General features: G+C 32.6%; 8 protein-coding genes, 2 long non-coding RNA genes and 1 other non-coding gene across 57 annotated transcripts in view; 6 read left to right on the top strand and 5 right to left on the bottom strand.

Moving 5' to 3' along the window:
- The window catches only part of LOC137835030 (S-adenosyl-L-methionine-dependent methyltransferases superfamily protein), a 17439-nt gene extending 10257 nt beyond the window's left edge, over window positions 1-7182 (bottom strand). For 2 of the 10 annotated variants that reach the window (XR_011084997.1, XM_068643326.1), the window contains exons 1-8: window positions 6910-7145; window positions 6729-6824; window positions 5402-5485; window positions 4473-4547; window positions 4217-4297; window positions 3557-3696; window positions 2969-3091; window positions 2490-2664 (exon numbers count right to left, since the gene is read on the bottom strand). Coding sequence is in view for 3 of the 10 variants with exons in the window: in XM_068643326.1 (XP_068499427.1) it covers window positions 2490-2664; window positions 2969-3091; window positions 3557-3696; window positions 4217-4297; window positions 4473-4547; window positions 5402-5485; window positions 6729-6824; window positions 6910-7032 (897 nt within the window). In the remaining 7 variants the exon portion in view is untranslated. Of the gene's footprint in view, window positions 1-323; window positions 422-2489; window positions 2665-2968; window positions 3209-3556; window positions 3697-4216; window positions 4298-4472; window positions 4548-5401; window positions 5486-6728; window positions 6825-6909 lie in introns of all 10 variants that reach the window. The other 8 variants (XR_011084998.1, XR_011085000.2, XR_011084996.1 and 5 more) reach the window with 8 other exon arrangements.
- Window positions 7183-30803: 23621 nt separating this feature from the next.
- Window positions 30804-32511, top strand: LOC137835037 (uncharacterized). The gene has a single exon (XM_090302188.1). The coding sequence runs from the start codon at window positions 31063-31065 to the stop codon at window positions 32185-32187; it is 1125 nt and encodes a 374-aa protein (XP_090158314.1). The 5' UTR covers window positions 30804-31062; the 3' UTR covers window positions 32188-32511.
- Window positions 32512-32708: 197 nt separating this feature from the next.
- On the top strand, window positions 32709-32787 carry LOC137836293 (small nucleolar RNA Z122). Its single transcript, XR_011085244.1, has one exon. It is a non-coding gene; the product is annotated as a small nucleolar RNA Z122 (small nucleolar RNA).
- Window positions 32788-35265: 2478 nt separating this feature from the next.
- Window positions 35266-36074, top strand: LOC137835041 (uncharacterized). The gene is made up of 2 exons (XR_011085002.2): window positions 35266-35551; window positions 35779-36074. It is a non-coding gene; the product is annotated as an uncharacterized LOC137835041 (long non-coding RNA).
- A 513-nt stretch (window positions 36075-36587) lies between these two features.
- LOC137835038 (SNARE-associated protein-like protein) lies at window positions 36588-48990 on the bottom strand. 2 transcript variants are annotated; one of them, XM_068643339.2, is made up of 3 exons: window positions 48676-48990; window positions 38333-38485; window positions 36588-36847 (listed from the first exon to the last, which is right to left on the bottom strand). In XM_068643339.2, exons 1-3 carry the CDS (start codon window positions 48890-48892, stop codon window positions 36831-36833), a joined length of 387 nt encoding a protein of 128 aa, XP_068499440.1. In that variant the 5' UTR covers window positions 48893-48990; the 3' UTR covers window positions 36588-36830. The 2 variants fall into 2 exon arrangements, with proteins under 2 accessions (XP_068499440.1, XP_068499439.1); XM_068643338.2 differs by having other exon boundaries at window positions 38321-38485.
- Window positions 48991-54849: 5859 nt separating this feature from the next.
- Window positions 54850-55316, bottom strand: SMP1 (seed maturation protein). Its single transcript, XM_068645071.2, has one exon. The coding sequence runs from the start codon at window positions 55251-55253 to the stop codon at window positions 54984-54986; it is 270 nt and encodes an 89-aa protein (XP_068501172.1). The 5' UTR covers window positions 55254-55316; the 3' UTR covers window positions 54850-54983.
- A 2352-nt stretch (window positions 55317-57668) lies between these two features.
- On the top strand, window positions 57669-62888 carry LOC137835043 (pentatricopeptide repeat-containing protein At1g20230). 2 transcript variants are annotated; one of them, XM_068643341.2, is made up of 5 exons: window positions 57669-60362; window positions 60538-60676; window positions 60932-61325; window positions 61520-61648; window positions 62433-62888. In XM_068643341.2, the coding sequence occupies exon 1, from the start codon at window positions 58489-58491 to the stop codon at window positions 60226-60228; it is 1740 nt and encodes a 579-aa protein (XP_068499442.2). In that variant the 5' UTR covers window positions 57669-58488; the 3' UTR covers window positions 60229-60362; window positions 60538-60676; window positions 60932-61325; window positions 61520-61648; window positions 62433-62888. The 2 variants fall into 2 exon arrangements, with proteins under 2 accessions (XP_068499442.2, XP_068499443.2); XM_068643342.2 differs by lacking the exon at window positions 61520-61648 and having other exon boundaries at window positions 57697-60362.
- Window positions 62889-68420: 5532 nt separating this feature from the next.
- Window positions 68421-71270, top strand: LOC137835042 (Pentatricopeptide repeat (PPR) superfamily protein). The gene is made up of 2 exons (XM_068643340.2): window positions 68421-70433; window positions 70972-71270. Exon 1 carries the CDS (start codon window positions 68695-68697, stop codon window positions 70408-70410), a length of 1716 nt encoding a protein of 571 aa, XP_068499441.1. The 5' UTR covers window positions 68421-68694; the 3' UTR covers window positions 70411-70433; window positions 70972-71270.
- Window positions 71271-72819: 1549 nt separating this feature from the next.
- Window positions 72820-74484, bottom strand: LOC137835044 (uncharacterized). The gene is made up of 2 exons (XR_011085003.2): window positions 74396-74484; window positions 72820-73136 (listed from the first exon to the last, which is right to left on the bottom strand). It is a non-coding gene; the product is annotated as an uncharacterized LOC137835044 (long non-coding RNA).
- A 6709-nt stretch (window positions 74485-81193) lies between these two features.
- On the top strand, window positions 81194-93409 carry LOC137835045 (BTB/POZ domain-containing protein). Of its 35 annotated transcripts, none has more exons than XM_068643343.2 (12): window positions 81194-81476; window positions 81656-81794; window positions 82390-82897; window positions 82994-83127; window positions 83208-83650; window positions 83825-84958; window positions 85419-85571; window positions 91125-91653; window positions 92013-92151; window positions 92414-92467; window positions 92602-92762; window positions 92919-93409. In XM_068643343.2, exons 1-8 carry the CDS (start codon window positions 81373-81375, stop codon window positions 91543-91545), a joined length of 3036 nt encoding a protein of 1011 aa, XP_068499444.2. In that variant the 5' UTR covers window positions 81194-81372; the 3' UTR covers window positions 91546-91653; window positions 92013-92151; window positions 92414-92467; window positions 92602-92762; window positions 92919-93409. The 35 variants fall into 35 exon arrangements, with proteins under 35 accessions (XP_068499444.2, XP_068499445.2, XP_068499449.2 ...); XM_068643344.2 differs by having other exon boundaries at window positions 92417-92467; XM_068643348.2 differs by having other exon boundaries at window positions 92013-92124.
- A 16611-nt stretch (window positions 93410-110020) lies between these two features.
- On the bottom strand, window positions 110021-117820 carry LOC137835048 (protein PAT1 homolog). 2 transcript variants are annotated; one of them, XR_011085004.2, is made up of 6 exons: window positions 117318-117795; window positions 116336-116469; window positions 116107-116163; window positions 114297-114360; window positions 110362-112636; window positions 110021-110255 (listed from the first exon to the last, which is right to left on the bottom strand). XR_011085004.2 is itself a non-coding variant. In XM_068643382.2 (5 exons), the coding sequence occupies exons 1-5, from the start codon at window positions 117406-117408 to the stop codon at window positions 110496-110498; spliced, it is 2487 nt and encodes an 828-aa protein (XP_068499483.1). In that variant the 5' UTR covers window positions 117409-117820; the 3' UTR covers window positions 110021-110495. The 2 variants fall into 2 exon arrangements, 1 of the variants encoding a protein (XP_068499483.1); XM_068643382.2 differs by having other exon boundaries at window positions 110021-112636; window positions 117318-117820.
- Between the last annotated feature and the right edge of the window lie 26359 nt (window positions 117821-144179).

Genomic DNA, 144179 nt, shown 5'->3' on the forward strand with positions numbered 1-144179 from the left:
TGATTATTCTTTGGACCTCAGCCACTCCTGGCTAAACATCCAAGTATTTTTGGACCTCAACTACTTCAGGCTAAACACAAGTATTGTTTGGAACTCAGTCACTCCTGAGTACACAATTTTGTTTATACAGAGGGTGTGATCTAAATGATCACATGTTTGCTAATTTAAAGAGGGTAATGTCCTAAGACAAATACAAAATCAAGAATACTCTTTTAGGTTGCTAATGAACACAACGACGCCTTCCTCACAAACTAAGGCTTGAGGATTGCTTAAAGATTACAAAAGCGTTAAGAGCGTTATTGTAGTTGTTGTCAATCATCAACCTTTCTTTTTCGAGGGAACTTCTACACATAAGAGGTTGAGAAGAAAGAGTTGTTGTGAGTGTTGGGAGAAGTTCTTCTTCTTCATGTTGCGTTTGCCCCTGTACAGACATAGAGATGCATTAAATGATGTTTATTATGCAGCATTAATTGCATATCTCTTCTTCAAGCAACATTATAATATAAGACATTGAATCTATTAAGAAGTGGATTATAAGTCTAATTCAACCTTATAAAATCGGCTTATAAGGTGGGGTTTGCACACACTTATATACTATGAAATGTTCTTATCTTTAGTCGATATGGAATCTCCAACACACACACCCCTCACACCGAGACCCACAACTCGTGCGTGAGACTATACATTTATGGATTGTCCAATAGCGGATGACCTGATAAGGCCAACAAACTATTGTTAGGATAGGCTCTAAATGACTCTGATACCATATTAAGAAGTGCACTTTAAGCCTAACTCAACCTTACAAAACCGGCTTGTGAGGGCGAGTACGACCATTATGCTGAGTGACTAAAGCAGAAGAGTCATCAACACAAGGCATTATATCAGTGGCGTGTTTACATGACACATGTAGAAGGGTAGAACAAGTGAAAGTAAAATTGGGCACGATAAGAGATCACAAAATTTGATCACAGACATGAGAATAATCATCAGGAAGGCCATGTAAGCCCAATAACATGAAGAACTTGGATCTTTGCTCTAGTTCTTGAGAAGGAGTGGAGGCAATAACTCATTAAAATCATGAAGAGCATGAAGTTTACCCAAATATTCTGCCATTATACCATCAAAATGTTTGGGAGCAACAACTGTGAGGAGATTTTGACACACACCATAAAGACGTTGAGTATCATTGGTGTATAATAATTTTGCATGTTCCAAAACTTCTAAACATGTCTCATAGGTTTGAAAATTTTGTTTTAAAGATGAGTGAATGGTAGATTTGATAACGATGCATAATTGAGCATCAATTTTCAACCAAGGGAAACCTCATTTTCAGTAACATTGGGACAAGTAAGATGATCAACATAACCTTGCGATATGACCCAACTTTACAAGAAGCTGGCCACAAACCCAAAAGACTATTCAAGGCTAGGTCAAACATCTCAGGCAAAGACAAAGGGCCCCACCATCCATCAGAAGATCCTCAGAAGAGGAACAACCGAGCATGGGCCAGAGTATCAATTATTTTTCCTTCTAGTCTTTTTAAGACAAGTTTAATTTGTAATCAATTGGGCTCACACTGACCCAATTAAAAGAAGAATAAGCTAGCTTAGGCTTCTACTAACCCTAGTTTCTAAAAGATCACCCATGTGCTCACCTTTGACCTAGATTCTAGAATAATCCCCCATGTGCCACACATTTGACCTAGTTTATAGAAGCTTGTAGTCATTTACACCCCTACCCTTCCTCTCTTCCTCTCCAAGGCACGTATCTATAATAAGATGTCTCCCCTCTTGTAAACCAGAGTGTAATATGTAATTAAAAAAAAAGGTATGCTCAAACTTAAATGAAAAGTTTACTGCATAGCTATAAACCAGAGTGTGATAAATAAGATGTCTCCCCTCTTGTAAACCAGAGTGTGATATGTAATTAAAAAAAAAGGTATACCCAAACTTAAATGAAAAGTTTACTGCATAGCTATAAGGCCTGTTATATTGTGTTAATAACAGAACTGAATGTTGGGCAGTAAAAAAACAAGAGAATAAACTCAGTGTAGTAGAGATCAATTGTTCGTTAGATGAACTGATGATTATATTTGGCAAGATAGGATTAGGTCAAATATATTACCTATTGTAGAATAGATGGTAAAGTCTTGCCTTAGGTGTTTTCAGCCATGTGCGGAGATGACTGATGGAGGGGGACTACAGTAAGTGGCACAATAGGTAAAGGTAGAGGGAAACCAAGAATAACTATAGAAGAAACAATTAAAAAGGATTTAGACCAGAAATCAATAACTTGTTTATAGACATGATTTATGACAATATTCAGTGTCATTTGATCTATGTAGCTGACCTCACCTAATAAGGAAGCTTGGTTGTATTGTATTTTTTATAAGAAAAACATACATCCATAATAAAAAAAACAGTATGTTCAATTTTGACCATTTACCAGCACCCCCCACCCCCCAAAGAGGGATTACTAAGATCATGTACCTGGCAAGCCAGATCACGTGCCCTTTTTCCAAGTGATAAGCTAGTGGATCTTACAGCATGACTCATTGGAAATCCACACTGAGATTCACCATCCTCAATCCTTTCTTCAGATAATAAATTGTAACAGCAACCGAGACTAACAACAGCTTTAACATCTTTACACTCTAAGAAAGTCCTAATAAAAAAATGAATCCAAGAATTACATGTCTACAGAATACGGATTATATACATTATATATACAATAAAGTAAGATACGAAAACACTGGCAATGTCATAAAACAATTGGTTAATCGTTAATTTTTTACATGGAGTAATACCAATAATAAAGTTAACAAAGTAATTAAATGTGAAAAAAAAAAATCAGATGTCAGTCAACTATGACAGCATATGCCTATTTTGAGACAACCCTCCATTCCAATTAAAGAAACTAGAAACAATGGAGTTAAAAGTAGGTTGAAAGAAAACATTTTGAAACTCACTTTAGCATAGTCACCGAAAGGTCCCCACAGGCATGAAGCCCAGCAAGAACAATTGAAGACTTTTTGTTTGCATTGCTAAGCCAATGTGGTTTCCCTAGATCTTGTTGATTTTCTGCCTTTAACCTGGATTGCTCAACATCATCTCCAGTCAAAGATATTTCAACCAAGGTTTTTAATGAGTCAGTGGACAATATGCGACATGTGATTGTCTTCGGCACATTTAAACTCCGCATGCCTGATCTAGAGCAAAACAAATAAACACAAACAAATTCTCATAATGATAATAATTAACTGCTGGCGTTGAAATAAAAATCACAATGAGGTAAACTTTAAACAACTACAAAAGGCATATCTGAACTGCTATTGTCATCCCCAGCATATACTAACATCCCGACATTGATTTCTTTTACTTCAAATAATAAATTCATAATATTAACATTAAAACTTACACTAGAAAACTCTGACCTGCAAAATGTTCACTTCTTGTCTTACCATATAGTCAGACATTTCAAGCATCTTTAAGGATAGTAAATACTTTCTAATGTAAGGTCACATTTCAGTCAATAAGATGAAGATTGAAGAACATACCCAGATTTTATCATCTGTGATGTATAGTATTTTTTTATTTTTTCAGCCCGTGCATCAGTAACCCTCCCATGATGAGAACATGCATCAATTGCAATGACGGGATGTTGATACTGAAAGGCAAGTACTTGTGCAACATAACCCTAAGAACGTAAAGTAATATGCATAACATTAATAAAAGTAAAAAAAATATATATAGAGCTTAAATAAGTAAACAAAAAGAAACAAACTCAGGCAACAAAATTGTCCCTAGTGCAAGAAAAATTTACAACACTTCTCAATCAATATACAGAATTTCATCTCTGGTAAGGACGGATCTGACGGAGACAGTAGAGCAGATAAAAACTATCACTAAATGAAGTCACAAATTGAGCTTGTTGCAAAAAAATAGATTTCCATTTTCAACACTAAAGGATCTGATGCAGACCACCAAGCACAAAGTACATATGCCCATCGAATCACTTAATGAAGAGATAATTTATGGTCACTATTCAACCAATATTCCAACTTCAATTTCTGACATTGAGGCAACTAGCACTGCCTCCGTGGAATTTAAAAGAAAACAATTACTCCTAACCATGCAATGTCCTTTGATTTGTCAAACATACCTAAGGTCCATATCTTGTCTAACAGAACTGTAAGCAAAATAAAATGAATCTACACCTGACCGGCACCAACATCAGCAACGGCATCAGCTCTCACACTGTTTGCAACTGTACTTATAACAGCGGAAAGAATTTCTACCTGCACACATGAAAATCTTTTTATCTGATCATTGAAATGCAACAAATTTATTGATCAAAAAGAAAATGACATGCACAACTCAAAATTCGTTTGCCTAAAATCTCATCACAGAAAAACACCTTGATCTTGCAAATTCTTTAAGACAATTATAAAAATTTGATAACCAGGGACTCACTTCATGTTTTTTCTTAACATTCATGCCCTGGGCAAGAACACTGTTAAGTGAAGCTATCTGCAGGCCAGGTAATGCCTGCAAATATAAAACAATATTAGTGAAGTCATTTGCAAATAAATAAACAAAGATTATCAAATACAAAACCCTCTCAAGCAGAAATCCTAGAAAAATATAGCTCGAGAACAAAAAGTATACAAGATCTTTAAAATGATTTTCCTACTTATAAGTTCAGAAAAAGTAGTCTTGATTATTTTAAACCTCCATAAATTGTCATGGAGCAAAAATAAAGGCCAAAAGTTGGTCATATAAAATAAAATGTGCAAAGATATCATAATATAATTAACATGAAGGATTGCACTTTAAAAATTGATATAACCTATCAATTGAAAGATCAATAATACTTAGTCTTAGAATTCAGGTTTGGACCTAACTCAACACCCACAAAACTGACTTATAAGGTGAAGGTTGTCTAAGCTTTATAAGTTCAATTTAAAAACTTTCCCTAATTGATGTAGGACTAAATCACCACCCTTGAGGTTGCAATTAACGCAACCCCCAAAGAGACCGCAACCAAGGTGGAATAGGGTGACTGAAATCAAGATGGTTTTCCAACAATTAGTTGTTTGTCACCAAGTTTTCATTAGCTCAAATGGAAAGTGCATGAGAAAATTCAGTGTAAACTAGTCCAATTGACACTCTCGTAATACAAGTAGCACAAGATACATGATAACATGCATAGCCACATAGAGAACCCCAACAGTAAATCTGTAATCAATGGATTCTGTTGCCCGTGATAATATATTAGTAAGAAACAAAACAACCAAACAGAATGAGTAAGCCCTCTTCATTAAATATTTAAATTAGAATCAACAAGATCTAGCCCAGATTTCCCCAAGGTAAAGGTGAGTAACAAGGAAAAGATTACATACCATGCTCATATCTGCTTGTTCTTGACAAAATACCATAGACCTTAATTTTAGGATGAACTCCTTCAGTGAAGTTGGCCACTCATCCTGCCACCCAAATTTTTATTATATGATAATATAGAGAAAATATATCATTATTAACAAAAGAGACCATGTACCCGTCCAAAGTCAGAAAGATGCACAAAATACCCCCAATCCTGCAGCATATCAGTCTAAGAAAACCCCCAAAAATAATGATTCACTAAATAAATACCGTGAAAACCAACTAAATTATTCTGTCCCAAATAAGTAAATAACTTCAGCATAAAATTTGTAGCGACTTGAGATAAATAAAAAGGAAAAGAAAATGAATCGAAGAGCTGAATTCCCCTCTCTTAAGTTTTCATATTTATAATGACATTGGTAGTTCAGATACAATAAATGAGAGGGAAGTGAAAAGAATAAGAAAGGTCATTCATATCTAGAGTCCTAGGTAGTAGGTACAGCACACATAAACTTTCAATAAAGCCTAACTAAGACCTATTATAACACTTCCCCTCAAACTGGAGCATACAAATTGTATGTGAAAAAATTTGGAACAAACAAATTCAATTTTAGGTTTCCTTATTCTGTCACTAATTTCTGATTTGGATCCATAATATTCATTGTCTCTTTTAGCATATTTCTTTAAGAAATTACAACTTCCTTTGATTTTGCTACTTCAATGCCAAAAAAATATCTGAGACATCCAAGATCCTATAAATGATTGCATGGGTGTTCCTTTAGCTCAAAGATTCTAGCAGCATCATTCCCTATGATGATTATATCATCAACATACACTATTAAGTACACACATTTTTCCAGGGGAGGTATGACAATAGAAAACAAAATTATCTATTTCATTGTGTTTCAGCCCAAAGGCTTGAACAATGTGGCTGAACTTTCCAAACAAAATTATCTATCTCACTCTAGTTAACTTCTCCAAAAGATTATTTTTAATTTATATATGTTAATTTTAGTTTATACAAAAGTTCCTTTCCTTAAGTGATTTTGAAGAAGTTAAACCAAGCATAGCACAAATGTCATGGAGGAATTTAATTTTAGAAATAAAAGACAACCACATCGGAGCAATAATCAAATTAAGCAAGCAGCCCAATTTTCAAATACTAAATTTAAACCTGAGCTCTTAAAACGGGATCAGAGAGAAATAATCTATATCAACAAGGCAAGCAAGCATAAACTAATTCAAACAAGGATGTATTTCAGCAAATATTACTAAACAGCAAACCTAAATTGAAGAGAAATAAAAACAAATTAATTAATAATAAAAAATAATATTGGATAAAGCAACCTGAACTGCACCCGAAGGTATCAGCAGAAGATTTTGAACAGATTCACGGCGCAGGCATTCCATCCATTCGGCGTCAACATTCTCCCATAGCCTATCCTGAAATTCAATCATCACCATTTCCTTATACTCAATTAAATTAGAAATTAAAAAAAAAATAGTGAAAAATGGAATTCACAGGAACCTTGAAGAAATTGACAACGTGAGCATTGATTAAGGAAGAATAAGGCGCAAGGAAGTGGACAATTTCGTTGATCCATGCCAGGGTCTCGTCGGCACTCTTACATGAATACCTGCACTCACCCATCGGACCCAACACTAACGGAAACAGTGTGTGAGACTCTCGTCACTGTCACCGTTTCTCCGTTCCGCTGTTTAGGGCATAGTTTGATGAACTTATTTGAAAAGAGTAACTTTATTCTTCTAAGTGTAACTCACTCATAATTTTTTTAAAAATGTCTTTGAAAATATGTTTTTCTAGATTTATTCCATTTTTTCTAAAAACAACTACATCACATTATTATTTTTTATTATTTTACTATTTAAATTTAATCATTTGTCGTTTTAATTTATAAACTTAATTATTTATAAGTAATTTTAAAAAATAATCTTCTAAATAAGTTTCACTCGAATTATAATAAGTTTACATTGTGTTTAGATAAGAAAACTTTAAAAAGTAATTTATTTTTATGGAAAGTTTGAAATGTTTTATATAAAAATAAGTAGTATTAATATTGTATTTGTTCTTGTCGGTTAACTTGTTCGTCGGTTGACTCTAATGACAAGTTCTAGTTTCGTCTGTTTTTTCACGAATTTGCCTTATCTCTTGCCGCGCTGGAACGTAGCTCCGCTGAAATAGAGGGGAGTCATACCTGTTGATTGCACTCCGACGATCAAGTCGATACAGGACTTATAAGAATTAAGAAGTAATCACTTTCAGTCTTAGAAACCGTGTACTTTTACCTAGGGTCTAAAGTTCCTTCTATAACTTACCTCTTGTAACAACTTTCCATCACGAGAATCTAATCTCAACTGAAAGCATACTCAACAGGAAAATATTTTGTTTAAGGACATACCCTCACGGTGCTGCAACATAACTAAATCTTTCCTTCAAGGAGTCCATAAAATCATAATAGAATAATCACCAGGGTACCAACTCATGTACCAACATCAGAGGTCCAGTCTGTTTACGTAGGCACCCTCTCCGTGGTGCTACGCTACTTTTCGTTATACATGCAACTTAACCTCTATGTGCCCTAAAATACATGACTTAGGTTTAAAAGAAACACACTTACTTGACCTAGACCCCATATGCACTAAGCGCACCCCTAGGTCCACAATTATCATTCGCTGGTCGCTTATGTTTTACGTGCGATGGATTACCTTAATTATACAAAAATGAATTTATTCACACAATTGGGACCCAATTACATGGCCCGTTATTCTGGCCCAAGAGCCGAGATGACATGTCTGCGCCATGTGCCGAGGTCCACCATCGAGTGTTGAGCGCTCTGGTCCTGTACATAAGTCCCCCAGGCTCGAGCTGAGCTTGCTTTAGCGAAGAGACTACTTGCATGCATTGTTGGCTTACGTGTCAATCTCATAATGGGTAGGCGTGGCATAGCGCACGAAGTGTTTCTGAGGTGACATTTCACCATACTTAATCGGGAGCGTACACGTGACCTCGCCATCAACGGTGGAAAGACATTGTCGCTCCCCATTCCCATAATCGTTTAAGTTAACGTTTGGAAACCCTTTGCTATTCACTGTTCCATTTCTTCAATCCTTGTGAACCCCTCGCATTCTTCTTATTCTTCCCATACCTCCTTCGCAAACGTGGGAAACCTCCTTACCTTCAATCGCTCCTTAAAATAAGGTACTTCCTTCCACTCAACTCATGACTCTGTGTTGGCATCATCATCTTGAAGCATTTATCACGATCATATTTCCTGAGTTGGTTCTATTATGGATTCATTCTTTCTTGGTTATGTTGATCAATATTCTTGCTAGTTTCATCGTTTTGCTTGAATCTGAAATGCATATGGTTTTCCTTGCCTGAATGTGTGTTTGTATTTGCTTGTTGTTTGCATTTCTAGATACTTTGTATGATGGATTACCACGCTATGTACCCCTGGGCACCAGAGAACCTCTTAGAAGAAGTCTCGATATATAACTCTCACAAACAAATAGTGACTTATATGAAAAGCGAACGCCCAAAAAAAGTCTATTTTTGGTAGGGAGCACGATAGAGCCCTTAGGTTAGTTCCATGTAGAAAGGATGAGCCAGTTTGTTGTGATGAGTCATCGGACCCTGAGGGTCCATTTTGTTATTTTTTTGCCACTGTATTTTAAAAAAAGTTCTCCTTCGCTTACCCTTATTTAACTTCGAAAAAGAGCTTATCACCGAAATCATTGTCGCTTCAGCCCAGCTACATCCAAATAGTTGGACATTCGTTCGGGGTTTCTCCATTCTTTAGGAACAATTTGGCCTTTTGCCATGTGTGGAAGTTTTCTTGTATTTCTTTGAGGCCAAGCGTTTAGGCCGCCAACTGTGGATTTCATTCAACGGAGTGGTTGGGAGAGCATTGTTATCGCTCTTCCAGCAATCTTATAAAGGTTTTAAGGGTAAATTTCTGAAGATACGCTGACACAAGAGAGACCCAACTCTTCTAGATGGGTTTCCCTTATACTGGACCAAGAAACCAACCTTCCAAGGTGCTCGGTGCCTGGACAACATGTCGCAGCAAGACCAAGAAGTGTGTCATTTCTTCTTTAACCTAAAGGTGGTTTTTTATACGGTCACCCTCATAAGCCAAGAGTTCTCCCAGGGGGACTAAAAGCGTACATTGTATCTTTCTCGTTTTCTTGCTCTTAATGATGCTTACTTGATTGTTGTTGCTGAATTTTGTCCATCTCTTTGTTACAGACAGCGTGTTAGCCCGGATCAACAAGAAGGATCTGGCAGAAAGGGCCAAGAAGATGATACCAGCCGCTCAGGTGCCCTCAGCTCAGGATCTCAAGCTCAAGGTTGTTGTCAACGCAGCCCCAACCCCTACTGATTATAAGGCGACCTACTCCGGGCCAGTTCTCAAAAGGAGGTGAAAGATAACTGAACTTTCCAAGCAATTTGTCTCAAACGGGCATGCTCCCTCTCAGCAGGCTCCTCCACCAAGCCCACCCCAGCCTCGTGACATGGTAGTGGTGCAAGAAGGTGAAGGCACAAGTGTCCAAGAAGAGAGGTTGTGGGACCCTAGCTTAGACTTTTTTCCTTCCTCGAGAAGGTCTTTCTGCCCAACAAAGGCAAGGAAAAGTTGATCGACATCGAGGAGGATCGCTTGGTGGGGGAGGCCGTGAGGCAGCTGGGGCAAGCACTTGCTACGAGTTGCTTAGCCATTTCCAAACTGAGAGGGTGGAAGGGGTCGGATGAGAAGAAGTTCCTCGAGGTCACTAAGCTCCTTCAATAAGTTGGAGACCTCCATCAAAGGATGACGAAGCTTTAGGAGGAACTCCAACAATCACAACAAGAAACTAAGGTTCTCCTAACTGCAAAGGCCAATGAGGCCTTATACTTATCTGATAAGAATGTGGCGTTACTGGCTGAGGTAGATAAGCTTAAGGAGGAACTAGCTCAGAAGGATGAAGAGTTGGTTAAGGAAAGAAAATCCCTCACCAACGATGTTGCCAACTCATACTTGGCGGACTTTGAAGACGTCGTCGCCCAGGCCTCAAGAATCTATCCTAGGATGGACTTTTCCCAACTTGGCTCAGGCAAGACAGTAGTGGATGGGCAACTCATGGAAGAGTAGTGTCCCTTATGTAACCTGTCGCCCCTTGTGGCACTCTGAACAATCTTAAACTTTTTTAAGGACATATGTATTATGCTAGCATTTTGATTTGCTTATTTAACTCTTTTAGCTTTGGCAAACTTCGACTAGTATGTTAACAATGCATATCTCATTACTTGTCTTGATGAAACTCGACTAATATAGACTTACCACCTAACAATAATATAACCAACAACCAAAATATCAATAAACGCGATGCACCAAATTTGTATGGGAAATCACAATGCTCTGGTAGAGCTAACCTGTGGATGACTCATACCCCCTAGCCGCAAAGAACATTTTAGCTCGCTTTGAGTGTTAACTGATCACTTAAGGAAGGATCAGGTCTCTCGATCATGTTGAACAGGACTTGCATGCTTAGAGGACCACCCGCTTTCTGAGTGCAATGTTCCCCAACATTAAGGATGACTTGAGTATCTGACTTGGGTTTTAATCTCCGCATCAAGTCTACTCTTTATTTTTTTCCTTTTCTTAGAGTATCTGACTTGGGCATTGGCTTATGTACTGGACCAAAGCGCTTAGAGCTCAGCACTCGGTGGTCGGACCTCAGCACTTGCCATAGACAGGCCAGCTCGGCTCTTGGTCCAAGTTGGCGGGCCATGTGATTAGGCCCCAGATGTATATTAGCTCCTTTCTTGTATAACCCTTTGTGCATAAGGCCTAGGCGGCTAGCGAAGGGTAGTTTTGGACCTAAGGGTGTGCTTAGTGCGTAGGGGTCTAGCTTAAGTAAATGTTTTCTTTTAAAACTTAAGCCCATGTGTGCTAGGGCACGTAGAGGTTAGGTTGCTTGTATTCAAAATATAGTGTAGCGCCACGCTGAGGGTGGCTACGTAAACAAATTGGACCCCTGATGCTGGTACATGAGTTGGTACCGTGGTGGTTATTTTGTTATTATTTTATGCACTCTGTGAAGGAAAGATTATGTTATATTGCAATGTGAGGGTGTGCCCTTGAGCAGAATATTTTCATGTTGAGTATGCTTTGAGTTGAGATTATTTTCTCGTGATAGAAAATTGTTACAAGAGGTAAACTATAAAAGGTACTTGAGATCCTAGGTTAAGGGACGTTGTTTCTAAGACTGAAACTTACTACTTCTTGTTTAAAAGATTTTTTGGCCTTGGTGAGGTCCTCCCCTCGGCGGGTTACCTCATTCTCCAACTCTTCAATTTTGGACAATAGTTTGTCCTTCTGTGTGTATATTCACATATATTCTATTCTAACATCTTAATATATATCGACATATATATTTAACTAACAACTTTATATTTATATATAACCAAACTTATTATTTTTTGTGATATATTGATTCATATCTAATTATTTATTTAAAGATATTTTTTATTCATATTTAGTTTTGTTTATTGTTTTAAACAACACCCTTCTCTAATTTGAAGAAATGCATAAAAAGTAATAATAAAAATAAAGCAAAAGTATATATTTTTTGTTTAATGAACTTGGATAAAAGAAAACTACTTATATACTTATATGCTCTATTATTATTTTTAATTTTTTGTATTTATTTGAATGATGTGTGTATATCATTGGTGAAAACAAATAAGACGTATCTTAATGGTTATTATGTTAGGTGATCCTTGAAAATGACAGAGAGTGTGTCAATTAAGAAAGAGTCATAGGTTTCATTGCAATAAGTTGAGACCATGTTAATGTTTGAGTGTTTGTATTTTGGAAGTTACAGTTTGGTACACTACAGGATGAAAAACAAGGATCATTGTGGGGTTTAAAGAAGTATTTACCAAGTAAGTGAATATATGAATAGTTCATAATAGCGTCCTGGATTAGGATATTCATCAACAAACTTGGGATTATCTAATATTTGTTTACCATCGTCAATGTTAGCTAGTGGATATATATATCTCTTTTGTGGGCTGATAAAAGGTCAATATTCTCGAGAAAAATATTATGATTGTACCAATGTTTTTAATGAGAAATACCCAACTACCTAATCAGCTCTTAAGTAACTTTATGTTCATAGTGGATCATCATAAGTGGAATATGGATCCATATGTTTCATAAAGTGAGATTGAGTCTTACAGTTGTAGGTCAAATCCTAGACCCCATTGTTTATTTCATATGTTAAGTTTATTAATATTGATATTTAAGGCTTACAAAAACATCATTCTTTTTCATGTTTTCTTTCATATAACTACGATACGAGTATAACCAAAACCTCCTTAGTACAATTCTTTGAGAAAAATTTGAGAAATTTTATCTAGGATGTTAACTTATGGAGAACTTAGTTTTAATATCCTAAGAGATATTAAATACATAAGAGTCCTTTATTTTGATGTAAAACTTTTATTATTGTATAAAACTTATATATTTTTTGTAATATACTATGAATAATTATAAAGATGTAAAATATTAAAATTCATACACACGCTTATTTATATATATATATATATATATATTATGTTATGATCAATGTTCTTTACAATAAAATATTATTACACACAAAAATTTACTCATAATTTGTAATTAAGTAATAATTACTTATATAATATTAGGGTGTTACACATACCTTGTTTTTCGTTAAGGTACATGAATCAACTTTTTATACAACACGTTAGGAATCTTACCAGCACCAATATTTTAATAAAAAGTACATTGTTTTGTATGTCCACACTCTAGTGCGTTCGTTACGACAAGTCTCATCTATATCGTTTATTTAACAACTCACATTTATCATATGTATTTGTTACTCAATTAATCTTCAACTATAAATTCTACCATGTACCAAATCAAAACCATTGAGTAAAAAAACCCTATCCACATTAAACATGTAAAGTCTTTTTTTCTCACAACAAACTCATATTCATATTTAAATGGATCAATTTTGAATCACATACACAAAAAACTATTTCAAACGTTAGCTTGTAAGTCTCAATTTCATTTTGATACTATGATTGAAATGTACGTTAAGTTTACAAGGACTAAAAAAGAAATTATAAGGCTTCTAACTCACCCACTGCAAAGTCTTCCACAAATCTCAACCTCATCACTTCCACCGAAGAAACACTTTAAATCAAAGGACTTATTCAATGACCTACCATAATGGAAAGCCAAAATGGTTACAATCTCATCTATAAATATTGCAACCTTAGAAGAATGACAGTCTAACACAACTAGTCTTTTGATAAGCTATTTCTTAACACAATAAAAGTACTACAATGATGATTGTAAACAAGTCACGAAAATCAACTACCTACAATCAGTTCAAGTTTTTAATCAAAAACTCGTCCACGAGTACAAATCAAAATTGTCGCTGACTTCATATAAATGATCAACCATTGAAAAAAAGAATTCAATTTCTTGACTGAAGTGTGCAACATAAAGAATCATGGGCTAATATTGAATTGTTGATCTAAATAAAAAAATTACGTAAAACAACACTTAATGAAATAATTTGTTACTTCCAAGATAATACCTACATTAACCAAGATCCACACTTTACTCAATATATATACATTTGATTTCAATTATATTTATATACTATCAATTTCATATACATTCACTCTCTATGTACCTTTAACTCTTAAATAAATTAAATTTCAATTAATCTTCATTAATTTTTTTTTTACTAAATATCAAGGATATATGTATTTTTTAAATAAGTTTTTTTAAAATATTATTACATAAATTTACTATTATATTTCTACAAAATATATAAAATAAGTTGATTAAATATTTATTACATGGGAATTAAAAATAATTCGTTATTTTTTACAATTTTAAATTTTAGTTTTATCTTTATGTTTACTATTGATAATTTTTAACTTTTAACACCAACTGCATAACATAAAATACATTCTTTAATATTTATTTAATTTAGTTTTATCTTTCTAATGTATTATTAAAAAAATTAACAACTCCTTTTAAAAAAATCAACATAGAAAAAACGAATTATCATCAAATAAATAATTACAAAAATAATTAAATTAATAAAAAATTGTATGTTACATTTACTTACACAACCCAAATTAATATCTATTTAATTCAAACAACTCTCTTCTAACATTTGCTTACTTTTTCAGAAGTCCAAAATTAAAATTATATTTTTTATTTTTTGTTTTGATTTTAAAAAATTATCTTTTTAAAAAAATTGCAAAAGAAATAATCAGGTCACCATTCGATCGTAGAGAACCAAATTCCAACACGTTTTCTGACGTTGGAAACCACTCTGAACAGTTCAGAATTCAATTATGGATGGCTCGAATGTATAAATAAACAAGCCTAGATGGGTAAAAAAAGTAGCTTAACATTTTGTGGTTCATAAAAATGAAAAAAAAAAGTAAAAAAAAATTGTAAAATTAAAAATTTAACTAAAATACTGATACTACAATAAAATCATAAAATATAAATTAATTTTAAAAACAAAAAATAATTAATTATGGACTAAATTAGAGATTATTTTAGAGACAATTTTTTTATTTTTTTATAAATTAGTTTCTATTGTTGTTAAATAGATTCTAAATTAGTATCAATTTGCTATCAAGATTTTAACAATCAATTATTTATATTCTAAATTTGGTAGAAAAACTTTGTTAACTAATTAGTTACCTATTTAGAAAGCATTTAACAATAATATAAACTAATTTACAAATTTATTTTTTTTAGTTTCTAAAATAGTCTCTAATTTATATAGTAACTAATTATTTTTTTCTCTAAAATTAGTTTCTATTTCATGAATTTTATAAAATCTAGAAATAAAACCATAAAAAATAGTAAAAACCAAAATTACAATTTAAGTTTAAAATTTGAAAGAGTATTATTGTTGATGTTAGTGTTGTTCACCAACATGATGATGATGTAGTATTGTATCTCTTACCTTTCTTTTGCATGTTTCTCTCAATTTCTTCATGTGCAAATTCTTGAATGAACACTACTCACGCATGTCTTCAAACTTTTTTAGCCTACAAATTTATTGCATCAACCATATCCATAAATAATAATCATGGCATTAAGTACAAAAGTTGGTTTTCTCATTTCAAGTACAAAAGTTACTTCCATCAACCCACTTTTGACTGGTCAACAAAAGGTTTCATCTTCACAATCAAGCTTTTCTACTCACAATGTTGTGGGAGAAAATGGTGCCTTGTTCTTCCCATCAAACTAAACATAATTATGGTTTCACTCATGCTATATCTTTCATGGGACCAAACCAAACAAACACATCTTTGAGTAAGCCTAGTTCACATTCACAATCACTTCATTACAAAAAAAAAAAGTTGAATGTTTAAATTATTTCAACTCTTCAAAGTAATAGTCTAAAAAAATTATTAAATAAAAATTAATTTTATAAATAAAAAATATTATTCACTAATCTACTAGATTAGATATTATTTTAGAGACTAAAAAGTTATTGACATTTAGGGTTTAGGGTTTCGGGTTATACTTTTAATAAAATTTATAAACTAGTTTTGAAATTGATATCTAATTAGCTACCAATGTTTTAATAATTAAAATTACTTTAGATACTGATAAATTTTTTAGATATAATTTAATTAATATAGTAATTGATTATTTTTAATTTTTAACTTTTTTTTATTTAATAATTTTTTTATAATATATTGGTGACTTTCTTAAGACACTAAATTTGAAGTAATGTGAGGAAAAGATAAAAACTTGTGTTTCCCAAACATGATGTTAAAGTATTGAAAAGTTTTTGTTCATTGTCTTGAGGAAGTGGTATCTTTTGCAATAAGTCCAACTATTTCAACAGAAGACAAAATAATGCAAAGTCACAAATGCTACATCGAAAAGACCCAAGAGACTCCAAAACCACGCATTTTAAAGTCATTAATTTAACCAATTGCTTACCACTTAGACTTCTCACCTTCTTTTGCTCTCCACTTTCTAATCATCAATAAATGGCACCTCTCTATATTCCCTTGGGATTTCAAATCATCATTTCAATGCCATTAAAATTTCATACACAAATTTATATCTTATTCATTAAATTTTCTTTTTCAACAATTGAGGAGGAAATAAGTGTATATGTCTAACTAAACCTAATTTCATAAGATTATATATATATATATATATATATATATATATATCATAGTTTGGTCATATATTTAGATTATGTAAGATTTTCAACACACCTCATCACACTAAGAACATCGAGCGTAAAAATAAAGGAAGTCTGATAACAAACAACATGATAGACTCGGTAAATCTCTACTAAGATGTACTCTAAAATCATCTTCAAGTAGTGAAATTTGAAGTCTAACTAAAACTTCACAAAACCAAATTAGTAAGATAAAATTTATATTCATCTACATACTATTATTTAGCCTAACTCCAATCAATCATGATATGTAATTCATCATTCACATCAAGTACATTAAGCATGAGAATACGGAGACCAATAATGGATAACATGATAGGTGCATCGTTTATTTTTGTCAGAATATTATCATATCCACTCAATTATAAACCTAAACCATAAACTCTAGACCCTAACATCATTTTAGTTATATATTTAAGGAGTTTTACACACATAAATAAAAATCAATCACATAATTATTGACTAAATATATAATTCAATAATGTTGGGCATAATTAATATAATCAATACATTAATAAAATCTCTCATATCTTTTATTCTATATTGATTGTTCAAAAACACTTAAACCGAAATAAATTGATATTGACTTACATAAACAAAAATAGTTACTCTTAAAAAAAATAATTGAATTGTTATTTTAGTTTAATCTTTAAATATGTAATTGTTTCTAAATAAAATCATCTAAACTAAATCCAACTTATAGTTTATAAAACTAACAAAAAATCTTTAAAATAATACGTCCAATAATAACAATAACAATTTAAACCATTTATACAACTCATAATCATTTAAATTATAATATAATTTAATTCATTTCATTACCTAAAAAATTATATAAAACTTCTAAAGTTTATTTTAATTTTATAATAATCTACTTGAATTCGTGACTTAATCATATCTGTTTTCCAATTAACAGAGATCCAACTCGTGACTTAGGATATTTTCACATAAAATAAAAATGGAATGCAAATTTTCTAAACCATGAAATAGAAATTTCGTAGAAGTAGGTTCTTGTTTAAAACAAAGAAATGAAGAGTTATAAAATGAAAAATGATATAAAGAAAAAGCAAAAGGAGCTTTAGGTATCCATAAATGTCGGAATATTGTCTCTAAAAGTTGATTAAAAAGGAATCACTATTCTTGCATTATTACTTTTCCTTTGTCGGAATCACTTTTCTATCATTATTTTCACTTCCTGTCTCACCAAATCACCATCATATGTTTTGCAATGTATTGTGTTGTGTGTCATCATCTTCATTTTCACCACTATTATGTTTTAAATAAAAAATATAATAAATAATAAATTTACAATTAAATTATGTAAAAAATTATTAAAATAATAGTATAGGAAATTGTAGGATAGATGTAGAAAAAAATTGAATTGTCAATATATCATAGTTAAAAAATTATTCATGTTCCTTGTAAGATTTGCCTTACACTAAAAATAGGAATACGGTAAATACAACATTATCAAATCATATACACTACATATTGTCTCATTATACGACAAGATAAATGTAAGGAAAAGAAAAAAAAACAAGTGTATTATTTGATTAATGTAAACGTGTAAGAGATAAGCAAAGATATATAGAGAGAGTAAATTACAAAAGAGTAGATGATAATTGTCTAACCCATAATTAAACGATAATCGTCTAATCCATAATTATACATTATTTCTGACATTATCCCTTTAACTAATGGTTGTATTAACAATAGCTATAAGTTTATCATGATTCCTAAGGAAAGAGGTCCCAAAATTAGGTTTGGTAAGTAAATCAACAATTTGATGACGAGTTGGAAGATGAACTAATTACATTTGCTTTTGTTGAATATTATCGTGAATAAAGTGAAGAACGCTCAAAATGTTTCGACCTAAAGTGTAAAATGGGGTTAACAACAAACAAAACAACACTCAAATTATCAAAGAAGATCTTTAAAGTTAAGGACGAAACACAGATTTAAATTAGAAACAAAGACATGCATTTGATTTTAACAAGAGTCGTAACAAAACTCCTATATTTCATCTCAGTACTAGTGCGAGATACCACTTTCTTCTTGTTGGAAGACTAAGAAACAAGGTTGGACCCAAAGTAAATACAATATAAGTCTAACTCATAACTGTCTAACCCATAATTATACATTATTCCTGATACTCATGAAATACTCTCCATCTCAAACCTCATCTCACTAAAGATCATAACTTCCAATCTATTATCATTGTCATCATCATAGTGGTACCATATAATATATATTCAAATAATAACAAACAATACTAATAACTTTTTGAAAGATAAATATTAAATATTTCTAATTGAGAATAACTATTTATTCATCATCAAAGTCTTCCAAATATACATAAATACTTTCATGCAATTAATACCTTACACATACTTAACAATCTGCATTAACTTCTCATCACTTTATATATTCTTCTACATGATTTGAGTTATTACCCAAGTTTGTATATATTATTCCCATAATAGTTCAAAAAATATTCAACACTCATATACAAACATATTACCTTCTTCATAAGTATCATTCAATATCTACAATTTTCATTAATTTTCAGCTCCTTCTATCACATAGTCAGTTTCACTAAACAAATTAATTTAAATCATATAATATAATATTTATAAACATATTCATATAAATGTTAAAATAACTTATAATTTTATGCAACACCACTATTTAAATTCTAAGACTAAATAACTAAAATTAAGTTTTTATTAGGATTTTTCTCAATGGAATTAAAAAAATTTAAACGAAAATTTATCTATTAATCTATTGAGTGAATTTTTATTTTACCGAACAATTTTCAAAACTTCTCCCATAATGTTAAGCATAAATTAAATCCACTGAACAGATTATGTAGCAATTTTTTTTTATCATAATTTGATAAGTTTGATCACGTATCAAACAATTACCAACCAATTTAATCAAAATTTCACTAATTCAAGAAATATCCTAATTCAAATGCAAAAAAAAAATAATAATCTGCAACTCATACTTTAGTAAAGAACCACAAATGGAAAAATTTCCAAAACCATAACACTTCTCCGAACTCACGTAATTTAAAAAAATTCAAGTTGAATTTATGATTTCACATACAACAACTTTAATTCATGACAAATCAAACCATAGTAAGTTGTTAAAAAAATTCAACAATCAAAATTCTTTCATTAAAGTAAAATCTAGATCTCAACAAAATTGAATTAGAATAGCACTTAATCTCTTAAATTTTCATAAGCATCTCATTTCTACAATCTAAAATCATCCCTTTTTTCATAATTTAATATAAAAAAATTGGACACAATTAGTTTCTCTTCTAAAATGCCTCACCTCCCAAGGAATTGTACTTTTTGAAAAGGGAATGAGTCGAAGATGCTTAAATATTCTTTATGTTGTTTTTAGAAAAGTGAATCTAACAAATAGTCATGCTTAATTAGACTAAAAATAATTAATTTGTGTATTTGAGCTTAAATAAAATATATAATTAAAAATTTTGCCTTAATGTGTCACAACTTTCAATCCATCCAAATAAAAAAAATACTTAACTGATGTGTGAACACTTTGAATGACAAAACAGAGTTAATATGCACACAATTTAAAGTTAATTTCTGAAAAAAATTATAAAAAAAGCGTAACAAAAATTCTTTGGCAAATTATCCTACAATCTTCCTCCTACACTTTCATACATCATTTTAATTCCAATAATACATTTCTGAGTATGAAGGAGAGGGTAGTGCCTCCTTTTTAATTTTCAAGTGGTGGTTGTTGCTTGTGGTGATTGGTGGTGAACTTTGGTAGTTGAGATAAGTTTTGTGGTATTTTTATGAATGATGATTGTGTTTTCGTTTGTTTTTTTTTTTTCATTTTTTGGGAAGCCACACAACCCAAAATAAAAACAGCAAGGTGTAAAAATGGAAGACAAAACTTAAAAAAAAAATATCTCTGCAATGGAAGAATGTCGAATAGAACGAATCTTTTCGTCAACCTTCTCACACCCTCAAATAATGAAACTGCTCTATTAAATGATAAAATTAGAGAATAATAGAAGTATTACGGCTGAAAAAAAAATACAAGAATGCGGCAATGCAATTGAGATTATTTAAAAAGATGAGATTATAATTATTTAAAAAATTTAAAAAAGTTAAAATCGATTTTTCACCGTAGGAAGGTGGTGAAAGAATTTGGCAAATCCTTTAGAACCCATCATTAAAGCCCAATTTTGCACACCCAAGCCCACATCTCTCTTACTAACTTATTTTAGTTTTAAAAAATGATATATAACAACAAATAAAGAAAGAAACAGTAAAAAGTGTTAAAGAAGCAAATGAGACATGCACTTTTTAAAAAACCCAAAAATCATTGTAGCAGCAAGAACCAAGAACGAAGAAGCAGGAGGCACCAAGTTTTTGATTATTGTGTTAAGTTGGTCAGGTTAAAGATTAGCAATGGAGATAGAAAGCAGCAAAATCCATTAACTTATTACCTAGGTCTTCTGCCATGGCTACAACCAAAGAGACATGAGACACGACACTGACATTCATTATCTTATGTTATTTTGTACATTCCGATAATCAGAACTGAATCATATGCCCTATTCTGCATCGTAGCTTCACAATCATAACAAACAAAACATGGCTTATAACTGCTTCTAACTCACAAATAAGACAAATGCATAATACCATCAACAACGTTTCAAACAAAACATCTAGAGTTGCTCAAATTCACCTGTCTAAACCCTTTCTCAACCATACTTAAACAAAATCTCTGTTTTAAAATCTTCTTGTTCTGTAAAACACGTGATCAACTCAAATCAAATGCTAGTAGTGTTGTTATTCCATGAATAAAACTTATTTTAATGCATAAGATTCTCTTAACGTTAATGTGTAAGAAAAGTAAATGGTATTGTATTGGTAAAGAATCTTAGAGAAACATGACAAAGTCTCAAATGAATCGACCTTAAATAACAAATAATTTTACATGTATGGTGGGCATATGGTAGTGTCATGTCTCTTTGCTTCCGGTGATGGCAAAAAACCTAGATCATGGCTATTCTTGTATTGTGTCTTCAACATAATCTTTATTCCAACCAAGTCAACACAATAATGAAACAAATTTCGTGGCTTGCTTGTGACCATAAAAAGCCTTGAACCTCATGCATCATTTGTCATGTTAAGTGTTTTGTTTTGATTAGGAAGAGAATATTTGAGGATTTGAAAAGGAGAATTTGGAGTGGTTTGAGAGGAAATTGTGAAGAAAGTTAGGTTGCTTGAATTAAGATATGTAGGTGGGGAAAATTTATTGACATTTGCAAGTGATATGAAGAGTGTGAGAGAATTTTTAATTGTTTTAATACCTTAAAATATAAGTTTACAAATTTATCCTTGCTTTTAAAAATAATTATCACTAAATCTTACTTGTCTTTTCTCGTATGTAATAAAGGAAGAGTTTCCCCTTTATCAGCGTATTTTTCCGCTTCCATTTCCTCGCATACACTTGATCCAAATGCAAGTCATTCGCATCCTTCCATTATAAGCAACAGTATTTGACTTATCCAAACACACTGTCAAACTTTTTTAATTATTATTGTGCCATCCCATTCAAACTAATGTTAAACTACCCGTAAAAATCTAGTCTCACACACAAGATCTTTATGTCTCGACAACATAAAAAGTGATGTTGGAGATATTACATTAAGTAAAGATAAGGTGAATTTCCAGTATATAAGTGAGTATATGAGTGAAATTGATTATCACTTACAAATTGAATTTGATGAAAATAATATTACACATTAAAAACATAATGTTACTTCAAAAATACCATTTGATATTTTTCATGTATTAACTTTTACTAATTCAATTGTTAAATTAAATTAAAATTTATTATTAAATGTGGTTTTATATTTATTTTTATAAAAATTGAAAACTATTTGTAATCTCATTATACTTTTAAAATATAAATAAACTTTGACTAACTAAAACTTTCAAAATGAATTCAACCCAAGCTATTATATTAAAAGAATTCTTAATCGCGTTAAATTAAGAAAAAAAAATATTTAAATAGAATTAAACCATTTTTCGGCTCTATCTTTTAGTAGTTAAACAAAATAAACTTAAGTAAATTTATTTTATAAAATAGTATTTATATTTGAAAAATAAAAGTAGTATTATTTTATTAAATATATTTACATATCAAATAATTATATTTAAAAGTTAACTTATATTACTTAAAATTGATTTTTACAAAGAAAGTTTAATTGTAAGTTATTTAAGATATTGACTAAGTAACACAAATTTATGAAGTGAGTTATAAAACTAAGACAAAATAGCTCATTTAACTACTTTAAAAACAAATATTTATAAAATAAATAAATAAAAGATAAAATATCAATGCTAGTTACCTGCTTAATGGGAGTTTATTCTTTTTAGTGAATAAAGATGAATGAAGGTTAATCATAGACCAACCTGAATAAATATACTTAAGAGTTTCTTTATGTGTTTTGTTTTAAAAAATAGCAATGGTATTGAAGACATAGTGAATATAAATAGAACCATGTATCTTAATAATAAAAATTTGAACATTGAGACTAAACTCAACTTCATTGATAAATATTGAGAGATATGATTCATCCATTTATTTTAAAATTTAGAGTTGTCTCTAAGCATAGTAGTGTTTTAGATAAGGAGGACCACCCTATTCTATTCTAAGGCACATGTTATTTTTGTATGATACCATTATTTTACTCATCTAATTAATAACTCATAAAGCATTGGAGTAGTTATGGGGATTTATTCATCCCTATGTGCTACTACTATCTAAATTCTATTATGCAAAAAGGTTAAATTCTCCTTTTAAATATAGGGTTACTTACAACTCCAATCTCAATCCAACAAAAGGTACAACAAAATCATTTTGGTAATTAGTTATAAATGATCATGCAAACTACTTATTATGATTTTTAAATGCTTGAAAGTATTTTTGTACACCATCAATCACATCAAAATTAAACTAAAATGGACATATAATGCTTAAGATTGAAATGAAATAAATTAGGATAAGATAAAATTTACTTTAAATTTGATAACATTCATTTGTAGGTCTAATTTAGCGTGTCACTTAATGACTTTTATTTATTTATAATTATAGATTATTTTATTTTTTTTGGTATATATATATATATATTATCTAATTTAACTCTAATTATGCATTGATCTTATTTATTTATTTATATAATTTAATTTACTTTTAGTTATTTTTATTTATATTTATTTCATTTAATTTATCTTTCTAATCTTATTTATTTATTTATATTTATGTCATTTAATTTATTTTTAGTTACACACCACTTTTATTTATTTATTTATATTTATATTATTTAATTTATTTTTATTTATGCACTAGTCGTATTTGTTTATTTTTATTTATACCATTTAATTTATTTTCAGTTAAGTACTATTCCTGCTTATTTATTTATATGTATATCATTTCATTTATCTTCAGTTATACTAGTTCTATTTACTTGTTTATTTATTTATATATTTTAAAATTTATCTATAGTTAAATGATTTTGTTTATTATTTATTTATATTTATGTCATTTAATTTATATTCATATTAGTCCTTTTATTATTTATTTATTTATATTTATGTGATTAATGTATCTCCTGATTCTATTTATTAATTTATATTTTTGTTATTTTATTTTCCTATAATATACTTATCCATATTTATTTATTTAAAATACTTTCTTTAATTGCTATTTTATATTATTTGTTTTTTTTATAATTCAAAGAAATATATAAAGTAATAATAAAAAAAGTAAAAGTAATTATTATTTTTTAATGAGTTTGGATAAAAGAAAGTTAACTATATGTTTTATTTATTTTTTATACTTTTTTTTATATGTTTGAATGATGTGTATAAATTATTGGTAAGATGAATATGGTGTATTTTAATAGTTATCATGCTATGTGATTCTTGAAAGTGTTAAAGAATATGTCAATCGAGAAATAGTCATAAAATTTGTTTCATTGAGTTAAAACCATGTTAATGTATTAGTCTTTGTGTTTGGAAAGTTACGCTTTGATACATTACGGGATGAAAGGCAGAGACCATGGTGGGGTCTATACGGAAGTTACCAAGTAGGTGAATATCTGAATAACTTAGAATAATGTCTTGGATTAGGATATTCATAGGCCAAACTTGGGACTATGTGACACATGCTCAACATCGCCAATGTTAGGTAGTGAGTAGATATACCTTTGTGTGGACTGATAAATGGTCCATATTCTCGAGAAAAATAGTTATAATTGTATCAATGTTCTTAATGAGAAATACTCAACTTCCTAATTAATTCCTAAATAATTTTTTATGTTCATAGTGGATCATCATAAGTGGAATATGGACTCATATGTTGGTAAAATGAGCTTGAGTCTTATGGTTGTAGGTCAGGTCATAGGTCTTCATTCTTTGCATGATGTGTTAAGTTTATTACAATTAACATTTAAGACTATTTTCCATGTTTTTCTTTCATATGTACCTATCGTATGAGTAGAAGGATAACTTGCTCAATAAAAATTGTTTTGGAAAAATCTCGAAAGATCTTCTCTAGAAAGATGACTTGTGAAGAATTTGGAATGTTTAAAATATATAGATAATTATATACTGTGATTTAAAACTCTTATTATTGTACTAAACTTATATGGTTTTGTAATATATTATAAATAATTATAAAGATGTAAAATACCGACATATATATATATATATATATGAGGTTATGTTATGACTAATGTTCTATGTGAGAAAATCTTATTACAAAAAAATATACTCCCGACTTATAATTAAATAACAATTATTTATATGATAGTTAGGGTGTTACACACATCACAAACATAACCTTTTTTAACTAATAATTATAGGATTAGACCCTACAAATTGGATTCTATGTGTTTAGTTATTTTGTATAGAGAATTACACATGACCACAATATGAGAGTATAGACAATGAGCGAATGTGCGTCATTATTATAATCATGGACATAACATCATATGCCATACATCATGTTCATTTTCAACATTCAACCAACTTTCCTATTAATGTGCAAATGGAACCAAGACTAAGTGAACTTTCGAAACACGTCTTACAATGATCTAATTAGGTATAAAATAAAGATAAATTATATTTAAGGTAATCAAGTACAACTTATAACAAAACAATATGTCATATTCTTCTTTATTTTTTCACTTAATGTTATTTTTTTGTTACATTTTTTTAAAATAAACATCATTTTATTGCAATTTTTATGGACTTTTGGAGCTATCAATGTCGATCCAAGCCTATAAGGATGAATAATAATTTACATAATGCAACATAGTAATTTGTTTTGCAATTGTTAATGATATCAGTATGATAGGTAAGGTTATATTTCAGTATACTATAGGAAGTCCCTTCCTTGCCTAACAATTTGAAGTTACAAAAAGTTGACATGTGAGGACGAGTTGATGAGAGTTGGGTAACAAAACATGTCTGGTGGATTGATGTGTAGAATAACAAACATGAACTATTGCTGATTGATAATTTGACAAAAGAACTTTTGTTCTACATACATGAAATGGTAGATATCTAATTTCATCTACCTCTTTCTATGCCACAACTACTTCAATATTTAAGTAACCAACATCCTAAATAAACTCCACCACCTACGCTCAAAATTGGTACCTCCCTCCCTCGTTATTTTTTGGTTCCTAAAAACATTCATGGACAACTCCTATGTATATGATGTCTTCACTATAATCGATTATGAATGACGAATAACATTAATTTGTATCAAGTTCTAATGCTCATATGTAAAATTTATTTTTAACAAATATTAAAAAACTAACTATAGTCCATGCTTAGATGTAATTCCTTAGGGCATTTTTAGATTCAAGTGAACAATTCTACTCCTCGGTTTCTAAATTACTATACATACTAATACATGAGCACAAAATTTATGAGGTTTTCGTGTTGATGGCCAACAATACCCCTTTACCCAAAGAACAACCCCTTCCCAAACAATAATCTCAATCCAAAGAACAACTAACCCAACACATAACATGTCATTTTCATTATGAAATTCAATGTCATTATGGAAACTAAAAATTCAAAAATTTATAATAATAATGTTTATACTCAATATTAACTTTGCTGTATTACAAATTATTCTAAATCTTAATTTTATATCCGTAATATATTATTTTTATACCACTTAAAAATTATTAAATAATATATATATAATAACATTGTAGTTGCAATTTAATATATTCGTAAATATAAATAAGACTTCATTATTTGAAAATTATGTTAATATTAAATTAATAAAAATATTTGCAATGTTAAAGGTTTATTTTAAAATATGAAATTTAAAATGTTGATTTAAATTATTATATAACAAAATAATTTTTTAATAATTATTAATTTAACTTGTACCTAATTATGTTAATATTAATAATTAATATTAGTAATTTAAATATATGTGAATAAGTATTTAAATTAAATTTAATTATTATTTCATTGTTATAACAAATTTAATGATTCATATAAATTATTAATAAAAAAATGGTAATAATTTTTTATTAATAATTTTAATTTATGTAAAAATAGATAGATATTAAAAATATATTGAAGAAGTTAACAAAAAATTTATTGTCACACACTTTGTTATATTATAAATAATAGTTCTAAAATCCTCATATATCAAATTCAAATCATAAAGAAGTGTTATAACTAAATTTAGTGTGTCTTTATCATGATTTATTATTTTATAAATATCTTTTCTAAAAACCTAAAAATAATTTTAGAGTAAAAGTTGTATAATTAAAATGACATCTGAATATTATATTATTAACGTGAAAAATGTATATAAATAGAAATTTCACTTATTCAAGTTTCATTTTAAAAGAAACAACATCTCTCTAAAACACTTTCTTTTTTTTCATTCCTCAGCCTTCTCTCTAACTTTTTTAGCCCATTCTTCATTAGACTAGCAATCGAAGTTTGCCATTTGATTCTTGACAACGAATACTACAAAACTATATGATCATAATTTTAATTAAAGTAAGTTAATTTTTGCTCATTTTCATTTTTGGTATTGGACTTTTTAGTTTTGGTTTTGATATATGTTTTGCATGTAGTGTTTTTGGCTTCAAGATTAGTTCTTGTTAGTTTAGAGTTTAAGTGATATAGTTGAATCATTGATTAAGATTTTGTGGTGCATGTTAAGCTATCCTTGGGTTATGTAGCATTGAAGCTCTTTCTGAGCACACCTACTCAAAGTTAGGTAAGAGAAACTAGTTTTATTTTTCAATAAAATCCTAAGTTAGAAGATCTAGATGCGGGGTGCTCTCAACCCCAAATTCGTTAAGCGTTTTTTCCTGCGCTTAAAAAGGATTTTACATGCAGAGTTAGCAGAGTTCTCAATCTCAAATCCACTTAGCAAATTTTCCCTACGCTCAAAGAATTTAAGTTGTCGTTTTGGGGGCTACCAGCCTCAAATCCGCTCAGCCAAATTTCATATGCTTAATGAATTTGAGATATAATTTTTGTGTGTTTTCTGCCTCAATTTCTCTCAGCCAAATTTCCATGCGCTCAACCAATTTTCTCGGGCTAATGTCTATCTTAATTGAATCAAGCCATTTTGACAACATTTGTCATTTTTTGCTTAAATACCTTTTATTTCTCAGCTATAAGTTATAAAATTCAATCAAATCTTTTGAAAGTTTATTGATTTGTAAATTAGAAGTGATTATAACATTTAAAGATCTATATTTGATTAAAATTATTCAACTTAAGTGTTTAAACTAATTTATTCAATTGATTTGTGAAATTTAATGTTATGTGACTGTTGTTGATAATTTTTAACTAGATTAAAAGTATAAATTTCTGTATGATGAAATGATATGTTGATGAATGTGATGAAGTATGAAATTATGTCAAAATGTGGCTGAGACATAGTATTTTCAGGAAAGGAAATATTTTGTTGAGATTATTATGAAAGTGTATGGGCTTGTGATGTACTCTGGAAAGGGATGATCCTGACTATACTAGTATCTTAAAATCATATAGATGAAGAGTATTAGGTAGTAAGAGTCAAAGAAGGTTCATATGATTGAGTTTGAGGTTTGAAAGAACTGATCAAAGTAGATCATATGAATTTACCCATGTCATGTGATGATGGATTCCTTAAAGGGGAGACTATGTTGCGATGAGAATATAGTAATATGACAGGTGCAAGTCTCTGAGTACTAATTTCAATACAATGATCTTTTGGAAGTAGAGTCAAGTAATTGTGTATGTTAGTAAATGGATTTTGACATGAGCAATATGAATTATGAGTTATGATAGGCACTTGATTGCCTTGAGAAAACACATGAAAGTAATGAATTGTGTGTTTGTGATTTAAAGTTACATTTATATTCGAAGTTTAAAAAATTCCTAGCTTACTCTATTGTTTGTATTGTGTTTGTTTTTCCTTATTTGTGATTGTACTTGGTCGATTGGTCTTGATTTAATTTCCGACCTATTATTTTTTTATCCGAGGAACATCGTAGCTCAGTAGAGCACAAAGCAACATGCATTTTATATCTGTCTTTTATAAATATGCCTGGATTTTTGGGTTTTTTTGTTAAATCAGTATTATTCCATTTAAGATACGCCAAAATTAAATAATTGAGTGACTTAAGTTTCGGGGAGTTGCTGATAAATCTATTATGACCCCATAAAAAGGGGTAAATGATTTTGCAGGTGATAGAGCTCCATATAGTATAAATGAAATGTTTTTATTTTTATGACTTTTTGTTTGATATATGTAAATATTAGATTATATACTAAGAAAAATGCATTTTGAAATAATACATTATATATATATATATATTTTTTAATTAGATATTTACATGCATAATACTATAGTATTTAAAGAATATAATTAGGGATGTTACAACATTCTTAAGTTTTTTTTCTCTACTTTTATGTTATATTTTTAATATTTTTTAATGGTTATTGACTCTAAACAATACTATTATACTAAATAGACATAAATACTACACAAAATAATTAAGCTTGTCATAAAAAGTTAGAAGTTGAAAAAAATACAAGTAACTAATATTATTAAAGCAACTTTAAATTAATAATGGTATATTCAACTTTTATAATAATAATTTTGTGATAAATTATTATATTCATTACTAAATTAAATTTAATAATAACCATAAATGTATAATGTTATACTATATTTATCAGTATATTTATAATACTATTTATAATTGAAATGTACTTCAAATATTTTTTAACTACTATTTTTATAATTAATGCTACATTTATAAATTTATTAGCAATACTAAATCTAAATTAATAATAATCATTTGTTTTCAATTAATAATAATAATAATAATAAAATTATTATTTTTAATATACAAAAATAGTAAAATTATGAAATTTGAATTTATTAATAATAATTCATATGGAAAATAATTTATACTCACATTAATTATCATTTTTTAGTTTTTTATTATTTGTATGCTACAACAATGTCAAAATAGTTATTAATTTTATTATTGCTCATATATAGATATATATTGTAACATTTTTAATAATACTAAAAAGTTCAAGTTAAATAGTAATTAAAACCTTTAATATTTTAAATTTTTTAATTAATTTTAAATTAAATTGATTTTAAGATAATCATAAATTATTATTATTAATTTTATTTACAATTTTGTAATATTTTAAAACCTTATACATGTTTATTTAAATTATAAAAGATATCTTAGATATAGCCTTTAATAGTATCTACATAATAAGAGTTGAAGGGTTGTGGATAAGAGCAGTGGGACAAGGTTCCCAAATCAAAATTGACTCATCAAACAAAGTATCAGATAAGCTTAACAATTTTCCAACACAATTTCTACAAATAAATACTAAATTCCCTCATTTTTTCTAAATAAAGAAAAGTGTGTCATTGGGTTAATTTTTCTTTAATTGCATAAGATTTTAATAATTTTGAATTCATAAAATATGTGATAGGGAGTATATAATAAAAATATTTGTTGAGTTGGTAGAAATGATTAAGCTAAAAGAGAGACTTAACTGTTAATTTTGTAATGGAAAATAAAAAGTGAAGTTTTTAATTTTGTGTGGAAAGAAGAGAGAGAGAGAAAAGAGGGAGACACGTGGCCCTAGTTTCCATGTAGGCGGAGAGAACTGTTATATATGCGTCTCCTTCTGCCACTCTCCATTGCTAACCTTAACCTTAACCTTCACCTTCTTCACCAACACACTCTCTGTTATCTTCTTCTTCTTCTTCTTCTCCTTGTTTCCTTCATTCATTCCACACAAAAAACACACCCTTGCATGATCCTCTCACAATGGCTTCCGCCTGCGTCAACAACATCGCAATCTCGCCGGAAACCACCTTCCTCGACCTCCCTCCCTGGCTCACGCCTCGCGGATCCGAACCCGAACCCGACTTCGAGTTCCCCCTCGATCCCCCCGCTACCATGCTCCCCGCCGACCAGCTCTTCTCCGACGGAAAACTAGTCCCTCTCCACCTCAAAACCCCCACCATCACCACCACCGTCACCGCCTTCCAAACCCTAACCCTAACCAACGCCGCAACAACCACCATCTCCCCTCAAACCCCCAAAACCCCTTCCTACACCGCCGCCACCGCCGCCACCGACCCCTATGTCTTCTCCCCCAAAGCCCCCCGCTGCTCCTCCCGCTGGAAAGACCTCCTTGGTCTTAAAAAACTCTACCCCACCACCACCCTTACCAAACCCTCCCCCTGCACCACTTCCAAATCTCTAAAAAACCTCCTTCACCGCAAAACGGTGTCGTCTTCTACCAACTGCGAAAATGCGCCACTCCTCATAAACTCATCCGACGCCGAATCCCTCTCCATCTCCTCTCGCCTCTCTCTCTCCTCCTCCTCCTCCAGCCACGACCACGACGACCTCCCTCGCCTCTCGCTAGATTCCGAAAAATCAAACCCTAACCCCAATATGACCTCAAACTTAACTCCTAACCTCAACCAGATCTCGGTCCACCGAAACCCTAACCCTAGAATCCGATTAGTCAAACCCCGCGCCGGGTCCTTCGACTCCAACAAAACCGTTTTGGATCAGCCTTGCCGCCCTGGGAGGAGTCCGATCCGGAGAGAATCCGAAACGGTGGGTTGCAGGGGAGTTTCCGTGGACAGCCCTAGAATGAACTCTTCCGGGAAAATCGTGTTCCAGAGCTTGGAACGAAGCTCGAGTTCTCCTAGCACGTTCAACGGTGGGCCCCGCTTCAAGCACCGTGGCATGGAGCGCTCTTATTCTGCTAACGTCAGAGTAACGCCCGTTCTCAACGTCCCCGTCTGCTCCCTCCGTGGCTCGTCCAAATCCGGTTCGGTTTTCGGGTTCAGGCAACTGTTTTCTTCGCCGCAGAAGAAAGAAACTACGGGGAGTATGAGGGGGCACCACCAAAGTGGTAGGAGTAATCGGAATTGACGTAAATACCCTTGTTTAGAGGAAGAAAAAGGGTAACATATTATTGACTAGGCTTTTTTGTTTTTGGCTTTTTTCACCCTTTTTGCCGCTTGATCAATCAATCTCTCTCTCTGTTCTGTTTTTATCTAATCCCGGAATGGAAATATTGCAGGAAGAGGCATGGTGTTGATTGGGGGGTTTGGTTGGTTCATTTAATTTGATTTTCTTAAAGCTTTAGGTTCATTAATGTAAATACGCGAGGTGGGGTTCCATGGATTTTAGATGCCCTTGTTGTTTTCTTAGCTTCATGATAATTGATAAAAGATCCCGTTACTGTGGCTGAAACAGTGAGCTCTTTGGTTTCTTACGGCGCTTTTTTTTTTTAATTTTTTTAAATTGATAGTGGGAAAGTAAAAAGTGATTTTTTTATTAGTATTAAAATGTTTCTAGATCTATGGTGGTAACATGTTGAGTTTATCTCGTGCGTCTGTTTGTGGGTTTTTGTTTTTTTGGTTATTTATTTTTTCTTTGTTGTGAAGTGTTTTGGGAAATGATGCTAAAAATGCAATCAGAGGAGTCATCTCTGCTGAATTATTATTTGCACGTCAGTCTGATCCCAAACCTTTCATGGCTTACTATGAAGTTTTAATTAAATCTAAGTGACAAATTATTGTCTATTTTTAATCTATGATGTGTTATGTATGTGTATATTATGTTTTCTTTTCTCGGGTGGAATTGGTATGAGGGTGGTCCACGTGTGACGTTCATGGAAGATTGAATAGGGTGGGGGGGGCAGGGTTGTTATCTTTTATTTCTTTTAATCAAGATGTGTGTACTTTGATCTTGGAGATGGGATGAGTTTCCCAGAAGGGATTATGATCCTTGAATGAATAATCTAACACAATTTCACTATTAAATTTGCCCTTTGTGTGCGTCCGAGATATTGATGGAGGGGTGGAACAGAACACCCACAATTTGGGTCATCTATGTTTGTTGTCCGTCAGGGTTTTATGGTTTTGTTGGATGAAGTTGTTTGTTCAGTTGATGATGGATCCGTTGGATGAGAAGATCAGAGTCATGGACATGATGGGGTCCCTTGGTAATTAGATATGGTAGGACCATTTCCTGTTTGCTAGAAGCAATTTGATATTTGGTATAAGCAAAGTGCATAATTGAGGGAAAGGATATGTTGAAAAGTTGAATGGCTTTGGACCCCTTCCCCTTTTCCATCCTTTATGGTGATAGTAATGCTTCTAGTTCCGTGGTACTATCATGCCTCTTCCTCACTTTCAAATTATATGGATTAAACTCCTAATTAGATTGGACCCTTTGTCTCGGTTCATCATCCATTTATTCCCATTTCCAAATCCCAAACTTCATCCATAGATAATAGGTCAAGATTTATATATATTTATATTACACACGCATCTTGTACTCCACTAGTACCAGGGAGGCTGTGATCAAACAAAATTCTTGAGCAACGGAAACGAAAAGTGTCCCAACCAAGGAGATATAAAATAATGATTTTTGTTTTGTTTTTGTAGTAGTTAGGAATAGGCTAAAATCACGTGGCTAACATGTTGCCATACTCTTAGGCTATTAGCCACCGTAAAAGCCAAAACCCATGTGAAGAGAGCGTGATCATTTTTAATTTTCTAAATAAAAACTAAAATGAATGTTTCTGTTTGTGTATCAGATGTGAATTACTTTTAATTATTAACACTTCTTCTAATTTGGAACGAGTAAAGCAATGAAGAAACTAAAACATGGGCGTGGAAATTGAAAGAATAATTTTACAGGGATAACTAAACTAATACAATGAATTGTTTTGTGGGTAAAATTGATAATGTTATTAATTTGGAAATGATATAGTTGAGTAGGTATTGCACAAAATTCAGTTGTGGTTGTTGTTGAAGTGGCGTCCCATCTCTCACCTCGCGCATGCTCTGGAGTCTGGGGTTCTGTATCTATGACTCTTAACTTTGATTTGACATTTTCTCATTCAAGCCGTAGCATAGCATTCTATACCCTATTCCATCTCCCAGATAACACCGTGCTCCAAGAATATACTTCCTCCATATATACATATAAATATTTATACATCCTTTCAACAAATAAATGGAAAAGTGTTTATAATATTATATTTTATATTTTAAACCTATTTATGACTCCCAAGGTCTGATACCATATTGCTTTTGATGTTTAGGAATTTATAAAATAATGATAAAATGGTATTCAGACATAAAACTAATATTTGAAAGGTAGGGATCATGGCATGCTATCCAGAGTTTCTAGTTTGGAGCAATTTGTTGCACCCCATAGCATAGCATAGAAATGAAGAAAAGCACGAAAACCTGAAAACCCTACCTAGGCAGCATTGCAGCCATGATGAGCCATCTTGCACCTTTTTATTTTCTTTTTATATATATTTAGGCTTTTTCGTCCATACTCAGATTTTGATGCATCTGATATGATATGATATGGGTGAGCTGTGTTGACCAGTCCTAAGCGAGTAGTCCCCATTATAATACCACATTTGTTCCCATTAGAGTTTGGGCTTTGTGACAACGTGAAAATGGATGCACCTACCAACACTTCTTTTTATAGTCATGCTGCCTGTGTCTGTTTACTGTGTCCCAATGCAGCATCGCAAGGCTACTTCTGTCTTTTCACATGTGGAGGGAAGTGCAAGGGCCAAGTCCTTGTAGTTGTAGTTGTAATTGTAGCAGAGTTAGTAGTAGTAGGGTCACGTGCCATATTTTGCTAGTTTATTCGTATTCTTAATTAATTTCATTATGAAAGCCAGCCAGCCAGCCAGCCAGGTCAGGATTGTGTGACGTGACTTATAATAGTTTGGTTGTTTTGGTTAGTGAGCTCAACTTTGTCATTACTTTCTCTCCTTTGCTTTATATGGAGACGAGGATGGATACGTGCAATCATTTCTATCTTGCGAGGTAAATCAGCTGAAAAGCAACCCCAGCTTAATTAATGAAAGCACCCCCCCATTAGTTAAATACCACTAGACCTTGTAGTAGTATTATTCAATAGGAGGGAGGGGGTGAGTGTATTTAAAGCATGATCTCCTTCTTCTGATTTTCTGTGTCTCATAAAGAAAACAATATGTTTGTTGAATAATAAGAGAGCCTGCAAAAGGCTGATGGGAGAGTTTTGGGGCATCAAAGAGAGAACGTGCTTATGTACAGTTGGGTCTCTGCATAGATTCCCCCTCATCCAATCCCTTTTACCCTATCATATGCATCACTGGCAACCCCAACCCCCCCCTCCCCTCCACTCTCTCTTGCATAGGGAGTGGGTCACTGGGTCAGTGCACAAAAGGGATGACAAAAGGAGGGTGCTGTTGCTAAAATGCTAACGGCTATAAAGGGTGAGTATCTAAAGATGAGGGCAGACACAAATAACAAATCATTTCTGTATAGTGAAGATAAAATAGTTAAAAAAGAGGGAAGGATATGCTTAAATTAATCACTCGATTCATCACTTCATATCAATTATCAGTATTAGTCCCTCTACTTTTTGACATGAATTAAATTTGAGGGAAGAGATGACTGACTTGGGAACATATCTCTGTCCTCATCTTCATCAACATTGCAGGTCCCCCTTGTAAGATTGAAGAGCAGGTGAGAGGATGGATGTTTTAGAAATAGAATAATGCTACTACACCTGTGAAGTCCGTACTACAGTGTGGGGGCATGTGAACTACTGGAGTTTACATCACAGTATCTTCATGAGCTGGACTGCCAAGGATAATTTGTTGTTGTTATGTTAGAACATGTCATAAAAACTGCAATGGGTTTGGGTCCCTTTGGAATTTAGTACTGCATGCATTGGACAACTTTTTACGGTTTTACTGTACCTCAATCAAAAGGACCTTTGGTTGGAGCTGAGATGTTATGTTATTTTCCTTTCTTTCTTTCCTTTTCTTCTTCACTCAATGGTGCAGCAAAACGACAACAGCAAACAAAGGCATGATTCTGGCCACTTGCTTCGGGAAATGAGATCTGGTAATGCTTGGCAAATTTTGCATGTGTTACCATATCGTTCCAATCTTAAGCATTTATATATAAACATTGCACGTCTTGAATATATTACGATACATCACCTTCTAGGCATCTAGATGGTGCAGTGCATGGTGGACCCAATAGTTCAATGGAATTGGGTTGCATTTGCAGAATCAGTTTCACAAGTTCAATGAATTAAACGGCCCGATTTACTACCAACAAACAAAGTATGCTAATTTAGATGGGGACCTGTTAAGTAACCCCACCATGCGCTTCCTGTTTTTCTCATTTTTTTTCCATTTCCTAAATGCAGGAAATGACTACTTGTAAATACTATCGAAGGTAATAGAATATTCAAATTCTTATATTTGTTAATAATCTAAAATTATCATCTAAGACACGTTTTCAGTTTAAAATAAGAATTCCTTAATGAATGAGATGGATTTTTACTTGAGACTTTGAACACGAAATGATAATTAATAAAAGGTAACCTAAATACAGCTTGTAACTGTATTCCTATTCTGAAGTCCTTACTCCTTAACTGCCACTAAGCTGGTATGTGCTTGAAAAGAAGAATTCAATTTAAGGGTGTATTACATAAGTAGTACATGAGGTGCTTATTCTGACGACATTTCACCTAGCACTTCAGTGGTTGTTTTTCTCTGCAAAATTGCACACAAAATAAGTTGGTACCAAGAATATGATGGAATACAATAGAAGGTTGAAAGTATGCATATTATTAATTAAATCAATTCTAACTAATGGAATACAGGTCATTCATCATACAAAACTATTTATCCAGCTACTAGCCACTGTAATTAAAAAAGAATCACTATCTTGTCTGCTTGTTACGAAATATCTTATGCAAAATGCAAGTTCGACCTTCCTGTCAACTACAAAGGCATGGCGTTCACTTCGGCAAGTTATCAATATTCTAATTCAGATTGTCAGATGCTAGGACTTCTGATCATTTGTCCAGTAGTCAATCCTAATCAGCTCAAGGTGCCTAGCATTTTTTTTTTTGCAGGGATAGTTCCTCAAGTCTTTTGGTTCTTGTCAGAATCATACAGTAGACATCATAACTAATAGGGTTGTCAAAATCTTCAGTGGCCCTAGAAGCAGATTTAAGCATACGGTGGATACTGACCACTTTCCTTATCAGGCCAGAGCAGCCGTGATGCTTCTGGTCTACCCAATAAGATAACCATCACAATGACTCCATGATTGATCTGGAATATGCCAGCTAGAGTGATTGATCCCAGTTCTCTCATGGCAAGTGTGTGTGGGTTCAACAGTTCCTCTTAAAGCCTAAAGGATAAAACTCGATTCTAAAGTAATGAAAAAGTTGTCAGGAAGCTTTCTCCAACTAAGAGGAAAGCAGGTCACAGCTATGTGCTAGGCTAAGAAGAGGAATCCTCAAGTCGTACACAATGATGCAACTGATGTAGTTCAACTTATAACTTGTTAGCATGAAAGTGATGAAAGACAAGAATTATCAACTTCAAATATAAGTATTAGTTTTTCATGGTTTTAATTGGAAGGGAACTTTTACTAATTCATTTGATAGAGGAACAATTTTGTACCCAAGGTTCCAGTATAGCTGACAAGTCTACACTGACGGTTGTCAAGCTAGTAAACCTGGACATGTTATTCTCCGACAACTTAACACAAGCACAGAGGCACAAGCTAGTTGAGATGATAAAAGCAAATGATAATTATATCAATCAAAATAATAAGGAGATTAAATAAAGCAAAACAAAATTCCTGCCATATAACAGCACATATTTAAAATCATTTGACCAGAGTCACTTGTCCACTGTTAAAAGTAAAGAAGAAAATTATAATAGGTTCAATCAGCTCACATGCTTCAATTTTAGATTTTGTCATGATGAAATGTGTAACAGTGACTGGTAAATTCAGCCGGAACCTTTCCGATATAGATTGTTGACAAGAAATGGTCAGAAAGTTTATAAGTGTAAATTTTATATAAACATTGCAGGGTGAAATAAAACTGTAAACTGACTAAAGGGAGATCATATATAAGGGGGGATACCCCCAAAAGGCAAAAAATCCAATACTCAGTTACTAATTATTAGAAAACAACCATAAAATAGTCTTTGGAGATATATCTATACCATGAGTAGTACCAATAGATATCATGCGATCTATATTATCAATCCGCCCTTGTATGGACTTTAGAAGTGAATTCAGGGATGAAACTCTTTTCCTAACACTAGAAATCTTGGCAGCATGCTGCATTATGAATGGCAAAGGTGCATCTTCAAGCAACTGATCAAGTTCTGCCAAAGAAAAGATGAATTTCAGGTCAGCAAACTGGACACCTAGAGTAATAAGAAATTAATACATCTTAAAGTAATAGGAGATTCTTTATTTGAGCATTAAGACTAAGAATAACTGAAGTACTGAACTGAAATAATAGCATGTTAGCAAAGGAAAAACTGGTATACCATAGCCACAAGTTTGACATGCTAACGAAGACAACATGGAGACTACCAGAGAACTAGAATTTTGTCATCATGCAGATAAGTACATAGGTTGGTTGTCTTGGGAGGAGTGTAGTTTATTTTATTTTCTATAGTCAGTGGAATATCTAATTGGCTTTATGCACATCTAACTTTGTGGCTCTGTTTTCCATACTTCATAGTAAAACAACAGGCTTTTTGGAGGATAAGCAAAGCATCTTTCACAAAATGTGTTGCATTATACCATATAGATGCTTTCACTGAGATGGAATGAAGTCTGCTCTAGAGTTTTAAAATAAAATGTTTAAACCAAGGCATTAATTCAAATTAATATTAACTTTTCTGAGTAAAACATTCCCCACCGGGAGGCCTGTGAAATCAACCCTTTACAGAAGTTTGCCCATATATGGACCACATACTTCGCTGGCATAACTTATTCCAACTTAAAAAATATATTTAATACCAGAATTGTCCGTTGCAAATAGTAATTTAAGAAAGAAAAAGCTGGAAACAATTTGCCCATCAGGAGCATATAACTTTCCGGCTTAACTTGCTTATTTCAGTATATGCATCATACCAAATTAATAACAGAATCGTAATGCAAACATTAATCAAGAGTGTCCAATAATTTTATCTAGCAGCACCATAAAATAAATCCTTCTTCCAACAGCAACTACAGCAAGCCAATGCCTAAAATTAGCATTAAGTTTGCAAATCTACAAAAAAAAACTGAGACTAGAACTGCTGTGCAACTTTAGATACTGTGCGATGGACTAAAACTTAACCACAGAAATCAAAATCCCGTGCACCTCCAGTACACTAGACAATGCATCTTCATGAATTGCACATTGAGCTGCAAAGGTGGCATTAATATGGGAGAAGATTCACGTGTTAAAGCCAGGGTCTTCCTGAAGACTGAATGTAAAAGCTTATATAAGGCATATTTACCTGGAAAAGGTGACAGTATTGGTGGGAACTTCAAGAGCTTATTATTGTATTATTATGATGAAACTTGACACCCTTATACTTGAGTACTTGACACTGTCATTCCTTAGGTTAAGCAACACCTGAGTGATATTTCTGATATCAAAATCTTCTGTGATCACTGGATAGGTTCTATATCAGTTCATAACTTATTGACACCAGATTTCTGCAGAATTTGAATTTGACCTGTGAAGTCTAAACTAATTTCTCAAATTTGTCTGTCACAAGTTCGATACAACATTTTATGTTTCCTGTTTTTTTTTAAGGAAATATTAGTGTCTCTGCCTAACTAAACAAAACCGGCTTGTAAGGTGAGGATTATACCCCATTTATATATTATAATTCGGCCTTATTCCAAGTTGATGTGGGATCTCCAACAAACACAATAACAAACAATACTTCTTCTCTACATGGTTTTTCCAAGTTTCCAAAATATAAAGCTTTTAGAAAGATTGTGGCTGAAAGTTATGACCAAGTACTAAAGATGCCTACTTTCCTTACTCAAGACTCAGGTTTAAGTTATTTCCAACTCTTCTGGAGAGACAAACCTAAGAACAACATGCAAAATTGTGGGATCAACTGTTCTCTCTCTTGACTGTATAGCAAAGTAGTAGTCAATAGTGCACTATAGTGGCAACATGGAGCAGCCTTGGGTCACTACAGGATTAAAATAGTGGAGCAATTTTCAGTAGTAGCTGTCTGTCACAGCTGAAACTGATGACAAAATTGCATTATTTCACTGTGTGCCAATGATGGGATTCAGAAACCTTGTTCAAAGCTTTATTCATGCTGCATGAATTGCTCTCTCACCTGTTTTGACACAAACCGCCAAGTTCTTGCTGGATTGTTTTTAGTAGGGTTGTTCATGGTTTGGTTTTTAGACAAAAAATGATTTGAACCAACCATAACAATATATAGGATTCAATATGGTTTGATTTGAAGGCAGTTTTGAATACAAACTAAAACAAACTGATATTTTGGGGTTCAAATTGACTTTAGATCTTCAACATAACAACTAACAAATTAGAGTAGAATATGATAACTATTTGAATTATGATTAACCCTTGAACATTTTATTTACATAGCCATAAGTAATAGAGTAGTAAAAGACAACATATGATAATAATTGTATTACAAACTCTTAGAGAATCTGAACGAGAGAAATTTTATTAATTGTTCAACAATCAATGAAATGAATGTTAGTGTTTGCACAGCAGCTGTGTTACTGCCTAGCACTGTTAGCTAATATGAATATTACAAGGGACAACTCTACACTAACAATTCTAGACAGCTGGACATTAACATTCAATAAAACAGCTGGACAGTTGTACACTAACATACAAGCAAACAGATGGTCAGCTGTACACTAACAATTCTTACTAACATTAAGTATGCTTCAAAGAAACGTAAATCGAGCTTTAGATAGCAGCTTTGTTAGACCATCTGCCCACTGATCAAGAGCAGGAATATGATATATACAAAGTTGCTTGGCCAGAACCTTCTTTCACACAAAAAAAATATCAATCTCCATGTGTTTAGTATGATTATGAAAAACTGGATTATGAGCAATGGCTACACCACTTTGTTTGTCACATAAAATTACTGGAGTAGTGTAGGGAATTTGCAGTTCTGTAAGCAGAGGAGAAATCCGTGAAAGTTCAATAGAGGTTTTAGCCAAACTTCTATTTTTGCCTTAGTACTAGAACAAGCAATATCTTGTTTGCAAGACCACCAAGATATTAAATCAGGACCAAGAAAAAAGGCTACTCCTGAAGTAGAACGTCTATCATCAACATCTGATGCCCAATCAACATCACAAAATGATTTTAACCGAAGTTGTCAAACTTGAGAGTCTACATAGACTCGAATCGTAGACTCGACTCGTAGACTTGACTCCAAAACTCGACTTGTAGACTTGACTCGTAAAAGTTTACTTCACATGAAAAAAATATTTCAAAAATATTAGCACCAAGTTTTCCCAATTAAAAAAAAAACACTGCAAACAAAAAAAATTTGCACCTTTATTAAATAAAAAAACCCAATGGCAATTTCTTCCTGCACACTTACGTTTTTCTTCCTGCACCCCCACAATGTTAGGCAAAGACAAAATTGTCCCTATTATTTTCTAAAAACCCTAAAATGCACATAAGACCTACACTATTCTTTCTTCTTCCTTTCACCACAGATTGCACAGACAGACTCGCGGACTCTCTTTGAACGACGGCAACACTACTCCATTTTCTCTTTGCACAAGAAGGCGTTTCGGTTGGTGGTGGTGGGTGGTGTCTCGACAATTTGGTGGTGGTTGGGTGGTTTCTCTTGGGGGTTCACTGTTCAGAGAAGAAGGTAAGTAAATTTTTTGGTTTTCGTATCTGTAGTTCTGTTATTTTTTCAGATTGTCGTTTCCACAATTCAAATGTAGTATTCCAGACAACGCAGTCCGATAGTTTCACGGAATAGAGAATCCGTATTTGGTTTTTCGCACTCCGAATTATTGAATTCGTAGAAATCTCGGGATTGTGGAATTAGTAAATCTTCCAGATCCATGAATCCATTAGTCAAACAATTCATTTCGGATCCAACAATCCATAATTCAAAAAAATCATTCTAGATCCACCAATCCGTAATTCAAAATATGCATTCCAGATCCAAAAATCCATAATTCAAAAAAATCATTTCGGATCCACCAACCCGTAACTGAAATTAGGCTTTCGCATTTAGCAATCCAGAAATCAACAATTTATGAAAAATTTGCTTTCGGAACACCCCCTCATCCAGAAAACAAAATGATTCACTTCCAGATTGATGAATCCGTAGCACACTCCCAGATCCTGATTTCTGGTAACCACAGAAACTTCATACTCCTAAAAAAACTTAATTCTTACCTCTAAAAGCCGACAACACAACCCACTCCTCCACCTTGCTTCGCACAGCTAAAATGACCCTCCACCTGCGCCTGAGATGAAGGAAGAAGATGAACAGTGCCAAACAAACTCCACCACGATGCCCTTTTTCAAATAAAAGGCCAAGGCCAGTTTCAAGATTTATAAAATTGTGGGGTTGCAGGAAGAAAAACGTAAGGATGCAGGAAGAAGAAGCCTAACCCAATTTAGTGTAGCCCAATAAAAAAACCCAATTCAGTGCAGCCCAATAAAAAACCCAATTTAGTGTAGCTAATACCCTAAATCACACCACAGAATAATGCAACCCTAGTTCAAGCACCACTCATCTCAATAATCTTATATGATGAACGACACCACCGTCGACCTGCCACCCGCAACCACTGCAATCGCACGACCGCACGAACCGCCGCCACCGCGCAACCTCCTATGCACAATCGCCACCACTGCCGCACTTGTTCAGAGAAGACACACAACCTTCGCACTCCAGAGAAGACACAATACCACCAAAACGTGAAACCAAAACGAAACATGAACCCTAAAGACACTGTTTTGGGTTAAAACGAAAACCCAGTTGAACTCGCCAACTCGGAGCAGACTCACGAGTTTGATCAGGTTCATCGAGTTCACTCCGAGTCTGCCGAGTTTACTCAAAAATCGAGTCTACTACCGAGTTAACTCGGTAAGGGTATGTGGACATGTAAACTCGGACGAGTCAACTTGTTGACTCGTGAGTTTGATAACCATGCTTTTACCGATAACGAATGATCAAGAGATGCAGGTTGAAAATGTAATCCAGGAGACAAAACTCCTTTAAGACACTGTAATATGCATTTCACCGCCACCCAGTGAGAATCAAGAGGTTTAGCCATGAATTGACAAACTTTGTTCATAGCAAAGCTTATTTCTGGTCTAGTTATTGTCACATACTACAAAGCACCCACTAGTGAGTGATACAAAGTTGGATTAGAAAACAAATCAACACCAAGCTTGGAAAGTTTGCAACTAGAAACCATAGGAGAAGAAATTGAATGAGCTTGAGCCATATGTTTTTTAAGAAGTAAGTCTCGAATATATTTGGTTTGTTTCAGGAGAATATATTATTAGATAAATACTTAACTTCAAGACCAAGAAAATCAAGCTGACCAAGTTGTTTCAAGGATAAAGTTGCATGAAGCTTTTCTGTAATCTATTGAATAGGAATAGGCAACTTACCAATTATTATAAGTAATCTACATAGACCAAAAAATATAAAACCTGCAACTGTTTTATGTAAACAAAAAGAAAGGAGTCACAAGCACTGCTCAGAAACCCAAGTTGACAACGAGTAGTTTACAATCGATCAAACCATTGCTTTGGTGCTTGTTTTAGCCCATAGAAAACTTTATTAAGCTTACAAACAAGAGACTTATCATTTGCTTCAAAACCAGGTGGTTGAGTCATATAAATCGTTCCTTCAAGAAATCCATTTAAAAAAGCATTATTTATTAACAACAAGCTGAAACAGTTTCCATCCATAAGAGACAACAAGAGTAAGAATAATTCGGATTGTAAAAAGTTTCACTACTGGAGAAAAAGTCTCATGAAAATCAAAACCATGGACTTGATGAAATCCATCCTTTTGCCACCAATTGTGCTTTATATTTATTAATGGAGCCATCTACATTTTCCTTGACTCGAGAAACCCATTTACATCCAACAGCTTGTCTATTAGAGGGTAATGTAACTAAATCCCATGTATTTTGCTGCATGAGAGCATCATACTCCTGCTGCATTGCAGCTAACAAATTAGCATCTTTAAGAGCTTGCTTAACACTTGTTGGTTCCAAATGAGGAAGAAGTATTGAAGGGTGAATTCTGTGTTGAGCAGTATCAGATTTGGACCTAGTTTGCATAAGGTGAGTATTAACAGGAGGTGTTGTATTATGTACAAGATCAGTAGTTATAAAATGTGCAGTATTAGACAGACTCAGACGGAGAGGACTCACAATACCAGATTTGGACCTAGTTTGCATAGGATGAGTATTAACAGTAGGTGTTGTATTATGTACAAGTTCAGTAGCTACGACAGGTGCAATATTAGACACAAACTCAGACAAAGAGGACTCTTCTGTGGAATTAACAAGTTTAGCAGTTACGAAAGGTGCAGTATTAGACATAGACTTAGACAAAGAGGACTGTTCGGTGGAATTAACAAGTTCAGTAGTTACTAAAGGTGAAGTATTGGACATAGACTCAGATGAAGAGGACTGTTCCGTGGAATTAACAGGCACATAAGCAAATGAAGTAGTGTTAGACATTGAAGGTGGTATAAGAATGAGATTTAAATTAAAATACTCATTGAGATCTTTAATAGTATTGGGAGTATAAGGAAAAAGACGAATAAGGAATATCATGTTCATTAAATCAAACATCCTTTGAAATGTAAAGTCTTCCACTGGATGATAGACACTTGTATATTTGAGAATATCCCAGAAAAATACACTCCTCAGATTTAAAATCAAGTTTATGAGAATGATAAGGTTTTAAAAGAGGAAAACAAGCGCATCCAAAAATTTTGAGAAAAGCAAAGTCTGGATCCTTATTAAAAAGAATAGAATAAGGAATAGCAAAATTTAAACAAGCTGTAGGAAGTCTATTAATAAGATATATAGCTGTAGTAAAGGCATAATCCCAAAATTGTAATGGAAGACAAGCTTTGTGCAGCAAGGTAAGACCCACGTCAACAATATGTTTTTGTTTCCTCTCAAAAACATCATTTTGATGATGTGTATGAGGACAAACAAGTCTATGATTTATACTGCAACAAGTTAAGAGACTCGTAAAAGGTCTATATTCTCCACCCCAATCAGACTGAATGTTTTTAACTTTGAAACCAAGCTGTAACTCAACTAGCTGTTTAAAATTCTGAAAAAACAAACGTGTCACTCTTGGATTTTATTGGAAATATCCAAGTATATCTAGAACAAGCATCAACAAATGAAACATAATATTTGTACCCTGCATAAGAGGTAAAATGTGCAGGTCCCTAAAGATTAGTAAACACAAGTTTTAAGGGAGAGTAAACAGATTTTGAGGCATGAGATGACAACTTGTTTGATTTACCAACGCAATAGGATGAACAAAAATAAGAATCAACTTTATTGGACAAAGAAATTTTGCAATGTTTCAATACAATTTGCATAATATGACTATTTGGATGATCAAGTCTATTGTGCAACATATGAATACTGTTATTTACAGTACACAGATTATTTAGACTAGACTTATGAGTGAAACACTTGGAAGATGACGATAACTGAGATGACTGCAATTGAGGGTGAAACTGGAGATTATTGAATGAATAAAGTCCATCAACACCAACAACCCCTTGAAGAAGAGCTTTATTTGTCCCCTGAGATTTAACAAGACACCTGTCAGGATGAAACTCAGAAAACAGAATTACCTTTGGCAAATTGACTAACACTTAACAGATTTTAGGTGATAGAAGGACAATGTAACAAATTGTTTAGTTTTAGAATATTATGTAAATCATAAGGTGAGTCAAACAAAGAGACACCAGCACCAAAAATACTCAAACCTGCACCGTTGCCTGTGAAAATCTGGTCAGGACCATCAAAATGTTGAAGTTGCTTTATTTTCTGAGATTCACGTCGCCAATAACATGCAAACTTGCTCCAGAATCTGGTATCCAGGATGTATTAGACTTTATTAGCATTGCGCTAGGTTCAGTGTTATGTCCAGACTTATTGTTAGGATTTATCCATGTATTTGATGTCTTATAAGAGCCAGCCGAATAAGGAATATCTTGTCGTGTGGCCGGATCAATAAAACACAGTGACTCATGAGGTTGATATGAAACATCAGACCTAAAATGACAAAAATTTGGCTGTATGACCAAACTTAAGACAAATTTGACACTATAAACTCGCAAACTTGCCACCACCACGACCTCTACCAGAAGCAGTAGCACCAGCACGAGAAGAAGTTCCTTTATGAGAGCCTCCACGACCACATCCATAGGAGGCGTGATTGTAAATCAGTGATGGTGATACTAAAGTCTGAGTCTCCTGAACATAACGAGTGAGACATGTCTCATGACCATAAAGGCATACACTGACATACAAGCAAACAGATGGTCAACTGTACACTAACAAAAAAGGAAAACAAGTGTATACTAACAATTCTTACTAACACAAACCTATTATTTAAAAGTGGACTTTAAGCTTAATTTAACTTTTCAAAATCAATTTAATAAGGTGAGGTTTACACCTTCTTTATATATTATAATTTAATCATATCTCTATATGATGTGAGATTCCCAAAACCTATTATAAAAAATAAGTATATAATGAATAATTCCTGGTCAATTAGTCATATATTGTCAATGTCATTCTCCAACCCACATGGAATCACATACTATCATTAAAAATTTCAAAATACCATTACATAATGCTACAATAAATATAAGCATATTGTTAGTGTGGTTTGGTTTAGTTTAGTTTTAACAGTAGGTGCAAAAACCAATCTAAACCACAATAAAAGTTGTTCGTTTTACAGTTTTGGTTTGATAAATTTTTAACTATTTTTTGTCTGGTTTGGAAGTTCAAAAACTGTTTGGTTCCACTTTTTACATCCCTAATTTCAAGTCAAGAATTTTTCAGCACAGCTAGGCTTACCCACTTTTCTGTTTTGCACATACTCTGTTTCGTCAATTGCTTGCACTTCCTTTATTGCTTTCATCTCACGAAAGTCTTAATGTTCTTGCCCTTCCCTGATTCTGTTCTGTCACTTAACCCTGTTTATTTTTTCTTGTGTCCTCCTCCTTAGTACTACTTAGTCTACTGATCACCCCCTCAGTTCTATCTGTGTTTGGTGCTAAATTACTGTTTTTTTTTTAAATTTCAATTTCACCCGAAGCAATCATAGTAGCATTTGCTCAGAAGCTCACACTTGATTTCTTGAATTTTGTTATGATTGACTTATGTGTTTAGCTTAAGACTGCCAATTTTGATTATTAAATATAGATATCTTTGACTTTGTCGTCTCTTAGTTTTGAGCATTAATATATGTGTGGTATAAATTATTTACCTTGTATCAATATTGGGATCCTGTTATCCACTATCTCATTATAATGCATGCGAGGATGGTTTCTATGTGCTGCTATTCATTATAGTGTTTGTGAGGATGATTGCTATGTGCTGCTATTCAGTATTAACAATGAGCAAAACCTCACTTGTATTTGTCGTATATCCACAAAAGTGCGTATTCCGGTATTAGTTCCATCTGTACAATGAGCTTCTTTGGGACACTAGTAAGTTGAACACAATAATGTTACAGTTTAGTACTACAGTTACCACTTCATATGTTATAAGTAGAACACATAAAGAATTTCTCCGCCTGAGCAATTTACTTGATCAGCTCACTCACAATACACACAATTTGACACGGACCTCAATTCACCAAGTAAGCTGTGTTAATGTTTGGATTAGATTAGCTTATTTTTTTGGTCGGTCCGAACCAAAAAGAACCTGTTACCAAACATGCTCTAGGCCTATGCCCACAACCACAAGCAATGTTTGTTCAATTTCCAAAAGGCATAACATATCTCACTCTCATACACTACTAACGTTAACCGTCCAAAGACAGTAAAAAAATTAAGAAAAGTATTATGAATGGAAAAGAAGAAGAAAACTACAATTACACATAAGAGCCTTATATTTTTGTTTGGGTGAACCAGTGTATCCTCGAGCAAGATGCTGAGGAAGGACTAATCCCTCGAAATACTGAGATCCCTTTTAGAGGTTGACCACTTTGAATAACAAATATATTTCAAATGTGCATACTAGGTACCAAACCTTTGACTACGTGCTTAAGGGACAAGGCTAAGAAACTATTGGTACACAAGAGCCTTATAGCCTTATATTCAACTAACTATTACCAACCATCTAACTAACTCCAATTTTCAACCAATTCAACAGATATCTATAACAAAAAGGAAAATGAAAAAAAAAAAAACTACTTGCGATAACTGCTTGTAAATTGAATCTTTCTCAAAAACAAATGACAGTGGAAAACCTGGCACAATGTCGTTAAAAAAAATGAAGAAACAGAGAGAGAAACCTCCGGTGAGACGATCGAGGACGGATGAGAGGTGGTCCTGGCTTCGGAGAGTTTGGTGAGCTCTGCAATCGAAATCGGTAATCACCGCAGAGAGCATGGACGACAAGCCTCTGGCCAACACGTCGGAGCTCTGCCGGAGGGAATCGTCGGCGCCGGGAGCGTGGGAAGTGGAAGGCTCCGTCTCGACGACGAGGCTGTCGTTTTCCTGGGCTTCCATTGTGAAGAGATGTGATGGCGTGACAGAGAGGGAGGAATGTGAAGAGTCGCTCGTATCATGCCCTCAACCACTTTCCATGTCTTCCTGCATTGTTTATAGAGAAAATAAATAAATAAGGTTTTGGAGTAAACCAACATTTCTAAACTTACACAAATAAAAAATTCACTTATTTATTTATTTATATAAAATCTTTAAATTACTTTGAATTAGTTTGTAGGACACATACAATTTTTTAATAATTTGATCATTTATACATATTTGGTAGTTATTCTTATAACTATCTAGGTTTTATCATCTTTTCTATTTTATTTTGTTTTATTTACTCACAAGTTTGCTTTCTTAAGCGAGATAATTATTTTAACTTTAAAGTTTTTTTTTAAGAAGTATACTTGTTTTGCATTTTTCAATTTTAAAGTTTTTTTAAGAAGTATACTTGTTTTGCATTTTTTTATTTTAAAATTTCATCTTATTGGAGATTTAACTTGTATACTTTGAGAATATTAATAAATTCTTTTAGAGACACGATATCAATTTCTTGGACATTTTTAAGGATTTTATTTCTCTATTGTTTGACTAGACTGTGTAAAATTTTATCAATGTGATCATATTTATCTTAATGTATGATGAGTGAACAAAATTATTTAATATGGTTTGAAATCTTCTGAATATACTTTGTAAATTTTTCTTCACTTTCATATTGAGAAGTTCATATGGTTGGGTAAGTAGACTAAGTTTATTCCTCATTACATCAATGAAATCTTTATATGTAACCATAATATTGTCCTACATTTCTTTGACTCCTCAAAATACATAAACATTTGAGTACTCCTCTTCTTACAATGCACACATTAATGTGTTTTAATAAGCTTTTGAGTTGAGCAAGTATCTTTGTTTGTGCTTGGATACGAAAGGAAACAAATGCGAACGAAATGAAAGCCAAACTAGATAATGGTAGACTAGAGCTAAGGCATGAAAGTGAACAAATGAGAAGAGAAAAAAAAGATATTTGTGTGGCATTCGTTTATAAGTCTCCAAAGTTCTAGCATGACAATGGTTAGGGCACACAACAATATTTGAGGGGAGAAGGATAATAGATGAGGTGACAATGGTTAGAGCACATGACCTTTCATATTGTACCGGTATGGACGAGGCCGACGACCCACCTGGCTGAGACCTCAAAAGACCTAGCCGAGATGACCGAGACCAGAGAAATCTGGCCGATGACCGACTCATACCAGGAGAACTTGGCCGACGGCCAACCATGATTACCGTTAACGCTCAAACCAAGGTCAGTAAAATTAATCCATCATTAAAGAATTAGGTAATACAACTCTAAGTTGTATCCACCTCGATAAACAGGCCCAATAAGGTATGTCCATTAGAATAATATAAATAGCACGCATCCCAATGAGTAAGGTATGTCATTTATTACTGTTCACCTACCTGAGAGGTGACCACCCGCTTTACTGACTTGAGCGTCGGAGTGCCTTTGCAGGTACCCCCACCATCCGGTGTTCACCCGAGACCGAGTGCCGAAGGGAAAGCAGGAGGACGAGGAGAATCTCAGTTCATCACCCAACAACCTGACCGACCGAAGGAAGGAGAAGAAGACTTCAATAGTTCTCTAGGTCCCATCTCCCTTGTAGGAACACATATATCTGAATCACTTGAGGAATATAATTTTCTAGTTACCAAAACAAGTAGAGGTGTTGATTTATAGGTTGAAGTTTCATAGTTTTCCCTCTATTGAGTTGGGAAGCTTTTAAAAGATAGATTTTTTTTTAAAATGTTGTACATATGTTATAATTGATTATTGTGTGAATTTTTGGATTTGAAGTAAGAATTAAATTTGTTCGAAATTGAGTTTTAAGTTGTTTTTGGGTTTTACATGTTCAGATTAAATCATTTATCTAAAATTTGCATTAATATATAAAATTTATTTAATTTAACATTAGCTTATTGAGTCTTTCAACATCAGTTCTATAACAAATGTTAATGAATGTGTAGTTGAAGTATGAACTTTCAATACCAATTTAATTACCAAAATTGGAAATTTCTTTCATCATTGATTATGATTACAATCGTTGTTGAAACTGACACAATCACCTTTCAATGTCGATTAATATATTAATGTTGAAAGTGATTTTTCTAAAAGGAATCACCTGCTTTAAAGGTAACCCACCTTAATTACGACAAATTTAATATAATTATTGCCTATAAGAACATAAATACATACAACACACACATGTTAAACTTAATTTTTAGAAGAAATTAACATGTTAAACTTAATTTTTAGAAGAAATTAAGATTGTGTCACATGTCCTATGCTTATAATCAATATAAGATAATCTCCTATCAGTCTTTGTTCATTTTTTATTCAAATATACTAATTCGATCCTTAGGTTAGAAGTAATAATAGGCTCAAAAAATATCACAAAAATAAAAAAATAATTTTATTTTTCATCAAAATAGAAGGTTTTAAACTTGTGTTTTTGAAAAATGTTTATACACATTTGACAATGTTTTCATACTCTTCCCATAGGTGCTTTAAAACCTTAGGTTTTTTTATAAGGTGATTTTCACTATGTTAAGGTATTCTCAAAGGAGATAATTATGATGTAAGTTATAGAGTCTAACATAACCCTTACAACTCTATATTCTTCAAACTTTGTATTATAGTTTCCTCTAACACTTATGAGGTAAAAGTTTAGGCTTCTTCTGGACTACCAGACACATTTCCTTGTAGACCAAGAGTTTATGAGTAATGATATCTAGACTCACTCCCGGTATATCAGATGTCGTCCAGCTAAGAGATCAATATTCTTCTTCAAGACCTTATACACCAGCTCGACCTCGGTCGTCGCTATCGTCATGCCTACACAGGTGGTGTGTTCTTCGTCAAGGAAAGGTACTTGACGTAAGTCCTCCATAATTCAAGCTTCGATTTGACTATCCAAGGATCGAGGTCGACTAGAGCAATTATGTGCTCCCTGCGCTCTAGCTGAGCCTCTCTTCAAGGGGACATTCGTCCTCGAGAGGATCTTTGCCTAGGGGAACGGTTATAATCGTCATCTTGATTTGTCGGCTTCATCCTCAGGCTTGCTGCATAACACTCCCGTGCCACTTCTTGGTCTACGTGCACCATTAAAATGTCTCTCGAGGCCGACGAGAATTTCATGACCAGGTGAGGGGTGGAAACGATCGCCCTCAACCTATTGATGAACGGTCTTCCTAGCAGGATGTTGTAAGAGGTGTTGGCATCTATTACCAGATACCAGATTTTGATGGTCTTGCTCGCCTCTCCCTCGCCGAATGTGGTATAAAGTTTGATATACCCTCAAATGCCTACTCTCTCACTCGAGAAGCCGATAACATGATCATCGTACAACTTCATCTCCTCCTTGGCAATCCTCATTTGTTTTGACGTCTTCCAACAACGGATGTTTACCGAACTCCCCTGATTCACCAGTGTCATCATGATGGTGAACTTGTCAATGTCAACCAATATTACCATAGGATTGTCCTGTGAAGGGTCGACACCCTTGAAATATTCATCGGTGAAGGTGATTGGAGGCATTCTCGGTTAAAAAGATATGGTGTTAACCTGATGGACCGCTCTCTAGTGTTTCTTCCTGGCGTTGTTGGAACTACCACCCCCCAGCAAATCCCCCAACGATGGTGCTGATGACCTCTCGGCAACCCCTCCTCCTTCCCTTCTCGAAAGGTCTTCCCTTCTCGGCCGATGCTCAGGTCGACGGTCGTCCTCTTCTGTCTTCTGAGGGGAGTAGTCCCTTCGCCTCGTCGTTTTTCCCTTCACGGGGATCATTTCAATCCCTGGTCCCCTTGCACGATTCGCCGAAGGTGCTCGACTTGGATAAGTTCCTCGATTTTATCCTTCAGCGCTTGACACTCCTCAGTGGCATGTCCACTGTTTCTCTGTGGTATCAACATCTACGAGTTCAATCGGCGGGTTGAGGACTTGTAACCCTTCTAGATGGTGGAATCAGATTGAAACTCAAGGCTTCATCTAGGATCCTTCCCATGTCGGCGCTTAAAGGGGTGTATCTTGTGAACCGGTACCCTCGGTTGTCCCTGTGCTTATCTCTTCGACCAGCAGTTGGTCTGTTGTGGCGCTCATTCTCCTTTTCTTTTCCCCATCTCCACTTGCTTCGGCCCGACACTCCTTCAATTTCTTTAGCTGCATAAACTTAGCGACCCTCTGCCTAAGCTCGTTCAGGCTCACAACTGGCTCCGTGCACAAGCTGTCGGCAAACTGTCTCAGTCGTAGGGTTGTGATCATGTGATGCATGGTCATGTATGAACTCAGATTCTGGATGTTCATGGCTATCTTACCAAACCCATCTATGAACTTCCTCAAAGATTTCCCCTTCTCCTAGCGGATGTTGACTAGGGTGATGGAAGTTAGGTGATGCGGTCAACTAGTAGCGAACTGCGTCTCAAACTTGACACCAGCGTCTCAAAATAGTCGACGAAGTTTGGGGGAAGCTTCGTAAACCAGGTTACCTATGAGGTGGGGAACACTCGACACATGACCGCACTGTTCGAGGTGTACACGTCCATGTGCTTGTCGGGATCGGTCGTACCGTCATAATAGTCCCTGTTAAAGCCCTTCCACCTAGCTGGTAGAGGTACTCCAATTATAGAGTCCGTGAATGGATGTCGGGAGGATAAGACTCTTCGTCAGCCTTTTGGGTGTGGATCTTATCGTTTGATTCCTCAATTAGGACCGGTGGGGGTGGTGAAGGACCTTCCAACAGGGTTGGCGGGCTTGATGGATGGACCCCCTTCCACAAGCTTCCTCTTCATCTCTTCATTCTCCTTTCGGAGAGTTGAATCTCATCCTCATCTTTCCACCTAGTCTCCTTGTTCCTTCTCTTTATTTCAGCAATTCTTCTAGTAGAGACATCAAAAGCGTTATTTGTTAGACATCTTCTCCTTCACCTTGTTTCTGGTTGATACCATCTACCTTCTTCTTTACGCTAATTCTCTCGACTCCATGGTGGATGCTAATTATTCTCAAACGGGATTGAAACCAAGGGAACGATTCAGACTACTCTTCGATCCCTTTCACTCAAAACGAACTCCTTCGTTATCCTGTCTCTTGTCTCTTGGTTTCCGTGAACTCCAAATTCAGTACCGGTAAAAAATACTCAGACGACTGGTGTTATTAATATTGTATAATGACATATACTCAACACTTAATGTTATTAATATTGTATTAATGTTATTAATATTGTATAATTGTATAATGACGTATTTAATTCTTAAAAATAAACTGAATCTCGTTATTTATATAAATATCACGAACTTGTTCTAAATAAAGTATAAATAGAAACGTTATCTGCTAATATTGTGTATTTAATTCTTAAAATAAACTCAATCTCGTTATTTATATAAATATGATGAACTTGTTCTAAATAAAGTATAAATATAAAGTATAAATAGAAACGTTATCTGCTTATTTATATAAATATCTTTTCGTGCTTATTTATATAAATATAATAAACTCACTATATAAATATCATGAACTGAGTCTCTAGTCTCGTTATAGAGACTGTAATCCAGATAAAGTATAAATACAAATAAAGTATGTGATTTTCATATTTTCATAATGTAATTTTTATGACTCAATTGTAATCCAAACAACTCACATTTTCATTATGTAATCCTAATCCAAATAAAGCATAATCTAATCCAAATAAAGTAATCCAAATAAAGTATTTTCATTATGTAATCCAAACAAGTACAAGTATAAGTGATGAAGATACTTGTTCTTGCTTTTTTTAATATTTCGTTTCTCGTTTTTTCCACTTTATTGGAATCTTTCCATCCTATCTGAGAAGGTATAAAAAGTTTACTATTAATAATGGTTTTTAATTACTCCATCCATGTTTCATAATCACTTCATATGTTTACTCATGAGATTTCACCTTCCATCAATATTTACAAACCTTTCACCTCTTATTAATTGGTTACAATAAAAACCAAACAAACACATCACATGAAAACAAAATGAAAACGTCTCAACAAAATTTCTACTTCATTAGAAAAACCAAAACCAAAAAGAAACCTAGGAGCCCCTGGTGAATTCTGCAGAACCTGCTTCTGGTGTGTCACGTTTCTGCATCTGAGATTCATTATTATTATTATTATTCTTTGCTGCTGGTGTGTCACTCTTTGCAATATTGCGTGCATTTGCATACATGTCAACTGGTTGAGAGTCAGAGATCTTTCCTCCTTCAAGGGGAGTGCCATTAACATACGCCACCCTCACTGCTTCATCTTCTGAAAGCCTTGCCTGTGCTGTTCCATACTTTATGTCTTCTTTGCTCTTCGCCATGAATGCTTGCAACTGCAACTTATCTCTAGTGGCTCTGAATGTGAAGATTTGAGTGATGAGATGATGGGTCAAATGGGGTGCATTTATTGCCCCAAGTGCTGTCATACGTGGCTTGCTCTTTGCATGCTTATGTGACAAGTGTGTGTAAACAAGGTTGAGGATGCAGTGAATGGTGACATGTGGTGGATGAGGAAGACAACTAGAATGTTTTAGGGTTTGGAATATTACATCTGCATGCAGGAACTTTATAAACACAAAATATTCATATTATCAAAATTATTTTTAATATTCAAAATGATTCATAGAAAAAGTAAATAAAAATGAAATGTAATTCAATTAAAAAGTGCATTTTCATTTTTTTAACAATATATAACTTTACCACTTCTTATTGTAAGAATAAAAGTAAATAAAAATAAGATATTATATATTTTTTCAGATATTTAGGAACGCCCTTTTTAATTATCATAACAAATACGAAAATGTTATATTTTTTTAAGTTAACATTCTTGTCATAATATTTTAAATGTTTAAATATATATAGTTTAGTCTTGCTTTATATTTTTTTTATAAAAGATTCCATACTTACATTATATTTATAGATCTTCTCGCCCTTAATAATAGGGTTATTTATATCTACATCGATAAAAAAAATTATAATAAAAAATTAATTAATTAAAATCAAGCATTTTTAAATTATTTGGATTTTTTATAATAATCAAATATCGTTAAGTATAAATAGTTCTAAGTTATTATTATTTTTATATACTCTGCACAGATGAAAGTTGAGAATTAGAAAAACATGGAATCAGATTTTTTTTCTTTCTTCACTACAACTACGTTTTATCGTGTTATCCTAACATAAATAGTTTCTGTTTTTTTTTTCCTGAGGTAAAAATGGCTGCAAACCCTTTTTCATCATCAACCATCAATATGAAAATATTTAAAATATAGTAAAAATTATTAATGAATTTCACTTTATTTTTTCAATCAAACAACTAATATTATTTATACTAATAATCCATTCTATTTATTATTTTCTTAATAAATTTTAATTGATAAGAAAGTGTGTAATAAAAATGAAAAAAAAGTGAAAATATTGAATAATGAGAACACGTATTTTAATTATTCTATCTTGTTATCGATTATTAGTGTATCTATTAATATGTGGATACTCGTTATTCATTAATTATTGTTGATAAATTATATTTGAGTATTTTCTTTAAAACTACCTTATCCAAATAAAGTTATTAGTTAGAGAAATATTAATAATTAAAGAATGATTTAGAATTTGATTTCGTGTATTTATATTTTTTATTTTGAAATATAACTTGTTTTTTTTAAAAGACTGGATTTATTTGTATTAATATTTTAGGGTGTAATTTTATTTGAATTATACTTTAAAATTAATTTTTATTATCTGAATTTTTATTTTAAAAACTTGATTTCAAATAATTTTATTTAAATAATAATAAAAAATGTTTGGGTATTATAAAGAATATTTAGAAGTATTACCAATAGCAAGACGAGTAACGAGATGATTTTTTTTAGATAGAATGAACAGTGGATAGGTTATTCGTATTCGCTCTAACCCGTTTGAAAAGATAATTGAGATCATAATTAATTAATGAATTATTTAAATTTTTTGAGAAAAGTATTTAAAAAATTTATTTATTTAAATAATCAGTATTTGTAATGTTTATTAAATATAATTTTGTTAAAGAGTCACTAATGAATATCAATTTTTAAAGCTTCTTTTAGATTATGTTAAGTTAATTTTTAATTAAAATTCACTCCTTTTTTTTATTCAAAATGTTGATTTAAAAAGCACTTTTTATTAATTTAAAGCAAGTTAAATAGACTTGTAAACTTGTATAATGATTTTTTAACTGAAATTAACACATCATTTACTAATGTTGTAAGAAGTGTGGCCTTTTTTTAATCTAATTTTTTTTAACAAAATAGTTAACCTGTTTAACATTTATTTTATTTTTATTCACAAATGTCAAAATTGAGACACTTTAAAAATAATAAATCGAATCAATTTCAATTTTTAATAATTTTAAAATTACTAGTCTAACATACGAAAATGTATTAGCTGTTTTTTAGATTTAGCTTTTAATACAAAAGAAAAGCATATGCAGTGTTTTAAGGGGACCCTAACTTATTAGAGTATTCTCACTTCATAATTTATATTAATTTATTTTAAAAATAACTATCCTCATAGTTTTATTTTCTGCAGAAAGTTCTTTTAACAAGAAAAAATGACCTTTTCAAAAGAAAAAAAGAAGCTTAATAATTGAAGAATATTAGAAACCATTTAAATTTACCGAACCGAGAAGGTTGAACATACACCCGTAAAATACTCCTAAACTCGTATTATTTCACATAAAAAAAATATTTTAAAAATATTAGCACAAGTTTTCCTAATAAAAAAATCAAATTTAGTGCAGCCCAATTAAAAAAAAGTCCTAATTTCCTAAATCACACCAGACAATAATGCAACCCTAATTCCGGCACCACCGTCGACCTGCCACCCGCGACCACCGCAACCGCACGACCTCCTCTGCACAATCGTCACCACCGCGCGACCTGCTCCGCTCGATCGCCACCACCGCCGCACTTGTTCAGAGAAGACGCACGACCTCCGCACTCCAGAGAAGACGCAACACCACCAAAACGAACGTGAAACCGAAACGAAAGGCGAACCCTTAAGACACCGTTTTGGTTAAAACGAAGACCCAGTTGAACTCGCCTAACTCGGAGCAGACTCGCTAGTTTGATAACCATGATGAAGAGTGTGTGACTCTGTTAAGTGTGTAGTTGTAGTATTTGCTCTGTTTTGCTACCTTTGTTCAGTACTCACTCATAAAACAGTCAATCCTCCTCCTTGTGGAAGCAGCCACCTTCAGCAAAGGTGGCTCCGTCTGTGCCCACTAACCTCCCATCTCACTTGGGTCACAGACTCGTCAAGGCAGCATTGAATGTCGGTGATTTCAGGCGTGCCCAACAACTGTTTGATAATATTCTTCAACCAGACCCGACCACTTGTTATACATTAATTTCAGGTCTCACTACTTATGGACTTCCACATGAGGCCATAAGGATCTATGCTTCGCTTTGGGCACGTGGGATCAAACCCCAGAACTCGGTGTTTCTTGCTGTTGCCAAGGCCTCTGGTGCCTCTCGTGATGTCTTGAGAGTCAAGGAGGTTCATGACGATGCCATACGATGTGGGATGATTTCTGATGTTTTCTTGGGCAATGCATTGATTCATGCCTATGGGAAGTGTAAATGCACTGAAGGTGCCAGGCGGGTTTTTGATGATTTGGTTGTGAAAGATGTGGTTTCTTGGACCTGCATGTCTTCATGCTATGTCAATTGTGGATTGCCTAGACAAGGCCTAGCTGTTTTTCACGAAATGGGACGGAATGGGGTGAAGCCAAATTCAGTGACAGTATCTAGCATTTTGCCAGCGTGCTCGGAATTGAAAGATTTGAAGTCTGGAAGGGCTATTCATGGATTTGCAATGAGACATGAGATGATGGAAAATGTGTTTGTCTGCAGTGCTCTTGTGAGCATGTATGCTAGATGTTTAAGTGTTAAACCGGCTAGACTAGTATTTGATTTGATGCCTCATCGAGATGTTGTGTCTTGGAATGGAGTTTTAACGGCATACTTCACAAACAAAGAATATGAGAAGGGTCTTGCCCTGTTTTCCCAAATGAGGAGCAAAGGAGTCAAAGCAGATGAAGCTACATGGAATGCTGTTATTGGGGGCTGCATGGAAAATGGGCAAACGGAGGAGGCAGTGGAGATGCTTAGGAAGATGCAAAGCATGGGATTTAAACCTAATCAAATTACAATTAGTAGTTTCTTACCGGCTTGCTCTATTTTAGAAAGCTTGAGGATGGGCAAGGAGGTACATTGCTATGTCTTTAGGCATTGGTTAGTTTGGGACTTAACAACCCTGACAGCGGTGGTATACATGTATGCTAAATGTGGTGACTTGAATCTTTCAAGGAATGTATTTGGTATGATGCACAGAAAAGATGTTGTTGCTTGGAACACGATGATAATTGCTAATGCAATGCATGGGAATGGAAAAGAAGTGCTTTTGCTGTTTGAGAGCATGCTTCAGTCAGGGATGAGGCCCAATTCTGTTACTTTTACTGGTGTTCTGTCTGGTTGTAGCCACTCAAGGCTGGTAGAGGAAGGACTCCAGATCTTTAATTCAATGGGCAGGGATCATCAAGTAGAACCTGATGCTAATCACTATGCATGCATGGTTGATGTCTTCAGCCGTGCTGGTCGGCTTGATGAGGCATACGAGTTTATACAGAGAATGCCTATGGAGCCAACTGCCAGTGCTTGGGGAGCACTTCTTGGTGCTTGTAGAGTTTATAAGAATGTGGAGTTGGCAAAAGTTTCAGCCAGTAAATTATTTGAGATTGAACCCAACAACCCTGGAAATTATGTTTCATTATTCAACATCCTTGTCACAGCCAAACTGTGGAGTGAAGCTTCAAAAGCCAGAATATTGATGAAAGAGAGAGGAATTACAAAAACTCCAGGCTGTAGTTGGCTTCAAGTGGGAAATAGAGTTTACACTTTTGTTGTTGGAGACAAAAATAACATGGAGAGTGATAAAATCTATGGCTTTTTGGATGAGTTAGATGAGAAAATGAAATTGGCCGGATATAAGCCTGACACTGATTATGTTCTGCAAGATGTTGACCAAGAGGAAAAAGCTGCGAGCCTTTGCAGCCACAGTGAGAGGCTTGCTGTTGCATTTGGGATTCTTAATTTGAATGGACAGTCATCTATACGGGTTTTTAAGAATTTGAGAATTTGTGGTGACTGTCACAGTGTCATTAAGTACATTTCTAAGGTTGTTGGCGTGACAATCATCGTTAGAGACTCCTTGAGGTTTCATCACTTCAGAAATGGAAATTGTTCTTGTCAAGACTTGTGGTGATTATTTGAATCAGGCTTTAGAAACAAGACCATGAAATCTGGCAGAGACAAAGAGTAACAGAATGATCGCCGCATTAGTTCGCATATGCAGACCCTCCATTGTCGTCTTCTCCACACCCTAAACCTTGGCAACAGGTCTTAACTCCCACCCCACTTTCCTCTAATTTTTTATTCCGTCATCTTTTCATTAAACTTTCTATCTTTTTGGTGTTTGACGAAGTGGGGCCCGAAAGTGATTGAATTGTGTTTTCATTTCGTGGATTGTTGTTCTTGTTATGATTTTATTCTATTACTGTTCTTGTGAATACAGACATTTTGATGAGAAGACAAATAGGTGGAGGTGGCAGTGTGCCAACATTGAAGTGCAGAAAAATGTATTACGATCAATTGGTGCCTTTCTTGATTCCTTATCGGGAGATGCACGTGCAGCATGTCGTGCTGTTGTTAAGGTGTATAGTTTGCTTCCTTTTCTTTTTGGGATTTTTAAGTCTAGTAAGTAGCACTTATGAACCTGAATTAGGAGTTTTGATGCCAGTTCATTAGACTTTCTAAATGAAATGTGCATATCTATACTTGTGAAGATTCTGAAACTTATAGATCATTAGGCTTGCTCAATGCCTATTGGTAACATTTCATTGTTCTATAAGATGACCACTGTAATATAAAGTATTTCTCCTAACAAAGATTGGTTTTTATCTGTCCAGAGATCCCAAGATAATTGTTTAAAAGTGGTTGGTTTGTGTGGTGAAGCTCTTGTTGAGGCCATAATTCGTGGAATGACAGAAAGTAGGCTGACTTCTAAAAAAATTGGAAACAACCATGGGTAAGTGGAAGCATGCAAGTTGGAAACAAGGAAACAAGGAATTGATAGAGTCATCTTCTGATTGAAAATATTCAAGACCAATTGTTTGAACCTGTCTTGTCATTGGAAAAACAAATATATATGGCAAAAGAGGGATTGAAAGGCAATTATCATGTTGGTATTAGGAGTTATCTGTGGGACATTCTTGGGTGGCTTACAATTCATTGTGGAGAAAATTTAAACCCTTGTACTCGTGGTAGTGAGCTCTGCATCAACTTACTAATTACATGTGCATGGTAAATTGTATTCCTTCCATTATCATTTCTTGATGATTTAACATGTGTATAAACTTAAAGATAAATAACTTATCCTATGTCTCTGTTTCTTGCTACTGCTGTTGATTATATTTCTGAAAATTTTCAGCTGACCTTTTATTTCACCCGTTGTTGCTTGCCAAATTCACTAATTCTAATTTTTCCTTTCTCTATAGCTTGAGTTTTGTGGATACACTTGAAAAATGGTGCAGAATTTGGCAAAAGGATATTGATGATCATTTTCAAAAGTGAACCAGTATTAAGGGCTGTTCTAATGATGATTCATATTATCAGATGTACTAAAGGTGAAAGGCATGCTATGTTTGAAAAGCTTACTACATACTCTAGATTATACATCATCCCTGGAAAGCTATGGATCATTTGATAAACTTCAACTGGTTGTTAATTTAATTGGGTTTACTTGTTTTTCATTAAATAATATGCCCATTTCAGTATATTTATTGAGAGTTCTATCAAAAGCCTGATAAGAACCTTGGAGCCCAAGGACTTGTAAACTCTGCACTAAAACTTCTAATGTGGGACTCAACTCTCACAACACCTTTCAATTATAGATAAAGATTGATATGTTTTTCTTCACAAACATATTCTAACTATCCTTTGAAAACTCACTAATGGTATTCTTGAGCCCTTGGTTGGAAGTGACGTGCAATCATGTTTGTTATCATGACGGTTTGCATTGTTATGTTCTTCCATGTTAACTTCATTTCAACTCTTAATTTGTCTAGGATATCCTTGGAAATCAGGTGCAAGAATTTTTCATTTCTAATGAGACACTTTGCAAGCCTCTTTGCTTTAATTTTTGTTTCCTTCTACACTTGGATCCTGTCTCCTATGGTCTCTCTTAAATATTATTCATTCATTGTTGCAATCATTCACAAGTAATAAAAGTTGATATTAGCTAGCAAGCATTGATTAAACTAGTGCAATGGTTTTATTATGATGAGCTACCTGATCCTCCCTCTGGATGCTTGTGGGATAATATGGATGATAAAGAAAAGCTATTTAATCTACAACCATATGTGGAGTTTTATTGACTTTCTGAGTTTTGGATTTTTGGAAAATATTCAGGAAGCTTGCTGGAATTGATGGAAGAGGCCCCAACACCCAAAAGAGCGTCTAGGACCAACCTTGCATGAAAGGCAACCAAGAGAGCGTCTAGGACCAACCTTGCATAGAGGGCACCCACAAGTAGCGTCTAGGCCACACAAGAAGCGTCTAGGCCACACAAGGAGCGTCAAAGAGAGTTGACATCCAAGAAGGGTGACGTCCAAGAAGGCCTAACAAAGTGTAGCTTAGTCTTATTTGTGGTGTAAATAGCATAGCCTTATGAACCTTTGTTTAAATTCTGCAAATTAGGATTAAGGAGGAGTTAACCTAGATTAGCTACGGTTTCTAGAAGCTCTCCACTAATCTAGGACGTCCATGTGCAAGTTAGGAGGCCATGTGCACCCATGTGTCATGTGCTCCATGTGCTACTCTTTTGCATTTCATTTGGCTTGCATTTGCTCATCATTTAGGTCATCATTTCAGGTCCTCCTATTTTAAGATTGAATAGAGTATTGTTATGCTGCCAAATTTGAGTCATACCTTACTCCTTGCCTAGAATCTAGGTTTTAATCTTCACTCCATCACCTTCAAAGGGGCTGGCCGAACCTCCCTAAATTCCTACTCTTCATGCACCTCCAAGACACCCATACTTCCTAGGAAGGCCTTGCTTCATCTCCTCCACAAGCTTCCGCAAGTTTCATCTCCAAAACGCAAAGAAGAGCTCAAAGGAATGCCATCATTTGGTATCTAGGAATGCCATCATTTGGTATCTAGAGCTATGGTTCTTCACAAATGAGTATCTCTTTGCATTTTTCTTTTTAAGTTCTGCTTATTTCCAAGTTGTTCATCTTGATTTTCTATTTTTAATATGCTTGTAAGGAGGGGTGTTATAAGATATTCCTCATTCTTTCTAGATTCACACCACCCCTCACTTGGCTTTTCTTTTTCTTTTTCTTTAGCTTCCCTTTCGTCTTCATTTTTTTTCTTTTGTATCTTTCTTTCCTTCTTTACTTTATGGGAAGCAAACAATTTTTCTACCCTCATTTCCCAATCTAAGAAAGCTTCTACATTTTCTCTTCCTCTCTTGGGTTTTCTTCTATCTCTTCTATGTCTTCTAGGGGTTGCTTGATAATAATCATTTATTCTAAGGCTTCCCTCCCCAAAAGAATCATGATCTTTAGAGATAGATGCATGAAAAGGTAATTTTTTTGAAATGTGAGACTTCTCATCCTTTGCTTTAGTCAATTCATTAGTTTTGGTCTCATTCTCCAATTGTTTAGATGAAATTGATTGAATATCCTTGGAAAGTTGTTTTAAAAGAGATTTCAAGGATTTCACATCACTTTTAAGAGATTTTGAGGAGTGAGAAAACATGACTAAAGTTTTGTGTATAGAAATGTTTTACTTTAAGAAAAAAGAGGAGAGTTAATGAAGGTAGTTTTCCAGGTAAGAGAGGTGAGTCACAATGGACTACTTAAATACCAAGTCTTGCCTTAGCCAAAAACTATCCCTCAAGATCTTCACACAAATCTCTCTTTAGGTAAATCACTTAAAACACAATGAGGATGTAGAAATCAAATTTTTTATGCACAAAAACAAAGCAAGTTATCTAGCAAATTTTCAAAGCTTTAAACAAGGCAAAAACAAAAGCAATTAAGCGTAGCTAACTAAAGGCAATTGGCGTAATTAAAGCAATTAACAAATGCTAAGCTAGAAAGTTTAAGCTAGTCGGCCCTAGGTGAGGCTTCTTGGACACTGGAGCCCTTGAAGACACACTCACCGTCTAATTGCGTGATTAACAAGTAATTAACAAGAGTTAAATTGCAAAGAAATTAAATGGCACTCCCTTTGTTGATTTTCTAAATGCACTCCTTTTGTTGTTTCTTCTTTGTTGGGCCTTCCAAGGTGTGTGGTGTATTTAGTATGTGTTTGTTGCGGCCCCTTGCCTTTGATCCTCTTGGAATTAGGTAATTAAATTCTTCAATCAAGCACCTATTAAGCAAAGCTAGACTCCCCTCAAGTCAATTCCCACTCAACAAGTACCGATTGAATTTTTAATCCACCACAAAGCTTAGAGGTCAAAGAAATAAAGCAAGAAACAAATTAATTTGAAAAAAACAGTACCACACAAATGGAATTAAATGTGACACAACTTAGAAAGAGTTCAAATGAAATTAGACAAGCAAATAAAAAGGCACTCAAATAATGGATGGCACACACAAAAAGGAATCCTAAGGAATAGCACTAGATTTGATTTAAAAACCAAAAACAACACCACTGAAACAAAATGTTGTGGTCCAGAATGCGTGACTTTCGCAGATTTATGCTGAGCTGACTCTTTAATATTTGCTTCTGAAAATTGATACTCAAACGAATCAAGATCTTAACAAATTTTTGGCGTTGGTTTCACTCCAAACGCATGCACCATTTAATTTTAATAATTTTTTTAAAATCAGTGCTCAGAACCGCCAAATGTAGCGTTAGGATTGCACACTTTTTTTGTCAGATTTATCTTTTTTTTCAACTGATTCTTTTTTTGTTCTTTTGCTAACACCTCAATCTAGTGAAATCCAGAAGCTCAGAATTTTCTTATGTTGTATTTAATTTTCATAAGCAAAATTAGCCAAAACATATTGGTGGAAAACAGAGGATTCTGAACATCTGGAAACAAAAACAGAATGATATACCAACAAAAACACAATGGAATCAGTGTAATGGAATTTGTGTGGATCTAGCACACAAATATGAATTCAAACTAAAAATTAAAAAGCACCAAAGGATCAAAACAAAACAGATTTCAGATCAAGCATTCAAACAAAAACAAGAAACAAATAAACCAAGAAAAGTACTACTAGTATTTGTTGACAAATATGGAAACACATGACTTAGACAAAACTTATGGATTCATAAAATGAAAAGACTCAAGAACATCATATGACCCAAATGAAATTTCAAACAAGACTCAAATACCTAAAAAAAAAAAAAAAACAGCAACACAAAAATATCAAGAATCCTAAACAAAATTGAAAATAGATGTTCAAGCACAATTTTGAACAAACCCATCGATTGAAATGAATAAACAAGCATTCAAATCATATTAAAACAAAAAAACAGCAAGACAACTTGGAATAAAGATGAAAAACTTGGAAATAAGAAAAACACAAAAAGAAAAATGCAAAGAGATACTCATCTTTGAAGAACCATAGCTCTGATACCAAATGATGGCATTCCTTTGAGCTCTTCTTTGCGTTTTGGAGATGAAACTTGCGAAAGCTTGTGGAGGAGATGAAGCAAGGCCTTCCTAGGAAGTATGGGTGCCTTGAAGGTGCATGAGAGTGGGGAATTGGGGAGGTTTGGCCAGCCCCTTTGAAGGTGATGGAGTAAGATTAAAACTTATAGGCAAGGAGTAAGGTATGACTCAAATTTGGCAGCATAACAATACTCTATTCAATCTTGAAATACGTGAGGCTGGCTCCTCCTTTTATAGGCTAAAGAGGACCTGAAATGATGACCTAAATGATGAGCAAATGCAAGCCAAATGAAATGCAAAAGAGTAGCACATGGCCTCCTAACTTGCACATGGACGTCCTAGATTAGTGGAGAGCTTCTAGAAACCGTAGCTAATCTAGGTTAACTCCTCCTTAATCCTAATTTGCAGAATTTAAACAAAGGTTCATAAGGCTATGCTATTTACACCACAAATAAGACTAAGCTACACTTTGTTGGGCCTTCTTGGACGTCACCCTTCTTGGATGTCAACTCTCTTAGACGCTCCTTGTGTGGCCTAGACGCTCCTTGTGTGGCCTAGACGCTTCTTGTGGGTGCCCTCTATGCAAGGTTGGTCCTAGACGCTCTTTTGAGTGCTGGAGGCTCTTCCATCAGGAATGTTATTATGTCTTGTCTTGATTTTTCCTGGCGGTTGTTCGTTAAAATAATCAAAATGGCTTATAATCTATCTTTGTGGAAGATAGTTGATATCATGGCAAATCTCATGGTTGAAATTAGTTATTTTTTAAATAAATTAATATAAATTGTGAAGTGAGAATACTTTTCTTTTGTATATAATCAAAAGCTAAATCGAAAAAAAAAATTAATACATTTTCGTATGTTAAACTAATAATTTTTAAAATTATTAAAAATTGAAATTGATTGGATTTATTTTATTAAAGTGTCTCAAATTTGATATTTCTGAATAAAAATAAAATAAATTTTAAAAAGGTTAACTATTTTGTTGAAAAAAATAAATTAAAAAAAAAACACTTCTTACAACATTAGTAAATGATGTGTTAATTTCTGTTAAAAAATCATTATACAAGTTTGCAAGTCTATTTAACTTGCTTTAAATTAATAAAAAAAATTAAAATCCACATTTTGAATAAAAAAATAAGTGAATTTTATTAAAATCAACTTAACATAATCTAAAAGAAGCTTTAAAAATTGATATTCACTAGTCACTCTTCAGCAAAATTATATTTAATAAATATAAAAATTATTATTTAAATAAATAACTTTTTTAAGTACTTTTGTCCAAAAAAAAATTGCATAGTTCACTAATTATCATCACAAGTAGTCTTAAGGGGTTGTAACTAGCTACTTGTTCCATCCAAAACAAAGGCTGATCTTCCCTGCACTATATCAATTCAGACTTACACCCAACACACTGATGTGAAATGTTTGTATTGTCCTTAATGAATTAAATTTTTTGTCTTTCAAATATTCATATCCATAAATTAAATCACAAAATTTTGGATATATAAATCAAGAACTAATATGTCACTTCTGAATTTCACCATCTGAAAGTTTTACCTGGACAACATAAATGACCTTCCGGATATCAAGATTCGTAAGCAAACATAAATGAGTTCCGAATCTCAATCCTCAACACCATTTACAATACAACATTCTGAATATGAAAAATTCAAAACTCATAACTCACTTCCGAATATGACCATCTGAAAGCTTAAATGAAATATGAAAAAGACCTTTCTATGCATTAAAAACATGATTAAACAAGTATTGGACTTGTACTAATCCTTTTGTATAGAAAAACCTATTAGAAAATTATAAATAGAAGGAGGGTCTCAAGGTAAAAGTTAATGAGAGTTTTAATCTTAAACTTGCAAATTTGAGTATAACTATACTGACTTGAGCGTCAAGTGTATTTACAGGTACTTTCCATACTACATAAGAAGAGAGATCGAAACAAAGAACTGAATGACCTGAAAATCGAAGAGCCTGAGTGAAAACATTGTCTTGTAAAAACACTTGTTAAGGATTTACCCACAATTATCTAGATTTTTTTCATTCCTAATCATAATTCAACAAAACTATTATTACAAACTAAAAATTTACAAGCTACAAACTAGAATACATTATTTAATGTAAAAACCTAATCACTCATTATAAAATAATTCAGTGACTTGGAGACTAATTTATTCTATATTATTTTGACCTAAACTTGTGTTTGGTTAGGGAGTATAGAGAGTGAGATGAGAGAAACAGATTCAAATAGCCCATTCTTTTTTGGCTCCTCCAATCTTGACGTTTAAATATTGTTTCGTAAATAAAATATATGTTTAATATATTTATGCTTTGTCGTGAAAGAAAATAGTTGGTTAACTAATAAAAAACTAATTACATGTAATTTTTAAAATAACTATTATAACTTATCATACATATCAATTACTATTAGATGCTTTTGCAAGAGAAATTATAAGAATATATTCTTCTTATTACACTCTTTTTTATCAATTAAAATTTATTAAGAAAATTATAAGTAGAGTGGAGAGAATGAATTATTAGTATAAATAATATTAGTTGTTTGATTGAAAAAATAAAGTGAAATTTATTAATAATTTTGATATAATTATAATCCATTTATTTTGTATTGATGGTTGATAATGAAAAAGGGTTCGTTGGTGGAATGTGAAAATAACGCAACCATTTTTATCTCAGAAAAAAAAAACAGAAACTATTTGTGTTAGGATAACACGATAAAACGTAGTTGTGGTGCAAACGTAGCTGACGCTGCTGAATGAAAATCCTCAGTTGTTGGTACCTTTCTCTCTTTCTCTTTCTCTTTCACACTCACTTTCTCACTTGTTAATTCTAGCGAAGGATCAATCTTCACTCTTCACTGTGAACTCAGTGAAATTAGTTTCAAGATCCCTACTAAGTACGAGCAGAACCTATGCACAATGTTTCTTAATTTTTGTTCTATGTGCGAAACTTGACCAACTAGGACTCATTCACCATCGTTATACATCATTTTCCTACTTCAATCATGGCTTCACTGCTGAATACAGTGTCACCAGCTGCAAATTTATCCCCCAAAACAAAACGACCCACTTGTGGCGGTTTCTTGCACTCCCAACTTCCGAATCTCCACACTTTTTCCCTCAACAAGGGTTTTTCTAGGGTTTCGGCTTCGACCCAGATTGCCATTGCCCCAAAAGATACGGTTTTTAATCTCCCCAAATGGAGAGGTGGGAGGAATGACCCTAGGGGTAAAGAGCTGAGGGTCTATGATGCATTTCTCCATTTAGAGTATTTGGTAGGTAAGGGCCAAAAGCCAGAGGTGACTCAAGCAACACAGCTTTTGTATGATCTTTGCAAGTTTAACAAAGCTAGAAAGGCTGTGAAGGTGATGGATATGATAGTTGATTCAGGTATTATGCCTGATGCAGCCTCTTATACATACTTGCTCAATTTTCTGTGCAAGAGAGGCAATATTGGGTATGCACTTCAGTTGGTTGAGAAGATGGAGGGGCATGGTTTTCCAACTACTACTGTTACCTACAACACTCTTGTTAAAGGCCTTTGCATGCATGGCAACTTGAACCAGAGCTTGCAGCTCTTGGATAAGTTGACAAAGAAGGGCTTGGTCCCGAATGCATTCACATTTTCTTTCCTTCTGGAAGCGGCGTATAAGGAAAGGGGAGTGGATGATGCCAGGAAGCTTCTTGATGAGATAATTGCCAAGGGTGGAAAGCCTAATTTGGTCAGTTACAATGTGCTGTTAACTGGGTTGTGCAAGGAAGAGAGAACTGAAGATGCTATCAGGCTTTTCAGGGAATTGCCTGCAAAAGGGTTCACTCCTAGTGTTGTGAGTTACAACATTTTGCTGAGGAGTTTGTGCTATGAAGAGCGGTGGGAGGAAGCGAACGAACTTCTTGCAGAGATGGATAAACAGGGCCAGTCTCCCTCGGTGGTTACTTATAACATATTGATTACTTCACTTTCATTTCATGGAAGAACAGAACAAGCTTTCCAGGTTTTGGATGAAATGACAAGGAGTGGGTTCAAGGTGAGTGCTACTAGCTATAATCCGATTGTTGCCCGTCTCTGCAAGGAAGGGAAAGTGGATCTTGTTGTTCAATGTATAGACCAAATGATTCAACGACGCTGTAATCCTAATGATGGAACGTACTGTGCTGTTGCAATGCTGTGTGAGCAAGCTAAGGTGCAGGAGGCTTTCTTTATAATCCAAAGCTTGGGTAGTAAACAAAGCAACCCTATGCATGATTTTTACAAAAACGTGATTGCAAGCCTGTGTAGGAAAGGGAACACATATGCAGCCTTTCAGATGTTATACGAAATGACAAAGTATGGATTTACTCCAGATTCCTTTACCTATTCATCTATGATAAGAGGAATGTGTAGGGAAGGAATGCTAGATGAAGCCCTTAAGATATTCAGGATTTTGGAAGAAAATGACCACATTCCTAATATTGATAACTACAACGCACTTATACTTGGATTTTGCAAAGCTCGGAGAACAGACATGTCAATAGAGATATTTCTGATGATGGTTAACAAAGGATGTGTGCCGAATGAGAATACCTATACCATTCTTGTGGAAGGGCTTGCTTTTGAAGAGGAGACAGATATAGCTGCAGACCTGTTGAAAGAGTTGTGTGGGAAGGAGGTTCTGAGCCAAAGTACTGTTGAAAGGCTTTGTATGCAATTCGACTTCAAGGAATTAATAGCAGCAGAGTAGTGACATATACCCCCTAACTCAAAGTAAGTAGCCATATCTGCCTTCAGATATGAATGGAGTTTTCTCAGCTTGTTTGTCCCTAGATTGTTGATTAGGTAAGTAAAACAATTTCCCAAATACTTGGAATTTTGATTGAATATAATCTCTAGAGATGAATAATGAAAAGGCTCAAGAAGATAATACAACGCTGATGCATTTTCTCCCTTGCTTTAGATTTAACCTATTTTGGCGATTTGAGTTCTTTGAGTGATTTGTAGATTTGTTTCTTGGTTACAAATTACTTTACATGGCATTTTTATTGCGTTGTGAATGTGTGCTTACCCTCTCCAGTGAAAACATTTCATTTATTGCAAGCTATAAATTCTAAATCCCAGATACTACTAACTCACTATTCATTACTTACCATTATTTCCTTATGTGCTTTTGAATTTCCCTTTTGGCATATCCTAATTGAGTATGCAGGAGTAAGTAGTACATACATTGAGTAAGATCTAGACTCTTAGTTACTAACATATCTTTCTTGTGCCCATTTTCTCTACATTAATCGTTTGGAACTTTCAGTTTGTTGAAGGAGTATTACACATTGACATTATGTTCTTCCCTGGCACTTCAGATATCAATATATCATGAAAAAGGTTAAAGATTATGTAAAATATATCTGTGTAAACTCTTCAAGACTGATACAGATCATCGACTTCAGGCAAAACACAAGTTTACTATTGTTAGAAATGATGTTCTGTCTGTGTTTCTTCCAAGGATTAAAAATATTTGAGAATATAAACTTGGATGGAAATGTATCGTTTTCATGTTGAGTTGTGCAGGAATAGTTCCTGGTATTACTTATGCCTGGAAAAGTAACACTTAGATGGGGTGTTTTTACTACAAATGAAAGTTTTAGGATATCAAGAATCTGAAATTGAAATCATTTTTACTTTCATGTGTTTTTTTAAATGATATATTCAGGAATCGCATGGTTCTGAGAATGTCCTTTTTATGCAAACAATTACTTTTGTAAAAGGTGAGAATATAACATTTTTTCAGAAAGAAAAAATTATTGCGATATATATTTAATATAAAAGTATAATTATATAATATATATTACAAAAACATTTAAGTAACATGTGGACTGATGATATCGAAAACAATTTTTAAAGTACAGTATTAGTTAATTGTTTACAAAATAATAGTGTTAGTAAAAATATGTAAAAATTACTCTGATATTTTTTAATGAAAACAAGTTTATAAATTAAAAGTTATACTCTTTTAATGATATAGAAACAATAATAGATGAAGAATAAAATTCAAATTAATTTTCATAATATTATAAAAATCTTATTAGTGTACAATAGAAGCATAATAAGGAAATAATTTTTAGCCACTTTATTTAAAAAATAATAATTTGGTATTTAAAGAGTTCAGTGCTCTCTTAATCTTCTATAGAATCAATGTAATCCTTTCCATTTAAATCGCACTAGCAACTTTAAAACGGCATTTGGACCAAAAAAAGTAACAAATTTTTTTAGTAAATTATAAAGGACTAAACTAAACCCCTTAAAAGTAAAGATACCAAATTTAATTTTGTAAATAAAAACTAAAAAAACGTAATTGATCTTAAAAAAAATATAATTATATATAAGTGTATTTGTAAATTTCTTTATAAGAAACTTAGGATATTTTAATTACAAGAATTATATACATATATAGTCATAGGTTTAAGATAAGTGTTATAAAACATAAGACCCTAATCATAAATAAAATCCTAGGTTATAAAAATAAAATTTTCTATTTAAAAACATCAACAATCAAATAAATGCAATTCTTTTGAGCTGGTTCTTACATTATTGAAAAATGCAATTTATAATCTATATTGCGTAACAACATGACTAAGCAACTCACTAAATTTAGTTTTAATAGAACAAACTCTAAAGAATTTTAAACAATTTACAATTCTACATATTTTATTTTAAACTTAATTATCTATATGATACAATTTATCTTCCAATGAAGATAATAATGGTTATTTCCTTTTAAAGTAATTTCAAAGTCCCACATAAGACTACTCTTATAATGAAAATGACCATTTAAATATGATTACATGTGTGAAAAATTAGCCGGTGTAAAGCATATAATACTGGAACCAGGTGCAAAATTTAAACCATATTAATAAATACAATAATTTGATATATGAATAAAGATAAATAGTAATGTATGAATACAAGTTTAAAATATAATTTTACTTTAAAAATAATAATAATTTTATAAAAGAGAAAAGTTAAATGAACCTGATAAAAAAGGCAACCTGGTAAGAAAATCTGAAAATTATAGGTCAATTTTGTTGCCTGCACTGTCAACTCATGAAGACAGCTCTATTTTGGCATCTCTATAAAATGATAAATTTCAGGTAACTCATAAAATAAAATACTACTAATAATATATATAAGCTATTCGGGTAAACCAGGAAGTATACAAAAACAGTACATAATTAGATTCCATAAAAACACTCATCATAACTTAACCCACTCAATAGTCTTAATGCATTGATGCTAAACTGAGTCGTGAGATACGCCTCCCCTCCCAACTAGATCTCATGATCATTCGAGCCACAACCCAAAATGCCATGAAGATAGGAAGGAAAGCTCATCTGACTCCTGATCAAGCACCTACTTAGATCTTTGTCTCATCTTTCGGCGCTTCCTCTTCAACCTCCTCATGCGCTTCTTCTTCCACTGATACATTGGAACATTACATTAGTATGATACAAAAGGGAAAAACAGAAACTTGTTGCAACAGCCATAGTAGGTTAAGTACATATATATCCTGTGCAGAATGATACCAAACAATTTTTTATAGTACATACGAAACAACTTGCTGCAATACCCCTTCAGGATTTAAATCCTCTGCAGTCAGAGAATCAACTTAAAGAAATAAATAGGTGATGATTTCACACAATTTAGAAGAGCCAAATTCCTTCATTTATCACTCTCCTCCACAATGCCAAATCCCTAACCTTTCCTTTACAATGTATTCGGCATTGGTGAAGTAAAAGGGAGAGTAGGAGAAGATAGAAATCTATTAGTTTTACATGGTTTTCCTAAGGGCTAAAATCCCTCCACACCCATATTTAGGGAGAAAAGAAGACCTCCATTATTAGAATGTGTTCACAAAATTTGTTGACAAAACTATCCTTGAAATTTTACTTACTCTCCCCTTCATTATCGGGAATTGCCGTATTACAGTATATACTATTACTTTCTTTCCCCTTCCTTTGCACTAAAAGGATTCCCCTGGTTTGAAATTTGAACCAAACATGTAAAACAATCAGATGCTTTTGACAGAAAATGCATAAAACAAAATTCACTAGTCAATTCAGAGAATGGGATTCAAGAATCATTGATTAACCTAAATATGTTCCTCATGAAGACAATTCCAACGACCTCTTAATGTCTCACACTACTCAAAATTCCTGCCATTTGAGCAATTAGACAAGCATCCAGAGGTTGTACCACAAGGGAACCCAAGAAACGATACCCATGTAGTGAACAACGCCAAATCCAGTCGAATCAAAATTCAGAGCTAATCTAATAATTTTAAATGCAATACTTAATGCAATTCACTTTCTACCCAAGAAGGCACTTGCGAAAACCAAAACCAACAAACAATATCCCCTTTTCAATTTCCACAATCAAACAGTGCATCGAATTCCTTCGAATCAAATACAACCACAAACTGCAAATATCATACTAGTCTACTTCCAAGGAATACATCAGCAATTCAGAAAGGACAAAAAAAAGTCCATGCAAAATCAATATTGAACAAAAAAAAAACCACATCAAACATCAGACAATCAAGTGAAACATCCTAATTCCCGAGAACAAAGACAAATTCATAATTATACTCAGATCCTAAAAGCTCAGAACACGTAAAATATAAACAAAATAAAATAATCATGATATAAACATGAATAATGAAAGGAAATGCGTTTAACCTTAGCTCTCATCTTGAACAACGAAAACTCTCAGGCTTTTCTCTCAAAGATGTCGATTTTCTGCAGAAGATGATCCTGAATGTGAACCTGTGGCGACAAAAACCCTTGTTTCAGTATTTATAGCGATAAGCGCGAAGCCCTAACTCTCTTTATGGGTCGGGTCGGGTTATCTAAGGTCATAATTGTAATAATGAAAAATATATTTGAGGCAAAGTGTCACTTCTTTCCAATGATAAAAATAACTTTTGTTGAAAACTACTTAGAGTTAAAATAGAAAATCCTTTCACCAATAACAAAAACTAAAAATAATCATAACTTTATAATTATTCTATAACTTCCTTTTTGTTACATACAAATTCTTACCATTGTATTCTTTTGAGTAACCTTTTTCAAATTAAAATAACTATCAATAAACAAAACTACCTACAAAATAAATAAAAACTATCAAAATTATTTATTTATTTTTTATAATTTTTTTACAAAATTTATTTATGATCAATGATATCTTTTATTATAATACTCATTTTATACCATTATCTATACTATTATATAAAGAAAATACATTATTTAGTAATTTTCTTTGATGTTATCTTTAATTGGATATTATACCATCTAATAAATAAAACACAATTTATTTAATGAAATAATTGAATAGTTTATAATTTTAAAATAATTAAATAACTTTTTCTTTTAAAAAATAACGACTATATAGTTTTTTAATACTATTTTTATAAAATTATAAATATTTTTTTAATTGAATATTTTTTTTAATTAATTATTCATAAAAATAATAAAATTATTATATTTTAATGTAATACAAATGTTAAGTATTTTTGCTAGCTGTTATTATTTAAGTTCAATCTAAACAGTTAAAATATTTATTATTGACAAAATAGTTTTATTTGCTGTATATATTTAGATTAATTTGTAAAATATAATTTGTTTACTTTGCTACTGAATAATTATTCACTCCACTCTCAAAATTGTGGGACAATCATGTGGTGAAAATTTGTATTTGACTTTTTCTGTATGTTTGTTGGACATTTGTATATGATAGTTATATTACCTTAAAAATATTAATATTTATATTTAAGTTATTTAATACATTTAATTTTTATATATAAAGGGAATTTCCCACCAATATCACTCACCGAAATTCATCTGTTATACTTCAATTTTTTTTTATGTCATTTAAATTTTATAAGTGTAAATGTAGTATTTATTTTCATGTTTCTATTTATTAATTTTACTGTTAAAATTTATTTTGTGTTAAAACCGAAGACAGATTTAGAAAGGACCAATGAGTTGATTTAAACTATAATAATTTATAATTTATACTTATTTTGATGTTATTTGACTTTTTTTTTCCTAATGATTGTATATTTGCTCAGGTGATGCCACTGAAAGCAACAAAGAGAGATTGCAAGGGGTTAGTTGTTTTCTAAAACATATGAACTTATCATTAATATGTGTTTTTGATGTCTCTGTTTTCATAATTTTTTGTTTCTCCCTAACATCTAAAATTTGATATTTGACTGCAGGAGGGTCACATGGTTACTCTAAATGTTTATGACTTGAGCCAACTTTCGATGTCACTATTGAAGGCATATGGTGAGTGATGGTGAGTGCTTCTCTTTATTGTTGATTATGGAAAAATGAATGTGAAAGGTTGATTTCATTATATATTCATCTCTTTAAGTTTAAACCTTTGTTAATGAGTCTTATTTTGACAAATGAGTAATTTTGTTTGTACCTGATGTAAATCACTCACATATTGATGTTGTATTTGTTTTGCAGATATGAAACATGTTCAAGATGTGCAAATGATTTGCACCTTAGAAGAAAGTGTCTAATGTGTCAAGCATCAATGATAGAAGTGATATGTGTTTATTTTATATACAATAGTTTTAGTATATATTTTATTGCTACAATTCATTATAATCCTAATATATAGAGATTTCCAGTATTTATATAAATGTTATGGAAATTATTATAGTGATATTATAGTCAAATTACAATTATAACATTTAAATAATAAAATATTATAATTGATATATTTATAAACATTATGAAAAAGAATATAAATGATTTAATTCACTTTAATAAAAAAATATTATACCGTATTTATTTTTCTTAAAAAATTAATAATTAATATATATAAATATTATTGATAATTATTTTTATAAATATTAAAAATCTGAAAAAGCGTACATATTATAAATAGTTTTGTATATCTTTTTCATTAATAACTATATTTATATATTACGTTAATATAATTATTTGTACAGAAAGTAATTATCTTAAAATTTATATATTTATAATTAATTATTTTAAAAATACAATTTGTTTTTAAAATAAATATTTTCTTTATTTCCCTCCAATAGGTTTATCCTAACAAATGAACATCAAAATACTGTTTAAAAAAATCAAGTTTAGAAAAGTAAATAATTATGTTATTTGTTATTTTTTTAATCTTTAATTTCAATGATTAACTAATTATTATTATTAACGGAAACACATATGTTGACATTGTCTAATTTTACTATAAATTTATGTATATGCATATTTTAATATTTGACATGTTTGTATATTCTAATTTTTAATATACCATGCATGTATATTTGTATTTTTTTATAAGAAATTATTTAAAAATATGGATACATGCTGTAATATTAAAAAATAAAATTCATAAATATTGTCAAATACTATAAAAGATGTAGACTAACAGGGAAAATGAAAGATTGAATATCAATCTTTATTTGATATCTTAGAATTTATTACTGAAAAACTAGTGTAAACTACTGTTTTCTTTTATGTTATAATTTTGTATGACATTTGTTATAATTTTGTATGACATTTGTAAATTTATTATATATAACTATTATGTTGGATATGTTTCTTTCACAGCATATCGTGTACTTAAATAATTTATGTGTCTTCTCATATGTATTTTTATTTATTAAAATGAACTATAAATTTATAATCTTAATATAAGTGTGCGAATAATGACATTTTTTATTCGAATTTTAATATTAAACATAAATATATACAAATAATAAAAATAAAAAATGCGGATACAGAGACGCGATAGTGTTGTTCCTGCTAGTATATATAATATGAATCATACTTTTTATTACACAAAAAATATTAAATATCAATTAATTTAAAATAATTACTCATTTTATTGACTAATTTATATATTATTTATAAACTAAAAAATTATTAGTATCTAAAATAATTTTTATGATTAATATAAATTTATACTATAATTAGATATTATATTTTTAGTAACTAGTAATTATAAAACATAATTATTAAAAAACAATTTTTTTTAATCTCTCATTAAGATGTAATTAGAAACAATGTTTTAGTCACTTTTAATTTATTTTATAGACTAATTTGTGTTCATAAAAATAATAAAATTAAAACCTATTTTTTGTTTCTAATTATCATATCATTATATACTTCAAATTTTTATCACTATTATCTAGATTTAGATACTCATTATAGATAACTAGATTTTACAAAAAATGTAAATAAATTTTGTTGTCTCAATTTCAAATTCAATTTTTTGTTTGTTTCATTTTCTAATTGTATATTTTTTTCTCTTCAGCTTCTAATTTCTTTTTATACTTTTTTCTACTCCCAACTTATCTTAACATCTTTCAGCTTGAAATCAACTTGCAATTAGTTCATCCTCTCACACAAACATACACTTATCTTTTTCTCGGTTTTTTCTAACTTCACTTTCTTATGTATTCCATTATGATTCCAATTCTCGCTCTCCTCTATCTAGTTTGTTGGTTCTCATTTCTTTTTGTGAATGAGCATAGCCATAGAGTATCAATGATGAGTAGGATGAACACTCTAGCTACATCTCATGTTTCTCTTAGAACATTAAGATCCCTAATGGATATATATCATCGTGCATTCAATACATTATGTATGCGTAACATTCTCGTGCTTTTCACATCTCCTTATGGTTACTTGATGACTATTTTAGAGTAAGTATACCCAGTCAGAAGTAATAACTTGTTCCTAAAAACAGATATCGAACTCATAAGGAACTGTTCTAAAATCTCAAATATAATATTCACTAACTATGAAAATACGTGTCAAAGATTGTTTGAAAGGGTGTTTGTATAATGAATTTGTAAGAAATTAATTAAAATCAAAGTAAATGATTTGGATGAGTCAAATGGGAAAATTGGGATTGGGGTTTATCATTCTCACTCATTTGTATTTTCAATAAATAAAAACATATAACATTCCATCTTGATTGACATTTATGTACATATAAAAATTATCCATATCGATTTCTCGCATACAAAATTATTAAAAATGTCTCCTAAATATCAATTCCTCGCATATTTATAAAAACCTCTTATCATTACGAACAAATGTTATAAAATTATTAACATTTCAAATTTATTTCTAACAAATACGTTAAGCATTATCATTTAGTTCAGATACTTACAAGTACTCTCCAGTCAAATCTAAGGATCAAATTCATGAATAAAGATTCATACTTTAATAATAAAATTTACCAATCATCAATGAAGAACATAATATTATAAATAAATATCACCTCAATACATAAGAGTTTGAACAGATTAGTATCAATCCCAAAGAAAATAATTAGTCACTCATATTGACCATTACAAGCATGGAAATATTCATCTAATCCATGAAATAATGGGATTCAAATGTGTTTAAGAAAACATAAGGTATTTAATTGATTGATTTGAATTTGTGGCAAGCATACGATAATAACAATTATGAGTAATGTTTGTTAAGTGTTATGTATTTTCTTTTGTTCTAAATTCTTATTTCCTTGTTCACTATGATCTAGTTCATTGTGTGTGTCTACATATATGTGAAATAACATGGTGAGTAGTTTGTTGTATATTCTTCTAATCCTTGAAATATTGGGATTCAAATGTGTAATACTATCAAGAATTGGATGCCCTAAAATATATAGTGACCCTTTTGTATGTATTATTATGTCAAGGTTAAGTATATAAAACCTATGGGTCAAGTTTGTATACACAATTAAGTCATTTATTTTTAGTAATAAGCCTTAACATTCCACATAAACTACAACATAAATGTTTATTATGTCTAATGCAAAAGGGAATTCAAAACCCTAATTGGAAAGGCAAAAAGGGAGAACACACAATTAACTCATTCATCCATACGACCACAGAAACATCCCATGCGCATTAAAGCTTATAAACACATTAAAGAGTCTTGATTTGAGAGATGTGGAACTTGGATACTTGAGGTGATGAAAATTTCAAGTGCAACTACATTTTGCACTCTTTAGTCTCACATCACCTAAAACATTGAGCGTAAGTAGCCTCTTTATTTATAAATAAAGCCCCCTTCCCTTCTAACTTTTTTTTGAATTGGAATGAGAATTGATGTTGCATTTTTGCATGTGTTCTTGTTCTTCAAAGTCTTGAAAATAAGACTATTCTTCTCCTAGGTTTTCCACTAAGGGATCTTCCTAGGAGGTGAGTGTCTCTCTAGTTTCTTCTAAGAAACTTGGAGAAATTGAAAGTTCTTTTGTTAAGTCTTTCCCTGCCGCTTAAAGGATGCTTCCATCAAGCAACAAATTGGATCAATGAAATTCCTATATATGAGCGGGCACTTACATGAGATGAAGGCAAATAATGGGGTCATTTGATGACTAAATTAGTTGAATCCATCAATCTAGTCCTTGAAAAAAATGATTCTTTTGATATCTTCCATGATATTTGCTACATATGTAAGTTTAGCAAATTTTTCACATAAAGAGGAAGAGAATGATTAATGTTGGTCATGTCTATTCTGAAGTTTCATAAAAGGCACTAGAAGATGCTCATTCAAAACCAAACACTCATAAAGTGCTTGAATTTGACAAAAGCAACACAAAGTTCTTGGTTGAGGAGATGATCAATGCAACAGAGGTTCAATCAACTAGAAAAATTTTCATTAGACTAGACGAAAGATTATGCAATTGTGACAAGTTCGAGAAATTTACCTCCCATGTTCTCATGTGCTTGTTACATGCAAACCTGTCCACAACGATTCCAACATGTACATTAATCATGTATACATGTTGGATGAAGTTAATAAAGTCTATTTGGGAGCTCAAACACAAAGTTTATCACATAAAGACTCACAAGTTCATCCCAATCCAACAGTCAGAAGAAGTTTCAAAGGTATAAAAAACCATCAAGAATTAAGACTCAATTGTTAAATACCAAAACACACAAGAAATCATTATTCCAACAATTTTGATTTTCTAGACTCAACTACTTATAATAAGTTTATGTCATTGACATAAAAAAAACATAAACATAATTTTAATTCAAATCCAAATTTAAAACTCTTTAGGTCTTATTTTTCCTTTATTTCATTATATTTAAATCCTTATTATAGTATCAATTTACAATTTTTTTGAAAAATAACAATGAATGTTTTAATCTCTTTAATCATATTTATTAAACTTTTATCCACATTTTCATATATTATAAATATAATTATGGAATAATTTTTTTATTGTTAATTTATCATTAATTTTATAGATATGAACTTTTATTTATTATTTACAAATTTTTTAACTATTTATTTTTTCATTTTAATTACTTATTTTATCCATTTCAAAGTTTTCTTCATTTTCTGTTTTTTTAACTGAAAAAAATATTAATATTACAGACTTTATACCTTACCTATTACATTTTGGGAGCTACCAAATTTATTTAATTACTTATAAAATAAATAAATATTTATTTATTTTTCTCATCTTTCTGGTTTCTACGAAATACAGAGTTTGTAAAAGAAGGGGAGTTTGTGGCGGTGTTCAAACTTCCACAGCTGAACTGACACCTTCTCTCTGCAACACACACAACAAGATTCAATTTCTTCTTCCACTTTGATTCTCATTTTCTCTCTATTTTTTTTTCCGAATTCTCTAATAATAGGAAGAGACCATGAAATCTGGCAGAGACAAAGAGAAACAGAACGATCGCTGCATCAGTTCGCATATGCAGACCCTCCATCGCCGTCTTCTCCATACCCTAAACCTTGGCAACAGGTCTTAACTCCCACCCCACTTTCCTCTAATTTTTTATTCCGTTTTCTTTTCAATAAATTTTCTGTCTTTTTGGTGTTTGACGAAGTGGGGCCTGAAAGTGATTGAATTGTGTTTTTCATTTCGTGAGTTGTTGTTCTTGTTGTGATTTTATTCTTTATGAATGTTCTTTGTGAATGCAGACATTTTGATGAGAAGACAAAGAGGTGGAGGTGGCAGTGCGCCAACATTGAAGTGCAGAAAAATGTATTACGATCAATTGGTGCCTTTCTTGATTCCTTATCGGGAGATGCACGTGCAGCACGTCATGCTGTTGTTAAGGTGTATAGTTTGCTTCCTTTTCTTTTTGGGATTTTTAAGTCTAGTAAGTAGCACATATGAACCTGAATTAGGAGTTTTATTCCAGTCCATTAGACTTTCTAAATGAAATGTACATATCTATACTTGTGAAACTTATAGTTCTTTTTATGAATTTGCTTGAGTCAATTGCACTCAGCATTCTTACGAAGTTAAGATTATATTTTTGTCGGTGAATTAATTACAATGAATTATTACTAGTATAAATAAATAAATCGAAGAAAGCATTGCACTGGGGCAGTTTGGTCTGAGAAAAAAAATTATGTTTTCATTTTTATTTTCACTTTGTTTCCTGTTTTCTGATCTTTATACAAGAAAAGGTGAAAACAAAAAAAAAAAACATTAAAAGGTTGTTTTTACGTGTCCTGTATTTTGAAAACAGTAGACATAGTGAAAACAGATAATGTTTTCACAGACCAAACTGATACTTTTTGAAAATAGTTACAAATGTAAATTCCTACTCATAATTTGTGTAGAATGATTTGATATAAATAAATTGGTCTGATATTTTCAAATAACAATGAAGTATGTGCTTTCCTAAATTGCTTTACTTCCTCAGGAATCTGTTCCTGATATTTTGGGAGCATTATTATGGATTCTTCAATGCAAAAGTGAGGCCTTACTAAGCATGGCATCAACTGTTGCAGTTAAGTTAGTTAGTGTTCTGCCCAATCCATTATTGCAATCACATATGTTGGATCTTGTTTATTGTCTATCATCCTTGCTATCTTCACATCAAGTAGAAGTTGCTATACCCTGTGCTACCGCTTTGAATTTTGTAATCTCAAATTTGAGTGCTACAAGTGAGAAGGAAGTTATGGAAGCACTGAAAGAAATGGAGACTTCCTTTCAAATTTTTGGAAATATAAAAGATTTTGCTGAAGGTGCAAAGAAAATTGAGTATTTTGAAGAGATGACTTTACTTTTGAGCACTATACTGTGGCGCTGGCCTCCGTCTAGGTTCCCTGTTTGTAATGATGTAATACTTATGAAAGGTTTAGCAAACATCCATACAAAGACAGATAGTTCTACTAAACTAGCACTTCTAAAGTTGTACACGTCTATAGGTATTAAAATATCACTCTGCTCTCCATTACAACCGAAACACTTTTCCTTGTTATCATCTATTCTCTAGACCAACTATTTTCTATTGTTGTTACCAGCTTTATGTGATTCTGCAGCAAGAAAACTTATAGAGGATGAAGAAGTATTTCCACAAATGTTTGTGCAGGCAATGGGAAAATCAAACCCTCATGCTATTCGGATAGAGGGGTTTAGGCTTGCTCAATGCCTATTGGTAACATTTCATTGTTCTATAAGATGACCACTGTAATATAAAGTATTGCTCCTAACAAAGATTGGTTTTTATCTGTCCAGAGATCCCAAGATAATTGTTTAAAAGTGGTTGATTTGTGTGGTGAAGCTCTTGTTGAGGCCATAATTTGTGGAATGACAGAAACTAGGCTGAGTTCTAAAAAAATTGGAAACAACCATGGGTCTTTGTCAGTGGAAGCATGCCAGTTGGCTCTAATAACTCGCTGGGCTGGTGATCATCATACCAATTTTTGGAAACAAGGAATTGATAGAGTCCTTCTTAATCTTCTGATTGAAAATATTCAAGACCAATTGTTTGAACCTGTCTTGTCATTGGAAAAACAAATATATATTGCAAAAGAGGGATTGAAAGGCAATTATCATCTTGGTATTAGGAGTTATCTGTGGGACATTCTTGGGTGGCTTACAATTCACTGTGGAGAAAATTTAAACCCTTGTACTCATGGTAGTGAGCTCTGCATCAACTTACTAATTACATGTGCATGGTAAATTGTATTCCTTCCATTATCATTTCTTGATGGATTTAACATGTGTATATCCTATGTCTCAGTTTCTTGCTACTGCTGTTGATTATATTTCTGTAAATTTTCAGCTGACCTTTTATTTCACCTGTTGATGCTTGCCAAATTCACTAATTCTAATTTTCCCTTTCTCTATAGCTTGAGTTTTGTGGATACACTTGAAAAATGGTGCAGAATTTGTCAAAAGGATATTGATGATCATTTTCAAAGTGAACCAGTATTAAGGGCTGTTCTAATGATGATTCATTCTCCATGCAATTCCATCTCCTCACACACTAGATTCTTATTATCTGATGTACTAAAGGTGAAAGGCATGCCATGTTTGAAAAGCTTACTACATACTCTAGATTATACATCATCCCTGGAAAGCTATGGATCATTTGATAAACTTCAACTGGTTGTTAATTTAATTGGGTTTACTTGTCTTTCAAGTTTACCAGAGTACCAAAGATGTATCATTGAGAGCAAAGGGATAAAGGTGATTGTTCTTCTTCTGAAACGGTGCTTAGATAATGACATTCATATTGAAAGGCAGAGCTTTATTCCTCATTTGCATACAACATGCCATGAAAGGTCTTGTTGCTGTTTTGACAAAGGAGATTGGGAAGGTTCCAATGTTCTCTTATTTTATAGTTTGTTGGGCTTAACTGAAATTCTTCATCAGTGTGACCTTTTACGAGAGAATCCTCAGCAATTTTCTAGAGAGGTGACAAACATTAGTCCACAGTTAGTTAGCAAACTTCAAGAGATCTGTAAAAGCAGCTCTTTCAGTCCTGGTGTGAGATGGTATGTTTCTTATCTTCTAACTTATTTTGGATATTACGGTTTCCCAACTGAATTAGCCAAAAGGATTGGGAAATCTCTCAATATGGAAGAATACTCAGATATGAAGCTTGTTCTAGCAAAGGGGGAATCTCTGAGTGTTCATGCTGTTATTCTTGCTGTTCGATGTCCATCACTACTGCCTCCTCAATTATTACCTTGTAGGAAGAGTTCTAAAGAGATAGCAGATAATTTTGTTAGAGAGACCATGAGAGAAGTTCGATTATCTTCTCATGTTGATTATGAAGCATTGGTATTGTTGTTGGAATATGTGTACTTGGGATGCTTACATGGCAGTGAAGAAACAGCAAAGAAGCTAAAAATTCTCGCTAAGCGCTGCAATCTACAACCTTTGTTCCAAATGCTTCACAGACATCGTCCAAAGTGGGGCTTACCTTTCCCCAGCTTCAATCTTACTTCATCTTTTGGTTTAGCTGGAAGTTGTTTTTCGTATGGTTTGCTTCGTGATAAACTTCTTATAAATATCTTGAAATTGCTCATGATTGTTGTAATCTTTCATTTTCTTTTTCATTTATGTCCATTTCCATCTTTCATTCCCACAAAATTCAGTGTATTAATTCACACACACATATACTTATATAGCAGCCTTTCAATTTAATAGTTTTTTAGATTGATTCAGTGCTTTTAAAATGAGTTAATTTTCTGAAAAGACTATTGAAGTTGGATGCAGTTGCTAAATGCAATTGTATTATCAAGTATACTGAGGCAACTAGTTGTTAAATTTACTAATTGGAGCTTTCTTAGGATTAAATATTTACGGACTTTGTGGTTTTAGGGCAATTGAAATGTTTATACTTTCTATGCAATGAGGAATAGTAACATTGGCATTGCTAACATTTGTTTGCAAAGTTTGGGATAGAAATTCTGATTTTTCTCAATCTATTTTCAGGGATGTCATATTGGCAGCTAAATCAAATGAGCTTGTCAGGTGGACTTGCAATATTTGTTCTAACACAGTGCCCCATATGCATGTTCACAAAGTTATATTGCAGTCTGGTTGTGATTATCTACAAGGTTTGTTCCGGTCAGGAATGCAAGAAAGGTGATTATTGATCAAGATATTGATAATTGATCTATTTTACAGTTTTTCTGGTTTACAAATGATGAAAAGCTTTGCGTTTTATTCAAACTGTAGCTCATGAAAATTGAACATGTACATGGTCAAAAGTCAAAAGGCAGACATGCATGGGTGCTCTACTACTTATTCTTTGTTGACCAACATCTATGTAACCTGTTATTGGTTAAACTCCGATCAAGGCTGATAGAACACTTGAGCAGAATGTAGGTGAAAAAGTGATCAGAATAGAAGGGTGCTGAGTTGGCAAATTCTATTAAGAGAGTGTAGGATGGGAATATAGGAGAATGTGGGATAGTAGGAGTCAGTTAGGAGCATTAGCATACACTCTGGTCTTGCTGTAATGAGCTTAGGCTCTGGTTTTCATTAAATATTTCAGTATATTTTCTTGAGAGTTCTATTAATTGGTCCAACCTACTGGATCCAATTTCCCAATGCCCCCAAAAGTGACAAACAAAGTTTAGTTTTTGGAGGATTTCAGAAAGTCTTTGCTCATTGAAATGGCAAGTTGTGGGGAGAAGTTTCACCACTTACACCAATGGCCTAAGAGGCAATTTAATTTAATTTTGGGAGATGATGAGGTCACAAATAGAAAAGGAGAGGAAGATTTGGAGTGTAGAACTTTGAGTCTGTGTTGGTTGTTTCATGGTATCCTTGATGATATAACAACTATGGGGATTGAAGGAATATTGAAGGGGTCACAGTAATGATGATGGTGGATAGTGGGGCATTGCATAACTTCATTTTTCCATAAGTAATGATTTTTCTCGAGATCCTTGTTACAACTCATGAAATGGGATTACAACTAAAGGTATTTGTTCCAATCTTTACGTTCAATTGGAGGGAATTGACATCACTATAGATGCTCAGTCTTGATTTGGATGTGACCATAGGGGTGTTGTGGTTGAAAGACTAGGAAAAGTGGAAATGAATTGGGGGAAAATGACTTTTAAATTTGTGCACCATGAAAGTCCAGTTTTACTACAAGGGTTTTCTACTAATGGTGTGAGGTCTGTTAGGGGTCCAAAATCTTTCCGGTTTTGAAGGAAGTCAATGATGGAAAACCTGAAAATGGGGGATGAGTTGCAAATGTATTTATGACAACTGTTGATCTAAACTTAAACTCATTTCAGCAGAAAGAAATTTTCTAGGGGTGTTCAAGAAGGTGATGAGGTTACTCCGAAAGGGGATATTGAACATGTGATTGAATTGGAAGTTGGTAAGGGTCTGTGAATGTTAGCTTGGACCATTATCCACTTCTGCACAAAATGAGATTGAAAATCAGGTTACTGATTTACTACAACAGGGGGCAATTGACATAGCTCAAATCAGTGATATTGGTTAAGAAAAAAGACTCTTGTTAGCTTATGTGTGTTTTAGTAAGGTAACAATTCTTGACAAGTATCTCATCCTTGTAGTGGGTGAACTTTTAGATGAATTAAATGAAACTTGTTATTTCTCAACATTGGATCTCAAATCTGATTACCAAATTCAAGCGTGAGAACTTGACATCCATAAAATGGCATTCAGGACGTATGAATTTGGCTTGATGACTGCTTCAACTACTTTTCAATCTACAAATTCTCAAAACTTATTTAAGGAGGTTGGTGTGTGTCTATTTTTTTGACATCCTTGTGTATGGCAAGTGTATTTATTGCACATTCAGCAAGTGTTACAATTGTTGCAGAATAATTACTATGTAGCCAACAAGAAGAAATATACCTTTTGGAGGAAAAAAGTGGAGAATTTGGGTCATTATCAAGAGTTAATATTAAGAAGTGAGTTTAAATTTAACTCATCTTCACAAAATGGACTTATAAGATGCAGATTGCCTCCACTTATATACTGTAAATTGATAGTTGATGCGGAATCTCTAACACACTTCTCTCACATCGAAGTGCGTGGGACTAGACATTTGTATAGAAGCCCAATAGCGGGTGGCACGATAGGTGCATCAAATCTCACTAGGATAGACTCTGATATCATATATTAAGAAGTGAGTTTAAATCTAACGTATCCTTACAAAACCGACTTGTAAGGTGAGAATTTCCCCCATTTATAGAGTGTAAATTGGTCTTATCTCTAGTCGATGTAAGATTTCCAACATACCTTCTCAAGCCGAGACATAGACATCTCGTGCGTGAGACTAGATATTTATGGTTGGTCTGATAGTGACTTGATAGTAGGTGGCAGGATAGACCCAACAAATTTTGCTAGGATAGACTCTGATATAATATTTGGAAGTGAGTTTAAGTCTAACTCATCCTCACAAAATCGACTTGTAAGATAAGGATTATCCCCACTTATATATTATAAATTGGTAGTCGATGTGGGATCTCCAACACACCTTTCATGCTGAGGCATGAACATCTCATGCGTGGAACTAGATAATTGTGGGTGGTTTCGTAGTGGTCCGATCGCTAGGGGCACGATAGGCCCATCAAAACTCACTTGAATAGACTGATGTTGTATTAGAAAGTGAGTTTAAGCCTAACTCATCTTAACAAAACCGGCTTATAAGGTGGAGATTGTCCCATTTATATACTATAATTTGACCTTATCTCTACTTTATGAGATCTTCAATAGTTACCATGAATCCTGCTAAAGTGAGAAGTGTGTTGGAGTGACCAATCCTTCATAATGTCAAAGGTTGAAGAGGGTTTTCGGGGTTTACCAGTTATTATAGGAAGTTCATGTATGGGTATGGGAAATTAGCTTAGCTATTGGCTGAGCTAACTAAGAAGGATAGTTTTTGTTGGGGTACAAATCCTCTCTCAGTATTTGAAGCCTTAAAAGAGGCTCTTACTTTTGCTCCGATATTGGCTCTTCTTGACTTTTATGAAATTGAGTACAATGGTTGCGATAAAGGAATTGGAGTTGTGCTAATGTAAGGGGGCAGACCTATTTCTATTTTTGTAAGGCTCTTGTCAATAGAAATTTATCAAACTTAGTATAAGAGAGAATTAATGGCTTTGGTACTATAAGTTCAACATTGGTGGCATTATCTCACTGGAAGAAATTTTGTTGTCTTAACAGATCAGAAGAGCCTAAGAACTTACTGCAACAAAGAGTGGTTAGTTGTAATCAACAACTTTGGATTTCAAAGCTACTGGGTTACAATTTTAAGGTGGTTTATAAACTAGGTCCAGAAAACAAGGCGGTGATGCCTTGTTGCATGTTGATGGGGAGAGAGATTACAAGTTGTTGTTTGCTTCCTCCCATTTGGGAACAAGAAGAAGAGTTGTGACATGAAGTACTAGCTGATCCAGCTAAAACGCATTATGGAAGACTTGAAATGTGTAGCAGTGCTAGACTTGGGTTTAGCTTACAAAGAGACATTATACAGCATAAAGGGAGGCTAGTAATTTCCTCATCCCCTGCTTTAATTCCTTTACTTTTGAAAGAATTTCACACTACACATATGGGGAATACTCTGGGTTTTTGAGGACATATTAAGGGATAACAGGAAGCTTATATTGGCTTGGTATGAAGAAGAGGATTCAAGAATTTGTGAGCGAATGTGATACTTATCGATGTCAACAGTACGATGCTGCCTCACCATATAGGTTACTACAACCTTTACTGTTATCCTAGTAGTGGTTGATTATCTGTTTAAGTTTGCACATTTTATTTACTTAAACATTCATATGCAGGAAAGAGTGTTGCTGTTGTGTTTGCGTGAGAAGTGGTGAGGTTACCTGGAATCCAAAATCCATCCTTAGTGATCAAGACCCATTGTTTGTCAGTGTCTTTTGGCAGGAATTGTTCAAGGTGCAGAGGACTATATTGAAAATGTCATCCCCCTACGATCTAGAAATTGACATACAAACAGAAGTGATAAATAGATGCTTGGAAACTTATTTACTTTGGTTTACTTCAAAGTAACCTAGAAGTTGTTCAAAGTGGTTTACTTGGGCTGAATTTTAGCAATATAGTACATATCATATCTCTACTGGTATGACCCCATTTAAGGTTGTTTATGGAAGAAAACCACCATCATTATGCTATTCTTTCTGGGTGAAAGTAGAAGCTGTGGCACAAGATTTACAGGATAGGGATGAAGCTTTGTTGTTTGAAGTATAATTTGAGTAAATCATAAGAACAGATGAAAAATATGCTGACAAAAGGTGTAGGATGCAGTCATTTGAAGTGGGGGAGTGGGTATGAACAAAGAATCTGTGGCATGTTGCATGATTGAAAGCTTTCCCCTTGATTTTTGGTCCTTTTGAGGTGATTGAAAATTAGGAGAATTGGCTTATAAATAGCAGTTGCCTCCTTATAAGGTCCATTATGTGTTTCACGTGTCTCAACTAAGAAGGGCTATTGGAGAGTACACTAATTGGAGGTGGAACTTGATGACCACTTTGAACCTGAGCATGTTGAGCAGTAGAATTGTTATATAGAACAATTGCCCAATCAAACAATTTTTGGTGCAATGGAAAGGTTTGCTATTGAGGATACTACATGGGATTTTATGGTCCTTTTGAGGTGATCGAAAAAGTTAGGAGAATTGGCTTATAAATAGCAGTTGCCTCCTTATAAGGTCCATTATGTGTTTCACGTGTCTCAACTAAGAAGGGCTATTGGAGAGTACACTAATTGGAGGTGGAACTTGATGACCACTTTGAACCTGAGCATGTTGAACAGTAGAATTGTTATATAGAACAATTGCCCAATCAAACAATTTTTGGTGCAATGGAAAGGTTTGCTATTGAGGATACTACATGGGAAGAGGAGCATAATTTGTGCAGTCAATTTCCTCATCTCAACCTAGAGGACAAGGTTGCTCCGTTAGTGGGAGGAAGTGATAGAACACTGGACCAGATTGTAGGCCAAAATGTTGAGACCCAAAACTTGGAAAGTGTAAACGGGTAAAGAATAGAGCAGAATAGAAGGGTTCTGAGTTGGGAAATTCGGTTAGGGGAGTGTAGAATGGGAATATAGAAGAATGTGGGATAGTGGAATCACTTAAGATTTGGGTTTGTGTTCAGCGAGAAGATTATTCTCTTAGGAGCGTAATCTATGGTCTCGTTGTAAGGAGCTTAGGCTCTGTTTTTCATTAAATAATATGCCCTTTTCAGTATATTTATTGAGAGTTCTATAAAAAGCCTGATAAGAACCTTGGAGCCCAAGGACTTGGAAACACTGCACTAAAACTTCTAATGTGGGAATCAACTCTCACCCCATACCTTGCGATTATAGATAAAGATTGATATGTTTTTCTTCACAAACATATTCTAACTATCCTTTGGAAACTCACTAATGGTATTCTTGAGCCCTTGGTTGGAAGTGACGTGCAATCATTTTTGTTATCATAATGGTTTGCATTGTTATGTTCTTCCATGTTAACTTCATTTCAACTCTCAGTTTGTCTAGGATATCCTTGGAAATCAGGTGCAAGAATTTTTCATTTCTAATGAGACACTTTGCAAGCCTCTTTGCTTTAATTTTTGTTTCCTTCTACACTTGGATTCTGTCTCCTATTGGTCTCTCTTAAATATTATTCATTCATTGTTGCAGTCATTCACAAGTAATAAAAGTTGATATTAGCTGGCAAGCATTGATTAAACTAGTGCAGTGGTTTTATTCTGATGAGCTACCTGATCCTCCCTCTGGATGCTTGTGGGATAATATGGATGATAAAGAAAAGCTATTTAATCTACAACCATATGTGGAGCTTTATTGGCTTTCTGAGTTCTGGATTTTGGAAAATATTCAGGAAGCTTGCTGGAATGTTATTATGTCTTGTCTTGATTCTTCCTGGCGGTTGTCCATTAAAATAATCAAAATGGCTTATAATTTATCTTTGTGGAAGTTAGTTGATATTTCGGCAAATCTCATGGCTCCTTCATATCGTCTATTACGAGATTCTGGTGAACTAGAAGAATTTGATGATGCGCTAGTTCACTTGATTTATTCTGCTTCTATTCAACTTAACTAAGAAAGCAAAAATTGCTTTAGGTGATTCAATACTCAAGATGATTCATAGCGCAGGAGATTCTCGAGGCATATACTAACTCTTTGTAGGAGCTACGAATTGTCAAGTATGGTATGCTGACATTTCTGTCTCATTATTTTTAATATTTTTAATTTTCTAGGTTCTAAAATTACTTCTAGAATTTTGATATGAATCCCATAACTTTTTGTTTTCTGCTTTTTCATTAAAATCTGAAAAGAAAAATCCGCATAATTAGTGACATTAAAAAATTTCTATACCATGTGCTATTCTTCCTTCCGTTTCCCTTGTCAATATTTATTTTTCATTTTGCTCTTGCTTACTGGTTTTTCTGAGCTGACAGCTCTATACCCTCTTTTTTAAATGAGTGAAAGAAAAGCTATATTCGAACAAAGGTTTATGACCAGGTGATTTGTTAATAACTGTTGGTCTCTTCTATATATTGATTGTAGGCATCAGAAGGACTTGGGATGAGGCTTGCTCCATGATTCAAAGCAAGTAAAACAATTTGTTGTGGTGGAGGTTAGAGAAAACTTGTTGCTCGTTGAAGAAATATAATGTTTGGTCAGTTTAGAATGCTCGTATCACTTGGTAGTTCCTTAAAAAATAATTTATCATAGTCAATTTGTATTTGCTCCCTCCTTTCTCTACTTTTTGAGGTGCTTTCTTGGATTTAAATTGCAGTTGAAGATGCCATGAATGTCATTTGATTTCTGTTCATAAACCTTTAGTTCAAAGTTCAGTCTGCAAATCATTTTTAAGTAATTCATGAGTTCCTCCATCTAATTTTTGGTAGGCATTTCTCTTTTATTTTGAAAACGCATTCTAACTAATTGTGTTTTTATGTTACTAGTAGGTATTCCTAATGCAAACAATCTGCCTTGAGAAATTTTCCATTCCAGTCCAAGTAAATTATTACTTTGAACACTTTCTCGTCTCTTAACAACTGACAAGAAACTATTTTGTTTTTCATGAACTCTTTCCGAAAACTTCTTCACACTAAGAGTATCCCTATCACTAATTATCTCTACTGGTTCACAGGACCACAAAATGCACATACTTGTTCATACAATCAATGATGACCCAAACAATTAGTATCCTTTCCTCGGCAGTAAAAACAAAAAATTTTGATACCTGTGTTTAGCTGCTTCTTCTGCTATTCAAGCTCTCGACACTTTCAAAGAGTTTTTGGGAGCAAAAAGGTACTTTCTTGGCTTTTGCAGTTGCTGACAGCAGCCATGTAACTAAACTAATAAGTCAACATTTTCCCCTCAGCTTTTCTTTGAAATGTGATTTCTTGCGTATGTGCCAAACTTTGAGCTTCTCATTCTCTCATGGTTCTTGGCTTGAACAAACAGACTAAGCCAGCTATATCTCCCGCAGACTAGGCATGTAAGCATCAACAAGGTATTCTTAAGATGAGCAAAGTCACAGAAAATTGCATCAAATTCATCTTTATTAAATTCTGCCAAGGTGCCACGTCGTAGTAGAATCAAAACTTGAAAGTGATCTTCTTGGTGGCATGTATGATGGAGCCCTACTCTCTGACCACGTCCAAGATTGCTGGAGGCATTGTCTCCTTTGCACAATAGTTACTCAAGCTGATTTTAAATGCTCTCCACCATGTGTGACACTGTATCCCAACACCATATATGATATTAGCCTCATGGATTATTTTGTATTTCAGCGTTGTAGTAGTTTTTTTTTTTCATTCTTTATTGTTGTTCTGAGTTAGCCATGTTTATCTCCTTGAGAAAAATTAACGTTGTGTGCAGAGGTTTTTGAACTTCTCGTGAGATATCCTGTTATTTTATCTATTTGCAGTTGAAATATTTTTCATAATTTTCTACATGCTATTTAACTTCAATTTTTTATGCTTTAGATTATATCAAGTATGTAGTGGATTGAACTACTTTGAGACATTATTTTACTAATTGATTAAATCATATTATCTATAATTTATAAAAAAAATTACATTATTATTTACAAAATAATATTTTATGTTTTCTTCCTGCACACCTATAATTTTTAAAATTCTGAAATTAGTTTTGACCTTTTATTCGGAAAAGGACATCGTAGATGAGTTTCTTTGACACTATTCTTCTTCTTCATTCATTTGAGACGTTAGTAGAGGGTCATTTTAGCCGTGCAGAGCAAGGTGGAGGAATAGTTGCGTTGTCGAAGTGTTGCTTGACTCTTAGAGGTAAGAATGAAGTTTTTTTTAAGAGCATGAGTTGCTATGGAGATTTTGTGATTACTGGAAATCGGGATTTGGGATTGTGTTGCGGATTGATCAATATGGAAGTGAAAATTTGATTTCCAGTAAATCATTTTGTTTTTTTAGATGAGGGGTTGTTCCAGAAGTGAATTTTTAATAAATTGTTGACTGACAGATTTCTGAATCCAGAAGTCTAATTTCTGTTATGGATTGGTGGATCTGAAATGATTTTTTTGACTTATGGACTAGTGGATCCAGAATGATTTTTTTTACTTATGGATTGATGGATCCAAAATGTAATGGTTTAATTTCGTTTTTTTTTATAATTTGTTTGAATTTGATGGTAAAATGTTAATTTGTAGAAGTATGAACAATAGTGAAGAATTCGAACAAGAATTATATGACGGGGTTGATGTGTGAGACGATTTATATGATGATATTGAGAAGTCTTTATCCAACAAAGTAATAGATAATATATATTGAAAGGATATAAATGTACAGATGCGTTTATTACAGATGAGGTAAAGTTGAAGTTTATAAAGTATGTTTAGGTTGTTTGTTATTTGGTAAATTAAATAATTTGTTGTAGTAACTTTTGTAGATATTTCGTACTCGGGATGAGTTCTTGATGTGGGTTAGGAAAGTTGCGTTTCACTTTGGTTTTGTTATTGTGATATTGAGCTCGGATATTTCAACTAGCAAACGAGGAAGAAAGACATTTGTATTATTAGGTTGTGAGAAAGGAGGTAAATACATGCGATATAAGAAGGATTTACAAGTTACTGAGAGTGAAAGTAGGAAATGTGATTGTCCTTTTATATTATGAGCTATCTAGTAAAGATTGGTGAAGGATGGATATTGAAATTACTTTGCGAGTCTCATAATCATGAGTTGGAAAATACGTTGGTTGGTCATCCATATGCGGGTAGGTTCACATGTAGTGAGAAATTAATGCTTATGGACATGACAGTGCAGTGAAGTCCAAAAATATTTTGCTAACAATGAAATAGCACAATATGACCATAATAAAGCAAGTTTACAATGCACGATATTTGTATAGAAAATCAAAACAAGGTGATAGAATTGTAATGCAACAATTGATGATGTTACTTGAGCGAGATATGTATGTTCAATGGTCTAAGTTTGAAGAAGGGACAAATGTTGTGCAAGATTTATTTTGGACATACCTTGATTCAATGAAGCTATTGAATGCCTTTAACATTGTATTGATGATGGATACAAAACTAACAGGTATAGCTTGTCCTTGTTTGAAGTTGTTGGTGTTACCTCAACAAGATTGACCTTCAATGCTGCATTTATGTTACTCGTATCAGAATGTCATCATAACTTTGTATTGGCCCTTTAGAAGCTGAGAGGTTTGTTTTTTAGAGTTGATTCATACCCAAAGGTTGTGGTCAGTGATAGACATTGATGAGCATATATTTATTCACACTCACTAGCCTTATTCATAGATTATTGGACTATAATAATAAATAAATCCATTGTTTTAATTAATATTCTTATAATTGGGTTTATTTGGGCCTTAACTATTATTATTGTTAATTTTGTCCTTTTAGAGTAAATTATCCAGAGGAAGCATCTACCTTTGTGAATGGGCCAAATATGCAAAAGTCCAAGTTGCTTCTTGAACCAAAACAGAAAAAATATTCTGAGGAGAAGAAAGAGAAAATAAAAGCTACAAGATTCCAGAAACAGAATTGGAAGCAAATCTTCTGCAAAATAAAAAGAATTATGGAAAGTAAAACTGTTTACAAAATCTAAACTGCAATATTTTCCCAAGATCTTTGGAGCAGAAAAGCCTATAAAAGGACACAAGCATCAAGGAGAAAAGAGAGAGCTTCATAGGGTTTTCTTAGTTTATTTTCTTCTTAGTAATTCTTTTGTTTTGCCTCCGCATGGAAGACTAAACCTTTTTGGTTGATTCTTTTGTAATTCCCCATTGAGTTCTGAGGTTTTGTTCCAATAAAAGTTTCGATTTTTAATTCTCTATAGCAGTTGTTTTTATTGTCTAATCTCTTGGAAAACTGGTTTTTGTGAGAGGTTGTACTTGAACGCATGATTGAGAGTCTTCCTTATCTTAAACTTTGGTTTCTTAGTTAGTTCGCATTGTTCTAATTAATTTCTTGGGCGCATGATTCAAGGGAGAGGAGGTAAGCATTCCCATGGAGTATACGCATGGAACAAAGTGGGTATTGATTAAACTAGTAGACGCATGCTTTACTAGTGAGTTTCAGTTGAATCAGATCGGCGCATGTTCAATCTGGTTTAGCTCTGCTGGAGGATTGAGAAAAGATTAATCTTTAGAGAACCTGTGAAGAATTCAATGGTGGAAGAACTTGGGATCAACCGCTTTTTATTTGCTATTTTAATTTCTTTTATATTTTTTTGCACAACTATCTCAAACCCCCTTTTTCTCTTTATTGTTATTGCTTGCAGATAGATTCTAAACCGTGATCAGCTGATTTTACTATTGGATTCGTTGGGAGACGACTTGGGGACATTTGTCCACAATTATACTATCATCTCTCTAGTGCTAGACAAGTCTACGCTAGAATCATATTAATTTGACAGCAAAACGACAGCTATCAGACATATTGCTCTAATGAATGCAATAAATGTTGTGTTTTCCAAAGTTTCTTATTTGTTATGTCGTTTTCACACTGATAAAAATGTTAAAGCAAAATGTAAAATGATTGTTCATCCAAAAGAGGCATGGGATCAAGTGATGGAATCTTGGGGAGCTATTGTTGATTTTCAAAATGTAGAGTCCTATGAACATCGTGTGGAGGTATTTAATATTGTTTGCTCAACATGAGCTATGTTTACTAAATATATGATTAGTGTTGAACCAAGTGGTGTTCAATGTTTTGAAGAATCCAAATCCTTTGAAGGATGTTGAAGCCTCTGCTTTGCTGTGTGTTGCTGTGCTGGTTTAAGCTTTGTTCTGGGGTAGTTTAATGTTGTAATCCACCCTTAGATTAAATCTCAAGCAATTAGCATCTCAATCTTTATCAAAGTAAAATGTTTTTCAAACTAAGTTGAAACAACCGATTGTTTTGCCGAAACAACCGATTGTTTACACTTAGCTGTTTTGAGAAAGTTTGAAAACTGTTTTTGAATGGTGAAATCTGTTAAGTAACTAAACAATCGATTGATTCGAGGAAACAATCGATTGTTTGTTTTGAAACCATAACAGAAAAACTCTTTTCTTTGACTGAGCTTTAAATGCTTTAACTAAATACGCTCCAATCATTAAATGCTTTGACCAATCTATTTTAAATGCAATTAAGAGTTTGTTAAGATTTGATAACAAACTATATTCTCGAATATATTCTGAAAAGTTTTTAAGGTTTAAGAATCTTGAGACAAAGTTTAAGAACAACAACTAAGAGTTTTTCAAAGAGTTCTGAGATTTGCTTAAGAGTTGAGAGATTGATCAAGGTGCTGGAATAAGATTCTACTTGTATTGATTTCAGATATTCATCTGTAACAAGTGTAATCTTTGTAAACTGCTGAACAATTCGTTTGTGTGTTTTGCTGAGATTGGTTGTGTGTTCTTGAGGTGTTCAAGATCAGCAATCTTAGTGTTGGCCAAGGAGAGTGTGTTTCTTGAGGTGTTCAAGGTCATTCTCTTGGTTGTGGTGTAAGTGATCAAGTGGTGATTGCTTAGTGGTTATCCTCAGGGTTTCTGAGAAGACTGGATGTAGCTCTAGTTTGGAGTGAACCAGTATAAACAACTGTGTACAATCTCTCTATCCCTAACTCTTTAATTTCGGTTTGTTTGTTGTTTGTTGGTATAAACAACCGATTGTTTTTTCTAGTATTACAGTTTTTGCTTGCTGTTTTGGCTAACTGAATTGCTGAATCAATTGGTTTCTAAAATAAATTCATTCTAGCTTTGAAAAGTTTGTGAAAATCCCTTTAAACAATTCATCCCCCCTCTAGTTTAAAGTCATCTTTTTCTAACAATTAGTACCTGGTTAAATCTACATAAAGAAAAGTTTGTTAAGGCTTAGACGGATAAGGTCATGCACTTAGGCAACACAACAAGTAACAAGATTAAGTTTGCACATTGGAGTTTAAGGAGAATCCTCGAGACATCAATGAAGGGCTTATGCTTTTTTTGGAATTCCATGAATAAGATGATCACCTTACAACATAATGCAATTAAATCTTGATTTGGAAAGAGTTTTCATGTGGTGAGTCATGTCTTTAATGTGACAAGATATAAAAAATTGGTTGACTTTGTATCGAAATATGCTTTGCAGTATATTGCAGAAGAGAGTGATTGAGTTGAATATCTTGGTTTAGATAATTCTTATTGTGGATGCACCATTAGATCTACTCACGATCTTCCTTGTGCTTGTGAATTGGTTTCCTTTGGTGTGGGTAGAATGCCATTGCAGTCAGTGCATTTCCTTTGTACACGATTAAGCTTTTTAGATATTTCAAGTGGTGATACTTTAGCAGAGTTGTCCATCCAACAAGAATAGACTGTCATCATGAATCGGTTCAATGAGGTTGACATAGATGGTAAGCTTAACATCACAACCAAATTACGGGAGATTGTCTATCTAGATAAGACATCTTTGTGTCTACCAAGTAAGAAAGTCAAAACAAAAGGTACACAAAAAGGGTGTTGGAGTAAATTTGCTAGATCAACGAAGCGAATTTCTTCTTACTTTAAACATGTTGATGCCATTGTTTCACAACATGATAGTTCTTCTACTTTGAAATGTAGCAAAGGATTCATTTCGGAGACTCCTCCGACCAAATCAAACCTAATGCTAGATCAATTTTCTGTGAGAATTCATCCTTACATTGTTGATATTGTTGATGTTAAGGCTGCCGGCCATTTTGGCTATCATGCAGTTGCTGCATTATTGGGTATGGGAGAGGAGTCCTGGACTATTGTGCGCATGAACTTGCATAAAGAAATTTGTCAATGGCGTTAATAATATATTGATTTGTTTAGCGGAGACGAACAATATGAATATTTGAAAATTTCACTTCTAGTTGACAACATGGTAATTCTATTCATTTTGAATTATGTTATTTATTGTAAAATGGTGTATGGGCTGGATTAACTTGTTACATTTTCTTCTATTTGCATATTAGTACAAATAAGTGGACAAATAAGTGAATGACAATTTCGAATATGGGATACTTTACTTCGAATTGATATAATGTGATTGTTGTGTTTTTATCTCTTAAACAATCATTGATTATTTTCCATTTATCTCTCAACCTCTAACAAATTTTAATCATCATCGCATCATTTGTATTGGACATGTTCATGAAAATAATTTTGTTCAGGTTTATTGAACTTCATTGTTAATAAATTTTAGGAATCATTGAAGAATATAACTATGACATTGCTTAAAATTTTTAACAGATTCAGTAGCAAGAAGGTTGTCCAATTCCACTAGTAGATATTTTGTGGTCTTCTCATTTTTATCCAATCGCCAAAACTTTGGTGTTCATATTATACTAGTCGGATGCAAGTTTTCACACAAATTATGTCCATTAAGCGACATTTGTAGTTATTAGTTGTAATTGCATTGATAAATGAATATGATAATATTGTAATTATAATTCTGGAAGAAGAAATTATCTAATTTCATAATCAAAGTGTTCCTTCATTAAATTCATAAAAAATATAAACAAATTGTTCCTTCATTAAATTAAAAAATAATGTAAACTAAGTGTTTCTTCATGAAATTACAAAATATAACTAAAATGATCATCATTGTCCATGTTATCGTCTACAGATATACATGGATAAGTCCTCGGTGGCTGATCGGGCTAACATCAGGGCTATCTGTGTCCTTTCCCATGCAGGTGAATCCTTGGTGACATGATCATCATTTAAAATCAACTAGAAGGTGGATACAATTCTTCTACAAAGACCCTACAATGATACAACAAATTATATTGATTACAACTTATCATGTATTATTTAAATAAACAAGCAATAAATTCTTACCACTGAGGGATGTTCAGAGATAGTATCATTCCCTTCCTGACATTATGCATCAGGGGTAATCATCGAAGCCATCTGAATGATATATGGGTGTGATATAGACTGGAACCACACCATCCATGCAGGAACACAGGCTTCAACATCAGCTGTTAAGGCGACATCATGTACGAGATTATCATTAAAATCTAGCCATCATCGATCGATCTCAGATGTGGAGGGATCGCCATGATGGACGGTGACCGGGGGACAAGGGATACAATGTATATATCCAAACTATCTGAGTACACGTTCAAGAAAATGCATCTGCATGCAAGCCCTCAATCGAATGTACCTTGAAAATAAAGCAATCCACTTAAAAGGACGCACCGCTCTATGCTATTCATAAGGCATCCCCCAAACAATACCTATAAAAATGCTATCTAATTGCATCTGAACAAATGCAGGTGTGGACAACCTACTCTCGACTATGTATTTCATGCACCGCTGCTCGTCCTCAACATAGTCATCTCGAAGCTGTTTGTGTCCAACATTTGGAAAGTGCTCCTATATCCAGGATGCCAATAACGAGTCTCAACAACTGCTAGTCCCCAATCTATGCGAAGTGAATCAACAAGCAAATCAATCACTGCAGCTGCATCTAAGCTTGGGTACGTGTAAAATTGTTCGATAACAAGGTGGTGCAACAAATTCAACAGATCATCCAATGTGATGGTCAAATCACCTACAGGAAGATAAAAGGAATTTGTCTCTGTGTGCCACCTCTCTACAAAGGCACACAACAATCCTTTGTCTACCTATCATAGCTTGCCCCAACAAGCCTAACTAAACCTGACAACTCCACTACAGGTAGTATCCCAGGATGAGGAGCACCCATCTTATTCATTTTTCGGCCATGAAATACCAATTTTAACTCTCCTTGATCCTAATTTAACCAACCAAAATCATATAAAATATACAATTTAACCAACCAAAATCATATAAAATTAACAATGAACAAGTATCATATTATAACATATTTACTTACCACACCATTTCATAATTGCATGACCATATGATTTTCATAACCTGTCAACAGTGACCCATCCACTGGACCTCTGGGATAACCTTCACCTTCTACTTGAGGTGTGCCTTCATCCTCCACCTCCAATTGGGGTTCAACTTCTTTCGATTCAACATGTTCTGCATCTTCATCTTCATTAACATGTCTTCTTCTTCTTCTAACAGAGGTCGTGGGACGTAGACAATCACCTTGTGAACCTCCTCCCCTAGTCCTCACCATTTTTGTTTAGTTACATCATTCAAGTTAAATCAAATTACAAACAATGCACACAATCTCACTCACAAAACCAATTACTACATTAGTGGGAAAAATCCAATTTATGACACCAAATACACATCGTTTTTTTTTATGTCAAACGATGTTCATCAAAATGCGGTGGAATTTTTGAAATTAAAACGAGTCTAAAACGGCATTGTGGGTGAAACCGTCGTTTTAGACTCATTTTATTATCCCTAAATGGAAGAGCGCCACTTACGCTTTTGTTTTTCGTTGTCTTTTCGCGTGCTCTCTTACTCTTTGGTTCTTCTCCATTGCGACATTCTCTATATTGTAAGTTCTTCCTCCTTCACATTCACTCATTACATTCTCCATTGGTTATTATTTTGTCTTTCTCTTATTGGTTTCATTGTTGAAAGTTTTCATTGCTACTGCCACTACTGTTTTGTTGTTTCATTGTCGTTGCCCGCCGTAGCCGCTGCTGCCCTTCACGCATGCAAGGTTGGTTGGTTGGTGGTTTTAATTTTTTTAGTATTATTAATTTGTATATTTAATATTTATTATGATTTGTATTTATTATTAATTTATATTATGCTAATTGTTAAGGTTTAGGGATAAAATAGAATTATTAATTTATTATTGTTAGGTTAGAATAAAATTATTAATTTGTTATATTGTAATTAGAGTAATATTATTTAGTATTTATAATTAATTTAAATATTTTTATTTAGATTCTGTAATTATATTATAAATAATTTATTGATTTTTAATTGATATTTTTTATTATGTATAATTGTATGTATGTATGATTAAATTTGTTAATTTTATGTTGCATGTATATTTATAATTCTTGGATACATGTTGGTATTGAGTTCGGGGGTGTTTGACCCTCGATAATTGTTTTTTGTATGAGAAACTGTAGTTTTCCATTTGAAATTGAATACCTATATTTGTCTATTACTCATCCAATTGTAATTTTTTTAAAACATTTTATAAAAAGCAGAGGAGGTTGTAGAGACAGTAATTGTATTGAGTTTTGAATTGTCCATGTGGACAGTTTGAGAAGAACAATAATTTTTTATTAGTTCAGTAGTACATAACTTGTAATGGACATGTCAAATATTTTACATAATTTTAGTTCATAGCATTTCATGTTGTTCTTCGGGTGCATATTTTATTATGGAGATTTCGTGTCACCACTTTCATTTCGTGTCACTTGAAGAGCAATGCGAAATGTTGGAAAAATTTGGTTAAATATAAGGAATGTTGATTAAAGTTATGTACTATTTGTTGAACCAAGTGTGTTCAAGCTTTGAAGAATCCAATCCCTTTGAAGGTTGATGAAAGGCTGGATGTGCTTGCTGTTGCAGAGCTGTTTTTAGATAGGATCTGGGGTAGAATTTATGTTTAAATACATTCTTGATTGAATCCAAAGCATAAGCACTCTCAAACCTTTTAAATGAAATGAGTTTTTCAAACTAAGTGAAAAACAACCTGTTGTTTTATACTTAGGTGTTTTTAGAAAGGTTGAAAACTATTTTTAATGGTTGATTTACTGTTAAACTAAAACAACCGATTGATTCGTGGAAACAATCGATTGTTTGTTTTGGGACCATAATAGAAAACTGTTTTGTGCTTTGACTGAGCATTAAATGATTTTATAATTGATTACGCTCCAATTTTTAATGCTTTGACCAATCTTTAATTGCAATGAATAGTTTGTTAAGATTTGCTAACAAACAGCTTTGCTTTAATCATAGAAAAACAGATTTGAGTTTTTCACTGAATGAGCTTTTGAAAAAGTTGAGAATTGCTTAGAGATTGAATTGATCAAAGAGTGTGAGATAGGATTATCATCTTGTATTGATTTCAGATCTTCTCTGTAACAAGTGTAATCCTTTGTACCTTTGAAAGAAACTCTGTGTGTATAGCTAAGAAGTGTTGTGTGTTCTTGAGGGGATCAAGATCAACATTCTTAGTGGTGTTGTGCTGAACCAAAGGAAGTGTGTGTCTTAAGGGGATCAAGGTCACTTCTTTGGTTATGTTGTAAGTGATCTATGGTTGATTGCTTAGTGGATTCCAAAGTGGTTTCTGGAAAGACTGGATGTAGCTCTGGGTTAAGAGTGAACCAGTATAAACCTCTGTGTGCATTCTCTCTATCCTTAATCTCTTTAAATTCAGTTTTATATTTAAGAACTGGTATAAACAACCGATTGTTTCTGCGAAACAACCGATTGTTTCTGCGAAACAACCGATTGTTTTTCTGGTGCTGTGATTGTTTGCTTTGTGTTTTGGCAAACTGAATTATGTTTCAAGTGTTTCTCGAAGTAATTTCATTATTGGCTTAAAAGTTTGCGAAAACCCTCTTTAAACCATTCACCCCCCTCTAGTTTAAAGCCATACATTCTAACACTATTAAATTATAATAAAAGTGAATCTTCTCGAATGGGATAGGTTCATACCTATAAGAAAAATGTGAGATTTCACACGCATTAGTGAACACCTCAATGACCATTACAAAACATAATGGATTGAGATAAGATTAACTTCGTTCGCATAAGTGATGAGTACGAAAGAGGAGTAGAATTTTTATACAATTTGTGCAACGTAACGCCAACAGTAATGGTCATGATGAAGTAAAGTTTAGGTGTCCGTGCATTAATTGTTTGAACGAAAGGAGATTGGATGTTAACAAAATCAGAGAGCACCTTTTATGTGATGTGTTTCTACGATCTTATACAACATGGACATGACATGGTGAATTAATTTTACCAAGTGTTTCCGTATCCGAAGAATATGTGGGGTTCACCATGGATGATGCAGTACATGGTGAAGTACATGATGATCAATTGGAAGACATGATTCGTGATGTTGGAGTTGAGTCTTTTACAAAAGCGCATGGATAGGGAAGTATGTCAAGCGATGTAGAGACTTCATTGTATTTTGGATCATCTAACTTCACACGGTTGTTGACGATGTTAAAATTGATGAATTTGAAGGTAATAAATGGATGAACTGATAAAAGCTTCACGAAATTGCTTCAGTTGTTGAAGGATATGCTTCCAGAGGAAAATACTCTACCTAATCTTAATTATGAGGCAAAAAAGATTTTTTGTCCGATGGGTATGGAGTATAAAAAGATACATGCATGTCCTAATGATTGTATATTATACAAGAAAGATTTTGAATTGTTGAAATATTGTCCGAGGTGTAGGTTATCACGTTAGATTTATGTATTACATCTAATTTAATATAAATGTTCATTATTTTGTAGAAACCTCATCGAAAATCAAGTCCGTGAAAGAAGCTTGAGATTCCTATTGATCAACCTATAGCTTCTTTAACAGTAGCGACAAAAGATAATGATCTAAACCCTATTCAGATTCCGTGGGATGATATTATTTTTGGAGGAAATGTTGACATGTCCCTGTACATATACATGTCAGATTTGTTAGAATTTGCAGCTGGAAACCAGGAGCTCAATATAACTATAGTTCAATTTTTTATGATGTAAATATCTTTACTTGTATTTCAATTTACTTTATGTTAAATTGTTATTTATTATGCTTTAACTAATAACTTGTATGTATTTGTTTGGAGTTTCTATTAATGACCAGAATCAAGATGTTTATGGATTCTTGGATCACTATTTGATTAATCCAATTGGAACAAAGAAAGTTGAAACTCAGTCATACATCAATGGGAAAACACTCTGATTTCAGAGGGAAAACAAATTTATCTTTGTCATTATATTAATGAGTAAGTTCAATTGTTATATAAATTATTATATTTCATGTTTTAAATATTTACTAACTTTTTTTATTGATGATATAGAGGTCATTGGCAGTTAATTGTGTTATTCGTAGTTGATAACACTATTGTGTGGTTTTGTTCACTGCATAAGAAGTCATTCACACATTTGAAGCAAATATATGGTAGTAATTACATTATAAACTTAACTACGTATGTTACTTAAACGTCTACTAACGCGATTTTTTGTATTAATCAGGACATGATATGGATAGAGTATACTCAGAGGTTGACCCAGTGCAAATTAACAAAAGCTGACATGGTTGAGCCTAAAGGTTTGTAATTTTTGTCTTCCTTTTTTCATTGTTTATCAATATTAACTTTTAATTTCTATTGAATTATAATGTAATAGACAACCAGAAGGATATGAGTGTGGCTATTACGTTATGCAATAGATGGTTACCATTGTAAGACTAGACATTAAAATAGATTGGGAGCAGGTAATAATATTTAAATTAATCCTTATAATTTTTTTAAATTATATGTATCTTAACACTAATTAATATGAATCTTAGTTGTAATACAGTTCTTTACGGATGAGCAACCATTGTCTTTGGTCGCCATAGATTATGTAAAACATGCTTGGGCCATATATTTCCTTAATTTTTATAACTCTAGGATAGCTAATCAATAGTATAGGAATTGGATAGATAGATAGATAAATATGAATATGTATTAGTGTTTGTAATATATTTTTATCAATATATATATATATAATTTGCTTCTTTGGATGAATGTATGTATCTGGCTAGCTGGGTTTAACTAAAAAGGTTAATTTAGATAGGAAAACACATAAAACATAATGAACTAAAAAAAAAATCCCATAATACACGACAGTTATGACCATAACCGCCGTTTATACCTCTCAGGGAAGGGTATAAAAGGCGATTATGGTCATAATCGCCGTTTATACCTCCATCTTTTGTTGAGCCAAGGGAAGGGTCTAAAACAGAGATTATGATCATAATCGCCGTTTTATACCTCTTGCATGTATAATGTTTGGCAGTGTTGGGAAGGGTAAAACACGACGGTTATTACCATAATCGCCCTTTATGTATGACATAAACATGGTGGTTCAAGAGACATCGTCTATGTCTCAAGAGAATACACTACGTGTTTATATATAGTGGTTTCGAGACTGTTGTCTTATTACTAAACAACCGTCACACCCCTTTTCTGCACCAGAGCTAATATCACAAACAAGCAGTCATGATTCACATATTAAACCACACAACATTGTGCATTACGAATTCTGAAATCCAGTTACCTACTATAGATCTGCCAATCCAGAAGCTTATCGGACTCACCAATCCAAAAGCTTATCGTACTCACCAATCCAGAAGATTTATGGATGCCCCAATCCGGGACTTATGCGGATTCAACATTCCAAAATGCAAAAAAAAGTGCAGATTCATTGTTCCGTAATCCTATCGGACTGCACTGTCTGGCATTGTTTATAGGATTGCACAAGTTGGTTTGTAAATTTAAAACACATATCGAATTGTACTTCAACAATGGAGGTATTTCGACTTCTACAATTCGGTGTACAAGAAGAAAACATAAATAAAAAAATGTAAACAAAAACCATGAAAAAAACGCACATCTCACCTCACCACTGCCTTCAAAAGCCACTTCCAACCACAACCACCAAGAACTATTCACCACATGAAGAACAACTCACTCACTCAATCAAAATCCTTATATGTTGTGCCAAGAGTACATTTGGTATTTAAAAATTATATGAAAGTGTAGGAAGAACCAGTAGAGCTACAAGGAGAATTTTCCAAACATTTTCCATACTTTGGTTTGAATTTCTTTTATGAATTATGAAGAATAGTGAAAGCATCTAAGAAGTGTAACAATGTCATGGTTTGGATAAGAAAAATATGATTTTAACCCGTTGATACTTTAAGCCACGATTATCTACGCGTAGCCTTTTGGGTCTAAGAAAAAACTGAAATGCAATATAATCTAATATTGCGGGAAAAAGCTTTTCTTCTTCCCTCTCTACTGAAAAAATGGATGCACTCAACACATAATACACTGTTTCACCCTCTCCCTCGCGTTCCTCGTGCTTTCTTCCTCGCTCTTGTGGTCTTCCTGCTTGCTTTCTTCCTTGCTCTTGTGGTCTTTCTGCTTTCTTTCTTCCTCAATGTCTGACGTTCTTCCTCACTTCTCACCTGGACAACATTGAGCTTTGGTAAGTTTGTCTATCATGTCTCGCTCTTTCATCTATGTAATTTAGGGTTTTTTTTTCTGTTAGACTTGTTTGGATAAATTTTGTTTTATTGTTTGTTTGGGGTTTCGAAGATTTTTAGAGTTTGGAATGTTTGGAAGTCTCTGGCCTCACAACACCGACGAAAACTTCATATTCAACTTTGGTGCTTAATGCGCCACTGCTGTGGTCAAGGTGTCGCTGCTGGTGCTGAATACCAAATTCTAAAAAATGTTATTTGACCATGTCATCCTACTACTCAACATTCATTTTTGCAATTCTGTGTCCAGCTTGCAGACAAACTCGTTCTGAAAAAATCATCATGTCCTTTAAGTGTTCTCCTGGTTATATTTGAATCTCCTGGTTAACAAAACATTTCAAATTAAACATTATTTTCAATATTTAATAGCTACAAAATATAATTAATGAACACTTACATAATTATTTATTTTCAAAATATGGCACATATACTGTAAAATAACACAACAAAATTCCTTTATTTAGTCTTTATCTTCATATATTTAGTCATTGACTCTTCAATACCATATGCTTGTGTATCTCCAAGATTAATAACTTCAAGGTTTTTATTTTATTTAATAATCTCTTTGTACCCAATTTTCTAGTGGGTGTTCCTTATGCATTATATAAACCAGTAATGTAGATACTATTCAACTAGAACCAATCACTCCAATAGCATACTGAAATGAAGAAAAAAGAATACTGAGTCAGTTTTTTTAAAATGTCAAATTAATTAGTTTTATACTAACGGGTTATATTTAGTTACCTGATTGTGGTTAGCAAGTTGATAATAAAATATAAACAATAATTAGCATTTTTAGAAGAAAAAAAAATATGCTCATTATAAAAGCATAACTTGAATTATGTGTAGATTAATAAATTGTTGGACAACTTCAACATCTTAGATAACATTTTCAAATTAAATGTTTAACCTCAAATTTAAAATTGAATTGTTTGTCTACGAATGCGTTAAGTTGAAAAGGCATATTAGTTGAATATGCAACTTAGAGATATAAAAAAAAATATGAATTAATGAATATCTATAGCTAACTAGTTGCATTCAATTAATTAAAATGACAAAAAATTATATAAACAAAGCAATTCCTTTGCATTTTGTCCAATGAAATCCTTGACAATTTTATTAAATAATAAAAAGATCATATATTCAGAGTTGTTAATGACCTTGATATACACCATAAACCTACAACATGCATAATATTTCAGGTAATAAAATTATTTTGTTCTTGTAATTAATAAATAAATTTTAAAACATTTGAAAGAAAAAAAAATAAGAAGTTTTTATTTACATCAAATGATTCAATTAATTCTGAAAGAAGCATTGTTTGAGTCTTCAACAAATCATCTTATAATGACCAGGGATTTGAGTTACAACTCAAGAAAATTAGACAAGAGTCATTCATTCTAAAAAAAAATTTAAACAATGTAAGATTGATGTCTTAAATGAATAATAATTAATACTTATAAAAAAAATTGAACCACAATTTATCATAGTTACTTTTCTCTATAGTCTTTATCACATTAATGTCTGAATTGAATAATGTTAATCAACAACACATCTTCTTTAACATAAGTTGGTTTGTCAATAAAAGAGATAAAATCAAAGTGATATATATTACTATAAATCCATGAAACCAAATTTGAATGTACTAGTAGAAATCTTAAATTTTGGATCATTGAGAGATACCATCACATTTTCAAACTCTTAAGTATATTCTTCTATAACTAAACACTCAAACTTTAATGTTTTCTTAAATATTGGAAAAAAGATTAATGTTTTCTAACAATGCAATTTTTCTCTCTAAAATAACCTAATTCTCATTAGCGTATAACGTTTGATCATTGAGAAGAATATTAATATTAACAAAATTTAATGCATTATTAAGATGGACATAATCATGTTTATTCCTATTTTAAACCGTTTGAAATTTATATACGTTTTTAATATATTTTAACTCGCTATCAACAATAATTTTGTTTTATTTCTTTAGTAGTTATATATTTTTATTTTGCTTGCTTAAAATTCACTTAAAGCAAAAAAATGCATATTGGCGTTATCCTATCAAATTTGTGTAAATATAAGTGGCAAAGAGACGGAACCAATGCAGGGTATGAATTTTTTTTGTCTCTTTACTATTCTAATTAAATAAATTTTATAAATTATATAAAAAATTAAAAATATTTTAATAATTTAAATGAGTATTAGAATAGGTATGAGAGATAAATATACACATATTCATTTTCATCTCCATAATTTTAAATTATCTTCATATTCAATTTAAAAAATTAGTTATCACGTACTCTATTCTCAATGCAATAATTCTTTATCAAAATCAAGATAAATTCAAATAATACCTATATAAATGTGTTCATTTGACCCTAAATATAAAATTGATTTTGTCAAAGACATATTTTAAAATAGTAGAATGAATTAAATAATTTGAATGCTAACTTTTTAGAATGAATATATAAAATAAGTTTTAAAAATGTGATTGAATTCAATGAATGAGAAATGTGAATGATTTTTTAGTTGAATAATTTATTCTCACTTATTAATATATTAGATGTGTTTGATGAAACACTGAAAGGATTCTAATAGTTTGAGCGGAGGAATAACCCCAGACTTGAGGGGATTCATACAAATATAAATAATTAAGTTGAGAACTTTTAAAATATAAAATGAATAATAAAAAAGCTATTATGTATTAATTTTGAACCAAATTGGTCTTGAACCGTTTTAAAAACTAAACCTGAAAAATATGCAGTGGTTTTTGCTTAATTAGGAAAGAAATGGCAAATAAATAAATATAAGAAGAAATCTAAAGAGAAGCAATGCATTACAGAAGCAATAATAGCATACAAAACTAGGGTCAAAGGCAATGGAAAAGAAGAGGAAGCAGAAACCAAGAAACAAGGTTAACATAATTTATTCTTAAGCATGCAAAGAACACCTTGTCGAGTGGTTATAATGCTAATTCAAATTGGAGATGTGACGTGTATATGAAGGTAGATAAGGAGTACGAAGACAACCACAATCCCATGGCTGAGGGAATGATGTAATAATAAAGAAACATGGGAATCCTCCACCCATTACTGTGCTCTAGAGAAACAAGAAAGTGAGCAACAATAAGCTCCCCTGTCAAAAGAAAAAAAGGCAAGACAAGAGGAACAAATCAAGCCAAGTCTATCATAATACACAACGGGCCTGATTGTAAATTTATCACAATGCTACATGGCATTACCGCAATATATCAAGATACCAAGGTTGTCCTGATCCTTCCACATGAGGCTGCTCCAAAGTAAATAGAACACAAGGTTGTCCCTATCAAATTTTGCCATTCAACAGCTCCTCGGATGAATGTGTTCAATTATCTAATTAACTCAGCACTGACTCCGAGTTCACATGGTGACCATGGCCCCCAGAATTACCATTAAATCCAACAACAGGTATAGAGCGCTGAGCAAAATCAAGTAATAGTTTTTTCTGGCGGTCATCTGTGTGAGGTAGACTTGCACGTAAGAGCTCAACTGGCATTTCCTTGCTAATAGCATTAGCAGCATCTGCACCAATGGCAGCCATATTTGGTGTCCCTTGTATAAGGAATGATTGCATTACACCGTCATATTTACTCACACAATACTTAGTCAGAAGGCCAAAGAATTCATCAAATGTAGACTGCCAAAGTGAACGGTTTGCAATATTATAATTGCTAGCAGCATGAGGATCAGTTAGAAGCTCAGTTGCCCTTTCAAGCACGGATACTAGAATAAGGGAAGCCCCATCTCCGGCCGAACTTCTGAGTGGACGTAGGGGAGGTGGATCAGAAGTACAAACAGCTGCTGCTAGACAAGCACTAATGGAACTTAGATCCATTTCACGGATGCATCTTGAAACAACCCTGGCAAGGTTATTAATAGTCTCTGCTGGAGCTGGATCAGAGGGAAGATTACCAAATAAAAACCTTAAATGCCGAAAGATGGCCATACAGACTATGCGCATTAGATCACCACCAGGAAAAAGCAGTTGAAGGTACCTAGCAAGTAGCTTCCGACCCTTGGGTAAAGAAACTATCCTGAGAAAAACAAAGTCATCTTTTGCGGCAAGTGTAACTGTCCGTCCATTCTTTCCCAGTGGATCAACTAAATGAAGTGAGGCAGCAAGTCCTTCCAGAAGACCCTGTCGTTTCCGTTTTAACTGAAGACCACCATCTTGAAGCTGATTAAACTGTAGGAAACGATCAATATCATCTACATCAAGAAGAAGATAAATACCATCTTCAATTGTGACCCTAGCTGCAAGCATTGGTTCCTGTTCGAGTGGTTTCTCAGAAATGCTTTGCTCAGGACTACCTACATTAGAGGAATTTGGAGGATCAACTTCCAGTAGAGGACGGGGCCTGCGAATCGATGAGAATGGAACCCTCCCTAGAGCATCAACCTGAAGAAAAGCATGTGGTTCAGCATTAGAAGAGGGCCGTAGAGGAAGTTCCCTTATTTGAGCTGGACTAAAGTGGTGCCTCAATTTAGCACCAGAAGACTTTTTTGCAAGACAACCTTGGTGGTAATAATCATCAACATATGGATCATTGCTGTGTGTTGCTGCAAGCTGCATTCTAAGAATATTCTCAATTTCCTCAGTTGTCATGTGCTTGGATCTAAATCTAGGCCATCCACTATTGCTTCTAAGGCCACTTGTATCAAAACCCTGTGGGGAAAACCGGAGATTTGGTCTACCTATTTGAGCTGATTTTGGCATTTGATCCCTCAGTTCCATCAGCCCAAGCATCTGATCATACTTGTTAATCATGGGTAAACCTGAGGAAATATTGGGATGATCTCCAGGATATAACCCAGCCTGGTTTACCAATTGATTCTGCATTCTCTGACTAAGAGGGGAACCAGTAGGAAATTGGCGCATGTTTCCACCAAAAGGAGGCCCATGATTTATTCCACTCAACTGTAATGCAGGATTGGAGAAATGAGAACGATTTTGAGGTGACAGTGCCATCTGAGCTCCCATAGCATGATAAGGAATGTTTAAGTGCCCTGTATTGTGACTTGGAGAAGCTTGCTGAGATCTACCACTGGGTGGAGGATACGAAGTAAATGAAGAGTTAGGTACCAAAATTGGTTCACTAGAAAAATGAGGAAAATCCTGCTGCTTGTCAGGATATAAAGATGTTCTATGCAATGGCCTCGTTTCTTGTAAGTGAGCAATTGTGGAATGTGGTTGCGATGACCATCGCTTTCCATCATGAGTAGTTTCAGTACCATACATATGCTGATCAAACCAGTTGGGAGCTGATTCACCAGATTGGAGCTGGTGATGTTGTTGCTGCCTTGGCTGCTCAGGATATGAGGATGTTCTGTACAAGCCCTTTGGTTCATGTAACTGAGAAAGAGAAGAATGAGGTTGCGATGACATTCTTCTTCCATCCAGAGAACCCTCATTATCATAAGCATTCTGTTCATACCAGCTAAGAACATCATCCTTCTGTGCCCTTTCAGCCGCAGAATCTGAATAAAATATAAGATGATTAAAAATTCAGTTTAGTGAAAAAATTTGCATACAGTGACAAAAGAAGAAACAGAATGCTAAAATGCCAGATGTAAGGTCACTGTGAACTCAAAGACACAGAACACCTCATCTTAATTCATCAATCTTCAGAGATGGATTTTACAGACAACACAGTCTGATGAAATATCATATCTAGTAAACAACTGTGCTCCGCCTCAACTATTTATATGATTAGTCGGTGACCCAAGGAATCAATTCTATTCAAGTTTGCAACCTTCGCCCAACTCCTTTATTTATTCTGAAGTTTTTCTACTAAAAAGATTACCACATGATCAATAATCATGCAGCAAAAACCCTCACCTCCTTTCCATTGACATAGAAAGGTTGGATCATGATATTACAGGTTCTATATGTATGCTTGCACAGTTGCAAACATAAATTACATTTTTAAAGGCATATGCAAGTTCATGATTTAAGTTTTGGTGATGGAGTTTTATATATATTCAAACAATCCAAAACTTCTAAAAAACCAGATGTATAGTGTAATACGAAATCAGTGATTTGGGGGAGAATTTTGAACTATATGGATAAAGAAAATAGAGAGAAAGATAAAAAGAAGCAAAGAGCATAAGAGGAAATTCTGAAACACTCTGCTAGCTATTTTTCAGTTTCAGTTCTTTGTTCCATTGTATATCCACTACAAAAGTACTGAATTGATATTACACTAATGTCAGCATCCACAGAACAAAACAGTATATTCATCACGAGTGTTTTGATCCAGTATCATTTGTATGGTATTGAAGCTCTAAATCATGGTAGATGTAAATGATGCATATGAGGATGAAAGCTTCAAGGTGTATATTAGAAATAAAAATGGTGAGCTAAACTTTATATATTTCTCAACATTCCAATGTATCTAATCAACAAGCTATTACAGAGTCCATAGGAAATTAGCCACCTTATAATAACTTGATCAGGTGTTTCCTCCATAGTTAGTGTGGTGTGTCAATTTATGCAGTCTCCTAATTTATCATCAGAGTGTAATAGTATAATTTATGAGACAAATTTAGGTATGCTGAGTCAAGGATTGTTACATGAGAACAAAGGGAATGCTCAAATTGAGGGTCAATAGTGGATTAGGCTGGTATGCTGGTCAATACCTGGTCTACCATCAGATGTTGCATTTTTGTTGGCAATAACCTTCTATTCTGGAAAAATTAGAGCTAAAGTGTGGTTTCTAGATCCAGTGTAGAGACTGAATAACAAGCTATAGCAATGTCTTATATGGAGTGGGCAATACAGTTACTTCATGAGATAAAAGTTTCAAAACGTAGATTCTATTAAGTTCCATTTTTAATAATCAAACAGCTTCAGTCAAATCATGACTAGGATTTCCTCAAGCAAATCAGCTTTTTTTCACTTTTCAAGTTAAACAAACACCACTCCAAATTAACCTATTCCAACTTCCACATATTCATCCTAACACCTTTATGCTTACACTTCATATAAACAACTACCATGTAAAAGATGGCCTCGGTACAATGGAAATATATTACAAAATGTTAAATACATATAAAATTAAAATCCATGAAGAAAAGGGGCATTGTTAAGTTATGATGAAAAAAACAATAGAAAATCATTTACAATTGCTTTACTCACTCTGTCTCGATCCCTGTTCACCAATAAATTCTGTGCTTTTTGGTTCACTTACAACCTTGTTCAACTGAAATTAAACCCAAAAATACACTTAATCTTTGTATCAACATGCACAAAGCAAAATATGATCACATACATGAGAATTATTATCAAAATTATAAAAGAAACTGAATTATAAAGCTAAGCACATAAGTAACACAGAAAGAAAGATTAAAAACTATTTGTTGTGTTGGAGAAGGAAATCATTAATTTAGGTAACAAATACATTTCAATAAGCCTGAAATATCCAAGGAATCAAGCAAAGTAGAGTAGCCTTTCATTTAACCAACTATGTCACTTTCTTTTTTCTAGTTTTCTTTTTCTAAAGTCCCATAATAAGTCTAAATTCCCTGTATACATGTTTGCATAATAATTTTCTCACACATTTTTATTCCAGTAATTTCAAGTGAAAAAATCTAGTGGAGATTTGGTCCAATTGTCCAATATTTCTTGCTAAACTAATTCATTTAACCAAGGGTAGGAAACCTTAATTTAATAGTCGGTTCGCCAAGCTTTTTGCAAAGGTTCTAAACAGATTGAAGTTGCATGATCCAAGCCATACTGATACATAGGAATGACAAAGAAGTTGGATTTAACAGCAGAAGAGATGTTGCCATATTACTAATGATTTCTCTCATTTGCCAAGAAGGAAGTTGTAACACGGAAAAAGAAAATAATGAGAAAAATAATATATACAAGAAATTTAGTGGGGTACAACCTAGAGAGACCTACATCCACAGGCCAAACAAGGAAAACTCGTAATGACAAAAGGAAATTAAAGTGAGCAACCACTGTAATGACTAAGAGTAGGTACCTTTTCATCTTCATCTACCTAATTGTCAGTCTAGACCCTCCACTTTTACCAAAGTCCCCATGAAAAACAGTCCCTCCATCTTGGGTCAGATCACATGTTGGACCAGGCCAAGATGAAATGCATGATACTCTATAATGGAATAAAACATGATTTACTGATTTCCTATCCCATACAAAACCAGAATCTCAGTTTCATTATCTCCAAGATTCATTAGCACCTGAAATGGTCCAAGATTCTGTATGTAGTATCTATATTGATTATTTCTTCAAGGGATCAACTTATTGTGAACATTTTAAAGTTAGGATTTGGTATCAGAAGCAGATAATGCTAATCTCAAGGACATGCTAATAATAAGATACACTGGCGGATTTGGTATTAGAAAAATATGGATTATTGCTCATTTTAACATTTAAAAAAAAAATTAGAAACTACCATTCGGACTTGTCAACTTAGAAACTCCAACTCTCTAGCATACTAGCTTGGTCAACTAAAATGAGATAGAGTACTCAAAAGATCAAGCTTCTTGCTTGATACCTTGAACTAAATTAAAAACAAAATTCTTTCTTAGTCAATAAAAATTCTAACACATTAAATGAGAATATTGAGAAACAGGACCAAACCAATTCTTGCTTAAACTTTTAGTCACGGGAACATCGAGAGATTTTAAGAAAACAAATAAAGCTGAACTATGCGGTAAAATAAAGGTTCAGAAATATCAACAACAGAAAAAAAAAATTACTTCTTTGTCTAACACAAGCCTTAACTGACTTATTTGAATCAGTACAAAATGATAAATTTCATATAATATAATATATATAATATAAGTAATAAAATAAATAATTCATCAATTCTTTAATGAATGCAAGCAAATTGAGATAATATCATGACAATATTTCAGTTAATTATCTAATAAAAATATCAAGCATTTAAGAAGAGAATATCATAATTTAACAGCCTTACCTTCCAAAAAGTAGTACTGAGATCATCAATGTCAGAAAGAGATTTTAAATCCTCAGCCTGCAAATTGAAAGAAGTGAGCTGATAATAATTCAATGAGTAGTAACAATTAATATCCATTGATTTTAGGACTGGTGGGGAAGGGAACAGAGATTCTGCCAACATTTTTATATTTCAAATTATTCTCGAAGCAAAATTTGAAGTTAAAGTCGAAAGAATTATGGACATTAACCTCTTCTCTGTTGACAATGAACTCCCCATTAGACTCAAGCAAATCGTCATCATCTTCTAACCCTCCCAGCTCAACTTCTTGAACAGCACTCTCCGAACCAAAAAATGCATATTGTGATGCATCAAAAACAGCACCTAAATGTTTCAACCATTAGAATTATGTAACATGAAAAGTATAGGATGCACTGGTGATGGTACAATATCAAATCATAATGTCAAGTCAAGAAAGTTGTAAAACAATTATTTAAATATGTAAGACACCAAACATTGCATCAAGTCAAAAGATACACAAGACACCAAACATAATATCAAGTCAAAAAAAATATATACACTAGTAAGACATCGCACCAATTTCAAAATGTAAAACATAGAAAAATTCTCATAATAATCCTAATGGAAATGAGTCATTCATCGAAAGTGCAACAAGTCTTCACTAAAATAGAAAAAATGTAAATAAAAAAATATTCCTATAACAAAGCATTGACACGTGGAGAAATAGCTCTTAACTCAGCACCATCTGGATTTGCACAAAAAAAAACCCTGAATCATCTACCAGTGTAAAGCAGTTAGAGAACCATTACACAGTCACCAAACAGTCTGGTCATCAACTGCAGCAGTCAATAGCAACATACCCCAGAAGATGGCAACAAAAAAATCCAATTCATATGAAATAATCAGCATATTAAACATTATATTTTGGTGCAGCTACAGCATTCCGTGTAAGAACTTGGAACCTGAAGCTTAAAAAGGCTACTGTGTGTGAACTGAAGACAACAACCAACAAACAATAGAAATGCAAAAGAACTCCATAAAAATAATAGCCAGTGATATTGAATCAATTTTATTATAATTCAAATCAAATTAGTAGATAAAACAGACCAGATCTACATGAACAAACAGAATAAATAAAAACATACCAACAAACACCCATAAAGATAAGGTTAAGATAGAAAATAAATTAAATCCCAAAAGATGAAGCAAACCTGTGGAAACATTCCCCAGTTGTCTAAGATCCTCTGTGTTGGGAACTCCCCCAACATCACCCCCAGTTCCAAACCCATCCATATCCACCATGAAAAGAAAGCGAAAACAAAACCCAGAAAGAAAAACAAAAGATTCAAAGAGAAAAGAGAATCCAATAAAAAAAGATTGAAACTTTAAACACTATATCTTTCTCAGTAGAACTTGAAACTTAAACCGAAGGAAAAAGGGGAAAACGAGGAAGGATAGGAAGAAGAATATCCGGCCAAACAATTGAGCACATGAAAAAAAAAAATTACAATTTGGATCAAAAACAAGGAAAAGAAAAGGAGGAAGAAGATAAAGAAAGAGAGAGAAATAAAGGGCAACCCTACAAATACAAAGGAGATACAGATTGAGATTTATTTCAGAGATTTGTGTGTGCTGAAGAACCCTAAAACCGAACCGGAATGCGACTAGTCGATAATTATTTTTGTAAACAACAGTTGCCAATGAAGATTTATTTATATTTGCATTCTAACAAAATTTATACTAATAGTTAGTATCTATTAAACTCTTCATTAAGGTATACACATATTTTATTATATTCAAATATATAATTTTATAAATAATTAGCGAATTTCTTTTTATTAAAATAAAATATATGTAATTTTAATTTTGTAAAACTAGTATTAAAAACTTATATAGTAGTAATTTTTTTAAAAATATTTAATTATTTTAAAATAAACAAAAGTTATTCCATTATTGACTTTATTAAAGAAAATATTTTTTATATTTATTAAAGATAAAATTGTTTATTTAAAAATAAATCATTAACATTAATAAGATATTTTTTTAAACATAAATTCTTATTGTTTGATTGTTTGAGTAACATTTTTTAAACTGAAATAATTGTCTTACCGATCTATGATTTGAGTAATATTCTCTAAACTAAAATAACTTGTATAAAAATTTACCTACAAAATGAATAAAAAATATTTAAAAAACTATCAAAATTATTTATATTTATTTTTAATTGAACAAGTTTACCTTTTAATAAATAAAAAATAATTAATTAATTTAATAAAATAAATAAATTAATATTTTTTTAAATAATGATTATATATGATTTTATAATAATTTTTTCAAAATTATATATCTTTTTTTAAATGATATTTTATTTTAATTAATTACTTATAAAAATTATAAAAAATAAAATTATATATTTTTTAATCTAATAAAAATGTGAATATGTGCATGTGTTTTCATTAGAATAAATGATTTTTTTAACATTTTAAGTAATATTTTTATAGGTAATTTATTTTAGTTTAAAACAACAATTACTCAAAGGGTAAAATAGTAAGAATTTTTATACACTAAATAAAAAATATCTTTAGTAACGTTATAGATTAATGTTAGAGAATAAATTATTTAATTATTTATTTTATCAAATAAATAAATAGAATATTTTATATTTATTAAAAGATAATTGTGTAATTTAAAAATGACATAAAAGTTATCAAATAATAGTAGAGATTGATATAATATTTGAATGCTAATTAATTTTAAAAAAAAATAGGTATAGATTTGAGTTTTTGAATGAATTTGAGTCTTTTAGGTTTTTTATAAAAGGAAATATATAAATAAATATATATGTGTAATGTTAATTTAAAAAATTATTTGGTTAAATTCATTATTTATTATTTTAATAAAAAATATTCTCATTGATTGGATACAATATAAGTATAAATAATATCTTATTTTTTAAATTAAATTAAATATAGAAATGAAATAGATATCTACATATATGTCATCTCTATATCGATCTTTATTTTAAATCATTAAAACACTCATAATTTATTACTATTTTAGTTTTACAAATTAGATATAACCAATATTTGTTTTTAAATATAAATAAAAAAAGTAAATAAACTTGTCTCTATAGTATTATATGAATAATCTCAAAATTTAGGAAATTATCATATTGATATTGATAGAGTACGGAGATATAAGTATATGTAATACCTATATTCGTTCTAAATTATTAAAAGACTCATTTTATTAAATAACTTAAAACTTATATTTCATACTCTCTTTTATCCTTAATTTCGTGACCTTCTTTTTTTTCTTCCGGACCACATTTTTTTTTTCCTCATAGTTCAAAATCCACAAAATTTCCTAATGTATTTTTCCTCTTATCAAATAATGTATTAATTTGAAGAAAATACTAACCTTAATTTCATTTAATTAATTATTTAAGGGGCACACGTTTTATCTTTCACATCAAATGATAATATTTTATTACCCACTAAACAAAAAATCATTCATTTAACAACTCAAAATAATAAATATTTACTTAACAATTCAAGATAATAATATTTTAATTATATTTAATTTATTTTTTTTAATTGTAATTTTCTCTATAATGTCAAAAGTATGTATTATTTTGATTTAATTATATTCCATTTTCTATTCTTGCTCCTTTGCACCCCGTTTGTTTGTAAGCAATGAAAAAGATTACAGCGTGGAAAGCTTGAAAATCAAAATATTAAAATATTAAAAACACAGAAAACCATAAAAATTTTATCTTCTAAACTTTCTTTAATATACGTATATTTATTTAATTATAATTTAATTTTTTAACCTTTCTATTTTTAACTTAAATTATTATTATTATTTTTCTAAAATTAAATTATATTTTAAATTTAAAAATATAATTAAGACTACAAAAAAATAATTATTATAAAATAATATAATTAATCATATTATATATATGTAAGAAATTATAAACTTAAATAATGATAATAATAAATATACTTTTTAATAATAAATAAATAAATTTATATAATAATTATATAAATTACAAAAAATTGAAGATAAAAATAATAATGTTATTTAATATAAAAATAATTTTTATCAAATATTTATATTTATAAATATTTAAATAAAAAATAATTATATTTTATAAATAAATAAATCAAATTAATTTTTTAACAATTTTTAAATATAGGAATAAATTTGTAAATTTACATTTTTGTCAATTAAAAAAAATATAATTTTAATCACATCCATCACATCAGGAACTTTTATAAACTTTTTCTATATTTTTTCTTCTATTTACCTTAATCCAAACATCTTAACTTTATTTATACATTCTCTTCAAATCATCTCAAATTCACTCTCTCATTTTCACTCCTTAATTCAAACAAAAAGATAACATCAAGTTCGTCCTCAACATTGATTGTTATTATGTACATTTCACCACCAACATCTCTTCTTGTCACCATCACTTCTTCCCACTGTTACTAAGTTAGAATTTTTAGATTTTTTCTATATTTTTAATTTATTTTTTATTACAGTTTAAAAAAATATACGTTAAAAATATTGGTTGATAAAAATACATGATATATATTTAGAATTATTTACTGAAAGTATATATTATATATAAATATTTATTACAATTGTATATTTTAAATAAAATTTTAGGAAAACATATTTTAGAAATATATATTATAAACTTTTTATTAAACAATATAAGTTAAGTAGAATTTTAGAACACACATTTTATAAATATATATTAGTAGTTAAATACAACTTTAGCAAACACAAAATTTATTTAAGTTAGAGTGTAGTTAATATATGTTACTGTTTTTTTAAATAATTATTTAATAATGTTATTAAAATTTTATGTCATTTGATTTTTATTGATTTACAGGTTTTAAATATTCATGTTTTTATTGTGGTATTTGGTATATGTTGAACGAATGGTAATTAGGTTTGGGAGTATCAAAATTGTATTGTTTAATTTTTTAAATTGTATGTAAGTGTTACATTGCCGAAATTTTGTCATATACTGTGTAATATATTGCATTAAGGAAAATTTAGTTTTTAATTTGAGATTTAATATGAAAATTGAGTACTATCTCCAATTTGAACTATTCTTATGTTTATTTTATTGAAAACAAGAACCACTAACAACAATTCTTTTTATTGGATACTGAATTGACAAGTAGAATAACTTAGAAATATTAATCTTTTTTAATAGTTTATGAGTATATACATTTTAATCAACATTTTATATATTTCATGAAATTTTAGTTCTTTGTGTTTTTATATATTTGAATTCATATTTAATTGTAGTTTATTTGACTTATTGAGTGACACATGAAGATATTAGAAGAGTATGTAAAGAATGTATGTCATCCGAAAAGTATTTATTGTGGAAGGGTACATTGTCGAGGAAGCAATTGAGTTTTGTGCATAATATATATTAGAAGGAGGAATTGTAGGGTTTCCAAAGACTTAACACAAGCAAAGGAATAACTATAAAGGTACACAAGGTGTAATGGTAGTTTTGCAAGATCGAGATGAAATCCTTCAAATACATTTGTCATTAATGAACAATAATGGTGATGTTCTTCATTACATAATGCTAAAAAAAATTGTAGTAAAATATCCTCATGCGAATGAAAAGTAGTTATTGAATAACATAACAATACCTTTTTTAGATGGTTTAAAGACAAAATGAATGTTGAAAAAATAAAGTGGGCATAAGGATCTAACTTTGATATCATAACATGAACTATATAGGATATTTTCTGGGCAAAAAGTCCAACACCCTAAGATTTTGGTTAAGTGTTAAAAATAGTTAAGTATAAAACATGATCATATTTCATCATTAAAAAGATAGTTTTGTTCAAACAGTACATTATATAAGACGCAAATGTTCTATTTGACAAATGATACAGTGTTATACAATATTGTTTTTTGAATGACATGAAACAAATATGATCAGACGATCAACACATAGAAGTGAGCCAACATCATACCTCCCAAAAACATATATGTTTATTCTATGTTGTGGGGAATGTTTATTATTTTCATCCACTAAAGAGATTTGTTAAAGATGCAAGATAAACTCAACATCGAGATCTCTTGGAGTTCAAGTTAAAACTGCTTATTGATTAAGTTAACAATTCTCACATTGTCTTTCGAGTTATGTAGATATACTTGGAACATTTTAGTTGATTTTAAAGTAGACCATATGAGTTGAAACCATGGATGAATTTATTATATTATATATATATATATATATAAATAATGTAACTATAATATAAGGCAACTTTCATATTTTGCTTTGAGAACTAAACAATCTTGTGTATAAGACTGGGATGACTATGTAACCATCAAATCCAAAGACGGTTTGACCATCAAATCCAAGAACATAAAAAGTTTATGTGAAAGTTCCTTCTGAATAAGTGTCTTGCTTCATATCAACTTGGTTAGTTGTTTCTAATTGAATTTTGAACATTAACTTATAAATCTTTGAAAACTTCAATGTATCAAATTTTAACCAAGCTGAATAGTTTCATGTACTCAACTATATCATGATATCAAATGAGTAGATTTTGAATTTTATTAAATTGAATAAACTAGTTTGATTCATTTTTGTTCTTATTTCTATAGTTATATCATTCCATTTTTTACGGTTGGTTCCTAGATCTTAAATTTAAATGATGCTCATTTTTTGGATTAATATGTTGGATCAAATGGCAAAGATTTTTATTCTTTTTGTTGTTTACCGTTAATTTTGTGGCATGTTGGTAATTTAGGTTGAACCAAAATGCTTAATAGGTGCAATTTTGATTATGAAAGTTTGTTTGACATACAATTATTTATTCTCAATATCATGTGGTATATTTGAAACAAGTATAGTTCATATCTTTGTGACATGCACAAACGGTATACATATAGGTGGAGTTACATATTTAGTTAGCATAAACTAACCTTTTTACGAACAAGGGTTATAGGATATTTGTAAACATTCAACATAATCTAATACAAACTTTTCATTACTAGTAGCATAAGTAGGATTTATTCTCATTTGACACTTTAGTAAGTGTAAACTAAGCTTTATGTTTTGAATACACAGAACATGGAGTGGTTTCATATACCAATTGAGAGTGGATGTATGATAGATGCTATAATGATGGAAGAGGTATGAAAGAAAGTTTTGTAAATTAGGTTGAAGAGTTTGTCATCAAAGCCCGTGAACAAGAGACTTTTACTTGCAAACTAGATGTCCATGCAATAAATGTCATTCTACTCGTATTTTAAAATAAATAGGTTTATGCCTAATTACTGTTTGGATTGATCATGGAGAAGAACTATGACATGTTAATGACAATTGCGTGGGTCCTTCAAGTAGTGGTTTATATGTGTCCGTGAACATGGAAGAGTTGTATAACATGGAAGAGTCTCCAAATGAAGAAAATCAACAATTTTATAATTTGTTATTAGAGGCCAATAAGTCATTGTATAAAGGGGCATCATATTAAAATTATCTATGTCTTTGAGATTGTTAGCGTGCAAGTCTAATTGGAATGTTCCTAATCAATGTTTGAACTTTATTAGAAAAATGTTTTCGGATGCAACACCCATGAAGGGGAATTTACCAAAAATTATTGTAATGCTAAGAGGTTAGTGTCAATGTTGGAATAAGAAGTTAATATCATTGATTGTTGTATGAAAGGGTTGTATGCTTTTTTATGACAATGAATATGGGAAAAATGATGGAGATCTACTATAATGCAACATTTGTAATAAGTTGAGGTATCATGCCCCAAAAGTTGAAAGAAATAAAAATTGACCAATTCCAATTAAGATAATGTTCTATTTGCTTATAATTTCAAGGTTATAGAAATTGTTTGCATCTATAGAAACTGTAAATCAAATGACACTACACTATGAGAATAAAAGAGATTCAGGTGTGTTATGTCATCCATGTGATGGTGAAGCTTGGAAACATTTTGATCAAGTACAACCAAATTTTGCTCTAAACCACGTAATGTACTACTTAGTCTATGCTTTGATGAATTTAACCCATATATTCAAGCATTTGGCAAGCCTTATTCTTATTCTCTAGTAATTGTGACCCCATAAAATCTTCCTCCTAAAATGTGCATGTATAGACTTTATATGTTTTTTAAGTGTCTCATTCTTGGATCACGTAATCTGAATATAGGTATCAATTTTTATTTACAATCTTTAATAGATGATGTTAAGAAGTTGTGGAGTGATGTTGAAACATATGATATGTTATTAGGTTGGGGGATCAAGGTAAATTGGCATGCTTGTATTGTATGGACCATACAAAAGCCTTTAGAATACACAATGGAATGAAAAATAGTTGGTTTGATTTACACCATAGATTCTTGCCCAATGATCATACATTTAGGAGGAATAAAATTACTTTCAAAAAGGGAAAAGTTGAAATGGGTGGGCTGCCATCTATGTTGACATCTGAACAGGTTTGATATGTAATTAGAGATGTACCTAAAGTCATTGATAACCTTCCTGTATGAAAATTACCAAGATAAAGTGAGTGACTAAATTGGACAAAAAGAAGTATCATTTTGGATCTTCCATATTGGAAAGATAATATGTGGAGATTCAATCTTGATATTATGCATATAGAGAAAAATTTTGTTGACAACATCTTCAATATTGTGATGGATGTCAAAGGTAAGACAAAAGACAATGATAAGGTAAGAAAAGATCAAACATTGTATTGTTAAAGTTGCTTACTAGTGGTAAAATGTTGAAGTTGCATACTAATGGCAAAATGTTAAAGTCGATAACAAATTACATTTTAACTATAGAGGAAGTAAAATTACTTTGTCATTGGTTCAAAGAACTTAGAATGCGTGATAATTATTCTTCCAAGTTGACAATATAGGCCGATGTAGAAAAGGGGAGAATGTTTGGGATGAAAAACCATGATTGTCATGTATTCAAGGAGTGTTTGCTTCCTACTGCATTTAGTTCATTACCTGTTCATGCTTTAAATCCACTTATTGAAGTTAGTTATTTCTTCAGAGATTTGTGCTCTACAACATTAAGTAATTGTGACTTGGCAAGAATGGAAGAAAACATTCCAATAATTATTTGCGAGTTGGAAAAAATATTTCTCCTTGCATTCTTTAATTAAATGGAACATCTCTTTATTCATTTTACACACGAAGCAAGACTTGGTGGATTAGTTCGATATAGGTGGATGTATCAATTTGAAATGTAAGAAAGTTGTCATTGCATTTACTAAAAGTTTATTAGTTGACACAACACTAAACTCATCCCTGCTTCATTATTTTTATAGATTCATGGGTGATTCTAAATGATCAGTAAAAAATAAGACTCAGATTGAAGGATCAATTTGTGCATACCAAGAGACAACTTACTTTTGTTTTCAGTATTTTAAGAATTTCATGTTGTCCCCATAAAATTGTAGAAATGAAATACTTGTTGAAAGTGAGAGGTTTTATCATCGTTTTCTGTCTTTAACCAACCTCATTGTTATTTATGGAAGAAGTCAATTCATCGATTAACCCATAAAGAGTAAACTTCACCCATGTTTATGTGTTGATCAATTGTACCAAAGTTAAACCATACCTTGAGTGAGTATTTATAATAATTGATTTCACTACATATGATATTTAAATTTTTTATAAAGTTTATCTTCATTGTATTGATAAATATTCATAGTTTATTCTTGCAATCTCAACAAATACATGAATTAAATATGTCAACTCATATACTTGTACATTCCTCTAATGGTTCAAGGATCAAATATATATCTTTCAAATTAAAAAAATATAAGTTTTGTATTATATGTTTAATACAATACAACTATTAATATTTGTTACATTTGTAGGTTAATAACGAGCTTTTAAGTGTGTGAAACATACACTTACAAGAATTATTCCATGGTTCTTTCACATATCTTAATGAATGAGACACATATAAATTTAACATTCATGCATGGAGCAAAGAAAAGAAGTCGATAAACAATGGTGTTTATGTAAAAGGACTTATAGTAGGTGAAAATGATTTCTATGGGATCATTCCACACATATATGAGTCAGAGTGTAATACTTCAAGCTCTTCTGAAAGAGTGGTTGTATTTTTCTGTGATTGGTTTGATCCATCATGTGAAGGTACAATAGTGAATCCTAAATATGAAATGGTGGACATTTGAATGAACAAAAAATATTTACCTTTTGAACTATATTGAACAAGGTGCTTTGATGTCTCCAAATCAAAGTGAATTGCTTGAAGACCCTGTTGCAGGTTGTGTGTGTCTTGTGTAGTTTGAATTTGTTAATCCACTCAATGTAATGATCCAAGGTTGTTTGATTCAAATCATTTTGAAAAAGATGTGTTTTCAAAAGAAAGTGAAAAGTCAACCTGTTGAAATTTCGATTTAACCAGTTGTTTTACACTTAGTGTATTTTGAAAGAGATTTGAAAAAGCTTGACTTTGGTTGACTTTGCTGTCAAACCAATTCAATTGATTGTTTTTTGTTTTCAATCGATTATTTTTTAAAAAACCATAAAAAAATTATGTTAAGTGGCTTTAATCTATTTTAACTAATTTAAAACTGTTTTGACTCTTGCATTAAATGCTTTGACTAACTAATTGGAGTTTAAATAAATTGGTATTGGATTAATTCAAGAGAAATTATTCAAATCAGTTTTCCAAGATTGCTAAAAGCTTTGGATCTTTTCTAAGAGTGGAATAGGATTGTGCTATATTCATTTTGCTTTGATCTATGATCATACCCAGGTGTATTCCATTCCTTCTTTCTTGACTATTGTATTTCTGTGAGAATTGTTGGTGTGCAGATTCAGAGGTTGTTATGAAATCTTTGGTGTATTTGCCAAAGATGGTGTGTGTTCTTGAAGGGTTCAAGATCACCACTTTGGTGTGTGTTGTGTAATCAAGGTTTTTGATTGCCTAGTGAATTCTCAGTGGTTAGTTGAGGACTGGATACTCTGTGTGAATCTCTCTATCCTTTCTCTCATTTAAAATTGTTTTTTCTTTGTTTTAAATACTGTTGATATAAACAACCGATTGTTTCGCAAAAACAACCGGTTTATTTTCTGTAATTACTTTAAAAACAGTTTTCAACTTGGCTGAATAGGTTTCTAATTGATTAATTCTTCATTGCCTTTCACCGTACCTTCAATACTTTCGAAAATGTTTCAAAAACAATTCACCTCCCTCTTGTTTAAGGCCTACATTTCTCATGATATGGAAGATGATGTTCCTTACAAAATAAATGAAATATCACATGTAAATGAAGTAATTAAAGTTGAAGGTATTTTTGGATTCCAACATTCACAAGTTGATTTTGAAGTAGAAGATGAAGGGTTTGAAGGTCACCTAGAAGATGACAATGAAGATGAGGAGTTTTAAAATTATGATTCAAAAGAAGACATTGGAAGGAATGACATTGATGAAGATAATGATTTTGAAATAGATAGTGGAAAATAGGAACTTGAAGAAAATGAAAATGGGGAATTTGATGATGATGATTGGAGTTTGTACTTTTCATTAGGATTAGCCAAATTGGATAAATGTTCTTCACTTGTTAATTTTATTTTTTAAACTTATTGCTAAAAGTTGATGGTTGTTATTGGAAACATTTCAGTATTATGTTGTATGTTTATAATCTTGGTATGTTGCTTTCATTTATAATTGGTACCATTATTTTTGTATTCTATTTTGTATTTATAGATATGTTAGCAGGGGGTCGTGACACACCTCATCCCTTGTTGCCTCATTTAAATAAGGGAAAAGGGACAATGAAAAAGAAAAGTCCATGTAATGTACCTAAAATAATTGTTTACCCCCAATTCCTACACGGAGGACCATTCTGTTAGAATGTATGGCTTTAAACTAGAGGGGGGTGAATTGTTTAAAGGCGGGTTTCGCAAACTTTTTAGTCTAGAATGAAATTCTTTGCAAGAAACCAGATTAGGAATTCAGTTAGCCAAGAAACAAAGCTCAAAACAGTAAAGCACCAGAAAAACAATCGGTTGTTTCACATAAACAATCAGTTGTTTATACCAGTAAAAATAACAACAACTAAATTTAAAGAGTTTAAGGAAGAGAGAGATGCACAAACAATTTATACTGGTTCACTCTTAAATCAAGAGCTACATCCAGTTTCCCAGAAACCACTTGGGAATCCACTAGGTAATCAAAACCAAATTACATACACACACACCACCAAAGAAGTGACCTTGATCCCCTCAAGAAACACACTTCCTTTGGCTCAGCACACACACACACCAAGAATGTTGATTTTGACAACCTCAAGAGCACACAACCCTTCTTGGCTTTACAACACCAGAATGTACAAAGTTCTTAGAACGAATTACACTGTTACAGAATCAACTGAAATCAATACAGAGTAATCCTATTCCACTTCTCTCTTGAATAACCAAAGCTCAAAGTGAAAACTCAAATCTTTGAAAAACTCAAATTTGTTTTTCTTTCTTGTTGTTTGTTATAAAACATTAACAAACTATTTATAGCTTTCAAATCTTGGTCAAAGCATTTAAAACAGGAGCGTATACAGTTATAAAATCATTTAAAGCTCACTTAACTAACAAAACTGTTTTTGTTAGGATTTCCAACAAACAATCGGTTGAAAGCGCGAATTAATCGGTTCTTTTGGTTTGACAGCAAGTCAACCACCCAAAACAGTTTTCAAACTTTTTCAAAAACACCTAAGTATAAAACAATCGGTTGTTTTGACAAAACAACAGGTTGTTTTTCACTTAGATTAAAAAACACTTTAAACTTAAAAGATTTGAAAACACTAAAGCTTTAGATTCAACAAAGAGTGGATTACAAAGATAAGCTACCCTAGATCCTACTCTAAAGCACATCAACAACTTCAAGCAACTTCAGCCTTCCATCAAACGCCAGGATTTGGATTCTTCAAAGCTTTGAACATACTTGATTCAACAATCTCCCCCTATTTGATGAAGACAAATCCCTGATTGCTTGTGTTGGACTTGATTGAATCTGAAGCATTCCCTGCAAAAATATAGTATATATACAATCCAGTGTACCTTACAACAACATGTTAGTTTTTCACATTTACAAAGCAATATCAGACAAACAAGCGATTGTTTGCACGAATCAATCGGTTGTTTCTGTCAGCAGAAGTAAAAAACAGTTTTGATTTCAGAGTTCCCAACAGTTTAAAACAATTTTCCAGAGAAAGACACACAAGAACCAATCAATTCTCCCCCTATTTGTCTTCACAAATAGACTATAACAATTATATACCAGTTCAGGAAAGATTTTGAGAGTCAAGAATGCCTAACTCATTTCTCAAAAAGAAGAACCTTTCTTTTGGTAGTGGTTTTGTGAAAATATCAGCCAGTTGCAGTTTTGTCTCAATGAACTTCACTTCACAGTCTCCATTGTTCACATGATCCCTTATGAAATGATGGCGAATCTCAATGTGCTTAGTTCTTGAGTGCTGAATCTAATTTTTGGTAAGATTTATGGCACTTGTGTTGTCACACATCAAAGGAACCTTGTTAATCTTCAATCCAAAATCTGCAAGTTGCTGTTTAAGCTAGAGAATTTGTGCACAGCAGCTTCCAGCAACAATGTATTCAGCCACTGCAGTAGAGAGAGTCACACAAGCTTGCTTCTTACTATGCCATGAAATGAGACTTGAACTAAGAAGGTGGCAAGTACCACTAGTGCTTTTTCTGTCCAGCTTACACCCTGCAAAATCAGAATCTGAATAGCCAATTAAATGTACAGGAGGGTGAGAAGGATACCATAGACCAACATTTGTTGTTCCTTTGAGATATTTCAGAATCCTCTTTGCAGCTTTGAAGTGGGATTCCTTTGGATTTGCTTGATATCTTGCACAAAGACATACCACAAACATTTTATCTGGTCTACTTGCTGTGAGGTAGAGCAATGAGCCAATCAAACCTCTATATTTTGTTTGATCTACCGCTTTTCTAGCAGCATATGCATCCATATAACAACTTGAGGGCATAGGTGTGCTTGCTTCCTTGCAACTTTCCATTTCTAACTTCTTGAGAATTTCTTTGCAATACTTTGATTCACATAGAAAGATTCCATCATTTGTTTGCTTGACCTGTAATCCAAGAAAGAAAGAGAGTTCCCCCTTCATAGACATTTCAAACTCACCTTTCATAGCTACCACAAATTCTTCACACAAACTATCTTGTGTAACACCAAAGATGATGTCATCAACATAGATTTGCACAAGGATAATTTCAGAATTTGACTTCTTGATGAAGAGAGTCTTGGTAATCATTCCTCTTTCATAACCATGTGACAAAAGGAAGTTGTTAAATCTCTAACACCACTGCCTTGGAGCTTGTTTAAGCCCATACAATGCCTTTTTCAACTTAAAGACATGATTAGGGTGTTGATGATCTTCAAAGCCCGGTGGTTGATCCACATATACTTTCTCATTGATGTAGCCATTGAGAAAAACACTCTTTACATCCATTTGAAAGAGTTTAAATCCACTCATACATGCAAAAGTCAGCAACAACCTCACAGCCTCCAATCTTGCAATAGGAGCAAAGGTTTCCTCATAGTCAATCCCTTCCTCTTGATTGTAGCCTTTGGCAGCTAGCCTTGCCTTATTCCTTGTGATCATTCCATCCTCACCCAGTTTGTTCCTGAAGACCCATTTTGATCCAATGATGTTCATCTCAGCTGTTTTAGGGACAAGAAACCATACCTCATTCCTAGTAAACTGATTAAGCTCTTCATGCATAGCTTCAACCCACTTTTCATCCTTGAGAGCTTTTTCAATAGACTTTGGTTCAATTTGAGAGACAAAAGCAGTGTAATGGAAGAGGCCCAAGCCCATGATAGAAAAAGCCCAAGCCCAAGCCCAAATACAAGTTCAAGCTTCAGCTCAAGCCCAACAAATAGAAGATATGGGCCAACTAAGCATCATTGGATGTTTTTCTTTTGTAATTACTTTTGAGTATTTTTAGTAGAACATAAAGGGAGGTGTAGATATAGATATAAGAGGTGCAAATGTATAAAGCTAAGTCACACCTTCCATGTGACATAAAAAGAAGGTGTAGATTTAGGAGGTGCCAAAAAAAGAAACCAAGTCACACTTCCCTTGTGACTAGGAATTGGCTCCAAATTCAAATGCTTCTCATTTGAATTTCCCTCCACTTTCTTTTGAATTTCCAGCCCTCTAAACACTATAAATAAGAGGGCTTGGCTCATGTATTTGGAAGATTAATTTGAGTAATGAAATGTTACCAAAATGTGCCATTCTTACTCCTTGCCTAAACTCTTAGGATTTAGGTCTTTTAATCTTCCAAAACCGCAACCTCAAAGAGAGTAGGCCTCACCTCTCTCACTTTCATACTTCTCATGCACCTCCAAGGCTACCATCACTCCTAGGAGAGCCTTGTCCACCAACAATCCATGGATGCTTCCGCCAATTCCACCTTAAAACAGCAAGGATGAAGTACTCAAGCTATCACAGTGTGCCTGCAGAAGTTTGAGATAGAGCTACGTGTAGAAACACCCTCCATTTTTTGGGTAACTCACTCTGCTGCAAAATTTCAATCAGTTGTTTCAAGCATTCAACCGGTTGTTTTTTTGCACACTAGTCCAGCTTCTCCAAATTGATGTTTTGCTCATCCTCTTCAACGCTGTTCTTTGAGACTTGAATGCTTTTGCGATCAACTTCATCAAAGACCACGTGAATAGACTCTTCTACAGTCATTAGCCTCTTGTTGTAGATCCTATATGCATGACTATTTAGGGAATAGCCAATAAAGATTCCATGATCAACTTTTTCATCAAATTTCCCTAGGTTTTCCTTTCCATTGTTCAGAACAAAACTGCTGCAGCCAAATACTCTGAGGTGACTGATGTTTGGTTTCCTTCCATTGAAGAGTTCATAGAGAGTCTTCTTCAAGATTGGCCTTATTAGCACTCTATTCATCACATAGCAAAAGGTGCTAACAACATCAACCCAAAAATACTTGGGTAGAGAGGATTCACTTAGCATTGTTCTTGCTAATTCTTCAAGGGATATGTTCTTCCTTTCCACTACACCATTTTGTTGTGGAGTTCTTGGAACTGAGAAATTGTGCAGAATTCCCATCTTCTCACAGAATTTGTTGCATTTCTCATTTTGAAATTCCCCTCCATGATCACTCCTTATTGAGCCAATGTTGTTGTTCTTTGTATTTTGCAACCTTCTAGCAAGCTTCTTGAAGGCAGAGAAGGCATCACATTTTGATTCCAAGAAGAAAGTCCATGTGTACCTCTTTTGAGTTGGGAAGACAGATTTCACAGGAGTTTGTCTTGAAGATCACTTGATATCCTTTTTCACACAATTGTCTAATGCTTAGCAAGTTGTGCTTTAAGCCTTATACAAATAGAACATCATGGATGATCAAGATATCCTTCTCTCCTATAGAGCCTCTTCCTAGAATTCTTCCCTTGTTGTTGTCTCCATATGTTACATGGCCTTCTTGTTTAAAGGTGATGCTTACAAACTTTGATTTATCTCCAGTCATGTGTTTTGAGTAGCCACTGTCCAGATATCATTGCTGCATGCTTTCCTTCAAAGTTTCCTACAAAGTAAATTTTCAAGTACAAAGATTTGGTCCCCTTATGAATGTGTGTCGAATTGGTTTACATTTATCATTTGAAACTTCACAACATTTGGGAATCCACTTCATGAAACCTCTAGGAACAACATATTTCCTTATTTTACAGAATCTGACAGAATGGCCTCTTTTCATGCAATAAAAGCATGTAACAACCGGTTGTTTCGATAGATCAATCGGTTGTTTTTCTGGCAATTTCGAAAATGACTTTGAAAATTTGTCTTGCTTGTTTTGTGGATTGAAACCTAATCCTGCTTTTCCAAAAATACAATTTTGAGATGCCAAGACATTCTCAAAGTTGGATTGACCTTTTAAAAGCTTATCCACAATTTTAACAAGATAATGAACTTTCTTTTCAAGATTTTCACAATTTTCACAAATAAGAGTGTCACACTTGCAAGAAGAGTTTTTGTAAAGGATTTCAAGGTTTTCAAAATCTGTTTTTGAATTTTCCACTTCTTCTTCCAGTGTTTTGACTCTATTTTCAAGCCAGTTGTTCATTCCCTTTAACCGGTTGTTAAAGAGAGCCAATCGGTTAGCTTCTTCATGTGTTTCTTGAAAAGCTTGAAGCAATTGACTGTAATTTTTAGTATTTGAAGAATTAGAGGAACTTACACTGCTTGAATCATCTTCCTTTTTGGCCATGAAGCAGAGGTTGAGGCTTTTTCGATTTTGCCTCCTTTTTCTTCTTGCTTTACTTCTTGTCTTTACTTCCTTTGATTCAGTGATGTTTCCATGAGTAGCTTTGAGTGTGTCCCACATATCTTTACCAGATTTTCATTCTGCTATCATGAAAAATTCATTAGAATCCAAAGCAGAAGCTATTATGTTTTGGGCAATACATTCAAGCTTGGCCATCTTACATTCTTCATTGGTCCATTGGGACTAAGGTTTTCTAGTAAAGGATCCATTCTTTTTAATCTTTGGAATGAAAGGGCCATTTTCAATTGCATCCCAAATTCCTTGATCAATGGATTCAACAAAGATTTTCATTCTAGCCTCCCAATACTTATAAATCAAACCACAGAACAAAGGTGGTTTGTTAATTGAAGCACCTTCCTCAAAAGATAGTTTTTCAGCCATTTGAAAAAGATTTTAGGATCAAACTTGAGTATTTTTCAAGTACCAAGCTCTTGATGCCAATTGTTAGAATGTATGGCTTTAAACTAGAGGGGGGTGAATTGTTTAAAGGGGGTTTTCGCAAACTTTTTAGTCTAGAATGAAATTCTTTGCAAGAAACCAGATTAGGAATTCAATTAGCCAAGAAACAAAGCTCAAAATAGTAAAGCACCAGAAAAACAATCGGCTGTTTCGCAGAAACAATCGGTTGTTTATACCAGTAAAAATAACAACAACTGAATTTAAAGAGTTTAAGGAAGAGAGAGATGCACAAACAGTTTATACTGGTTCACTCTTAAACCAAGAGCTACATCCAATTTCCCAGAAACCACTTGAGAATCCACTAGGTAATCAAAATTAGATTACATACACACACACACCACCAAAGAAGTGACCTTGATCCCCTCAAGAAACACACTTCCTTTGGCTCAGCACACACACACACCAAGAATGTTGATCTTGACAACCTTAAGAGCACAAAACCTTCTTTGCTTTACAACACCAGAATGTACAAAGTTCTTAGAACAAATTACACCGTTACAGAATCAACTGAAATCAATACAGAGTAATCATATTTCCCTTCTCTCTTGAATAACCAAAGCTTAAAGTGAAAACTCAAATCTTTGAAAAGCTCTTTGAAAAACTCAAATATATTTTTCTTTCTTGTTGTTTGTTATAAAACATTAACAAACTATTTATAGCTTTCAAATCTTGGTCAAAGCATTTAAAACAGGAGCGTATACAGTTATAAAATCATTTAAAGCTCACTTAACTAACAAAACTGTTTCTGTTAGGATTTCCAACAAACAATCGGTTGAAAGAGAGAATCAATCGATTGTTTTGGTTTGACAACAAGTCAACCATCCAAAACAGTTTTCAAACTTTTTCAAAAACACTTAAGTATAAAACAATCGGTTGTTTTTCACTTAGATTGACAAACACTTTAAACTTAAAAGATTTGAAAATACTCAAGCTTTAGATTCAACAAAGAGTGGATTACAAAGATAAGCTACCCAGATCCTACTCTAAAGCACATTAGCAACTTCAAACAACTCCAGCCTTCCATCAAACGCTAGGATTTGGGTTCTTCAAAGCTTTGAACACACTTCATTTAACACATTCGACCACTACAACTTGGACTGAGAAAATTGGAGAAGATGGAGCCTTGATTGGGGAGAGTCCTCTTGTTGAATAATCTTTTCCTTCTTCTTAGCTTTAAAATATAAATATTAAAAGTAGAAAAAATGTACAAGATTAGGGCTTTTTGTGTGTAAAAAAAAAAATTGGACATAATAAGGTTGACTTGGAAAGTTAAAGCCTAAGGAAAGGGTCAACTTTGGGGTCAACATGCAACCTCTTCATTAGAGAAGTCAAAACACTAATTGAAGAGGCATGAAGAGATAACCACGACCTCCCACAACTCCATATGGCTATGCATCCATCTAGTGAGCATTGGAGATTATAAACACATGAAAATGGCTTGGAATGAGTAATGTGGAACTTGGTTTCAAGGAGGCTACGAAATGCTATGAAAGTTTAAGTTTCTTTTATGACTCACAAGAGATTGATTAGCTAAAACAAGTTCAAAATTATAGGGAGGATAATGAGAGGCTAAGTCGCCAATTACAATTACTTATTAGTGTTGTCCCCACTTTCCATCCATCTAACGCACATGCCACATTTCAATAACGACAAGAGCAACCTCAACAACACCAAGAGGAACCACAACAAACAACCAAGAACAAAACCACCAAGACCAAGATGATCATACTAATTACTTTACTTATTAGGCATTGAGTTTTATTTTTGAACTTTTTTTTTTACTATGTTAGCACATGATTTAGATTATGTGTTAGAACTTGATTTGAATTATATGTTGTTATAACTTGGTTTTCAATTATGTTAGCACTTGATTTAGATTATGTGTTGTTAGAACTTCATTTGGATTATGTATTGTTAGCACTTGGTTTTAGATTATATGTTGTTAGTATTTTATTTAGATTATATGTTGTTATGATATGATTTTGGATTATGAAAGTACTTGCTTTAGCTTTAGATTTTGTGATGTTAGAACTTGATTTAGATTATATGTTTTTGGAGATTTATTTTGAATGTGTTGTTAGCTCTTGGTTTTAGATTATATATGTTGTTAGCTATTGATTTGGATTATATGTTGTTTATAACTTGATATTGGATTATGTATTGTTAGAACTTGATTGAACTACGACATGTTAGGAACTTATTTTATTTAGTTATATGTTGGTAAAACTTTGTTGACAAAATTGGTGATGTCTTGGTAAAATTTTATTTCATTTTGTCTTGAACTTTATTTCAATTTTAAGTTTCAGTACAATCAAATTTAGATACTAAACACAATATTTTTTAATTAAAAAATAGATTTATCAACGAATATTTTTTGCACCAGGTGATCTGTATATGAACTTACATTTTTTCCTAATTAAAAAATAGTTTTCATATAGATATAACGATGATTCTTTTTTCACTAGGTAACCCATACATAAATTATTTTTATACATATTATTTCATTAGTAATCTATCGTATAAACATTTTCTTGCACTATTATTATGTTAATTATATAACATTTTTGTAGATAAACGTACAAGCATTTCATTTACATATGAATTTATTTTTTATGTAATTCGTGGTATGACCATGGGTTTACATACTGATTTTTTTTTGGTTAGAAAATTTGATTTTTTTTAATGATAATTACGTGCATATTCATGATTTGGGATTTACTTTGGTAGATATTAGAAAGGTAACTTATAAGGAAGACACTTTCATATTATGGCTCACCTAGCAAAACAAGTCCTTTTGTGAAAGATTATTCAAATAAGTGGTGATAAGTCCTTCTATAGGGAAGGATTGAGCGTGATGCTCATGACCATGATGAGTCAACACTTGATCTTGTTGATACTCTTTCATTTTCAAGATGAATGCCTCTTGCGAATGAGAAAAATGAAGATGATGAAGTACATGCTACATTGTAATGATCATAATTAAAAAATATGAGAAAACATTATAACACTTTCATGATATGAATAAATTATGTTACTTTTATATTTTTATTTAATACTAACTTTGATCGTGTTTAATTCGAATATCACACAAATGATTTTTTTACGTGTCACATTACTGATTCATCAAAGAAAAATAGAGAAGTTACATTATTAGCACAGTTGGTTATTAAACACTTGTCTAATGCTAGAGTTATGGTTGACATAAACCCTTAAACTTGTTGAAGATGGATGAAGCTTCTTCTCAGCAAGTCTTAGTGTGTGTGTTTGATGTAGAAAAGTGTATTCTTTGCTTTGAAGTTAGTGATCTTCTTATTAGTGGTCATAGTAGGTTAGAGTGAGTTTAAGGTGGCCTTTTGCTTCATGACCTACCTCATATCCTTAACCAAGGTGGTAAGATCAAGCAATTTTTTTTTTCAAAACTCTTCTATCAACTACCTTAAGTTTTCTCAAAATCAGGTTATTGCACAAAAATAAATCTGTTGATTTGTAAAACAATAGATTTATTTCTAAACTGGTTAATGTTTTTCAAAATTCTGTTAGGGCACCAAACAGTTTGTTGCAGCCCTTTATTACTGTTAAGATGAGTTGGAAGTGGTTTTAAAATCATCTTTTGTTTTTCAGAAAAAAATCTGTTTATTTTAACTTCAACCTGTTCTTTTTATAACAACTTTTAACTGTTTTTTGAAAAACTGTTATAAATTGTTTTCTATATAAAGAGAGGCACATCTCACATGTAAAGAGATTGAGTGATCACGTTTTTTAACACAAATCTAAGAGTTTTATTTGAGAGATAAAAGCTTTGAATGTTTTCTTAAAAGGTTCTCTTAAAGGAATTCAAGTGTGCTTGTTCATTGTGTGCCTTGGTCAAGGTTGAGGTGTTGTCACTACTGTGCTGCAAAAAAGTGGTTGTTGTTTTCGAGTTCTTGTACACTCTTTTCAGGTGTTTTCTTTCCTCATTCATTCTTGTGTAAAGGTGGTTGTATAGACACTTCTTGATAGGGTTTCTTGGAGTGTTCTTGCTACTGAAATAGAGTTTTTCAGCTTTGTGTGTGCCTTGTTCTTGAAGGGTTCAAGAACCACAAGGTTTTGTAATTTTGTTTTGAATTGTTTAGTGAATTCCACCTTGGTGTGAGGTGAGACTAGATGTAGCTCTTGATGAGTGAACCAATATAAACTGTGTATCCATCTTTCTTCTCAATCCCTGCACTCGTTTTCTGCATAATTTGATAATCTGCCTGAAAATAAATTTGTTGAATCAAAATTAAATTTATTCCTTTTAGGCTTGTTCATACTGTTCTTCAAAGATTTTGAATAAGTTCTTTGTTGTTTGTAAATATCTAAATCTGTGTGTTGGCGGTTTAAAGAGAGTAATAAATCTTTAAACTAACTTTGTTCAAGATTCATATTCTCTTCAAGATTGCTTGTTAAAGATTCAAAGTTTAATTTCTGAGTGTAAATCTTGCTGCAGTAAAAGAGCCTACATTGTTCTGGAAAAACTATCTTTTAATTTCAAGCTAATCTGATTAAGGTTCTACATTTTAAAAAGTAATTAGAAAATTAATCTGTTCTTTTTTCTCAAGATTACAGGAAAACAGTTTCTATTTGTGAAAATTTTTATAAGCTCAATTCATCCCCTTTTGAACTTAGACACTAATAGACCCAACAAAACTGTCAGGACTTTAAGCTCTAATCATGCTTAATTTATCAACTCGATCAAAGGTGTTTATTTTGATATCTAGGATTGTGACAGAATTAGACATAAATATAATTTGGCAAGAAATTTTTGTATGATGTTTTTATACTTTTGTAATTTTAGTATATAAAGTGTGCAGTGTTAATTATGTTTAATCTTTTTTTTTATTTTTATGTTTTGTATACAATTTTGACTTTAAAAGTTTCAATCTCATAAGAAACAAGATATTCTCGTCGGTAAGTATAAAATGGAGGCAATTAAGATAAATTGGACTAGCTTTTATATTTATGACAAATACCAAGACAAGTCCTTGGTGAAAAATGGTAACTATAAAATGGAGGCAATTAAGATAAATTTGACTAGCTTTTATACCAAGTGTCTTTGTGAAAAATATGATAAAGATAATAAGACATGACAATTATTTGTTCGGATTTGACAAGTTCTATTTTGAAATATTTAATGGAACAAACCAGTCAGCTTTATTATTTATTTTAAAAAAATGAAGAAAGTTAAACACACCCACTACAAAAATATTTAATTTTAATAGGGGTTTGTTAAGAGAGGTTCCAATAACCTCTATTAAGATATACGTCTATTGTGGTTTTTGAAACCCCTGACAAGTTTTGGGGATTTTTAAAAGAAATCACAACAAATTTTATGATCCTTTTTTATTTTCCTTATCAGCATTTTCTAAACTTTCATTGTTTCAAGAGAGTATGACTTTTAACCGTTTCAAATGCACACTAACCGTAGAAAACACTCTTGCTATCTTCATCTCTTAATCCCACTCACACACACAACTTCTTCTTTGCCTGACAACATTTTTCTTCCGACGGTGCATTTTCCTTCCGACAAAGTTTTTCACGGGTTAGGAAATCTCTTAGAACTCTCTTCGGTTCGTCTCGTTTCGCTATTTAGTTTTCTAGTTTTTTCTCTTTAATTTTCACTCTTTAGTTTTAACTCTTCTACAACATAGATGAATGTTTAATCGAGATTGAGTTTGTCTGCAAGGAGAGATGTGGTTTGGTTTTTATTATTATGAGATGTGGTTGTGGAGGAGGATGGAAGGGTTTCTTTGAAAATAGAGAACAGGAACAAATGTGGTTGTGGAGGGGAATGCAAGGGTTTTCGATTGTTGACAAATAGGCACGGAAATCGGTTGTGAAAGGGGTGAATGGAAGAGTTCTTATTGTTGGCAAAGGGAAAAAATAGAATGGAGTGATGTTGGTGGTAAAATGGAAATGGATAGGGAACCGCATGTGGCACAAATAATGTGTTTTAGGAAGTTGTAGAGCATTCTCTGTTTTGTGAAGAAATTAATTGAAAAATTAGGCACTCTGTTCCTGGTTAAGTATGTGCCAATTGATGTCATCATATAATAGACCCATTTTTCTTTGAGATCATATAAAAATACATTGGACAAACCTATTATTTGATTTGGATAAGACTAGAGACTAAAAACTTTTAAACCTGAGATCTCATATAATTTATATTTACTTTTAATCCCTTTAACTTTTCTAATTTTGAATGACATGATATGCAATGAATGAAGAAAGAGGCATAAGAATAAGGAGTATAGGCCAGAACAAGTTGTTGACCACTAACAATAGGTATATTGAACAAGTAACATTCATTTCATTGATTATTGAACAAGTAATACAATTTCTCTCGTTCAGTTTCTTCATGACTCGAATGTGATTTTCCATTATACTTGTGATGTTGTAATCGTCCTTGCTATTGTTATTCATTATCGTTGTTCTAAACTTGTGTTTGATGTGTGATTTGCGTTGAGAAACATTAATTGTGTTTGTGGTTTGTTCTGTTAATTGGAATTGGTTTATTTTAATTTTGTTGTTCGTTTCTAGTTATATTGTTGTTTCATTTTTTTAGATGTTCTGGTAACAAATTTGTTACTATGGCTTTCGCTTCCTCTTTGTTACTATGGCTTTCGCTTCCTCTCTGCAGTCCTTTCCTACCACAATTGTTGTTGAGAAACTTGATGATACAAATTATCTCTATTGAAAACAATATGTTGAAGAGGTAATTAATGTTGAGAATAGGAGCTTTGATGTTTCAAATCCATGTTAAAGTCTGAAGTTGTGCTGCTTTTTGTTTGGGTTTAGATTAGGATGTTTAGAATCTATGTTAAGATTAATTCTTAATCCTTGCACAAAGCTTAATCAATCTATTTTAAGTAAACAAAGTATTTTTCCAAGCAAAGGGAAAACAACCGGTTGATTTATTGATATAATCGGTAGTTTGTCACTTAGCTGGCTTAAAGGTTTTGAAACTGTTTTTTTGAATTGGTTATGTAACTACCTAACCCATTCAACCGGTTAAATCGTGGTTTCAACCGGTTAAATATGTGTTGTTATAACAGTTTTTTCGGAAACCTGTTTTAACTGTTTTGAATGTGATCAAAACTGTTTTAGCTCATTAATGTTGCCTTAAACGGCTAGTTTTCAAGTGTTATAAATATAGCCTTTCTTTCAAAACAAAAATAATAAGTTTACAAAGTTTGAAGTAGAGATTCAGATTTGTTTTTGAAAGAAGTTTTCAAAGGTTTTGCAAGATTGTTGTTAAAGCTTTGCACTGGTACAAGATATGATCATAGGGCTTCCTGTTTTGTATAATCTCAGGTGTTTTCTATCGCTTTCAAAGTTCTTGTAATTGTTCTTTCATTACAACTGTAAGTGTTTGAAATCCTGTAAAGTCAGAGGGTGTTCTGACTTGAGGTGTGTGGTGTTGCAAAGAGGGTGAGTGGGTCTTGTGGTTTTCAAGGTCACCTCTTTGTGGTTGTGTGTTGTAATCTGTGAGTGATTACTAGTGGAACTCAGAGGTTGTTCTGAGAACTGGATGTAGCTCAAGGTTGAGTGAACCAGTATAAAACTGTTGTGTAAATCTCTCTTTCTCTAACTCCTTATAACTGTTTGTGTTAATTCTGTTTCTACTGCTGGTATAAACAATCGATTAAAACGCATTTTTAACCGGTTAAATTTCTGATAACAGTTTATGTATCTTTGTTTGATTGCTTTCCTTAATTGCTTATCTGTGATTGTTTGATAAAGGTTCATTCTTAATCCATCTTTGGTAAAATCTTTGATAAACAATTCAGCCCCCTCTTGTTTAAGCAATCAATTCTTACAATTAAGCCACACAAGTTACAACATTTTGTTGCAAATCCAGTTGCTCCTCCTTGTTTTCTTACTGAAATGATCGAATACTTAACAATATCAATCCTGAATATGAAGCTTAGGAGGTTCAAGATCAAACATTATTAGTTTGGGTTCATTCCACTATTTCAAAATCAATTATCTCTCGTGTACATGGTACAAATCATTCTTATGAAGTTTGGGAGAAGATTCATGAATACTTTGGACTTCAAACTACATCTCAAGCATGATAGTTAAGTATTGAAATACGTGTTGTTAAACTATATTCTAAATTAATGGAAGACTATCTCCTCAAAATTAAAAGTTATGTTGTTGAACTTGCTAGTGTAGGTGTACCTAGGTCATGAGGAGCATGTTGATGCTATTCTTAAAGAACTTCCATCTGATTATTGACTTGTTGTCTCAATCTTTGAAAGTAAGAAATGCACGTCTTCAATTGTTGAAATTAAAGCTATTCTTTATGGTCCTTGTTCCTGCCGGTTGGCTTGTTCGCCGATTGACTTCTGCAGGCGAGCTCAGACTCCGTCTGCCTCATGGTGGAACTCGTGCTTTCCTTAATGTCTGGATGATGTTCCTGTTGAGACAGAAGGTGCCCTAACGAACGATCGCACTCTGACGATCAAATCAGTAAGGGCTTATGAAAGAATAAGAAACAAATAGCTTCAGTATTCAAAATGCGTATTCAAAATTGCGTACCTTCACCTAGGACTTTAAGCCCCTTTTATAGAGTACCATTAGGTCATAACTGGTAACCATCTTCCCTCACGAGAATCCTATCTCTAGTGAGAGTATATTCAATAAAGAGAATTATGTTACAGTGTGCGTAATCTTAACAACAGAGTTGTGTAGAATTCTATCTCCTTGGAGTGCAACAAACCCTAACATAATAACCACCTAGGCACCAACGAAGGCAACCATTCCCGGGGTCCAATCTGTTTCAAGTACTTTTACATGCCCTTTTATATCAATGTACCATGCATGTGCTGTTACGTATCATGCATGTGTCCTTATGTAACATGGCAACTGCTTTATCAAACCCCAGCGCACTCTGGGCTTGGGCTGACAGATACCGTTTTGCTCATGCTAGACCCAAACATACTAAGTGCACTCTAGGTTCATTAACATATGCTTTACTGACCTACCGGGCCTTATACACGAACAATTATACCAAATGCATGAATGCGGGTTATTATGCAAATACCTGAGTCCAAATGCATGGCCCATCATCCTAGCCCAATAGCCGAGTTGAGCTGCCTGACGCAGGCACCGAGGTTCGATCACCGAGGTCTTCTCTGCGAGTTCTGGTCCACTACACAAGCCCCCCAGTCTTCCATCACGAGCGTACACGTGTCCACATCAGCAACTGAAAAGCGTTGTCGCTTACGCTTCCTTCTATAACCTTCAAAACAATTTCCAATACTTTGTATATATGCATGAACAATTTATTTATGCCCTTATGTTTCCCCTTTACTATGCCTCGACTAGTACAATGACAATGCATGTTTCTACTAGACACGGCTATCACGACTTAACCAAGCCCTTAAAAAATGTAGATACTATGACTTAACCAACTAATAACAATTTCAAACAAGCAATGCAATCCGCAATGTATTTCGTATAATTGATACAACTACTATACCGATCAAAGGGTGCTTTTGGCAGAGCTATTTATGGAATAACTTGTACCTCATAGCTGCAGTGGACCTCCCACTTTTCTTACATTTTGGTTGTGCCAAACTTTGACACATTCCTCTGCGAATACCTTCGTGGTGCCTCACCTTCCCGCGGGGTTGACCCGACTTGCCCCGATTAAGGTCCTAAGCTTAGTATTACACTGGGACAGAAACCATCTTCCTTAGCTCGAGCCAAAACGTTGGTGAGCTGCCATTCAAAATGTCCTCACTCAAAATCCATCTGAGCGAGAGGCTCTCAAACCTGAGTTGCCATAAACCTATACTTTCCCACTCTCAGAAACTTTCCAAGGCAAGGTCACGTACATGTGCTCGAGCCAAAATGTTGGCGAGCTATCGTCCATGATCTGCTCTTGAAATCCTTCAGAGCAAAAGGCTTCTCAAACCTGAGTCGCCATGTACCTGCACATTTCATATTCAAATTCAACGTTTGGAAATCCTCCATAGCAGATCCATGTTCAAATTCCACGCTTGGAGATCCTCCAAAGCGAGTCCATATTCAAATTCCACGGAAATCCTCCAAAGCGAGTCCATATTTCGTGCTTAAACCAAAACTTTCGCGAACCATCATTCACTATCCACGCTCAGAATCCTTCTGAGTGGCTTCTCAAACCTGAGTTGCTCGTATATTTCCTCTCTTGGAGCCCCTCCAAGGCGAGGTTGC

This window comes from Phaseolus vulgaris, chromosome 5, assembly GCF_051622355.1.
Source record: "Phaseolus vulgaris cultivar YP4 chromosome 5, ASM5162235v1, whole genome shotgun sequence".
Taxonomy (NCBI): Eukaryota; Viridiplantae; Streptophyta; class Magnoliopsida; order Fabales; family Fabaceae; genus Phaseolus; species Phaseolus vulgaris.

Bases quoted from the DNA above. Each gene is read 5' to 3' on its own strand.
- LOC137835043 (XM_068643341.2), top strand. From the start codon at position 58,489: ATGATTTCTGATGTTTTCTTGGGCAATGCATTGATTCATGCCTATGGG.
- LOC137835045 (XM_068643343.2), top strand. From the start codon at position 81,373: ATGAAATCTGGCAGAGACAAAGAGAAACAGAACGATCGCTGCATCAGT. The intron at 83,651-83,824 runs GTAAATTGTATT...CTTTCTCTATAG, and splicing joins TTACTAATTACATGTGCATG to CTTGAGTTTTGTGGATACAC. The intron at 84,959-85,418 runs GTATGGTTTGCT...ATCTATTTTCAG, and splicing joins TTAGCTGGAAGTTGTTTTTC to GGATGTCATATTGGCAGCTA.
- SMP1 (XM_068645071.2), bottom strand. From the start codon at position 55,253: ATGGCGAAGAGCAAAGAAGACATAAAGTATGGAACAGCACAGGCAAGG.
- LOC137835042 (XM_068643340.2), top strand. From the start codon at position 68,695: ATGGCTTCACTGCTGAATACAGTGTCACCAGCTGCAAATTTATCCCCC.
- LOC137835038 (XM_068643338.2), bottom strand. From the start codon at position 48,892: ATGGAAGCCCAGGAAAACGACAGCCTCGTCGTCGAGACGGAGCCTTCC. The intron at 38,486-48,675 runs GTTTCTCTCTCT...TTTCTTTGGCAG, and splicing joins CCTCGATCGTCTCACCGGAG to AACTTGATCAGTTGCTTGAA.
- LOC137835048 (XM_068643382.2), bottom strand. From the start codon at position 117,408: ATGGTGGATATGGATGGGTTTGGAACTGGGGGTGATGTTGGGGGAGTT. The intron at 116,470-117,317 runs GTTTGCTTCATC...TGAAACATTTAG, and splicing joins ACTGGGGAATGTTTCCACAG to GTGCTGTTTTTGATGCATCA. The intron at 112,637-114,296 runs GTGAGTAAAGCA...TATTTTATTCAG, and splicing joins TGAACAGGGATCGAGACAGA to ATTCTGCGGCTGAAAGGGCA.
- LOC137835037 (XM_090302188.1), top strand. From the start codon at position 31,063: ATGGCTTCCGCCTGCGTCAACAACATCGCAATCTCGCCGGAAACCACC.